Source organism: Cinclus cinclus, chromosome 2 (genome assembly GCF_963662255.1).
Source record: "Cinclus cinclus chromosome 2, bCinCin1.1, whole genome shotgun sequence".
In the NCBI taxonomy this organism is placed as follows: Eukaryota; Metazoa; Chordata; class Aves; order Passeriformes; family Cinclidae; genus Cinclus; species Cinclus cinclus.
Genome location: NC_085047.1, coordinates 55,462,610 through 55,567,367, shown reverse-complemented (window position 1 = coordinate 55,567,367; position 104,758 = coordinate 55,462,610). Strand labels below are relative to the sequence as shown.

At 39.1% G+C, this 104,758-nt stretch overlaps 3 long non-coding RNA genes across 3 annotated transcripts; 2 read left to right on the top strand and 1 right to left on the bottom strand.

Annotated features, from left to right (window-relative positions):
• Positions 1 to 11,829: 11,829 nt before the first annotated feature.
• Positions 11,830 to 89,156, bottom strand: LOC134041237 (uncharacterized). Its single transcript, XR_009932967.1, has 7 exons — positions 88,821 to 89,156; positions 60,997 to 61,044; positions 31,589 to 31,679; positions 16,448 to 16,534; positions 14,751 to 14,843; positions 13,381 to 13,470; positions 11,830 to 12,630 (listed from the first exon to the last, which is right to left on the bottom strand). It is a non-coding gene; the product is annotated as an uncharacterized LOC134041237 (long non-coding RNA).
• On the top strand, positions 40,541 to 49,369 carry LOC134057746 (uncharacterized). Its single transcript, XR_009934365.1, has 4 exons — positions 40,541 to 40,621; positions 43,778 to 43,845; positions 46,364 to 46,434; positions 49,144 to 49,369. It is a non-coding gene; the product is annotated as an uncharacterized LOC134057746 (long non-coding RNA).
• A 205-nt stretch (positions 89,157 to 89,361) lies between the features above and the next one.
• On the top strand, positions 89,362 to 91,252 carry LOC134057745 (uncharacterized). Its single transcript, XR_009934364.1, has 2 exons — positions 89,362 to 89,614; positions 90,437 to 91,252. It is a non-coding gene; the product is annotated as an uncharacterized LOC134057745 (long non-coding RNA).
• The last annotated feature ends 13,506 nt before the right edge of the window (positions 91,253 to 104,758 follow it).

Here is a 104,758-nt window from a genome sequence, read left to right as displayed (position 1 = left end):
TTATTCCTTTCAGGGACATGTCATTTATTTACCACTTGAATTGTTCAGTGTTCTGCAGATACCAGGAAGGATAGAGTCTATTGTGAAATAACTTCTTATTCTTTGGGTGTCGATTTCAATGACAGTTCATGAGGGTTTTTGTTTATTTGAGCAGTGCAGTCACTGCATTCTTATAGGTTCTGCAGTCAGCAATCGTGATTGTACAAATGATTAAGAATAGATGTTTAAATAAAGCTCTAACTTGATACAATAGACTAAGATACTATTTAGACTAAGACTGATCTCTTTGCATTGGCCATAGTACTGGGAAGTTTTCCCCTTTACTAAATAATTCCAAAGCATTTTTAATTTACCTTCATTAATTGAATTTCATGGAAGTACTGGAAGATCCTCCCTAAAATGCTGTATATGGAGAATTAATAGCCATAGGGCAAGACAATGATGCTGGAGTAACTGCATCATGCCCAGTGATAGAAACTTCTGTTAACTTTGGAGAAACTTTTCTGCCAAATGAACTCTTCCCAGTTTCTACCTATTTTGATTGATTTCCAGCTTTACAATACTCAAAAATAACTCCCTTTATCTGACCAAGACAAGGCTGATGTGCTTTTGTCAGTGTCTTGAGTGGATAAGTCTCAGGTACATCCAACACAACCTGGGTGATATTTTGTTTTGATCCACAGCTTAATTCAGTACCAGAAAGCCACCAGAGTGGATCAAAAGTCCTATCTGAGTTCACAACGAAGCATTCATAACTTTGAATATTTTTAAAATTTGTTCTTAGATTGCTGGGAAGTGTTACTAAATATTCATTGAGAAACAAGCTGGGAATTATCCAAGAAGAGGAGGGAGGCTCTTTGCTTCTTACTCCTTCCCTCTGATTTGTGCTAAGCCATTGCCAAGCTTTAACTTTACAAGGTTTATTTTTATTGATTTTCAACAATAAACAGTGGGAGTATCTTCAATAAAAGATTTACAGTGCATCGTGAAGAAATACAACTCCCTTCCAAATATTATATTGATCTATTCCCAAATGCTACTGAAACAGCCTATAAAGCTCCAAATGAAGTCCAGTGATGGAGAACTTCCTCTCTCTAGTGACAGATGCATATGACTGTTATGTCTTCAGAAGACAATAAAAGGGAAGGGAGTGACTGCTTCTTTGACCATATCTTCAACAGCCCAGTTAAATCTGTCAACTCAATGTAATCCACATAAATAATGAATTTGGGAACCAAGGGAACTGCTAGTGTGTCTGAAGATTCCCATTCTTTGAAGCTGCCTTTCCTGCTGCAGTTAGACCATAATTAGTCACAGAAGACCTTGTTGTAACTAGTAAATGGATGGACCAACAATGATTTGAATAGTCTAGTTCTGGCTGGAGATATGCCTGGAGCCCTGAATATTCTCAGATGGGTGGGTGAGATGTAAATCACTAGTCATCATATAAAATACAAATAAATCTGACTTCTGTTAAAACCAAACAAAACAAAAAAGGCATGCAAGTTTTTTAGACCATCATGTAGTTTCTGCTGAAATAACCTCCTGAAGTGTGATCTGATGTGTATATTTTTCCAATAATCCTTCCTCCATTTCTACTCTGTTTCCATACTAATGGAATGGTTCAATAATTGGTGTCTTCTTCCTGGTCAGGAGGATGATGAATGTAGCCCTAAAGGTTGGAAACAGTAATGTGTACAAGTCCGCTGTCGAGTGTTAATTTAGGGCTTTGCTTTCTAAGCAAGTTACTGTTACAGCAGTCAGCTGACTGTTTGCTGAAACTGTGAGGAATTAAACATTGCAACATTGTTCCACCCTGATTCTCCATTGGAAAAAAAAAAAGGCAATAGTTTGGAAACATCAAGTCTGGGGTTTTACTAGTACTTTTGGAGTCAAGAACTGAGTTTTCTTTGAATTTCAAAGGCAGTCTGTAGCTTTCATGGAGGGCCTTCTGAAAAGGCTGGTTTATGGTTTTTGTTTTTGTTCCCCAGTGATATCTAAGCTGAGTAATAAAATAATTGCTGACATACTGGTTTATTTACAATGTTGTATTCAACAATAAACAGAAGGCATGCTGATACTTCCATCCTTTAATCTTTGTGATTTTACTATGTCTTCAGCCTGCTCTTCCACCTGGTGGAAGGTCCTGGTGAAACAGAGGAAGGGGCTACATGGTAAGGGCAGGCAGAGATCCACAAAAGGCAGCAAACGCACTTCTTTCCCATTGCAGAGAGGAAAGGAATAAAATTAGGCTGGAAAGAGTCATGACCTCTGTGGGACCAAAGAGAGACAACTTACTGTATTGAAGAGTGGACAGAGCTGCCAAAAATGTCAATGCCACTGGACAAGGAAAAGCAGATCTCACAGGGGTGAACAAATGGGTGGGTAATAGCTGCTATACAAACCTGGAAATAGCACAGAATAACATGGACAGGAGACTTAAATGTTCATGAGACTGTAGGGATGGTTTTTTTCCCACTGTGTTAGGTTAATACATCTATATAATATCTTCCACTAACAGTTTGCATACCCAAAGAAGATTTCTCTTTAGGAGGCAATTTCTGCATATGTCCTGTGATGTGAAACATTGCAGGATCCAGATATTAGATCGATTAGTCATATTGATACCTCACATCTGGAAACAGAAGCTAAGCTTTTGGAGGTCAAATAGATAAACTTTGAAAATCAGAATAACATCACTGTTTTGGTAGTGCTGGGGTGATAAGACTCCTGGATACTTACTGGATATGTCCTCTTTGTTTTAATGCCAGTTGCACTATGGTGAGCACTAACCCTGTTGGTAAGTTCCTAATTTTCCATAAACTGGAGAGGTATCTCCTGGAACAAACTGGTTTATCTTTTGTTTTCTCCATTTGCAATTCTATCCTTAAGTCATGTAATAGTAATTTGCTACCTATAGGTTCAAAATGTTATCTTCTGAAGATGGCTCAGCAGTCTGTGGATCCCCAGAATACATTAATAGCTTAAATATGGCCATGTGAAAACTGCAAATTAAAAATTGCATCTGTATGGCCCCTGATGTAACAGAAGTTTCTTCTATCATTGGTTACACTAAAACTGCTTCTGCTCTTATAAGATTTCTTTGACAGTAGAAGCGTGATAGTGCAATCTAGACTTCATTGGTGTCTATATACAGCCCAAAAATCTCTACATGTTGGAACAATGATGGGCAAACAATCATCATTTTGCAGGATTCATCTTTTGGAGACTCCCTGCTGGAAAACACCCTAGCTGGCACAGGAACACTCGAGCGACTCCTCTGTTTGCTACAGTTTGCCATCATAAGCTGTGCTGTAACAGTGTCTTGTGCTAAGCTATTGAAAGTCTGACCCCTAGAATCACAGAATGGTTTGGGTTGGAAGGAACCTTAAAGACCATCTGGTTCCAACCCCTCTGCCGTGGGGTTGCTTCCACTACACAAGATTGCTTCAAGCCCTGTTCAACCTGCTCTTGAACAGTTCCAGGGATGGGGCTTCCACAGCTTCTCTGGGCAACTTGTGAAAGTGCCTCACTACCCTCTGACCCATGATCCATTCTCTCAATGAGCTTCGGAGGTAGGCTCTGAGGTTGAATAGAAAAGCTGAATGCTGTGTGAAGTCACAGAAACCTAATGGAACATCAGACTGCTATGGTTTGGATCATCTCTGTTCTGTGGAGGGATCTATGCTGACTTCTTATCTACCCTCAGGACCAAGACATAGTCATGAGTGAAGGATGTAATGACAGTTCTTGGATCACTTATGTAGTGTTCAGGACATACATGTGGGTTTTTGTTCTTCTGAAACAGGCAGTGACAAGCACACAGGTCTTATACTGGAGGCAATGATGCCTGCTAGAAAGACCACACAGTTCCTTCCAGCAGAGTGAGCTGGAAGCAGTGTGGAAATAATTATTTTGAAAGCTCAGAGCTCTTAGGGCTTTCTAACTTGGTAGTGATAAACTGCTGGCTGAAAACATTTCTCTGTATCTGATCTTCCAGCTGTACATATTTACATTCCTTGAGATCTGGGACAGCCAAAGTGAATACTGTCCTGGAATTGGAATTAGCTCACAACCACCTTTCCCCTTCCCTTTTTAAGAGATAAAAAGGTGATCTCTTTCCCATAGGAAAACAAGCAGTGTTACTAATAATCTAACATGCTCTCATAAAAAAATCTTGTGACCAAAAGGAGTCAATGAACGACTAAAACAGAATAGACTAATCTCTGTGACAGTTGGTAGGCTTTAGCACATTATAAAACCATTTCAGTGCTTGAAAGGAAGAGATACAACTTGAAAAATATTCCAGGTGTTCTGGTGCACATGTGTAGTAGCACCATAGGCCTGCAGGGTTGGAAAGCCTATGCTCCTGCGATGCCTGTACTTGGCAATTGGTGTTTTCTTGTCTTGGGGATCTAAGAAGAGTGTGTACAATCCTCTCTACACAAAGAAAATGCAAAGCATTGAATAGATCCTTGTGCTTCAGACAACCCATAAAGAAATACCTTTTATCAAGATGTCTGTCTCTGGAAATATCACTACTGCCATAAAGGCTCTCTACTGCACCGTATCTAAATTCCCTTCTAGATGTCTGTGGCAATGCTTACCATTTCAAATTAGCATTTGCAATATTAAGTAATAATACTCTATTTGAGACCCACATTTTCAGAAGGTAGTTCTGCAGCAGAGATAAAACTTCAGCATCTTTTTGCTCTAGGTATCAGTATTTGCTGTCATTGGAGGCAGCTTTCACAGAACCAATTAGCTTGGGAAAGACCTCTGAGATCAAGTCCAACCTATGACCAATTGAACACCTGGTCAACTGGACCAAGCCACCAAGTGCCATGTCCAATCTTTTCTTAAACACCTCCATGGGATGGTGACTCCACCATTGCCCTGGGCAACCCATTCCAATATCTAATTACTCTTTGTGAGAACAAATTCCTCCTAATGTCCAACCTAAACCTTCCCAGTACAGTTTGAGGCTACTTCTTCTCATCCTGTTGCTTGTTACCTGGAACAACAAACAAGCTCTCTGCAATTATCTAAAAGGATGCTGTAGCAAGGTGGGTGTCAGCCTTTTTTTTCTCCCAGATAACAAGTGACAAGATGAGAGGAAATGGCCTCAAGTTGTGCTAATGTAGGTTTAGACTGGATAGTAGGAAAGCCTTCTTCCCTGAAAGGGGTGGTTAGATATTGGAACAGACTGCCCAGGGAAAATCACCATCCCTAGAAAAGCTCAAAAGGCATGTGGGTGTGGCACTTAGGGATATCGTTTAGTGGTGAGCATGGTGGTGCTGGATTAATGGTGGGACTAGTGATCTTGGAGGTCTTTTCCAACCTTAATGCTCCTGAAACTGTGGGATGCTGAGAAATACAGGAAGTTCCCATCTCTATAAGCTGCTCTAGTGTGAACCATACCTACCTCTCTACTGGTGTAGAGCTGGATGTCCAGCTAAGAAGAATTGTACAAAAACTTTCAGTCTTCTGGTTCTGACTAAGCACAGGAGTATTTTTTAAGGAACTAGTCCTACAGGATGCCAGAAACTTACAGAAAAATGATCTCTCAGTACCAGCTAAGTAGAGAATGTTTGAAACAATACTGAAGGCCAGACATCCACTGAAGTTTATGGAGGGATGATTATGAGCCTGATTTGACAGTGAGGAGCTGGATTTCTCTGATAAAGGTCAAGGATTCAAAAGTGATTCAACCTTGCTATAATTAATTTTGGTGCCACATTGATACTGATTTGTTTCTCTAGAATTATGGCTACCAAGGAATCCAAGAACTGCAGACAATTGTGTCATGAAAATTCCAGCTCTGTATCATTGGACTGCCTGGTGCTCCCAGGTCTGAGCTGTGCTTAACTTCCTCAGAAGAATTTATGTAGGATAAAATCAGGATCTGTTTTGCAAACGTTCTGTTCCTTGTCTCTATCTAATCAAGGTCTAGCCATGTTAGGAGACCTGATGACAGCCTAGGACAAGAAGTTAGAAAAGCAAAAGAGCTCTGGTCTTTCTCAAGTGTTACTGCTCAGGCAAACTAGAACCAGAGGCCAGGTGCCTGTACCACTTGTGACATATTGAGGCAAGATGTTTCGCTTGCTCAGCCTTCTTAGAAGATTCATGTGATGCTCATCAACTCAAACAAAGTGTAGCTTATGTAGACAGTCTTTAATGACACCACTACATTACACAGCAAATGTCTGAATGCTAGGGAGGTCGTGCTCATTCATGGGGTATATGCAGACATGGAATTCTTCCTAGGCTGAAAAAATTTCTCCTACTAAAGCAAAAAAAACCCAAACACAACAAACCAGAAATGCTACAGTTTCTTAACTAAACTACATCTTAACAGTTATATGTGTTAATATAAACAAATAAGAAAGTAAAGTAAGAAAAAACTAATATGTCTGAAGAAGGAGGGGGATGGATTAACACTGCTCTTGCACAAAGAAATGCAGTTATTGCTTTCACAGATGCTGCTGAAAAATATTCTGCTCTATTGGTACTCATGGGTACCAATGGCTGCATGCAGTGCCCCTGTATCAATGCACAACACACACGCACACAGAGAAGAATTACAAGTATTCTTAAAGATGTTGGAATTCAGGAGGCTATTTTTTTAGTTTTGTCTATGTAATATCCAGAGGCAGATGAAAGAAAGTGTCACAGGTAAAGTTCAGTATAAATTATTTGGTTTTAACATAAAGAATGACAGAGAAATTCCTATCTCAAGGATGTGCCTTGTGGTGATTCACAGTAGTTTCTCCAGCCTAGATGCCTCAAAAGAAGAGCCTATTGAAAGCCTGAGAAACTCAAACACTATAAATCACCATGACCAGGTGTTGTTTTTAAAAGAATCCTGCAGTAAACATGAAAAAACTAGAGATAAAGTAAGGATTCTGTCAATTACAATTGAAAATGTCCACTGCTCTGGACAATTGTTCACAGCTAAAGAGAAAAACCTGCAATTTTAGAGAAAACTGAGATACATTAATAGCAAAAGGTAGCTGCTTTTCTCAGGCTTATTTTATGCTTGAATAAGAATAAAATAATGGGATCACAATATAACAGCTCTGCAAGTTAACTGTATATTCTAAGTGACTAGAATTACTTAAACAAACTAAAAATTAAAGATACTCCAAGAACCATGAGGAAGCCCTGAAGTTCAATCCTAATTTGGGAATGGAGTAACCACTCCTCAAAAGAGGAAGAATATTTTAATTTTTCTGAACAGGATAAGTTATTTGAATCTTCTTCAACCTAGAACAGGCTCTTACCTATGCTGCTAATTTATGAAAGAGACTGCAAACTCTCCGTTGGGGAAAAAACTCAAACCAAAACAAAAACCTCTGAAACCCAAAGACTCAAAAAGCTGCTTCAAACACAGAAAGAAAGCACTTTGAGAGACTGCAGGAGGGAAGAGGTGAATCCCCTTGCTGGTTGCTTGGACAGCCCTGAAATTCTTTAATGCTGCTCCCTGCTTTCCATCTTCAACAGATTTAGAGAATGTAGGAGCATAAAGCAGTTTAAAGCCACCTTTACTGGTGCTCTCTTCAGCAATAAACCCCAGAACTTTGGCATAATAGAGGACTGTGATGCAATTCACAAATACTTCATTATCTCAGTGTCCATCTATTGGAACCATAAGGTACGCATTTAGCGTGCTTTAATGGGTACTTATATTTATTGTATGCTGGCTTAACCATTACTTCAGGAGACATCTTAGGAGAAGACTATGGAACATGCAAGGAGCTGCACAGTTAGTCCAATAAAAGAAAATTCCACTACCCTTTGAAATCCTACCTGCAGCTTGCTTTCATCTGCTAACAGCAATAGTTATCACCGCCAACAACCTTTGAACAAAATAGTTTTGTGACTTTTTTGCACATATCCTTGATTTAACAAGAAAGATGGGGAACATCTGTGGGCAACTTCCACTGGGTATTTCTTCAGAAGCAGGACATGTAAACTTGAATCTCTTCAGGCTCCTGATACCCAGGTTTTCTGTTTCATGGAAGAATCCCCTTGCCTTGAGATTATTTCAGCTAGTTTCTTAATTTAGCAAGTTGTGACAATTTTAAAGCAGCTTTGTTCTGTCTCCATCTTTCCCATTCCCCCTTTTCAATCACAGCACATAGCCTTACTCTCTTGTTTCTGCCAGCCGTTCCAAGATATGTGATCACTGATTTTTTTAATGTGTTCCAAGCATGAGGAAAAGTCCTCCAGCACTCTGGCTTTCTTGACATCATAGTAGTCTTCTGTGTTGTAGTAGAAAACTAATTGTCACATCAGTTTCTCTAGCACTGTTGCAGCTATGGATTTTCAGCCACAAATCCAATTCCTTAAATGAAGATGAGGTGTTATAACCATGGCCATACCTGATGCAGAAAGAGATAATTTCTGTATTGTTTATCTCGGAGCATAAGATCTTGTACCTCTGTGACAGAGTTCTTTCTGGAATCCTTGTGTCACCTGATACTGCATTTCATACAGTACCTACAGTATTCCATCACTACATAGATATACAGTGACCATTAGAAGGGAGATTTTAGGTTCTCTTTACAAACTCTGCAAAAAGTCCCCAACAAAATGCCTAATAAGTGTCCTGCAATTGTCAGCATGAGACATTAATTTAATTTTGAATAAGAACTTTTTCTGTTTCTCAACATATGAGGAAATGGAAACTGGAAGTATGCAGCTAGTTGCATTGGTAGCAACTTAAAACACATCTTAAAGCAAAGCAAATGTTATTAAAAAACACCCAAGACTCTTGATAAAACTGTACCTTGTTAAAAAGCAGAAGCTTGTATAGATAGTCTCAGTCACTAAATAAAGCTGTACCTGGTTAGTTCACTGCCAGCTTACAAACTTTAATGTTTTAAAACCCTGCATTCTTGACAGAACTTTATCTATATACTTTACTTTAGTCAGGCTGTAAATGTGATAGTCAAGCATGCTAGTCTTAAGTTTTATCACAAGGACAAAATACTGCACTACATTTTTACTATAGCATTTTTAAAATAAATTTCTATAAAGGCATTAAGAAACACTGTGCAGACACTCCATATAACCAAGCTTTAACATTTTTTATACACAAGAAATAAAACTTGATTCAAAGGTAGTTTTTACAAGCATACACATTTTTCTTCTCCCTTAATTTTCTCTATTTGTGACATGGGATTGAAAAACACTGCTTGCTGAATGCAACGAACAGCTGAGTTCAAGCTCAATTCCTTTCTACAGCCTCCACAGCAATTCAACCAACAGGGGGCTGTCTGTCTACACGATGTTATCAAATCTGCAGTGAAATCCTCTTCCTGACTGTACAACCTACCATTCATGCACACCTCCTAAAATTGCTTGAAGAAGAAGACATTTAACAGATTTCATACCTCTAAAACATTAGAGTTCTTGTCCATCTTTGTCTCATACTACTGGAAAGCTTGTATTTGTGATCTGAAAGTTCCATTATAGATACAGAGTTTTAATGCATTTATTGATGTGTCTGAAAATAATAGCGATTGTTTGTTGGAAAAGGGGGTGACTTTCACATTACCTTGATAATAGGAAAGGCATATCACAGCTGCTTCCAGATGCTAAGCTATATCTATATGAGCATTTTTGTGCTGGTTTCATATACTGACACTCAACTTCTGCACAAGAAAAAAGACCAAAATGTTTTTAGACCCTTTGATATTGATTTAGAGAGCAGATAGGCTAAGTCTGTCTGTAGTAGTGTCAAGAAAGGAAGAATAAGGCCCTGAATATTCCTTACAGTGATTTAAACAATGTAAATGGACTTTAAAACTGGAGTGCCAGTCTCAGGAGTGAAGGTTATTTTCTCAGTACTGGCACTGTTGCTTACAGGAAGCACATTCAGCCAGCTGAGCTTACCAAAAACTAACCTCAAGTCATTCAATGAAACCACCAAGGACATGTAAGAGCTGGGGTAATAGTGAAGGAAAAGAGAAGACTCATTCCCAAACTTGTCTGGCTCAAGAATCACAAGGCTGTAGAACGATAGTCTTACATTATTATTGACTATTCTAGCTGGTCAAATATAATCCCTGAAGCTCTTCCTTTGCCTCTATTTCAATGAAACATTAACAATTTATACATTTGAGACTATGCTATAATTTATGCCTTATATACTTCAAATTTTATAATACTTAAGGGTTTGAGTATTTGTTGAGAGATCCAAAAATGTTTTACTTCTAAAACCACTTAAAAGTGTAAAAACTGCTGACACAAGTTTATTTTACGGGCAATAAAGCCACATACTTGCCCTGCAGAAGTGTAGGGAAATGTGAAGCTTTCTATCCATGTCTGACTCCTGTGGCTATAAAACAGTAGAAGAAAACACTATAGATGTATTATTCCTATCTCTCAAGAGAAACTAAGCCTTCAACTACTATACACTGTATACTTCAGACTGAAGATACAAATTAGATAAATGCTGCTATAATTAATATGTTAATTTCAGAACTTTTGAACATAAGGTTCAAATTTTACATTAACAGGCAGAAGCAATGTAAGTAATTTTATTTCACAAATACAGAGCTATTGTAAGTGAATAAAATGTGGGAAAAAATGAGTTGCACCTGATGACCATTAAATAACTTCTAATAGAAACTATTTAGATCGAAAAGGAAGTGCTCTGATGATTATTATCCCCCTCACAGAAAGATAAGAAAAATTATGGAAAAATGCAATGGCATAAGTGGCATTGCTTATGTCTCTTTATAGTTAAATATTTTACTGTGATACACACAACCGCCACCTTAGAAAGGAGATTTGCAGATATTGCAGACATAAGTTTTCCTTCAAATACATTTAAAACATTTTGTTTTTTACGTGAAGAACTGCTGCTGCTGCTGTTAAACTGGTGCAACAGCAGCTCACCACTTAGGATGTATTTCTATCATTTCTTGTGACTTCATTGCAACCTACTGTCACAGAAGATAAAGGGAGTCAAAACATTTCAAATTCAACATTACTGCTAATGTAATTATCTGATTAGAAGAGACTTCCCCCAATACTTAACAAGATGCCATGACTAAGGGAAAAGCTGAAACATTTGCAGATCATTGTATCTAAATTTCTAGTACAGACCACTCTTCTAGCAAAGTGTGCCATAGGCAGAACCAAGAAAACTGCCTTTGAAATTTGAAGAAAATGGCTGTACAAGTCCTAAATACTTAGGTATAAGTCACTTTGTATTTTTAGAGATGCAGGGCTTACCACTGTTCAGAAATTGTTACAACTGAACTAGATCATTTTTCCTGGAAAACGGATCTTCACAGGTAAATTTGTTGTCAAATATGCTGAAGTTCAAACAGGTACATTACCTTTACTATATAGATTTTGCAGAATGTTGATGATGTTACTCACAAAGATGACAAGCAAAAAATTGCACACACAAGTGTTTAATAATGAGTTATATTTGCAAAATGAATCAGTGACAAGACAGGACACAAATCAGAATATTTTGGTGTTCACAGGACTGCAGAAATAGACCATGAACAAACAGCACAGACACTATTTCCCAGTCTGAGCTGGTAACAAAGAAAGTTGACTGCAGATCTGGTCTTCAAAAGATGCACAGTACTCACCTCTTCCTCCAAAATCAGATAATAAATGCCATAGAAAATTCCAAGAGGAAATGCATTACTGTAGTACAGCTACTAAACAAAAGTAGCCAACAGCCCTTCAAGATATGTGCCCACTACCCCTATTTTAAATGTGACACAGAGGTGTAGAAACTATCATAGTATGCAACAGTTTGAAGTTCCCTTTAAGAAGACAGGAGACTGTCAGCAGACATACTTTTACAGAGTATTTTAATTCAAATGACAACCCCTAAGAAGCTTGGCTACTAATGTGAACCACCAGTGTTTCTTTCAGACATGAGTCTTAAATCAGACAACTCTAAAGTAAAGCACAATACATGCACTACAGAAACAACAGCGTGGTTACTTGTCCAGCATCACATGAGAATAAAGGCAGAAAAATAAACATCACATCCAATTCTTAGGAATTCTCACTTGGCATAACAATGAAGAAATGGCTTCCTCTACTTGCAGCCATTTGTTCCACTGCCTACAGAATTTTTTACTAATTTCTGCAGCACCTATAGCAACACCAGGTTTCTTCTTGCACAGCCTACAAACATCTTCCCTGTCCCAGCACCACAACAGGCTGAACCTATCAATAGACTAAACATTCTGTGTGATCAAAAAGATTGCTTCATAGTATACTGACACAAGGGGGCAAATGAAGATTGCAGAATCTTAAAGCAGGAGTTATCTAACTTCTTAATGTTTCATCTTGTGATCTTCTTGCTCTTTTTACAGTTACTAGCTTGTGCTTTGTTTTTCCCCCCCCCAAAAAAAACCCCATTTCCTCCTTTGAATTCTGATTTCCCTTATTAGATTAAGCATTTTATTTATTTCCACAAAGACGATGACAGAACTGAAGAATCTTTCACATGAAGAAAGGCTGAGTGATCTGAGACTCCGGCCTGGAGAAGAAAAGGCTTGTGTTTGTGCGATTGCAGCAATGTTTCTAAATGCCTGCTGCTGTGGGTACTGGAGAGTAAAGAAGACATAGCCAGGCTCTCCTCAGCTGTGTCCAGAGACAGGAAAAGAAGCAACAGGTAAGAAATTAAGTGCATTAAATTCTAGCTGAACAGGACAGGCTGCAGAGTCTCTATCCATAAATTGATTCAAAATTGAGTGGACATAGCCTTAAAGAAACTACCATGTTTGAACTAGGAATCTCCCTTACAACCTCAACTGTTCTTACTTTGGGATTTCTTTTCAGGACCAAAACCCATGAAGTAGTGGAGGGTACTAACAGGTTTGCCCTCTTCTCTGTGGAATATGATGAGGGGGATGAAATTGGCAGTGATTTCCCATATGCCTACTACTTAACAGTCTGCATTACCTTCTGGATCTGAAGTGCAGACCACCCCAGTGAACGTTAGCAATCATCTGAGGAGTGCAATCCCCTTTCCCTAAGCCTGAGTCATTCTCTTTACCTCAAGCCATTTCCCCTCGTCAGGCTGCTGCTTCTTCCAATTTCAATAAACAAACCAACCTCCAAATCTTTGCCCAACATATTTCAATCCTTCTGATTTTCCAGTTAATCAGGTCTGTCCTTCCTGTATTTGCTCTCAGCTTCAACCTTTAACATCTCATCTTTAGACATGCTCCTAACACCAGTTGTCTTCACTCATATAGCTATTACTCTCAGTTTATTTACAAGCAGGCCTATCTTTTCTTGCCTTTTTACGTGAATTAGCATCTTTTCCCCATACAGCTTCTAAACCTAGCAGAAAATAAGCACCTGAACTGTGAGCCTTCCTTTACTTACATCAGGCACAGTCCATAGAATCCCAGAGCTGCAACACAAAGCAAGTTCTATCCAGCCATAGTCTCCAGCACCACCCATACAGGCAAACTTCTGGAAAACATAACTACTAATATTAAGCCACCTGTGAACCATGACAGAAATGTAACATCCTTTTCAAAGGTTTAGGAACTGAATCATTTGAGTAGGCCTTCATAAGCACTTGAAGTAGTTTTCCTAATGCAGACAGAACTTTGGTTCCTCAGTTGAACTCTGGTTCTGCAAATGCTCAATCTGTGTTTTCACCACGTCACTGAACTATTCTAAGCTGCTAGGGCCACAAAACAAGGCTCTCCAACCTTTGCCCTTCTGCTTCTTCCTGCTCCCTGCTATTTCCTGCCCTTGTGCCAGTGATAGGAGTTTGCATGGTGAACCAGAAGGAAGCACAGTCTGTTTCACTCTTCACACAAAGGCCAACAGGAGCACAATGAAGTAGTCAGGAACAGTTTGGCCACTGCACTTTAACAAAGCCATGCAAATAGACTCATAAAAGTCTCCGGGAAAAATCCTGGGTACATTAAAATACTAGATCTACAAGAGCTACTGGATGGATGGCCTGTGCAAGAACCAGCCTGCAGCATGCTGAAAATCAACCTTTAAGGTCTTTCCAAGCATTTCTAAGTCTTCAAATGGCTGTAGTGTATGTGTAGGTCTTTAATATTTAAGCAGTTACATAGTGCTATTTGAAGAAACTCAATGAGAAAGCTAACTTGGAAAAAATAACCTATCTGGCTCAAAGTAGTCAACCTTGTTTTGGTCATGTATCTTAAGAGAAATGTAGTAGGTAAATGTGCACACAAGTGTTCTTTATGAAAAGCTGTAGGCTATCTAATTCTGCATAGCTGTGCTATTGAGAACTGCTCAGGTCTGAACTAAATCAGAAATTTTAGCCATTAGTAATTTTGCCAGCTCAAATCCACAGCAGTAGTAGACAAAAAGAGTGTGATTTTTACCAGTCTGAAGTTTTGAAATATGGTCAAACAATGCAACCTTATGAATTATAACAACCTGGATTCATATTCACCATAACCATGCAACTGCACCAGTAACAGGCCTGCAAAGGCTAAAATCAAAATAAATCTTGAGTGCAGATAAATGTTTTTCCCTCCTTCTAAAACATCCATATGATACATTAACTTGACTCTGTGAACACATATTTGAATAAGGTATGTATATTTTAAATGGTAAAATACAACACGGCTAATAAAATTAGATAAGCAAGTGATACTGAGTCATGATAGTGAAGAGAATAAATTCTTAAAAGGAAACACACTTTCAGATCTGTATCTAAAATTAGTGGCATTTACATAACCATTAGTCTACATTTGACTCACCACAGTTCTTGCATGCAGCTTTTAAAAGGAAAGAAGCCCAAGTAATTTCCATTCTCACTGCAGCAATTTTAATCATCTCAATGAAAGATTCTCCTGCAAGAGAAAAATCTTAGTGGAAGATGAGGGAAAAATTAGTAAATTCACAGTCAGATATACACTTTAAACTTCTAACCATAAAACTGTTACCTATCTATAGCCCAGTGATTTAAGAAATGAAGTGGTTAATAAGTTTTGTTTAAAAAATTGGAAGGCACTTTTTCTTTGAAAGTTCTTTGCTAAAAGCATGACCAAAATCTTCAGTTCCACTAATTTAGAAAAGGTTGTAAAATTGAACACAATTATAAGAGTTTTAATAAAGAGACATGCTGACAAAGTAAAATTTTTGTAGTTTTTAATTGTTATAGTTTTAAAATATATAAACAAACACACTTACCAAAGCACTGTTAGACAGGTGTAGCTTGAGATGGCTCCTTAAAAGAGTTCAGTTTGCACATAAACCAAAGCAAAATTATATTTATGTCTATTCTATATTTACCATCAGATACTATGAAGCTCTAAATATAGCTTCTGAATAACTGAAAATACAAAAAAGCTAAGAAAGTGTTCATATACAAACAAAACACTATAGCAACAAAAAGGCATAGGAAATACATGCAGTGTCTGTTCCATGACTCGTGTGCAGAAGTGACCAGCCTTACTTCAGCAGCACAGTTAATACTGGAGATATTTACAGTCTTAACACCAATATTTACGTGCTGCTAAAGTATGACAGACATCAGCATCACAAGATTGACTAAATCATAAGTGGTATGTCTCTTCAGGGTGATGAAATCCTTGTATTTTTGAGGCAGCACAATATGGCCTGCACCTTTTCAAAACCCACAAACCATTATGTGCTGCTACGTTATGCCAAGGTGTCTACCATGCTTCAAGGAAACAGAAACATCCCCTCAGTGCTGAATGAAGAATTTTATTATTGAATTTTAGCTTCCACGAAGTAACATCAGTTGTATTAATGAACTACAAAACATTTAGAAAACATCTGTCCCTTGCCAAGATGACTGTTTATTTACAGTGAAGCTCTAGATTTTATTGTCACAGGTGCATAATACCTTAATGGGACATGAACCATAAACTGAACAATTGTGTGTCTGATTAGAGGAACTAAAGATTATGCAGATGTTTATTTCAAAAGAAAACAAAAAAAACTGGGTTATTTTCTAATCTAACTTTCTGTCATCTAGAAACTCAGATGCGAAAAGAAAACCCCAACAACTTTCATATGTAACAGAATAAGAATCCGATTTAAAAATAAGCTTCTGTCAACTACTCTATCAGTCCTCAAGCCATTTGTTAGCAACTTGCCCTTACTGCAATTTTTGGGCAGACTCAAGAGTCTTAATTTCAGAGGGAAAAAAAAAATTAAAAACCCACAAGAGTTGTTAGCAAGAATAGTATCTTATGTGTTATTATGAGCAGGAATTCATCTGCCTCCAGCCTAGAATGACCATGCTGCTTTACTTGAAGTAGGCAGTAGATGTGGAGTTCACATCCCTGCTAGGTATCATTTTCTTAGACTAAAGGATGCCAGAGTTTTAAGTGTGTACAGTCCTTTTACTAGATATCTAGGTTCCCTAGATAACGTGAATTACACTTTAATGTTTATATACTCAACTGTTAAGACAAAAGCTACTTACACAGCATGGACCCAAGCACACCACTCCACTGCAATATGCCTTCTAGTCAGGTCTTGACAGACAACTTCTGGGAATGAACAGGGCTATCTGGAAGCACAAAAAGAGATTTGGCAGGGAAAGATTAGGGATTTTTTCTTTTCTCCCTTCCTATTTTTGTTCCTACAGTAATACAGCAGGGCAATATCTGTTAGAAGAGTCCATTGCCACACATGTGCCAATTACAGTGAGATTGCTAGTGTAAATTTACAGGTAACAGCAGCAACACTTTATATATAGTTTGTCCAGGTAGAAATGCTAACTTGAGGAACTGCAAAGAGCCATTTCCAGTATATTTTATACATGCACAGCTATATTTACACTTATCCCCACCCCACCTCTTACTACCTATGTTTGTTTTTTAAATTGGACAGCTAAAATAGGCAAACTAAACTAAAAAGGCACAACTTACCCAACTAACCAGGGTGAATTAAAGCAGGAGTGCAAAGTCAAAATAAACCTATACTGTAAATGTATGCTCTGACAGTTGGTCTCTCCCCTCAAAAAAACTGTGCTAGGTATAAACCAAGGGAAGAAAGACAATCTCCACCATATATGTAATGTGGAAAGCATAGATAAAGATAGATGTGATAGCAAAAGATAAGCAAAAATGCTAGCCAGCAGTAAAGGATTTACTTCAACTTTTCTGGGGAAAAAAAAAAGTATGAAAAATGTTCTCTAGCAAGAAAAAATACTGCTTTGTGTTTGTAGATTTACCTTAAAAGATTGAAAGAAAATTATTTAAAATAAGACAGCTGCAACATTCAATACCTTTGGAAGTGCATTTCTCATTTTTACATTCAGGCCAAATTCTGAATTTGAAACTCCATGTGTTTAACTGATACTATTCTTTCAATTGCCTGGTTGATTTCAGGTTCTAGCTTAAGTATGTAGGGGTATTTTTCCTGTTGCATAACTAAATCCTTCTAAAATTAACCTATACACACCATGAAATGAAGACTTGGCAGAACTATTATGCTATTTCCTACAATAAATACATTAGTAAGAAAACTTGCAGGTAATTCCATGCACCCATACAAAACATGAACACAAAACCTTGCATGAATTACAGGATTCCAAGCTATTTGAATTTTTTTTTTTATAATTCTGTTTTTAATGATTTTGGAAGGTGTTCTGTTGCTGGCTTTTTTAAAACTTTACTACAAAATGCCTCAAAAGAAACCAATCAACCCAAAATTTAACACAATGTGACTGTATGTTTTCTACACTGCTATTAAAATAGATAAAATCTGCAAGAAGGATAAGCAAATTATCACATAAAATTGAAGACAGTGTATGTGAGAGAAGGGGTTGTAGGACAGGAAAAGGATGAAAGGGAGAAGTCTAAGATAAGAAGTGCACTCATAACTGAGCCAGGAATCTACTGAAATTCAGGAATGTCTGCACAAAGCTGTGTACCATTATGTTTTGGTCATAAAGTGAATATAGTTGTTACCAAGAGTGCTTCTCCTACCTCCATCCTTGTGTCTTAAGTCTGTGGATGAGAGACAGACGAAGGAGACCTCAACAACAGCTGGGAAACATGAATGCAAGCAGCTCCATTACATTACCGAAGTCCCTAAAAGCAAGAGCTCTGCTGAGCAAGAAGGATTCTGAAGATGTAAAACTGAAATTCCACAGAAGCAGCTCACATATACAAGTCAGGAATGCTTTTTGGAAAAAAAAAAACAAAAAAAACCAAAAAAAACCTGGAACTGTTAAAAAAAAGAAAGAGAAAGGAAAAGAGTGTGTGTGTGTGTACGTGTATTTGTGCTTGCTTTAGCAATTGGAGTGTTCCCAAGCAATGAAGGAGCCTTTACTTGATTTCAGTATTTCTTAGTTGATTTATCAAAGACCAAGCCCAATATATAGTATTTCAGTTTTTTACTGCTTATAGTCAGGAGTCTATGACAACACCAAGCCAAACTCAATCTTTTCTGATCCTAGGAAAACCAGCCACAAGTTAATTTCTGGCTACTATACAAACTTATAAGATCCTTAAATGCTGCTATAACTACTACTACTAATATTAATATAAATACTTTAATATAAATACTAATAACTCCTGAAACCTCTATGTAACATATTATACCCAAAAGGTATCACTAGGCCTGCAATCTGACTGTCAGGTCAGCGACTTGGAGTAAAACACACCAAGGCCTTTGTATTAAACACTGTATACTGTCTCTAATACCCAAGAACATGACGCAAAATTAAACATTTACCTCGTGCCTTCTGGTCAATATCTCTTGATATTTCTTGGCCAAAACCTCCTCCTCATCAACAGCGTTATACACCAATGCTCACAACCATACTCTTTTGCTTCTGTTCCTTAGTCATTAATGCGAAACACAGACCCTATATGAAAGCAAGGCTATTACTTCACTGTTCATTGTGACCCTTGCCCAAGCTTATTTCAGATTAAAATTAGAAAACTGAACATGAACCTGAGAGACTTAAGTGTTCCACAGTCTAAATGCATTACACATTTGTCCAGCAGTGCTACTCTCCTCCACAGCCCAGACAACATCAATTACATGTCCGTATCTGTTTTCCCAGGTTAGCTTAGTTTAACCAGAAGTGAGACAGGGTTTGCACTGAGATGGCACAGCATGAAGTCGGGCATCTTTGACCAGTGTATCCTGCTCTGTGCATTCCATTAATGGAGTAAATTACTTCTATGTTAGACAGGACATTTTGCAGTGTAGCTTTTTGGGCAACTGCTGGTGAATTTGCCAAGCTCTTCTCTCACAGTTCAGTGCCACTAACACACCACTAAATATGAACAAATACAGTGGCAGTTCAACACTGAAAAATGCTTTTGGGGTTTTATTGAATTAATCTGGGAAAAAGAATTAGAGATAATCTCACTGTTCACTTCCAAGAAAACACTTCCATTCTCTAAGATTTTAAGAGCTATAAGAGTATGTAGCTGTATCTCTCTCATACACTGTGTACACCCCTCCCTCCAAGCTAAAACAATAGTTTCATTTTATTTTTGTCATATGATTACTCAACTTTGCAGTAGTTATACTGCAAACATACTAGAATTTATAACTCTTGTTCATTCTTAAATCTAAAATTTAGAAATATATTATTTTACTCCTGCCTTCTTGTTTCTTTGTTAAGGAACCATCTTTCTATCTAATTTGTGGTGTCAACAGCCTTTAAAGTGAGATGCATGTATGTTGTAAAAAGAAAAGATTCCACTGAAATATTTCAGAACATTAACTTTAAAGGTATCAGTATAGTTTCAGCTACTATTTCATTATTGTTTGATTCAGGCATAACCTACAACACTCAGTTAATTCACTCAACTTAAATGAGGTTGCTTTCTGCTCAGAAGAAGAAGAATTAAGAGAATAACCTATATAACTTGATTGCTCTTCTCCTAAAGTAACAGTAAGATTTTAAATTAGTGTTTCAGACTGCAGTTCTAAAAAAACAATTAAATTTTTTTTAAAAAATCTGTCTCTAAACTACCAATTTCACTGCATTTTTTTTAATTAAATAACTCTAACACAGCAAAAAATTTGCCTCACTTCACCTCAAAGAACTGCAGTAATTCAGGACCAAGCTTATATACCCTCTCCATGTATAAGAGGTCCTCCCATACCTTCCAGCAAGTAGCTGAATATCTCCAAGATTATGAAGTTGCATAAAAAAAAAAAAAAATCAAAACTAATGATTTAAACAGTTCTCTGAACAAAGAGATGAATATTTGAACAGATATAACTACCACTAATTTAGAGTTTTGGTAGAACAAACTTTGACATTAAAAAAAGAAAAAAAAATTTGCATGTTCACTATTTCCTGATTATGCCAACAATACTCCCCATATAACCATGGCAAAAGACTGGGAGAACTGCATTTTTTGCAATGTGAAGTATTAATAACTAAAGTAAAGCAGATGACTGCTGATTACTGAAATTTACTGCTACTAAATTTGGAGAATCTATATCATGTGTCCAGCCATCTCTCCAAGGATCGTGAACAAACTGATTTAGACTAGCTGGAGAACTACTGCATAAGATAAACATGAAATAACAAAGCCAGCTAAAAATAAAAACCAGGAAGTAAAACCATTGAGAAATTCAGAAGTATAAAAATACCTGGAAATTTAGAAGTGCAGTTAAGGACTCTCAGCATCAAGTTCTGTTTTACACCCTTTTTACTTAATCCAAGATTCCAACTACTGCTTATACTAGCTAGACTCATATATTAATTTGTATGAGGTGCAACCCCCCTCGCCAACTGCACCCAGGAAGACAAACTAGAGTGAAGACTGTTACTTGGTTCTGCAATTTGATGCTTCTATTGGAGTGATGAACAGCAAACAGAATGCAGTGAATTTCTGTGAAAGGCAAGAAACTAAAGGTAGTCAGTTCTGACTTGAACAAGTACAGTATGTCAATTTTTATAGCTTGCTAGCTAAAAAAAGAATAACTATGGGAAGCTGATAGAGCACATACACACACAAAAAAAATCACTGTATAGTTTGGTATATTATCAGTGTATTTTAGAATCAACTGTAGCTTAAAAATAAAACTGATAAGACCAACCCCTCCCACCTCTTTTCCCAGCTTCTAAAAAGTGTTTTGTCAGAAGCTGATGCATTAACTAGATTGCTATATGAAACACTTCACAGGGAACTTTGTAAAGTGTAACAAGCTCCAAGCTCTAGCAGAGTTTGTAAAAGCTGCATTTCAGAAAAGCTTTCCAGATCCCTCTTGACTGCACTGGTATAGCCTGCACATAACTTTTAAAAAATCTGACTTTTCTGCACCTTTGGCAAGCACACAGGAAGAAAAACTGTGTGAACACTTTCAATCTGTACCAGCATTCTTTCTGCTTGAAAGGACACATACAAAATTAAGAAAAATGAAGAAGCTATTTTCTAAGTTCTACAATGTAAGATGTTATATTTCATTATAGTAGCAATTAAAATGTTCTTTACCCCCCCCCAATTTTTATCACAAAAAATATTAAAACTAAATATGGTGGATCCATCAAAAAGAAAGCCAGATCTGTCTCAAAGTAGAATCTTCAGTTTCTGTAAGAGTATTAAAAATTTTTTCTAACACCTTTTCAGATTTAAAAAAATTATTTTAAAAGATAAATATTTTCAAGTTCTTTAATAAATGTAGACTTAGGTTATTACACTTCTACATTCAGAAAAGATTATACTATTATTATAGCTGAAGTTTCCAAAACCTGAAGTATATAGAGTCATTGGTGATAAAAGAAAATGTGACAATCCCTCTCCAAACAACAATTGTACAATACAAACCAGCTACATAATGTAAAGTTATTAAGACAGGGAAACAGGTTCTCCTTTTAAACATATTAAATTTAAAAAACCCTTTAAAATCTATCAACTATTGGTTCTCTATTATAGTAATTAATTTCAGTTCTTCTTACAAAATAATTTAAGTTTTATGAAGTTCTCAGAAGACTCGCTCATGTAACAGTCACAGGCTACATGTAAAATTCTGTGCTCCTCTAAGCTGGCACAGCCTTTTATGAAAGAAGGCCATGCAAGTATTGCTGTTTAAATAACCTAACTATAGAATACACAGCACAGCATTTCTTGTCCTCAACAGAATATTCCAGCCACTTTTGCAGAAACCCTGGTGGTCTGTGCACAGGATCAATTTCCAAAGTACTTCTAGGAAAGTGAAAAATATATTGGCCACTATTACCCAGACCGCCTTCCTAGCTGCTGTCTTATATCAAATTGGTAAATAATTACAAATCATAAGCCAGTAACAGAGCAACATTTTTATTAATTACCTTGTATATAAATAATAATTTACACTATGCCAAGCCACAAATTTTAAAATTGAGATTTTGTTACATCTCAGTATTGTATGGGACTATAATGCCTAAAGATAAAAACCAGGCCCATAGCTCAGAACGAAACACCACTTGTAAAGGGCTAAATTTGCTGCTTGTCTGCTTTCAAAGATTTAAGGTCAGAGTGACAATGCTATAAAATAAGGGTCAAAGCACAAAAAGACCAAGGCCACAGAACAAAGGGCTTTTCGTGTCCTGAAAGAAGTTGCTTTTTGTAAGCTTGCCTTCTGGCTCAGGCAGTAAATTTGTCTTTTTCTTAACATCATCACTACATGACTTCGATAAAATGCCAGACAACAGCATGACTTCTGAAAGGTGAGACTGACCTGTTTGAAGAAATCAACTCAACTGTTAAGGGAATCCACTAGTTAATAGCAGAGGAACAGCTCCTAGTAACTGCTAGTTTTCCAGTCATTAGCTGTATTTCTACAACTTCAGTATTTAATTAGTCACTTCAGCAGAAGTTTCAGGTGTCCACAGTACCTTTGGGGTACAGATTCCAATCTTTCCCCCATCTCTCCATGAAATATTAATAGAATACTACTAATACTACTAATACTACCATCTACAACACAGATCTGTGTACTGCCTCTCAAAAAAACATTTGTTTGGCCCTCCCTCCACTTTCCATCAATGAGACCCACTACTCACAGAACTAAGCTAACACAAAATAAAATGGTACTTTCTAAGGCTGACACAGATCAATAAGCAGTGAATTTCCTATTTCCAGCCAGAAAACAAACTTCACTTCGAACAAGCTTTTCCAAAACAAGAACAACAGTTCTGACATATGGAAGCAACTTTATCCAGAAAAAAAAAAAAGAAAAAAGAAAAAAAGAAAAAAAAAGGACAAGATAAGGATGCTGGGTGCTTCTTATGGCTCTATATTAAGCTAGATTTTCAATATTTCACTAACAAGCTTGATGTAAAACCATGCTGAATTAACTAGATGCTAATATATTAAGAAAAAATACTTATAATCCAATACTTAAAGTACACAAATAGTTAAGAAAAAAAAATTGCACTCTCAAACTAATAAATACCCACAAACTTAAAAATGTTAAATCTCTGAAAACTAGCATCTGAATTTTTCAATAAAAAAGTTACTTGTCAGTATGCTCTTTGAGCAATATCAGTATTGCAAGAAGCCTCTCTCCATCATAATCCAAACCTATATGAAAGAATCAGAATTATCTGCATTATCTTCTATAGCAAATGTAAGGCAAGACATTTTGAAAACACAGATCTTCCATACTTCAAGTACAATTTTCCCCTTCAAAATAGATGGCTTCTGTCTTCAAAGTTATTTTTTTTTTTCAGTCCTACTAACTTACTTAAAAGCAGGAACTGGAGATTAAGATATGTGGAATTAGGTTAAAAAAAATATACAAAAAACCCCCTTACCTTTTGACTCTGGAGATCTATAACAGCTGAGTTTCAGTGCCAACAAAACAGAAGTTTCATAAAACATATCACTTTGCTTTTGATCTGCCTTAAGCTATAATATCTGATTCCTACATTAATTATTAAATGTAGCATTTAATAAAATTATCCTTTTCTTTCTTTCTACAAATTTAATATAATAAAAAATACCTTAATATAGGAAAAGCGTAGTGTAACATGAAAGGCCTACTCCAATCATCCTACACTTTTTGGAAGAAATGATTACTCCTCATCTCTCAAGAAGCACTGGTGCGAGTATACTGATTTTTCTTGTGGTGAATAGCAGCCCACAAGTTAAGGAACTGATGCAAACTGGCAGATTTCCCCTTCTAATTCTGAGTCATATGCGTCATCTTTTTGTCAAAAGCTGGGAAGAAAGAGTCTCTCTTCCAGCTTGCCACATGAAACCACCTGCTTAAAGACAGAACAGACCAATACTGCAATACTGGCCTGCACATTGCTGGTACTTAGATATTGGCTCTTGCTTTGTTCAAATAAACAAAATTCTGAAGACAGCTTTAATGTTAATGACAGAACTTATCTCTTTGATTTAGGGCCAAAAATCAAGCTGGTAACCGGAGGAAAAAAAAAAAAAAGAGGGAAAAAAAAAAGAAAAAGAGTCATATTGGCAAGAAAGTGCTTATTCTTAAAATGGTAGTGTCTTACCTGCAAAAGATTAAGGGTTCAGTTCCTTAAAAGCTTACATGCATGCTTGGTTTAATCACCTAGAATCAGACAGATTTCATAGAAATACATTCCAAAACAAAGAGTTCATGTATGTGATTAAGACCTCTGTATCAGTGTACACGGCTGCCAGCTGATTCCTCAAACCCACTGCCCCAGTTAAACTAAAAATTTCCCCCTAAACCCCAGAGAACCTAATGATTTCTGTAGGTTAAATCCCACATGCTCCTTTTTTTACCCCACTGGGGATTTTGCAAATTAAGAACCAAGAAAACTATTTTCTTCTTGGACAGACTGATCAAGGCCAGTCATTGCTGAGCTATATATACTGTGTTAGGACACAATATCTCTCTTTCAGAGGCACCAGCACCAGTTAAGATCGGGCACATCATTGCCAGCAGATTACATATTTTCAAAATGCACCAGAGCTGCTGATCAGACCTGCAGAAAACAGGTGTAAACGTTTACTGTAACAATGCACTGCAGTATTTATACTAATTGTGGCACTGCAAGAGTGATTGCTAATAAATGTTCTTTATAAAAAAAAAAAAAAAAAACAACGTAAAAGCAGCTAAAGCAGATTTTAGACATTAATAGTAAGGAATGCAATGAAAATACAACTTGACAAACTGATCCAGAGTGTAGAAACAAACATGCCATTTTAATCATAGATCAGCTTTTTTACAGACAAGCACACAAAATATACAAGATATTATATATGTATGCACATGAAGTCAGACAGAAAGACAGGTATAAACTCACATACACACTCTTATATAAAATGCCCTTTGTTTTCAAATTTGTACTGTGCCACAAGCGTTTACACGGCTGGGTGCATACATTTCAATATAATGAGAAAATTTGCATTGCTAAAACAAGAATACTAGAGTGCTTTTCAAGAACCACAACACCATCATTTGCATTATAGCTTATTATTTACAAGTATTTAAGATGTTCTGTAAATCTATAATGAGCATTACAACAATGAAAACTGAAATTTATTATGTAATGCAGTGTTATATAAATTGTTTAAATAGTGTACAATATACACAGATGATCTCTTCTACTCGGTGAAATATTAAATACAGCACTTTATTGCTCATCTTCAACTACCTTTTTCTGTATTCCATATAATATATTTTACTTGATAAAATTATAGACACAAAGTACCTATCTGATGCCTTACCCTGGTTATTGTGTGGTTTGGTTTTTGTGTATTTTTTAATATGAAATTATTTATTCATACAGTTTTCTTAATTTGACTAACTTTGCAATATTTTGTAAGAAAATATTTTACTAATTATATATTCTATTTTCCTTGGTACTTAACAAAAGACATTTAAGCTTGTCTGCAATGTTACCTTACCTCCCAAAATCCAGTATCTTTCCAAGAGTTTGATGTAGCATGTGGCAGCAAATAAAAACCAAACAAAACCCACCACTGAGAAAGTTACACCTTTTTGACAATGGCAAGAGTGAATGAGGTAAGACATTATGGAAGATGTTTCCTGTAATTCAGCAAAGCATTAGAGCTGGCTTAACTTCTTTCTCACTCAGTGGAGCACTCCACGATATGAAAAGTGAGTTAAATAAACCATTTAGGAGGGTAATCACAAAGAGCAGCTTTTGCCTGGGGGAAGACCCTGGGAACGTCTCCACTGGCTCCCTCTTTTTCATCACAGGCACCCATAACATAAGCAGAGGTAGGCTGCTGCTTTGAATTGCCCTCTAGTGTTAGCCTTCATTAATTCCTGCCTCAAGAACAAATCCTGTTCAGCTTTTTAATAACAGAAAGTGGGTCAGCAACGTAAGTTATATTAAGCTAAAAAAATTAAACAAAAAAAATTGAACAGTGTTTAAAATTTGTTTTGAGGTGAGAAGACAGAGGTTGACAAATTAAGTAATACACACCAAAAATACAAGAAGTCTATATACCTAAGTGGCAAAAAAAAAAAAAAAAATCAAATAAAGGACAACAAGTTTATGAGAGAACTTATGAACATTGTATTTTACATTTCTGTCAGCTTCTTATGTAGTTTCACAAAAATATCTATTTCTGAAGCAAATACTCAATATTCACAGCCAAATTCACTGTCATAATGGTGGGATCAAAACATCAAAAAAACTAGAGGAGTTGCTGATGTCAACAGAACACAGTTTAGCAGTACCAATACCCCGGAAGGAATAATTCTCTCACTACTAATTCCAGAGTCTCCTCATTACACCCTAAACCCAGATGCAAAACAAGCATCATGAAGATCCAGATTTTAAACCTGGTAATACTAGGAAGAGAAGGCAAGCATTTGCATCTGCTTTTATTACAAACCATGTATTATCTGCTCTTGAATTGTTTAGAGAAGTCATGAATCTGGGACTTAAAGAAGTATGAAGAATATATTAGTAACACTTGCATGTCATACAAGCTATGGATTTCCAGATACATAGAATTAAAGATGAGCATATGACCCTTTGTTTAAAAAAATACTCTGGTCATACAGAACTACAATCCTTCACTCTGACTGAGAGCTGAAAAAATATTTTTAGAATTAGGTGTTAACACAGATGAAGAAAAGTACAGATTTGAGTGCTGCTTTTATAACTCCTGTGCTTGGCATTAAAAGCAGCATTTTCCCTTCCCCTGGGAACCTGGAAAAAATCTTTTGGTTTTAGGGAGCATAGGGACAGGGTAACCAGTACATAATCATTCTTCTTGATCAGGAGTTCTTTTTGCCTATGGAAAATGCTGACAATAAGTGCTACCATATCAAAAGGTAACTGTTCCACAACAAACTTTTTCAATATATTTTCACTTAGAGAAGGACTCTCTTTTAAAAGCCATTACAATATTTCACAACAGATGGAGCATCTTTTTCTTTGTTTAATTTTTGAGCTTGGCTAAAATAGGGACTAACTCACAACAAGAAAAAGCAAGGTGTTTTCAGAATAAAGTGATAACATTCATAAGACCACAGGAGTGGTCCAAAGGAGTACAGAAATTATAAAGCAAATGTTTTCATTTATCAGATGCACTGGAAGTCCTGTTAAATCTAGAAGTGAGTCCTATGATATTATACCTATTTTGAAATAGGAAATGATCAGTTAAATTTGGGAAGATCATAGTCATATTCATAACTACAATACTTTCTAAATGTCTAAGTTAACTTCCATATGAATACTAAAATCCATTTCCTTCTGTGGGAAGAAAGGGCAGTTTTTAAATTATTTTTTTTTTAAAAAAAATCAAATTGTTCTTCATGTCAACTAGGAAGTGAAGCATAAAATCACAAAAATCTTTAATCAACGAATTAGAAAAAAACCATCAACAAACCAAAACAAACCAAACCATCCACAAAATAAAAAAGAGCATACGACACTCACAGGAAGTAAAAAGCAAGCTCTTAAAATTTAGCAGGTTAAAGAGAAGGTGCAAATACTTCAGATGCATTTGCACATTACTAAGATTTTATGTACCTCAAAAATTAAAAACAGATATTGCTGACATCTTGCTTTGACTAGATTATCTTGATAATGTGTTTCAATAAAAATAACTAATTCTCTTTAACACTGGTCTAAAATTTAGAATAACAAAAAACCCCTTGTTTTCTGGAAAAAAAGTTAAAAAAAATTACCATGACTATCCAGGTGTTTGAAAGAAATTCAAAATTAACAAAGATAGAAACAATGATTTATCCAAACACTACTCAATTAACAATTGCAACTTCATACATGCCCTGCTTTTAGGGGGCAAACAGCAGTCTAAACCAAAGTCTATTAACAAGCCATCAATATACTATATGAACATTTAACAATTTTGATTACATTTCTCATTCCCGCACTGCAAGCTTCAATGTATGGGTCTACATAAATTCCTCCTTAGACTTCTGTTGAAATTAAACAAAAATAACAGTAAAAAGGGGGCAATACATTACTTATATTTGCACTCGAGTGAGAAAAATAAGCATTTAAATATCCCAGTTAGCATATTTTAACTATTTTTCCTAAAGAATTTGCATGCCATTTGCTTTTCTTTTTCTACTGCCTAGCAAGACCATTTTATCAACAGACAAGGAAAAATGATGTCAAAGTATGCCAGTCTTACATCCTTCCTATATACATGCTTCATTGAATGTCTGAAGTAATAGTAAAAATTAATGTCTATTTAAATCTAATAGTATACACAACTCCATTTTAAAATAATGTAGGGCTGGCTTTAGTTTAAACTAACAAAGTCCAGAAAATTCAGTTGCTTCAGATTTAAAACTTAAAATAGTCATGCCTAAGATATCAAACAATGGTTGATTTTACATGTGCTGTAATAACTAGGAATGGGTTGCATTTATAGCTACAGATCCTTTTCATGAAAATTATTTCAGTTGCCTTTGTAAAGCAAGAGAAGTCCTTAAAGAAATAATAAATGAATTGTAAAAGTAATCTGCAACAGTTCCTTTTGGATGAGCAATAAGCATGCAAAGTCAGCTTGCAAATTATGATTTGGCTAACAAGACTTGTAGAGTCTCAAGTGTTTTATACCTACAGTCAGAACAGTAAAAGTGGCCATGAAAAGTTCCACATCTGAAACACTTCAGTAGAGGAGCCTGCACATTTTTATCTTTTCAACCTCATTACAATTAGATATTGCAAAACAGATTACAAAGTCAGCACACAGCTTGCAATAGCCACACCAGCAATTTTTAAGGGACAAGCACTGCAGTCGCTTAATTCAGGCTGAACTTCGAACAAAATCAGTGGTTGTTTTGCTAAATAAGAACTACAACAGGAGAGGCTAACAGTAGGAAAATAAAACAAACACACCCCACCACCTTTCTTGCAAGTTTCACCTACTCTTTGGGTCAAGAAACACTCATGTTGACTAGCAAGTACAAAACAGCTCTAGGGAAAAAAAAAATTAATATGGGCCAAAATTCAGCACAAATATGTTCTAGAGCAAATCAACAGCTTAAGTGGACTCTAATCATAACTGACAACTGCAGCACTCTTAAAAGATTCTAGAGCTTGTAAAAGGGTAAGACTTAATTACTACATTACTGCAAAACTCTTTTCACTTTCTAAAAAAACATTTGGACTTGTCTTAAAGTTCTAAATGCTTTAATATACACTAAATTTGTAAAAGGAAAGCAAGTGGGCATCTAATGAGAATACCATTCTGCAAATCCTTGTTCATGGTCGTGAGTCATTAAAACTACTTGTGTATATTAAAGTTTGTAGGATTAGGCCCTAAATGTAAAATCCCTTTGATTTACAGTTGTGAACCAGAAACCACCTTTTTTGCTGAATAAGAATCTATGAGAAATACTCTGAACCTGTGTCAGACCAAGGAACACTCCATCAAACTTTCACCTTTTAAATATCTCACAAGGGAGCCTTAGATACCTTTGCCTTGCAATATAATCCTGATTTTCATTAACAAGAATGTAACTGCTTTTGTACAGGAAAAAAAAAAAATGAACAAACTCAAACTGTTCAGTGAAATCCTAAAATCCTTATTTTCCTGAGAAAGCTAGTAGGAAAAAAAAAAGGGGGGGGGGAAGGGGAGAAAAAAGAAAGAAAAAAATAAACAACAGCAATGCAGTACCTCCAAAGCAGTTTCTGGACAGACCGAAATATTTATTTATTTGGGAGCATATTAGGCATGTTACCCAAACATGGTTACAGCATTAATAGAAGTACTTTCACTGTGTGTTTAATCACATACAGAAAGGATTAAAACTGAAAGAATTACCTACTCACTAATCTGCAACTTCAAAGTTTATATAAAGTTAAGGTTTACTTCCTATACTTTCTGTATTCAAAGTTTTCTTACTCAACTGATAATTTTCTCTAGGAAACCTTAACTACCCTAATAACATAGTATTGAATGATAAATATATTCAGAATCCATCTGCCTGAAATACTTTTGTAACAGGAGGTGTATTACTGGTAAATTCGAGTAATTCTTCACTTCTACCAGCCATTAGTTACAACAATGAGGAAATATGACATTTACACCTCACTGTATTTGCTTGGTAGAAATTAGGAGTTACTGGGATAAACTGAAATTTTGGATTTTAAAAACATTTCGTGATTTTATGGTACAATTTCTTCCTGTAAGAAAAAAGTGCTCTTGAAGACAGATTTGATTAAGAAAAAAAACTGAATTCCAGCTGAAAGTCGGAATTGCTAAAGTCACAACATGTTCATAAAATTTGTTGCACTGTAATATATTCTGCTGAAGATAAGTCTTACAGATTTTACTACTCCATTTAGCATTTAAACAAATTTACTCAATCCAAGACCAGTTACTATTTTAATTTCAATTGTCTCTATAAATGGTTAGTTAAGACTATTCGTATATGAGTAGACAGGTTATGATTACTTTGAATGGATTTCTCAGTTTCAGCCAAATGAGTACTTTTAGCGCAAAGCAGGACTTGCAATATGAGTGTAGCACAGTCCATACTAATTCCTCTTAATGGTTCAGTGTTTTATTAAATAATATCTGTTTGCCAACAAATAAGATAAATAAAATCTCAGACTATGCTGGTACAGATGGAGAGCTCTGAAGACCTGGGTTTTTTTTTTTTTTTTTCTGCATCTTTCCTTGTCAGGTAGCTAGTTTATTAATGCCTTTAAAACCAAATTTTACACACTACATGGAAATACACTCAGCTAGCCCTCTATTCTATTCTATTCTTTAATACACTGCCTCAACAAAAAACAAAACAAAACAAACAGTTATTGAAAAGTATTTTTTATAATATCCATACTTTGTTTTTGGATTAGCAACATTTCAGTTGGGATAATTCCCAAGACAGGAATATGAGAAAAATACTATATGGAGAGTTTACATGGCTCAGATGGATCAAGGCTGCTGCAAACTCAGCTTTTTACACATATTTTTGGCCACTTCATTTCCTTCTGAGCACAGCCTCTGTTAATACTTTTATTTAGTGTTTTATAATTTTACAGGAGGAGTGTAAAGAAGAATTATTTTAACAAATAATAAATTCTTGAACAATCCCATCAGAACTGGCCTATTTTGAATAATCTGAATGTTACAGTACTGTGTGCATTTTTTAAAATAAAGAACACATGTAATAAGAGAAATGTTAATATAATATATACCATGCTCATGCTCCATCAACCTTCCAGAGAGTTTTTCAATCACAGGAGTAAGCCGTTCTCCAAAATCAGCTCTCTATTGAAAGGTCAAAACCTGCAATAAAAATGTCATGTATTATAACATATTTCCAACACCCACAGTTTCATGGTTGATCCCCAAACATAGATGTAGGTCATCAGCTTGACCCTCGCATTGTCTATGTTACAGGAAATCCTAATTTTAAAAATACTTTTTTTTTAAAACCAAACTGACTTGATTAGGAACACCTGTGATATGCCTCTTTATTATCAGAAGCCTCCTGAAACAAATCAGATTAGCATGTTTCTGCTTTCATTCTACCCGCAGCATTTTAAGATGAAAGTAAGAGGAAGAAGGAAGGGGGGGGGGGGGGGGAAAGGAGTAAGGGGTGTAGAGGTGTTGTTCTCCCTTCCTACCCACTACCAATCCCTCCCTCCACCCTCAAATAAGGAAACAGCTAAATTTTTTAGTAAGTAAACTACTTAATAGATGTGTGATCACTACTGTGTTTCCATATTTCCTAAAATATGCTATTGACGGTTAAGTACTTTAAATGCTAGTGTTTCGCTTTAAGGAGTTCGAATTTTTTTGCTCTTCCAGGCAGTACCATTATTGCCTTTATTAAAATTCAGCCTACAAATATTAGCTACTTTAAAACATATTATGGAAAAATTACAGTCATATAATACATTCTGAGAGCTGAAACAAAATTTTAAGAGTAAAAAAAAAAAAAAAAAAAAAAAAAGAAAAACACAAACCAACAAAAGCAGCAGCCATGATCAGGTAAGGACAAAGTATAACTTGACAGATACAGTAACTATAGCCAAACAGCTGCTGAAGGAAATATTGCATTCACACAGACAAAATCTTAAATCTGTTTTGACTGTATTTGAATTTTTTTCATTGTAGACACCATAACGAGACACATCCTATGCCTAATAAATGAGTAGCTGATGCCTAGATTAGGTCACCTGCTTACAAATACTTGCATAAATTTGTTCTTTATTCTTTAAGAGCATTCCAGAAAATATTACAACCCCCCCTCACAGTTATGGACTTATAATAAGCACCCTGCTTTAACAAGAAAAATGAGTTTGTATTTTTGTCTATTCCACACATCATCTATTTCACCTTTTAAAACAAAATAAAAACAACTTTCTGTTCATAAACCAAATCCACCGAAGTTGTTGTTCCCCCCCGTGCTTATATTGAGACTGAACATACTTGAAATATTATACTGAAACTGGACTTAAATAAAGCTATTTAAAATTAAAATACATGCCTAAGTCCTATACAATGTGTAATTATCTTTTTCTCAGCTCAAATCTTCAACTGAATTACAGCTCATGCTAAATAAAATAATTAGTTGGAACCAGATTAAATGTTGAAAAGTTTATTAATAATCTATTTAGTGCAGATACACACACTGCAGTGTCTGAAAACAAACTAAATAGTCACGGGGTGTGTGTGTGGGGGGGTCCTATTTCTAACAGTGCTTTCCTTCAGACATTAACAACGATCACTGAAAGTCACTTCTATTTCTCAGTTTTGAGCAATATAACAATATCACCTTCAGTTTTAGAAGGCATCTTGGGAAACCTTTAACAAAATAAAAGCTAAATGTACGTAATTTACATTTGCTACTGTTGTGTGCATATGGTAATAAATGTGTGTGATGTCATCCTTATACACTAGCAACTGTTCATTATCGAGCTATGGAAAAGTGTTAAGAATTAAAGTTTAAAAATTCAGTATTCTCTGTAAAAAACTTTTTGTTTTTAACAATAAACTAAAAATATTATTACATGCAAATTTTAGAATTAAAAATTAACCAAGAAAGTGTTAGCTGGACTAGAACTCATGTTGTGTTCCCTCCTCTAACACTTATCCAAATCTTCTGAATTTCTACCACAGCATTGAAAGCTAACATCAGAACTGTTCCTCAATTGTGGTAAAAGCAACTGCATCCCAAAGCTTCTTTATTAGAATAAGTGTTTTAAAAATTTACAGGAAAGGGTTAAAAAATAATCAGTACAGACATTGCCTTACACCCTTATGGACAGAAATTTTTTTATCTAGCTTACTCTGAGTATTTCTGAAACTGTACAGTATCCACAATGAAGACATTTTTCAACAGAGATTCTTTTTGAAATCCAGCTTATGTATTAATACACCAGTAACCTAAAAATTCGACATAACCCCTGACAATAATGCACAAAAAAAAATAATTACAAATTGCAAATCAACATTTTCACTGACTAAAAGAGGTTACTGGAAATCTGTGGCTACACCTCTCTACCCTGTCTGATGTCCCTTTTCGATTTGAGGGGCATATCAACTTTTTTTCCTGTCTTTAAAACACATTACCAGTTCTATTAAAAACATAGATGGCTGTGAGAAGTGTCACAGAAGACCGAGTTCAAAAACAATTTGGGCAGCCTGTACAGACAAAATTTTCCAAGTACTACTGATAATAGAAAGCATAATTTTTTGAGATCAGGTTCCAGTGTTGGATATTAAGAGTTTAGAACTTACAACAATAGTGGGAAAAAAATCCGTGGAGAACACTTACTGCTCTACATGAAGTTATTTTTAGTTTCAAAAACTTTCTGATAAAAATATTTTTGTAGCTACACAAAAGCCTACAATTTCACTCCCTATTTCTTTCACAGACAGTCAAAACTAGTCTAAGATGCGCTCTAGCCTTGACAGTTTGTAATGAATGTGAATTACTCAAATCACTTGCAATGGGCCTTTGGGTGTGGGTGGATGACTGCATCTACAAAGCAGAATACCTGCAGCATATTCATAGAATACAGTGATAAGGGTGTTGGTTCTCCTTTACATATTCAGTAGTTAATTGCTCTCCAGAGCAAATCACAAAACCCAGTAAGGTTCTATAAAAGGATCACTAACTGATATGTGGATACTTTTCCTGTAAAGAAAGCTCATGTGCTTTTACATGTGTAAAAGTGTATCAGAAAAGGAGTGATACACCTGTTAGCATGGCTTCTGACACTCAAGATGGGTGAGGTGTGCACCTTCACACAGTGTTCACAGGCAGGATATACAGAGCCAGGTAGTTTGTATGCAGTTCCAGCTGTACTTCAGTGCAAAATTTGACTTACTGGTCATAAAAATAATTAAGGAATTAAAGACTCCAATTTATCCTTCCTTCCATGACATTACATTTTGGATAGAATAGTAATTGGTTCAGAATTCTAGAAGCTAAAGATAAAAAACCCAAACAATGAACTAAACAGAAAAAGAACCCCATGATACCTTGGTATTGTATATGTAGTCTGCCTTTAAAATGTTACTACAATAAGCTTTCTATTATGTACTAGCCTAACACATTAAAAAGTCACACAGATACAGTCACACTTGGAAATTACTGTTATTTCTAAAAATTAAAAATTTGCAAGAGTTACTTCAAGCTTCAGTAGATTTATATCTATAAAATGAAAGGGTACCTCTTGGAAACTTTCAGTATAACTTTAGAGAAAAAAAAAAAGAAAAAAAAAAAGCCCCAACCAAATGAAGCTTATTTGGATGCTTTTCCTAAGAATTGAGATAAAGGATTAGACTCAAAAGAAACAAAGAAAAAAAAATTAAAATTAAAAAAATAAATAAATACAGACACTATGCTATATGTTATATCTAAGCAAGGTTTAATTAGGTATAGAACTTTAGCTTTCACTTATTGAAAAAATATAAATATATACATTTAGATATTTAAGTTCAATTGATACTTCCTCCAAATGTAACTTTTCCAGGGCCAAGTAATCCCAGTTAATGTTTGACATTTTAACTGAGATAAAAAATGCAAGCAACTCTACAAGGGTCTATTTAAGCTACATGATTTTCCCCCCCTAAACATCTCAAAATAAGGAGTACATCAAGTATAAGAAAGGGAAAATTACTTAAAATACACTATATATTCATATTAGCTGTTTTCATTTTAGCCACACCCACATTTATGAAATTGTAAAATATGAGAACAGTGCAGATGAGAAATAAGAAAGCTTAAAAGAACAGTTGTTTCATGTAGTCAAATATGTGCTAATCAGAGATTTTAATTAAAATTAAAAATAGGTATAAATTGCATGCTATTGAACATGATTACCGAATAGTGGGGAAAAATGCACACGCACCTGTACAATACTGAATTACAGAGGGTCTTTTGCAAATTAGCCATGAGTCAGGACAGTTATTTCATTGAAAGTGAAAGTCAGTGTTTGTGAGTGCACTTCCACAGCGGAGTAGTGTAAATCTCTTCAAATCCTGATATTTCAAAGTATACACAGCTACAGAGAAACAGCTTTGTGCACATTCCCATACTGACTGTTAGAAACGTTTCTGAAAACACTCTGAAAGCAATGATGCAGAGCTAAAGAAATGAGTGCTAAATCTCAATAGGATCTTACTAGTATCTCAATTTCAAGGATTAAGTGGAATTTTCTATTAGGGCACAAAGGTATGAATTGCAGAGACAAACTAAGCAGCTATTCCCAGGGGGTTAAAAAAAAAACCCAAAAGCCTCAAAAAGTGTGATTTACATACCGGATTAAAATAATCCAGGGAAACTAGGGATTCGAGACAGAAAACTCTCCTTGCACTGTTGGATTTCTGCATTACACAGAAAATACCTTCAATCACAATCCAGTTGCCATGCTGGAAACGCTAAGTTTTGCATTTCACTTTAAGACTACACGCTCTCAGCCATGTACACAGAAATCTTTTGTACAGCACTTCTGCACCCCAACTCTTCTCTACGTCCCTCCTACGTCCCTCGGTTAACTCGTTATTTTCGGTGGCCGGGGTGCTAAGCGCAAGGCGGCCGCTTCTGGCTTTGAACGCCGCGGAGGGATGCACGGGGGGGTAGCGGGGGACGGGGGGGGGCAGTTTGGGGGGAGGAAGAGGAGCGGGGAAAGGCTGTGACCCGGTCCAACCTCCCAGCCCCGCAGGCAACCGGGGGGGCAGCAGCCGGTCCAGCCTCCGCTGAACGGGCGCCTTAACGGGGAGCCCGATGCTGCATTCGCTGCGCATCCTGCGCGCCCGCCAGCTCGACGGCAGCCCCGGGCGCCCGCCGCTCACACGGCATCGGGAAAAATATCCATACGCCTTCCTGCCGCCGGGAAAAAAAAATGAAATAATAACGATAATAATAATAATAATAAAAAAAAAGGTCGGACGGCCGAAAGTGAAGAGGGAAGTAGGAAGAGGAATAAAAAGTAACGCTTAGAAATTGTGGCTGGGAAGAAGCCCGCTGGCCTGGCAGCGCCCGAGCTCCCTCCCTGCCCCGCCGCACGGTGCTGTCTCCGCCGGCGCTCCCGCCACAAAAAGATGCCTTGTGAGCCTGTGTGCGCAACTCCGAAACGCGAGCGCCCACGCCAGAGCCGGCCCCGAGGGGGTTAAACGGCGTCGTGGAGAAAAAGGCACCGTGTCACATATTATGTGTGTATGTATGTGTGTGTGTGTGTGTGCGCGGAGGGGGAATCGCCCAGCGCTCAGGCTGCGAGAGATCTCGGCGCCTATCACAATAAACACGATCGCGTTCATACAGCTACGAGAGACCGAGAGCTTGCTGGACACCGAGAAATGACATAGAAACAACCACCAAAAAATAGCTAAGCCAATGACAAATAGCGACCCGGGTGACAGAGACAGAGAATTTTGTAGGCGGAGAAGAGGAGGTGAATGGCCAGCTCTGATCACAGTATTAGGCTGGGCTATCTATGGGGAGGGTATTTACTCGGTTTTGGGGTGTGTGGGAGGAGAGGAAAAACACCTACAAATAGCTGGCACGATTCAAATAGTCTCGGATTATGTTCCCCCCCCACCTCCCAATCTCCAGCCCAGGAAGGAAACTCGCGTTTTAACGCTGCAAGGGGAAAAAAATAGCTCTGTGCAATACGGGATGAACAGCACTTTGGTCATTCGTTAATACCCAAAGGGGCAGAGATGATAAATGTGACAGCATGTGGCAGCACGACCGTCACCCGGGTTCCTGCAAAAGGCGGCTCCGTATCGCGACACGGGAAATTAAGCGACTGAGTGGGAGGTGGAGAAAGCGCTTAAACGGAGAAGTTAATCTGCTAACATGGAGAGGAAACAAACGGAGGAAAAAAAACCCCGAAGGTTGTCCTCTATATATTTTTTTGAGGTGGGGGGGTGCAGGGGGAGAAGGGGAAGGGAAGAGAAAGAGCGAAGGGGCATTAATCCAGTTTACGAAAACACGGGGAGAGACGAAGGAGAAGGCGGGGGGGGGGGGGGGGGGGTTTGGGGGCGGCGGGGGAGAAAGAGAGATGTGCATGTAAGTGTGGAAGTCATCCTGGCTGCTGCTGCAGAGCCGGGAAGCAGGAGCCTCCGTGTCCCGGGCGCTGCCCCGAAATTTCCACGGCGGAGAGCGGGGGGGAGAAGGCGGGCGGGAGGGATCCACTGGCGGGGGGGGGGGGGGCGGGGGGGGGGGGCGGGGGTAAGGAGCGCAGGGGAGATGCGGGGAAGCCTGTCCTGTCATGTCGCGGGAGCGCGGGGCACCGGGACCCTCAGGAGCTCCGGCTGTCCCGCGGCTCCCGCTCGCCCCCCCCGCTCGCCTCCGCGCCGCTTTTCCCGGGCCGAGTATAAGCGGCGCTCCCGGGATCCCCGCCCGGGCGCGGTGCCGCCCCGGGGGAGCAAGCGGGGTTACCTGCCGGAGAAGACGGCCGCTCCCGACCGCTGAGGCTGAGGGAAGCGAGTGACAGATCCGTTCTGGACCTGCCGCCACATCCCGAAGCCTCCCGCCCGCTGCCCGCCAGGCTCCCGACGTGACTTTTCCCGGCGGCGGGGTGCAGGTTGCCCCCGTTTTCCAAAGACGCTCTTCCCCCGCCCGCCCAGCTCCCGCTGCCCCAGCCGCGCCCGCTCCCTCCGGCTCTTACCGCCTGTGCCGGCGGCGGCAGCGGCGGCACCCGTTCCGAAGCGCGACGGTGAGGGTGGAAGCGGGGTAGCGGAGGGAAAGGGAGGTGAGTTTCGCGGGGCAGGAGGGCGGGCGGCCCCCACGCCTCCCCCGCGGCGGCGGCAGCAGCGATGCGATCGGGCATCACTCGAAAATGGCGCCGAAAGAGCGGAGGGCTCTTCATTCAAATTCGTTAGCGCCAGCCCCGCCGCCCCGGGGCATGCCGGGAACGGGGGGGGGGGGCGCGCGCGGGGGCTGAGGCGGCAGCGCCGCACGGACACGGCGCTCGCTGTCAATGCCGCCCCTCCCCCCCCCCCCCCGCTCCCGCCGCCCGCGCGCGCGCTCCACGCCCTCCCCGCTTCACCGCGCGCTCCCGACCCAACCGCCGCTAATGGGGAAAGGGGGGTGGGGGGGAAGAGAGGGAAGGAGGGAGGGAGGGAGAGAGAGAGAGGGGGAAATGTCACCCGGAGCCCGGGCCCGCGGGGGAGAGGTGGCGCGTTAGAGATGTGTGTGGGAGAGAGGGAGCGAGAGAGAGAGAGAGAGAGAGAGAGAGAGAGGGGGAGCGAGACCTCCGCTGGCCCCGCGAACTTGTCAAGGTAAAGGCGCCGGTGGAAGGGAGGGGGGTGGATAGGGGGGGCACGACAGCGGATTTTGGGAAGGTAGGGAAAGGAAGCCTGGCTGGGGGAGGGGGAATGTGCGCCAAGAGGACCTGAGGAAAATATCAACAGCGCCTCTCCCCCGCGCCCCCCCCACCCCCCCCCCCGCGCCTCCAAGGACCCCCGCGGCTCCCGCTGCGCTCAGGTTGCAGCCTGATTCCCCCCCCGTCCCCCACCATGGCCGCGCGTCCAGCCGGAGCAGGGCTCGGAGCGCTCGGCGCTTGCCCGCAGCGGGCGGGCCCGATCCCGATCCCGACTGGCAGCCGCCGCTCCCCATCCCCCTCCTGCCGCCGCACCGGCTCCGGGCGGCAGCGCCCCGGGGCGTCCCCCGTCCTCCCCCCGGCCGGGCCTGCGAGCAGCCCCCGAGCGGCAGAGCGGGACTGCGTGGGCTCATCCCGGGGCAGAGCGGGCCCGGAGCGCGCTACACTGGTCATTGCAGAAAAAAAAACAAACAAACAAAAAAAACACCAAAAAAACCAAAAATCAACAACGACAAAACCCCCAAGCCAACAGCGAAAAGCCCCACACTAAAAAAAAAAAAAAAAAAAAAGTAAAAGGCAATAAGGCCCTGTCGGAGGAACTTGATGGAGCGAGGTTCAACTCGGGCAGCGCTCCCGCCTCGGCTGCGCGCAGAGCGCTCGGAGAAAAGGCGAACTTTCATTTTCACGCCGCATCCTCCCCTCCGCCCCAAGCTGTGACTGACTGTAAGGTACCTGATGGCCGGGGTAGTGCTACCACCCGCGTTTCAGGAATGGGGAAGCCGAGATGGAGGTTAGCGAGCTGCCGAAAGCCGCGGAGGGAAGGCAGGCTGCCGTGCCGCCCGAGCCATTCGCTGCCTGCACTTGACTTGTGCCTCGGAAAGGGTCCTTCCCTGGGAGCTCCGCGGACCCTGCCTCGGCTGGGAGACCCAGCGCATCCCTGCCAGCCGCTCCTCGAGCTTTCTGCCTTCAGTGTTTCGGGTTTTTTTCCCTAACCTGATGCACTTTTCAGAAAGAGAAAGGAAAGCAGGGGCCTCAGACCTGCGAACTGTTGTTCTCATGACTTAGGGGAAGATTTTTCAAAAGTACATAATGGGAGTCTGGGAGCTCTGTTCCCACTGACTTTCAAAATCTTCACGTCTGTGAGCAAGTCCTCTTGAACTCTGTTGGACTGCTGGCAGACGAGCGCTAGCAGGCTCAGGGCCTAATGCTTTTCATGATTCCACTGCTCCCTGCTAGAGCTGCACTGACAAAATATAAGCAGAACAAGTTTTGAAAGGGAGAGGTAATTTCTCTCACTATTTTTTTTTTTAACACTGCCACAGTACAAAACACCAAGCTTTTGGGCTCAAAAACCTAGACCATCATGGCTACGAAAACTACTGCTGCTGAGTGACAGAGTATGTAATTCTGGAGCTCCTTAAGGAAAAAAGTAGTGTGATGCAACATGTAAGTAATCACATAGCTAATATTATGCATTTGTTATTTTCTTTTCCTCTGAATTGAAGTTTGGTGCTGCTAAAGAAACTGATTCCTATTGTTTTTAAACTAGGTTCTCAGTAAAAATGAGCCAGATGACAAAACTTCAGATCGTAAAGCCATTCTATTAAATAGGAGGACATATAAATGACTTACAGTATATTTACTTTTTTGCTCTTCTTTTATTAAAATTACTCTGAGCAAAATTTTCAAAAAGTGTACCTTATAGCTGAAAAGAATGATAGTACATGTTTTCTAATTTTTTTCCTGAAGGTTATGTGCCTGTGAAAAGAAAACTTTGCAGGTGAAATAGACTGAAAACAGTAAAGAAAAATATAAAATGATGGTGTTGCTGATACCACTTCTCTGCACTTATATTGTGTATAGTTTTGCCCTAAAATAATTCCAGCTATTATTTTTCACCCATTTTTCCAACCCTAATATTAAAAAAAATGTACAAAATAGTATCTTAATATTCTGTGATACACTTTCTATGATACATGGTATTATCTAATATGAATAGGACACTACTGTCCTTTTGGGTATCATTCCTAAGATTTCATTAAGATTTTTAATGACAGTTTTAATGACATTTTACATCCCTTAATATCTACTACTTGCTCTCAGGTTCCATTCTCAGTGCACATAGGCCCCAGTTCTGAACAGACTGGAATGTGTATTATTATGTGTAAGCACGCTGAGTAGTTCTCTTCATTATTATGTTCTTGTGTTTCACACTTACAAAGCTAATGGTGACATTACACAATCATTATTCTCAGAATTACTTAGGACTGCATAAAGCTTAAACCTAATGTAATAATCTTAGTTTACACCTTTTATCCATATCTCCTTAATAATGCACAATTATAATAATTTGTGGATCTGAATGGGTAAATAACTGATAATTAGAACAAGCGAGAAAGGCACTGTAGTGTAAAAATTCATGTAAGAGGAGGTGGATATTGCATTCTTTAGCTGTAGCATTTGGGAGGGGATGATCATCAGTGTGTTTCCTCAGTGACTAGCCAAGCCAAAAAGTCACAACAGGAACACAGCTGAGGACAGAAGGAAAAGAAAGGGATTTTGAACCTCACCAAAAGTAATGTCAGTCCTTTAGATAAAATTTCCATCCCAAACAAATTGGACTCATCAGAGTGGTGGGTGTCTTATCTGCTCTGGTACCAGATACGAGGTTAAGCTTCAGTTTCTATAATCGACTCCTTTCTTCAGGCAGTTCTTGTAACAGCACTCTCTGAACACCTCCTCATAGTGCCTGTCCTGTGTTACAGGTTCTTCTCCTCAGAGAGTGCCATTAAATTGTCAGAGAATCTCCTCATACAGTATTAAGTGATATGGCCAGCAGTTGTCATATTATCTGTTCTTTTGTTGCCAAGGCAAGGAGCACGTGCAATTGAATGTTTTCAGTTTATTGTATCTGTCTTTTCTTCCATACATGTTATATCTTTATGTTAGTGAGGTAAAGCTGAAGTAATATGTTTTGTTCTTCAAACAAGGTGCATTTAGATTTCTGATGGCCCTTAGTTCTTAGGCAGTTAAATTTCTTAGACTTTCACCAGCCCTGAGAAAGTTCTGTCTGTGGAGCTTTCAGCTTTTTTTCCCACTTCTTGCATAGGTTCTCTTATGTTAGATGAGGAAAACTGTTGACAACTGGACCCAGTCTAGAGACCTAGAAGGCACTTCTTTAGGAGCCCTGGGTTTATGTCCTGGAGAATCCTGAGACCCCAAATTTGTAAATTAAAAGTCTAGAGAAAATCAGTATAAAGAGGAACTTATAATAACCTACATTGCTGAGATGACATCCCCTCATCTGCCTGTATTTGGAATTTCCTATATGCAGCAGGCTTCATGCTTGGATACACTGGATTGCTTAGATCCAGTTGAGAGGTGGCAAAACCAAAGCAAGGCACTTGTCTGCTGAAATGACACAGAAGCTCATAACCAGGGATGGTTAGAAAGCTGGAGGCTGTCTTCTGGCTCAGGCATGCATTACTTTACAAATTACCTTGCTATGTGTTCTTAAGATTTATTTTACAACTATGAGGATTAGAGGAATTTGTTGTAATGAAAACTGGCATTGTGTTATTACTGTGTAGCTTTTTAGTTACATTATTTGGCTTGCCTGGGTTCTTGCATGTTATTCCATTTCATCTGGAAAATTCTTATATAAGTTAGACCAATTGGGAATCACTAAGGTACACCTCCATGATTATAATAATTGCACACCTACATATTGTTTTGGTATTCAGTGTTCATGTGGTATACGGATTTAGAACCAGTGGAAATTTGTATTTTTTTCCTATTTTTTTTTCTAATTTGAGCCCTGTCTTTCCCCAGTACTCATCCAGCCTTCTAGATCCTTGTTATAGATTCATGTCAGCCTCCCTTGAGGCCTTCCCTGTAAATTTTGTATCACTTGAAGTTTAAACTTTCAGTTTAATAACCTAGTAGCTGTAATTGGGCATCCTCCTTCATGTGTGTTTTGCTTTCTGCTGTAGCCTTTCAGTCTCTAATTTACCCTGACAAATACAGGATTTGGAATTCATTGCTTTTGCAAATCTAGTCTGTTTGCCATGATAGAGGTTGTGATATAGAAAGGACTAAAGTGTATAGCATTTGCTATTGTACAATGAAAACAGAGTTTTGAGTTTGCCAGGATAAATCTGATCTAAGGATGCTTTTGTAGACTGTAAGGACTGCAAGAAGTATGTGCATGAAAAATACAACTAGCTTTTTTTCTTTTACTTCTTGATTTTTCAATAGCAAACCTTCCATTTAGATTTTTTTTTTTGAGCCACTAAGATGCTCAATATAGCATAAAGACTAGTGGTGTAGTCATCGAAAGGTTGGATTTCTATATTTTGTTAGCACCTTATTGTGTTGACTCCAGCATATCTATAGGCCTGACTCATAATAGCAAACATATTCCTGAGGATTTAAGAAAGGATTTGGTATTAAACTTAGGTTCTGTGGTAAGGTTTTGCTTAAATGGTCTAACTGTAACTTCTAAAAATTTTAATATTTTTGTGGATTTAATTGTTGTGAAAAGTTCTGGCTTGGTATCTATGAAAACTGAAGCCCATTCTTTTATTCATGGATTATTGACAGCAGAACAGTGGCCAGCAGGCACAGCAGCCATGAACTTCAATCTTGAACCAAAGAAGACTCATCAAATGGTGAGAAAAGAGTGTGTGTGGTTGTAGTGACTATTAAGTTAGGGATGCTCTATTTTTTTTTTCTATTTAGCACTGATTCTTTCATTTTATAGGTATTGAAGTTACATTTTTGTAGGGTAATTTCTGAGACCATAACCTAATTTCTCTTCCACACCCCATGTTTCATCTGTTAATTTTTCAAGCTTTGTTTTATTCTTTGCTCTCCTGAACTTCAAAATAATTGTTAATGATACACTGAATTAATTAGTTAATGTCTTTATTACTTTCTTTAACCGTAGTCCTGTGCTTAACTCTGTTCATATGAATATTTTTATCCGTAGAACTACTTAGAAGAGTGAAGTTCAGGATATATGAAACTGTTTGAAAGTCTGAGGTTTAAATTTTGCAGATGTGTATGCCTGCAACTAAATGAAATGCTACCTAAATGAACGGAGGAATGAGGGATCTAAAAGTGCTTTTAATTAGTTTGTTTGCTCTTTTGCTGTACAATTTGTTTCTTTTAAGACTGATGCAAGATGTTAATTTGCTTCTCCAGTTTCCGGGAAATTTTGAACTCTGAGCTTCACAACATTTATAGTATTTTAGTAGTAGTTTAGTAGTGCTCATAATTCTCCTGGAAAGAACAAAACATTATTTTGTTTAGCCGTTTTGTGAAAAGGTGTCTGAATATAGAGGAACTATTTCTCTCTTTATTTCACTGTCTTAATTAGGTCTTTAATCCTACTCATAAGAATCACTAGGTAATGATTTTGTATGGATGGATTTATTAAGCATAGATCTTAAAAATGAGGAGTTTCCTTTCTTTCAGAGATATAAATAAAGGATGGAATATTGGCAGCAGGGGCTTGCATGTGTAAGAATATAATTGTTAAGTGTTGTTGACTTCCTGGTAATTTAGATAGGTGACGGTTTAAAATAATGGTGCACAGAATGATCCGTAGTTCAGGAGATGGATCACAGTGACCAGAAGTTCAGAGACTGCTGAGATGCCCCAAACCTTTTTTGTTATCTCAACAAATGGGTCAATTTCTGTTTTTCTTTAGTGACTGTATTATAGAGTAAAAGGGACAGAGCCCTGTTAGTGGCTTATGATTTCCACAGTTTATCCTCCTGGAATATGGGCTATTAACCCTGTCTCAGCTGTTTACCAAACTGGGTTTGGAAGCACAAATGTGTTTAAATAGCCAAGAGAGATGCTGAATCCTTTATGCCAACATCTGAGCTACACCCTGTGTTAAGAATTACTTTAGTACTGTTATCAAGAACTAAACTTAATCTTTGCTAGGGTTCTTTACCATTTCATGTTTTAAAAACAAAGTTTAATCCTTAAACCAGAAAGAAGCAGCGGTTTTCAGGCACAGTGCATTGATATGTAACCCAGAGGTCATTTATTTTTAATACAGATTCAACAATCTGTTTCTTTGTTCTTTCTCAGGCATTTTTTCTTTAGTTTTCTTCTAGTGAGCTGATTCTTGAATTAACTTTGAGCATTTAACTATCTGCATTCTCTTCATCAAACAATTAATCTTACACTTAAATAAAAATGCTTGCATGAGCATGGGAGAGAAAAGCCTGAATCCACATTAGTTCCTTGCATCTTGTGTTTGACTTTGCCTATCTGGTAATCAGTGGTCTGGATCCTGACTAGCACCAAAGTGTGAGTCTGAGTGTTATTAGGGTAAGGAGCTGAGGCTCAGTTTTGAATGTGTTTTTAATACTACAGACCTAGTGAAAGGTAACAATAGCATGTAAATTGATTTCCAAATTTAAGCGCTTCTTTAGTTGCTTTGCTGAGCAGAGTTTAGCTATTCCAAATGCTTAAAGTTAAATGGTTTTAAGGTTTTCTTAAGGCATGTTTTGAATGGATGTAATTCTTTCACTTGGACAGAAGAAGAGGTAGGCCAATGTCAAACCGTTTTGAAAAGCTTGTTTTCGTTACCCTGCTTAGAATATAACTGTGTTTCTTTTGTTCCATCCCCTTTTAGTTGAATCACTTTCACTTCCCTAACTCTTCTTAGGTCTGTTGTGTCCTGCTAATCTTTCCTCTAATGTCCAGTTTTCTATTAACTTTTCCACACTGATTATTCTTTGTCTGTCTTCTTCTTGTACTGGAGTTTTAGAGTGGTCATTATACTTTTTCAATTTCTTTTCTTCCTGGAATCCACCAACAAATAAAACCCTCTGATTTCAAGTTTGCCTTTTTAGTGAGAAATACACAAGTTAAAAATGTAGTGCTATATCAGTAGAAAGGGTAAACATAAAGAACATTGTGGATGCTATTTATGAAAAAAGGAACCAGGTTTTAGATATTATTAAAAACTATTCCCTAATCTGGGATACCGGGGTCCAGGCAGTAAGATCAGGATTTTAAGTTGATTCTTTAAAAATCACTATGCTTATTCTAAAAAAAACAACCAACCCAACCAAAAAGCCCACAAAAGTACAGGTATACTGAATAGACTGATTAGACTTGATGTGACTGTTTTATTGAACTGTGTATAATTGAACTTTTTTTAAGCCTTAGGAAAGACAGTATGAAGTTGGAAGAGAAGCAGGAATCTCCATGAAGGGCAGTCAGTTATAGTTGGGGTAAGTTAAAAAAATTGTATTTCTGTAAAATTTTCACCTTTATGAAGCAGCCTGTATTCAAGGCCCTGTTCACCTTGCAAAATGAAGCTAGTTTAATTGAAACAGTCTCTACATTCTCTGGATTTGTTTATGCTATCACTGTGTAACAATTGTTCTCTATTGTATCTGACTTTTTGTGGTGCAACTCCTGAATTAAAAAAAAAAAAAAACAACTTGACATAAAAATCATTATTTTCACAGTGATTATGCTACAGTGTTTTCATGCCTAGGTTCTGAGCAAAACAAGAAGTATAGGATCTTGTTATCTCCTTGTAACTTTGAAATCCACTGCTTAATTTCAGCTGCATTTGATATAGAGGTAAAGGTCACAAAGTCAAGTTTCTGCAATTTGAATGAAATTTAACAGCTGTGACCAGAAAAGGGACTCAAAATAGTGCCCCTGGGGTAGAAAAAGCTGCAGCACAGACTCAGAAATTTTCTGTTCTGTTCAACCTGTGGCCTTGCAGGTCAGCATGCTTGGTTTGTCTGCCAGTCAACACGTGTAGCTCAGACCTGGCCACAATGTGAGCTGCCTCCTTTTCTCCTAAACATCAGATGCTGAAATTCAGAGAAATCTCTTTAGAAGGGAATAGGAAAACAGCCAGGCTAGCTTCAGCACAAGTGTGTTGGTGGCACCTATAAGCACGCAGGTAGGTAACTAGACTTCATTACTTCTGCTAGTCACGAAAAAACTTTGGTTTTGCCAGGGCCTTCTAGTCTCCCAAAACACTCGTGAATCATTCCCTGATACAGTGTTTTCTCTACCTAGATTAGAAAAATGTTTTTCTTGTCCATGTCAGAGAAGGGAACTGTTGAGACAGCTTCAGTATTTCACTTCTTAGTTTATTTGGATGTTAGCTCTGAGCTATTCCTTACGCTGTCAAACTTGTAAAACTGTGTTTTCAGCTCTCTTCAGAAATTGACTGTAATTTAGACTGCAGCTATGTGTCCCTGACCCATCCTCCAACCTACTCTTTTGGAACAGTGCAGAAAATACACATTGTATTCCAATTAACTTCCTTTGTGAAGAAATATGTGGAGCTAGATACAGGCAGAGAAAACAATATTAGGATCAGGCTTCATCAAGTTACCACACTGCAGTGGAACTTGGGAAATGATAAATCTGTAGCTGCATGAATTTGTCACCAAAATTGTACTCAAAGTTATTGTCTGCCCAGTCATCTCAGTCAGTCAGGAACAGGCAGATTACACTTGCTAGAGGTGCTGTGTCATTCACTGTACAGGCTCAGGTAGGCACACTAATTTGGCATATGTCTGATATTTTTAGATTTTCTGTGTAATGTTAGATGGGGTCAAGGTACAACACTCTTTAAACAGAATTTAGCGCTGTAGCATGTTATTTAAAAACAGTTGAATTTCTCAGAATAACAGAAGCCTAACAGAATAGTCATGCATATGAAATGTAAAACTTGAAAGAAGTAACATGAGAAGAAACTCTTCCAGTTCAGTACCATAAGGTAACTGTCTTGAAATGTCAAATTTTTTTTGCCCCATTGAAAACTATCAACCTGGCTGGAAGGAACAAAAGGTTGTGATACTCATTTCCATTTTCTGCTAATTTCCATGGGGTTTTTTTTCACAAAATCAAAGCCAGGAAGAGAACAATTAGTTATTACCAAAAAAAAAAAAAAAAAAAAAAAAAAAAAAAAAAAACAAAAAAAAAAAAAAAAAAACACCAAAAAAAAAAACCCTCAAACAAACTGCATTCCATTTTATGAAACTTTTGGGTTGTCAAATTCTCAAATCCTTTCATTTGGTCCCAGATTTTTGTTTGTTTTAAGTGTTGTTGCTTCTGCAGAGCTACCTGTACTAAAGGAACGAAGAAATTATTTTTTGCATGTTTCTAGGATCTATTGGTTCTTAAAACCTTTATCATCAGTAGTCTTGCCTAGTGTCACCAATTAAATATTACTTAATGAAACCTATGTCTAACCGACTTTTAAATGGTTGTAATATATAAAAATACTGCAATTTAGAACATGTTCCTTTAAAGATCAACATAGATGTGTTTTAAATAAGAAGAGTAAGGTCAAATAATGGATGTTAAGTTTTGTGTGAACAGCAAAGTTGTCATGTATTCTTGTTTAACACTATATTGCACACTTCCTGTGTTTTAAATTGTGTTCATGAAGTCCTTAAACTTACCAAAGCTTTTCATAAGGATTTTTTTGGTTTTGGTCTAAAAATTACTAATTGTGCTTTTCATTATGTATTTTTGAAGACTTTAGTCATGGATGCTACTATATGTGGTCAGATACTTTCTCAGTCATGAAATTCACAGGCCTATGCTGTGTCCCTGAAATGAATGTTGTGGGACAGATTTTAAGAAGGTTGAAGCACTAAAAAGTGACTTGCACAATAGAACCAAAGAAACTAGGATAATTAATTTTTATAAAATTATAATTTTAAAATTACACTTCAAGTAATATCAGTAAAAGGTTCCATAATGTGCTGTCACTAGATGTAAAATTCATAAGCAATTTTAAGCCAACATTCTTTAAAGGAGCTAAAAATTCCTATAAATAACATGCAACTTAAAGATGTAAGGAACTCCTTTATTATGTGCTAAATGCTGTAATAAAACTGGCTATCAGTAGGTTTTGCTGCATGTTACTAATTTTATTTTTTTTAATCTTGGTATTTTTGCAGGTGTGTGGAGGAACTGGTCCTGTTCTCGCTGTTGTTACTCCCACATAGGCAGACTCTGTAATTGATTATGTGTGGGTAGGGCCCTATTGAAATTCAGGAGATTCTGCAGTAGTGCGGGGTTCTTTTTGTGAAAGTTCAGTTGCAAGATCAGGACCCTACTGTGCCTCCTTACTGTGCATTCTATCACTGTCTCATTGATTGTACTGGAACCTGCCTGTTGGGATAATGTAAGTCCTTGCTATCCCCCCACTTGTACTTTAGATGTGAATTAATCATAAAGCATTTCTAATTAGAAAATTAGTATAATTCACATGCATTCTTTTAATTATGTTTTTTTGGCAGCACCAAATACTATATTCCTCAAAACTTCTTAATGGCACTGAGGCTTTGTGGATAGTTGGTCACATGATGAGAAAATTCAGCTGTAAGTACATCAAAATGATTGACTTTTTCAATAGTTAATCTTTACTGATGGTGGCAAACTAATAGTGATAAAAATGTGAATCCAGAGGTTCGACTTATGTCAAATTACTTCAGTACTTCTTAGAAAATATATACAGTATACCCATTAAGGATTTTATTATTCTTAGGTAATTCACCATGGGACCCTGAAGTTCTTCCCTACTGCTGTTAGGTAGGGAGTTCTAAGTTGTTTGTTTTCTTTATTTTCAGAATGGTGTGTCTCTGACTTGCTCTGTGTTTTGACTGATAAACTTTTTGAAATTTATAGATCTATAAAAATTGTTTATACCACTAATATTTGTATAACTATTGCAAACTGATTTACTAACATAATTGTCTCGCTGGGTTGAATACTGAAATGTTAATAAATATACACTTATATTTGTGTCAGTGTACCTTGGTTAAATTAAACTGAGCTGGCATTATGAGTGAATTTGATCATACACGCTGATTAGCTATAGTCTTAGGCAGGAACTACATATTACCCATATTGTATGTCAGTGGATTCACCAAAAAATAGCTATAAATATCTAGGCTGGGGTTAAGGAGGAAGTTCTTTTCCTGTAGCTATGGGTCCAGTCATTGCTTTGACTCCTATTTTTATATACAAATGAGCAAAATCTACATGTAGGTGTTTTCCCTGTATAACAAAAGGGGCATTGTAAACTCTGTGTCCTTTTTTATGATGTTTCCTTTCTGGTATTTAAATTCAAGGATGTTTTCAGCTGTGTCTTAATATAAAAAAAATGGAAGAACTGGAAATGTTACTGAATTTGTGGATAATTATCAAGGGGCTGTAAAGGTCTGGAGGAATTGTGTGTAAGGACAATTAGAGATTCTTTCTCATGAAGCAAGGACACAGATAATAATTGATGAGTAAAGGTTAAGGAGCACAGGATTATTTTTATTGCTTGGCACAAGAGCAGCATGAAATTAAAGAAATTTGAAGAAAGAGCAAGACCAAAAAAGAAATCAGACTCAAATCAGAAGTAGACTACAGAGTCCAGTTAAAAAAAAAGAACAAACCTACAAATGAAAACCTCCAAAACAAAACCAAAACCCTTAATAGGGGTTTGAAAAATACACCTGAGAGGAGAACTAAATGGATAACTACTGGTATTTTTCATTGCACTGAATATATTTAAGTTTAAAACTTTCAGTAAGTGCTTTTTGTAAGTGTTTGGTTTTATTCTGCTGGAGAGGAGTATAAGAATTTTGAAGCCTTAAAGAAGACTCAGTGACTACTTGTGAATTACAGTATGAATTGGGGATTCAAGATGACAGTTACTACTAAGAAGAGAAGACAATGGGTTGCTAAATAAAATTAGTGCCAAGCAGAAGCCATTCTTTCTTGTTCAAACACAAAACTTAATGATTTTGAAATGCATCACCTTCAACAGCGCTCAAACCACAATTTTATTATGTTCATTATGGGATGGGCATTTTCAGAGTTCTCGTTTATAAACCTGAACACTTATTCTTTTGAGATTTTGCAATATAAAATGATTGAGATTTTTCAATATGAAATGAAATAATGATTTCATTTCAGAAACGGAGATGTTTCAGCACACTGAATGTTTCATTTTCCATAAAAAAATCCTAATTAATATATTTTCTTTTTAAAATTATTAGACCTGTATGTGTGCTGTTTTCACCTTTTAATCCTATTGGCCATATATATTTTTACTTGCAGTAAGTTGGGTGAAAGAAAGAAAAGCAGAAGGAGATTAGGTGATTGCAATAAAACCCCCTAAACACAGCCTTCTAGCTGAGCCTCTAGATCAGAAGTGCCTCAGAACAGATCTAACTTCAGAGGAGAAAAAGAAGGAAGGTGTCATGCCAATGAGTCGGGTATGAGGAGTCCTCTACATGTTTCTTCTGTATCTGATTTTTTTCTCTCATCACCCCTGAGAGGCAGATCACCTGGGTGTGACTGCTTCTCCTTCCGGTGATTGCTACTTCTCAGTACTTTGAGGGAGATAATGTTGGGGCATAGTTCTGTTCTGCCTGCAGTAGTGCTGCTACAAATGTTTGGAAGAGGAGGAACTTTGAATTGTCTCCTGCTATAACCAGTACTCTCCAGTACTCACTGCTTCTTACCCCTGTTGTTGAGTACCTGATCTGATTGTTTCTTTCATTTAACTCATGCTGTGATGCTATAAATGACTGAAACAGGACCAAAGCAAGAAAACAGATATCAAAAGAAGGAGATGATGTTTTGGAATGTAGGGAGTGAGCATTTGCTGCACAGCTACACTTTGTCAGCTCTTCAGAATACCTCAAGAGCTGACATGCAAAAAACTACAGCAACAGAGTAAGTTTCCTTCTGTGCACTGAGAAGGAGGAGCAAAGGAATGTGCCTGAACATTCAGCATGTTAGTTTTAAGTCTGAAATCTCTTCCCCTACTGCTGTTTGTGCTCTGTATCCTGACTGTCCTGAATGTAGCATGTCTTTATTTGTGTCGAAGGAGGCACTCCTCACATTGTAACATCGTGAACATTGTTTTTCTTCAATCCTTGAAAGTTCAAAACATGGCAGCATAGATAGCTGTAACAAGTTATAAATAAAAATGACACAAAAGAATTTTCTCATTTCACAGTATTTATAGGAAAAACAATGTTTTATGCATTTCATATACCTCTTCTTTTCCAATCCTAAGCAGATTTAATGCATGAAAATTTTCTTCAGCAACGTCCTCAGTTTTTTATTTCCAGTTACAACTATTGGTCTTTTGTTAGTAGTTTTTTTTGTATTTAGGTTGATGGCCTCACAAAACTTCTCTGGACCCTTTAAGAATGATGCCATCATACTGTCATTTGTTTTGTCATCAAATCTAGTGTAAACCTGCATTTTGGGAATCTTTTTCCAATCCCTGAAGGATGATCATTCTTCTCTGTAAGCAGGTTTTTCATGGATCAAGTCTTTATTAGAAAATCTTTCACTTTGCCTTGACAAAATACAGCCTCGCCTTGCTCATTAGCTAGTCAAATTGCTGCTCCACTGTAAATACCATTTTCCAAACCTACTCCTTTGCTATTTTCAATTTCCTGCTTCATTTTAAAGCAATAAAGATAAGCTATCTGTCTTTATTTTCATGGCTCATCAGGACTACTTCTACCTGATACTTCTCCTTCAGTATCAAGAGGTTGACTCTGGTTTTGATCAACATATGATGCCAACTTCCATAATTTGGTCATTAAATTTTCAGACCACACTGAACATTTTCTCCTCAGCTGCCTCTCATGTAGTGGTTGCCTTCTTCATAAACAGAAGTGTTCACTATCTTCCCTCTATTTTTTTCTTATAAGTTTTATGTACTGTGAAGCTTCAAGCAATCCAACTAGACAACAGTTATATTGCAGGTATATTAATGCCAATGCATATCACAGTAGTACTGTGTCATTGCATTTGCTGCTGTAATCCCTCTGTTGTCCCTTTATGTAGAATCCAAGCATATCTACATTTTGTTGTGTGTTTTTTCATGGCCCAGCATAATACAAAGTGGCCCACATTGAGACCTTCCAAGATTTATGGTAGTACAGATAAATAATGAATATATACACTGGATGCTGCAGTGTAGCTGTTGGATTCTGTTGTGCCTAATGCCACGTCATAATTTAATGCAGAAAGGAGGTGCTCCAACCAGAGGCCTCACAAAAGGAAAAGAAGTGAGTTGCAGCCAACAGAAAAAATGCTAGCCCCAGAGGCCTTCTCAGCTGTCAAACTCAAGTCCATAGCTACTGGCATTGTGTCCTGAAAGCATCCCTCCCTTTTCCTCTCCACAGCAGTAAGAACAGATTCTCCCCTCTCACATAAGGAAGTAAATGCAAATATCACAAAGGTTTGCAGTGTATGCAGAAGGACTTTTTAGCCTTCTTTAGCGTCCTTCATGTATTCCATTCCTGACACAGCATCTCCTGGTACAGAAATCTTGAATAACCACAACTGTGCCATTCATCAGTCCTTTTTTCAAATGCCATCTGGTCTCTGTTGGGAAGGAACCTACACTAGTTTTTATTTGGTATCTTTGCACATTCCTATCTCATAGTGCTCTGCTTCCACTGTGCCTCAAAAGTAATGAGTCTTCAGAAAAGGGGCAAGGATGAATTCAATCGGGAATTCCCCAGGTATGTCACCCTCTTTCTGTAAATGGGTCTGCATGTAACCCTTTCTTTTAAAGACACACTGAAATGTCAGTGTTACATTGTACAGAGATGATGGAATGTTGAATGCCTGGCTGATTACAGAGATTGGACTGTGTGGACAAATGGTGAAGTATGTACCAAAGAAAATATAGTCCAATAGTTTAATTTTATCAGAATAAACCACAAAATGTAGTTCTGTATGGTTCTGTGGCTAACAGGAGGACTTAAAGAGCTCTGGCCTAGTTGGTGAGATGGAAGCAATTGCTGTGAAATAACTGTGGGAGTCTGAGGAGTCTGTACAACCCAAAAATTTGATCACAGCAACAGTTCTTGGTTATATATATGTAGACTGGATAAACTTAATGTTAGGCCTCATTAGGGCACCATGCACAGGCTGTGTATTTAGATATCATTGAGCACTAATTTTTGAGCAAACAAGATAGGGAATCCAGAAGAAGGACAGTCCTTGATTTAGTCTAGATCAACATACAACAAATGACTGTGGAAGAACCATTCAGTAGTGAGATATCATACTCAAGTTTGTCATACTTGTAGGAGAAAAAAAAAGATTAAAATGTTTTAAAAGTCCAGTCTTGTTTAAAAAAAGAATTGTATACTAATGAAGACACAGTTTAAATAAATATTAAAAATACATTGGGGCTTTGTTTTTCCGTTCTAATCTGATTAAATAAGACTTTTCCAACATAATTCAGCAGTAAAGGAAGCTACTAGAAATAAATAGAAATAAAGGTTTTTAAAAAATCAAAATCCAAGCAAGCAAAGCAGAAAAGAGCACAATTCTGGCAAGTGTAGACCTAATATGAAGCAGAACAAAGAGATTTTGAAATGCAATGGGCTAAAATTCTAAAAGCCAAACCCCATCTTTTTCCAGTGTAAAGTTTGCTAGCAAGGAGGTGAGTTTAATAGATAGTTGTGGTTAAGGAGAAAGACAAAGCCATTACAGAAAGAAATTGAATTCATTGCACTGGCAAGGTTTATGACAGAATGATTCAGGCATCCCCATATAGTAGTTGATTTTCATAGGGAATAGTTCAGATTTGATATCTCAATAAAAGGTTTTAAAACAAATTGATTGAATAAGCATTAATACCTTTCCCAATAACATGCTTTTCATTCAGTAGTCCTAGAAAAATTCAGAAATTAAATTGGTGAGCAACCCATGAGCTGTGTTGTGTAATCTCGTAGCCTAAATAACAGAGGAATGGAAAGTAATAAATGCGACCCTAGTTTTAAAAAGGGTTTTAGGGATGGCCATGGACTAAAGGATTAAAAAGTCAGGCTACCATGACAGACAAAATGGCAGTGATTGTGATAAAGCATACAATTAATAGGAACATGGGTAGGTGAAATAGCAACCATCATGGCTTTTGTACAAGTAGTTTTGTCTTAGAGCTTTGCTAGTTATTTGAAGGAGCAATTTCCAGATGCACAGGAAAACGTCTCCCAAAAGTTTTAAAAAAGTTCTGTAGCTGAAGACTGTTACTTCTTTGTGGATTAGTAAAGGGCTAGAAGACAAGGAACAGTAAGTATAGTGACTACTGGGTGGTTTTAACACTGCCCCCTCATGGAGGTTTGTACTGGCACCTTTGCTGGTCCACCTAAACAGTCTGAAAAAGTATAAAGATTGCAGATGATAAAAAGAAAATATTCACAGTTGGAGGCAGACCTAAATGGTGACCCTGAAGAGCTGCAGAAGGATCTCGCAGCAGGACCTGTGATGATCCAGGAGCCATGGCTGTCACAGTGGCCAGATATCGCTGACCCCACTGTTCAGCCGAATCCATCATCAGAGAGAGGCAGTAGATGTTGGATTACAGCAGCCATCAGCCTGTAAATGGTGAGCTCAGCAGGCTGTCACCAGTCCTGCCACTCGGGAAGGCAGGGACCTGTAGCTGTTCTTTTTAACAGCAGGAGCTGCAAAATGAAGAGAAGAGTCTTTCTCCCTGTTTTCTCAGAGTTTCATAACCCAATGAGCTTAAAGTACATGTTTTGCACTTGGAGTTCCTGCCTGCTAGAGAGTTGGAATATCACTGTTAAAGTGATAGATAATGTCTTGCTGCTGTGAGAAGCCAGGGCTCTCAAGCCACCTTACTGGTGTTTGCATGAATTTTTAGCAGCTTCTGTTAATTTCTTAAAATTATTCTGTAGATAAGAGTTTGTTGTCCTCATTGATTGATGATAAATTTTAACACATGAATCAAGTGTATAATGTTCCCATTTTCTTACATCTGTAGATTTTTTTTATTGCTCCTTTTTCTAGCAGTAGCAGAAATTGTGGATGGACAGATCAGTTGTACTTCTGTTCACAAACCTGTGGGCAATGGAAAATGCCAGTTTGCTGCTACTTCAGAAGCCAAAAGCAGTCACAGGCCCTAAAATTAATGCCAGGGGAAATCAGATGAAGAAGCAGATATGTTTCATGCAGCAACCAGAAAGTCTGGGGGATGGATGGAGTAGAAGATATCACTGTACCTTTGCAACAGCTGGAATGGTTTCCAAGCTGTTGTCTGCAAATCCCTAGTGGACTCCAAGGCTATGGTGAATTGAACATCTGTTTGGCTAAACCATAACAGTGCTTTAAATAGTGTTTCCACGTAAAGGTTTGATCAGATGGGTGTGTGGTGCTGTTTGAAAATTGCTGAGGGCTGATAATGATCTGTTGCTCAAAACAAAGTGGGAACCGATGTTCTGGAGTGTATGAAAAAGTAGAGAGCACTCCCTACCTGCTCCGTGTTTGGTAAGTAGCAAGCCTCTCCAAAAGAAGCAACAGCAAGAGGTGCCCAGAAAGGAGCCAGGAAAACTAGTCTGGCAGCAGTAACCCTTCTGTCCCCATCACACCTTCCCCAGTAACAGAAATATGGGGTTCTGAATCATTGTATTGTCCTTGAGTGTCCCTAAAAATCTGCACTAGTCCTACTTTTTGTATATACTCCCAACTACTAGATTTAGTTTTCTGATATATAAGTATGATTTTTCAAGTTTTGGGTCCTCATCTGACAAAAATTAACTTGACAACTCCTCTAGATTACAATATCCTTCTTTGAATTAAATCCTGATTTCTCATTGCCAGAAAAACAGATTTTAGAATTATCCATTCTGTCATTATTAATAGGCATAAACTTTCCTTACAATTATTAACATATCTTATTAGCCATTTGTTACTATTCCAAAAATCTCAGTTGTACTTGACCAACTTATTTTATTTCCATGAATGATACTTTTACATTGTAAAAAGCTTCTTTGTCCTCATCTCATGTCTCTTACTGCTTTTTTCTTACGATTGAAAATTTCCTAGCATCATAAAATATTTATATTATCCGTGCTTTTAGTTGCCCATGGCAGAGTTTACTTTCCATTGTCCAGAGTACCATACAAGCACATCCATAAGTAATTTGTAGAAATGTTAATTTTCCCAACCTTCTGTGCGTGTTTTTGTTAGGAGTTGTGGTGGTGTCAAATTTGAGGTACACCAAACTATAAGCCATATTCAAGGGGTATAAATATGTTTATCTTAAAGAAATAATTTGTCTGATCTAAAATCACTATAATGTATTTTTTCAAATTTAAACAAAATACTAGAAACAAATACAACATTTTTTAAAGGATAAGGCTAGTTGACAGGTGCTCTGTATAGCCTTTTTGTGTTCCATTTTGCTTGCTCATGTCTTTTGATACAAATGTGGAAATGAAGGGGGTTGTTCTTGTTTTTATATTATCTAGCTAAATACCTGTTGCTAGCTTACATTATTCTGATGTTGTCTTTGGTTAGGCTTGAGCTACAAGCTGAATATGAGATTGAGAGGAATCTTTGCCTTGTAACAGAAAGCAACTTGTAAGGAGGAAGAGAGTGACTTCTGCTATACTGTGGTAAAAAGGTGGTTTCTTGAGTCTACCTGTGAGTGACCAGAGAGAGAGGGATTTATGAGTCCAGGCAAGGCATATGGGTATAGCAGTATATGGGGAAGCAGTGATGGGGTATATTGTTAGGTCTGAGGATAAGTGCACATGAATGAAGACTTTGGTATAGGCTTCAGAGAGGGGGTTTCAATATGAGTTGGAAAGATCACAGTTGGATAAATACAGTGGGGTCAGTTGAAAGTCACTTTACTAAAGAACATGGCTACAGCTCTCTATCTGACTCTAGCTCATGCCACACTTGTCCTTGCTACACCTTTACCTGTTTTCTGGAACCTCAGCTTCTTCTCCAGATCCTGCACATGACCCTTTTAACTGGAAAACCTACTTTCCTGCTTACCCCAGGAACAATTACATGCAAAGGTACAAATAGTCCTTAAAATCTTTTACATCTAAAGCTTGTCTTCTGGTCCTTTATACTTTCTTCAGCTTCTTGTCTGTGGTGTTCTGCACTGCAGATGCAGACAGACAAATGAATCACAGAACAGAATCATTTAGATTGAAAAAGGCCCTTAAGATCATCAAGTTAACTATAAACCTAACAGTAAAAGTCCACACTAAACAGTGTCCCTAAGTGCTGTGTCCACATGTCTTTTAAATGGCCTGGGAAGCCTGTTCTAATGCTTAACAACCCTCTCAGTGAAGAAATGTTTCCTAATATCCAGTCTAAACCTTTTCTGGAACAACTTGAGACCATTTCTCCTTGTCCTGTGACTTGTTACCTTCAAGAAGAGACTGACGCCCACCTAGCTCCACCCTCCTTTCAGGCAGCAGTAGAAAGAGATAAGGTCTCCCCTGAGCCTCCTTTTCTCCAGGCTGAACAACCTCAGCTCCCTCCCTGCTCCTCAGAGGACTTGAGATCCACACCATTCCCCAGTTCCATTGCCCTTCTCTGATGCTGCAGCATCTCCATGTCCTCCTTGTAGTGACGAGCCCCAGACTGAACACAGTGCTGGCAGCATGGCTTCACCAATGAATTCAAAGGGATTCAAATGAGATGCTGTGGAAAGCTGACTGCACAATAGTAATACTTCTCCTTTACAATGTAAAGTTGGCATCTTGTCCAAGTGGGACATGTCCCATCATTTGAAATCTGCTGAGTGTAGATGAACTAATTTATTCCTTTCTCCCCTTACTTATGGGTAACACCCATAAAAATGTGATGGAGTGTTCTCCACATGATGAGTTATGACTTTTTAGGTAATGTTTGTCTTACTAAACAGAGGGAAAAGAGTCTTGAATTTCTAAAGCCTGGTCTCTTTGATTTGCATTTTTCTGTGATCTATGATCTTCCTGAAAATAAATTAATCCAGTGGATTATTACACTGACTGGCATTAAATTTAATCTTATGGACAGTGGGATTGCTTTTCTTAATTATTATTTTGCAGATCCCTGAAACATTGTTTATGAAGACTAAAGAGTCTGCAGAAAGACTGAAAGCAACGTCATAGGACAGCCCCTCAAATGAAAGGGTTTTTTTAAAATGCAGTGGAGTGTTTTGGGCACAGATCTTTTCATAAGTCTTAAGCTTTTATTTAACAGTTTTCCTTCTCAATATTGATTATGATTGTGTACTTATGTTTATGACTAAACATAGCTAATGAGGTACATGATTTCTGCCCAAGTTTGGATCTCAGTAATTAATAATCCTGTCAGCACGTGACTATACAAATAGATTGTGTACTAAGATCACCATAATGATAGTTTAAAAAGCGCATACTTTTGGGGTGGGGGTCTTGGTTGGTTTGGGCTTTTTTCTAAGAGGGTATGTTATTCTAAAAGGAAACTATTTTTGTGTTTCTCTCTTGGTCAGATTTCTATAGTGGATATGGAGATCATTCTTTTAGTGAGTCAACATTTGTCCCTAAAAGTTTGCTTTACGTTTATTGTTTGTCATATGTAGTTTTGTCTTTAAAGACTGTCGGAGTTCATGATTCCTGAGAAGTCACACCTTGAAGTTCTGGCACTATCTTTTCCAAAGTAAATTACACTGAGCTGGCATCCTGTTACTGTGTCAATAAGACATCAAATGTTGATACTGTATGTGCAACAACATTTGATATTATGGCTATTAAGCTACTTGAAAAAATACTATACAGATGGATTTTGTGTTTACAAGACCTGGCATTTAAAAATGTATGTCATGGTTGCATGTAGTAAATGTTTATGAATTGTTACAGGAGCGAAGATACTTACATTTATGTGCAATATCCTAGTCTTAGGTCTCATTATTTTTATCTCCTAAATATCTTATAATTTGGTGGTTATAAATATTTGAAGATATGATTTATTTCATTTGTTGAAATATTATGTGCATCATTTAGAATGGCTGCTAAAGAAGAGAAGTGGACATGCTCTTCTCATAACAGCTAAACATGAAAATAAGGTATCAGAGATAATAATATAATTCAGATTTATAAAAATCATTATGTTTTCCTGTATCAGCATACCTCTTTACAGAATGGTGATCTCATTCAAAGGTTACAGTTACCTAAATAGATTAATTGCTGAACTTTATTCTAGTGTTTTTATGTCTTTGCTGGAAATAAGAGAACACAAACACTTAAATTTTAAGTTATTGGTATTCATCCATGCTAAAGCTTTCAGAACTTGGTAATTAACCCCAGGACTGGATCCATAGCTCTTTTAAATTCTGGAGTTCCAGAAACTGTGCAGGTGAGTAGGAAAAAGCAAAGGAAGAAACTGAAATGGGGGGAAGAAAATTATTCTCTTTTACAGAAGGAAAGATGAAAAAAAACTTAATGAGCATAGGAGAAATAATATGAAAGAGAGGAGTCAGGTGAGTAATATTTTTTACATAGTGCTCAGATATGTTATGCTTTGTGCTTGCATGGAAAACAGAGTGAGACTTCAGCTTTCTAACTGGTATTCTGAGCTGTTTTTTTAGTCACTGTGCATTTTTATTTTAGCACAGTCACTTCTAAGGAAGGCTTTAAACTGACCTTCAGGGCCAACCTGAATCACAAAATTCATTTTCCTGATGAAATAATGACTACCCCAATGTTTGTCTTCCCAAGTTAGCTCTTAAAAAACCCCACTATTAGACATGATAAAATCAAGACCATTTTTAAGATATATACTTCTGTTAATTCTAGTCACTGGCATTTGGGAAAAGGCACAAGCAGGCATGCAATAACAGTTAAGAATGTCAGAATTTGTGTGTATAACTTAATTGTAATAGTACTGAAACTGAAAATAGAAACTGCTAATTAACTGTTACTCAGCAGGACTAGGTAAAGTCAATCAATTCACAACCAAATGTAGCTGTAGAATAATGGATTACTTACATTGGCACTCATTACAGCTTAGACATCAGTGTGGATTTCATCCATAAGCTGTAATAAAATAAAATAAATTAGGAAATGGCAAAAAAAAAATTCATTCAGTAATTTGTGCATGGATGTGCTTAGTTTCTCCATGATTCCCATAAGTATATATAATATTATAGCAAGAACATATGTTTAGGGAATTCCCATACTTTTTAAATGGAGCAATTAACAAATATTAATACAGTGACTATAACTGGTCTTCATGAATTACCATGCAAAATCCCCATTTAACTACAGATATAAGGATCCCAAATTTTTGTACATTCAGTGGTATGCATAAAACATTTTAACTGTTCACCTGAGCAACACTTCAATGTAACTGAGCCCTGAGCTGATGTATGGCATAATAACATTCCCTCTAAAAGGGGACTGTGAATGAAGATGGGTGGGGCAGGGAGAGGTCCTATGGTGCCAGTTCACAATTAATTTTGGAATGGTAACATCTACTTTTTGGAATGTAATGTATTAATTTCTGCTGATAGAGATAGGTCAGCATAAGAACTATGCTATAAATTGCTATGTGATAGGGTTCTCATTCCTGTGCCACATCTGTGTCATTGGGCAGCAGTTTTTAAGGGCACCCAGTAAAGGTAGGAATACAGAAAAACTAACATAACTACTCTTCATGTTTGTTCTAAAAGGAAAATGAAATTAAATGCAGAAAAAACTTTTGGAAGTTCTAAATAAGATACTTTTTTTGGTCTGTTTAATAGTTAAGCCCTTGCTGTTACGTTGTTTTGCATTGTTGTTAGTCTATTTCATGTTGCATGATTCTAGAATGGTTTCAATCATGCAAATTGTTCAGTGCAAAAGCCCATTTCAAGTCTATTTAGATTTTAAACATGTCTTTATAATCACATTATAACTGGCAACTATGTGTTGTCCTCATATCAACAGTATCAAGATGACTGCATTCTGAAATAATTATTAGTGGAAGACCTCTCCAGTCCCAGGACTATGTCTCTCCAACTTCCCATAGTGACAAGGAAGTGCCAGTTGTGAGCTGTCCCTTTGGTGTCTTCCAGTCCCTAGATCACTGCCCAGGAGGAAAGCTCACTTTCCCACCCCATTCTCTGATTATTTATGCTTTGGTGCTGCTATTCTGTAAGCACACAGTCTTGGCTTTGCATCTGGGCTGGCAAGCTGTGAAGGTGGTGTGGAGAAGCTGTTTCCACTGACCAGTTCCACACTGAAGTTTTCTGCACAGACTGGGCTGTATACCAACTTTAAAACCAGCCCTTCACCCATGACTCTTTTATTTAATTATAGTTCATTTAAAATAACCATTGTAATATGTGTCCAAGACCATGACATTGGATTTCAGCATTTTTTTCATGGCAGTATTTACTGTATTTAGTAACAAATTAATACGGTATTTAATGAATAGTGTCTTAAAGTTTGGAATAGAGAATCCCATCTTAAATTTTTATTTACATCGGATAAATTTAAAGCCCAGTAGTACATAATTAGTTCTAACAGAAAAGCAAACTTCCTTTTATTTGGGTCTGACTTAATTTTTGTGCTCAGTATAGTGCACACAAGTACGGTTCAGTAGTAAAAAAATTATTATTATGCACCACAAACCTATTAGATGTTCTGTGCAGATTAAAGTCATTAGTAGATTTTCTTTGTTCAGATTAAAGAAAGTTGAAAATATGCTGAATATCTTATTAATCCAGATGTTGTTATCCATAAATATTCATCTTGAAGATAAGATGCTAGCTTCATAAATACCTAGCTAACTTCACGAAATTAATTACATTTCAAATATGTGATTCAGAGTCTAAGATTCAGACCTTAGGGTGGGATGAATCGCCCTCTGGAGGTGCCCATTTTAGTTTGCTGATTTTACAGGAATCCTGCTCTGAGCTAACTAGTTCAAACTCAGTTAGGTGACTGGCCTGTCACCTTCATTGAGAAATAACTGAGCATTTCTACTGTAGTAGATCTTTTCTTTAGACATCTCTAAGAATGCTGCCTTATTCTTCACCTTTCATGTCAGTGTTCTTGTACTGTTTCTAATATGAATAAATAAGATTGTTGCTGTTGCCATTTCCTGTGTATTGCTTTTTCTTGTAATTTTCAATCTTGTAATCTTTCCCGTTTTTTGTCTTTCCTTTCCTTTCCTTTCCTTTCCTTTCCTTTCCTTTCCTTTCCTTTCCTTTCCTTTCCTTTCCTTTCCTTTCCTTTCCTTTCCTTTCCTTTCCTTTCCTTTCCTTTCCTTTCCTTTCCTTTCCTTTCCTTTCCTTTCCTTTCCTTTCCTTTCCTTTCCTTTCCTTTCCTTTCCTTTCCTTTCCTTTCCTTTCCTTTCCTTTCCTTTCCTTTCCTTTCCTTTCCTTTCCTTTCCTTTCCTTTCCTTTCCTTTCCTTTCCTTTCCTTTCCTTTCCTTTCCTTTCCTTTCCTTTCCTTTTTGTTTTGACTCTTTTCTTTTCTTTTCTTTTCTTTTTGTTTCGACTCTTTTCTTTTTGACTCTTTACAGCTGCCATCCTTTCTGAAGCTTTTCACTTGCTACCTCTCTGGCAATCCTACTTTCCATGTTGAAAGTACTGTCCTAACTTCTGATGTGGAAGATTGCTGACCCTTCCTTTGATGCTGATACCAGTATTTTCTTGACTGATAGTATTGTAGTGAAGACATAGAAAAAGAAGACTATGGCACTCATGATTTCTTTTTGTGGTTTGAGTAGTCAAAAAATATTGTTCTTCTGCCTTCATATAAAATGTGTTGGTTTCCTAATGTAATTGTAACTTAAAGAAGTTTGTAGAAATGTAAAATGAAATGTGAAGAGTATAAAATCCATATTAAAGACATAAAAGTTTAATAAAATATAGCATTAGTCTTTATTTTAACATCTGAGTCCTACATGGCTCACTTGCAAAAAGGGGGGTAGACTTACAAAGTTGCATACTGCAAAGTCTGACTTAAAAAGGTGAAATTTCTGTTCAGTAATTATTAAAAGGTCAAATTATTTTCTTTCTCCCTCTGTTAATATTTTCTTGGTTTATACCTGTTAAAGATCTCACCTTCTCTTGAGTTCTGTCTTCTCCTTTTTTTTTTTTTTTGTTTTTTTTTTGTTAGCCTAAGTTTGTTGTTCCTTTCTACACTGGTATCTCCTAACTATTTTGGTCCAACACTGATCCCTTTTTTCTCATATGTTTGCATCCATTTTCCTAGAATATTGCCTTGAGCATGATCATATATACTCAAGAATATATTTACTTCTAAATGCTGGATGGATCTGCTATTTTAGGACTTCCAGTAAAGCAGAGAAGAAACTTAACAACTCATGAGAGCATTTTAGGTTTTTTTTATGATATATGTGCCTTCAGAAGATCAAAGTACCTTGCCTCCTACATCAATGGAATAGTAACTATAGACAGAGATAAACATTCCTGTAAAAATAAAGACTTATGGTACTTATTCAATATAGGAATGCTAACTTAAAAAGAGCATCTGAATGAAACCATGCTGTGTTCATAAATGGTATGGCAAACATTTTTGGTTTTGTTTGTACATAAAAAAAATGCTATTGGAAAGAGTGCTTTATATTGATAGCAATATAAGGAAATAGAAGGTTTTGAAACAGACAACTGAAAGGTATACCTGCATAAAATCAGGAGAATTTTGAAAATCATGCTCTGCTGGAGCAGAAATACTGAATGATAGTTAATGTTTTTTGTGGCATAGATACCTACGTATTTTATTAGGTATACTAAAAGTTCTTTAGATAATCTAAATTATTTGGATTGTAGTAAAAAGATGCCATGATAAAACATAAACAGTGATGTTCAGAACTTTTGCTTTACATGTGTAAAATATTATTCTGTAGCTTCTTCTGATACCTACAATAATTGGCAACAATAATGGCACTAATAATACCAATATACTAAAAAATTATTGGAGGTGTGAGTGAGAATGTCATTTATGGTGCCTAAAAAATTTTAACTAGTGTAGTTACCTGCAGGACTTTACATAATTTTGAGGCCATTAACAAAGCACCTTTGCCAGATGTGCATACTGAGCATGAGGATGAGATTACAAACTATGATTAGAAAGCAGAGGAAATTTGCAATCTCTAAAATGGGTACACCAATGAGGCATTTGTGTCGAACAGTAGAAGCAGTATGTTTTTTACTAAAATTAACTTGCATTAACTGCAACTGAGTTTATAAAGAAAAACTACCTGAAAATTACCCATGGAAAACAAAAGAATGTTAAAACCTGATGGGGCTTTCTGCAGTATATCCTCATGTTATGCACATTAACAGCATACAGTTAAGTCACTACTGGTTGCTGAAGATTTGTCCTTTCTATTAACGATATAAGGCAATACAGATCCTGAAATAATCTGTGACTTAATACTCATATTCATTTTACAGCCCAGTAGTTATGACTAAGGCCTTGCTTATCATAAAAATAATACAATTCTAACAATGGCATATTATTGTTAGAAGGAAGTACATCAAAGTGACTTAGCACAGTTTTAGAAAGCTAATTTTGAAGTACTGTATTGGTATAGCTTAAGTTATTAAACTTGCTTTTTTGATAATACTACCAGTCTAAAATTCAGACTTGCAGTTTGATGATAATTTTTTTTATATGCAACTTTTTTGTAGGTTTGATTTGCAATTTTTGAGTGATAAAATCTTGTTTTAAAAAATCAGTTAAAATGTCTTTATTTTTAAATCTATTAGGAACAGTAAGGAAAACATGGCTGGAAATACTAACAAAACAGGAAGTATATTTCAGCAAATGATTAAGTGTAACTATAGGGAAGCATTTGCCAGAGGAGAATAAAGTTGAGTGAATTACTACATTGAGATGTGAAAACATACTTAATCTATAAAGTCCTGCAGGAAATAATAATGCAAAATTGGTCTTTCATTTCATAAATACAACTTAGGTATAAGCAGTCTTGAGAGATGCAATACCACTACAAATTCCAAGAATTGTTCTTTGATTGCATTAGAAACAGGACTGGCTAAGACATAAATAGAATATAACTATCTATAGCTATATAAGGAATATAAGGTGAGGGAAACATAATTTATAAAACATCCACCCTGCTTGCAGATTCTGCAGATCACATGGCTGGCAGACACAGAAATAATTTCACAAATGAAAATGGAAGATGCAAAATCCATGAAGTTTGATTTGTTTGACTTTCTCTAGGTTTATGATGGTCTCCATGACTATCATATGTATGGATATAGATATAGATGATATAGATATACATTTACATATTATATATATAATTTTATATATACTTTTATATTCATACATATATTGCTATATATATGGGAATGTATGAAAATCTGTAAAAGAGAAATCTGAGTTACGTGCAAGAGGTGCTTCAAAATAGGTTACAGGATTTTTGTATAGTACTTAAAACAACTGGAAGAAGAAATGAGAGTTAGTACACTACTGGATCTGATAATGATCAGGAAAAAAGGAGATACTAGATCTAAAATTAAGACATTACGACTGTACAATACTTCTAGTTTAATAAAACGACCAGAAAAGGTGTAAACACACTGTGAAATCATTGACAGAAAGATAATGAGTGTGAAGTGTAATAGCAAAAGCTGGTTCAGAGTAACATTGCAATAGAATAAGAGCGATTCCACCATAAAAAAATGTTTAGTGAAGTATAAAGTTGGAGAAAAGGAAACAGAACTGAAAAGGAGAACTTGCCATCATGCAAAGAAAGAACAGAAAGAGAGCTTAGACCATGTGATGCTATCTAAGAAAGCCTAATTATCCACTTAATTAGTATAATTTTGCTAATATATTCTGAAAGTATGTGAAAATCTTAAAGGAACACAAGAAATCAGATTTTTTTCTAGTTTCTTGAGCAGTTAATTTTTTTCTTTTTTCCCCCCATAGAATAATATTGAATAAAAGGAAGTCTTGAGACCACTGTCTACGAATGGGATCATTTATTTGAAAAGATAGTTGAATAAACAGCAAACAAAAATGGTAATTTAGAATATAGAAAAGTGTCTGAAAATGTGAAGGGTTCCAGATTGTGTACCCTGTTCTGCTCACTGGAGGTAGCACAAGGTAGCTAATATCCATTCCTACTTGCAGGCTGAAAATTTGCCTGCCCTGGGGGAGTCTAATGCTGATCTGTCCTTCTCCCATACCAACAGCTCACGTCCTCTGTGCAGGTTTGGGACTGGCATCGTATGAAGGTATCTCTCTACCAGTTTTTGGCTGCATTTAATTTCTTATTTCACATAGAAAAGATAATGTATCACAATCCAGTCAAGAGCTGATAGCAAACTACAGCTCACATTTGCCTGGCTAACCCACCTGCTTCTCCTGAGCCAGGGTAGCCTCATTTGTACTGCCTATTACAAGATTCCCTAACCCATGCTGTTCCTCAAATCCTGCAGTATTTTACCTGAATGCTTGTTGGCCTCGGCCAAAAGCATACCAAAGAGCAGGCTAACAGTTATAAGGTGTGATTTATCACATGGTAGAGCTCAAGTGTGTGCCTGAGCCCTCTTCAGCTCAGTAACATAGATGTAACCTTAGGAACTACATCCAGTTGACAGTAATTACAGCTGTACTAGCTTGCTCTAAATCAAAAATGCAATGGCATGAAAACCAGTAATCTTACAGACTACTATTTGTTGACCAGAAATATCAATTAATGTATTACATTTGAGTATAATATGTGACAATTAAAAGGGAAGGAACTATAGAAAATCTGAGAAAGGGCAATTTAAGAAAGTCACAAGACAACGGAGGGGAAAACATACTTATCTGTTGTGGAAGTATTTTAACATGGAAACTTGAAAGCCCATTAGATGACTGAATATTCTTTTCAAGGTAAGCAAGGTTCCAGTAAAGAACTTAGCATAGGACCATTTGGGTAAATAGATTTAGTTCAATATTCAAATGGAGTTTGGGTCCCTTCTACTTTGTAGGATAAAAACCTGAAATATGCTTGTGGTATTTTATATCTGAGACTTTTGAGAAGGACCTGATGTTGAAGTGGGCATGCTTCAATATAAAGTAGTCACCTTATCATGCACAAGATGGGATAAGGGCTCTACTGAATATTTATACAGTTTTCAAAAAAGCCTATATGCAGTAATGACTTGTAATGAGTGCAATCTCTGTGTTACTTGGACAGGTGTTCATTTTGTGATATAATTACCATTAGGTTCCAGGTCACCTTTTGGCCTGTGAGATCAACAGTTATTTCCATGATAATTTCTAATTTTACAGGTTGTAGAAAACTGTGTGCACGAAAAGCTGCACAAGAAGGGAAAATGGAATTACTTTCATAAACTACTTTGTGACCTGGGATTAACTGCTTAAGTCTCAAGACAGAAAATAAAAAAGGAAATGAAAATGTTTCACATCAGACAATGCTGGAACATGATCAATTAGCATTCAGCTGAGTATTGTCTTTTAAGTCACTCAGAGGTAAAGAGAGGAAATAAACTGCTCAAATAAAAACAAATACTTTCTGAAATAGATTCTGAAAGTGGTCAGGTACTCTGGTGAGTGCTGAGGACATAAAGTACTTAAATGAAAGAAACTGGACAAAATTGTAGGGTGCTGTAGATCAAAGGAAATAGCCAAGAGTTTGAGAAGTAAGATTAGGAGCAGGATTTGGAAGCAGTTCTTAGTATGGAATTTTTCTTAATGGAACACTGGTAAGAAGATAAACCATCATAACCATGGTTCAGCATGAATTTGCCTGTAGACTTAGCATTTGGAGAAGTTGTTCTGCAGGAATGCAGGCAGCTTTTCTGCAGGAACAAACCAGCTATTCTGGCTTTACCATAATGCCGCCAACTGGATGTGCAACACAGTAGGGAACTGCATAATGAAAAATCCCTTTTGTAGTATGAATGTATGGATCTGTACATTTGGCTTGCTTTACATCAGTAGAATTATGCTTTGGCCAGTACTAGAAACTACATTAAAAGAAGGAAGAGAATATCAATTAAGAATACAAGAAACTGGAATTAGACACACATAGATAGAGAATAACATAAAGGAAATCTGTCACACATATTACATACCTAGCTGAATAATAATTTTTCTTTCTTATAATGACCTTGTACTTTGGAAATGCAGGTGAATTATATAAAATTACAATACTGTGATGTCCTTGAGTATAGTTTTAGAAAATTACATGAAACAGCCAAACAAAATATTTGATGTTATCCACTTCTCTCTGGAGTACATTATATATGCTAAACCTAATTCTGAACTGCCAGAACTGGTAGTTCCTGTTTTGAGGAAAAAGGTTGCTTCGAGACTTCTGCAAAAAGAGATTCTGAAAAATCTTACGGTGCATAGGACCCTTCTACAAGATAAGTCTTCATAGACTGTTTCTCTCTTCATTGTGATTGCATTCTGTGTTCATCACTCCTTCTTAAATAATCACTTGTTGAAGGATTTGCTATCTATGTTTCCTGAGGAAGTGGGGGTACGTAGTTTTTAGGAGCTGCTGGAAGCTGAAGTATGGGAAGGAGGAGATAACTGCATTCAGAAGTTTGGTTGAAGGGTAGAGGTTTTTCTGGAGATGAGATGGGGTAGCTTGAGCAGGAAATGTAGAGCTGCAAGGAGTCCTTCAGTCTTATTTACTCATTTAGGCTGTTGAGAACACACCTACGTATCAGGGATATTTTGCCAATTGATAGATTAACTAGATTACAAAGAACAACTACTACTTTTCAGAAATTCATTATGAAAGTATCCTATGAATAAACTATATGAATAATAAAAAGCAAAACCAAACTGTAGAAACCACTTCTGAGAAGAACTTTCATATGTGATTATGGTATAGTTGCATAGTCTGCGCAAGTCAAGTAGAGCAAAGAAATGGAAAATCTGGGCTAAATGTCATAAACTGCTCTGCAGTTTATCACTTCTTCTCCCCCTCCCCTTGCCTCCTCCTCCCCACCACCTTCTTTTCAAGGAAATAATTTGAAGATTCCTGGAATAAACTATCTGTGGTTTAAAAAAAAAAAGGAAAAGAGACTGAATTCTCTAAAGGCAGGCATTTGGGAAAAAAATGTGAATACAGATAGTTGCTGCAAAATTGATCTGCTTTTATCTTAAATCCTTTGTTTTATTTTTCGTCGTCCACAATATTTCTTCTTCATTCAGGCAAAACTCATTGAAAAGAATACAAAATGTGGCACATTTTTATCACAAGCTAGTAGTTGTGTAATCATCAAAAAGAGATTCCTAGTGTATTTTCAACTACCAACATCCTTCTAACTGTGTTTCAGCAGACATTACTAATTTTGAGACAATAGAGAGAGATACGTGCTATGAGTCAAATCTCCTTTCTGTTATACTTGATTCTCAAAGAACTGGATTTATGCCTGTCTGTCCATCCATCCATCTGTCTGCTTATTTATTAAAAATATTGTGATCCTTGTTTTAGCTGTTAAATGCAAAACTAAGAAGATATACAAAATCCCTGGTGCATCCAGTTTTTTGAAGTAAAGGAAAAAAATAAGAAAAAGTGACTTTGTATTCAAAGAAAATTGTCATTACTGATTTCCAAAAAAAGTTACTGAAGAGGTCTAGGGGTGTATTTTGTTTCAAGGGTCTGTGGGGCCTACTGCTCTACAGTTCCATAAAACTTCAAGTAACATGGATACTACCCAGTTTTACAGATGAAGGAAAATCAAAAAACATGCATGCAAGATGGCCAGAGTAAAAATCAGTGAATAAAATTATTTGATCTCTATGTTAAAATGAAGTCTGAAAAAGGAAAATTAGTTCAATTTTCAGGCAAAGGGGAATCCATAGGAAAACACGTGAGTAAAAAGGTTTTTGGAAAGCAAGATTTATAAGCCTATTTCAGAAAAGTTGTATTTGTTTAGTCTGAAGAAGAGAAGACTGGGGAAAATAATAGGACATCTGATGATTATTGGGAAGAAGATGGTTGCCAATGGTCTTTTGTACCCAGTAGCGGAAGGACAAGAAAACATTATCTTAATTTACAGTCAAAAGAACAGGCTACATATTTGAAAAATACTTTTAAGTACAAGGACAGTTAAGGACTAGAACCAAGTTATCTGGTGATGCTGCAGCATCTTCCCTCACTGATAAATTAGAACAGATTAGACAAAATGTTTCTGTCATAATAATGCTCTTACATCTATTTTCTTCCATAATTATTGGCTCCACACAATAGATAACCGAGAATATTAAGTTGTAACTTGAAAAATAAATTCAGAATGTGGAGATAAAATTGTATAATCTGAACACATGATAAATCATCATAAATGCAGGTTTCATTTTTTTTCCTAATTGATGTATTCTTGAATTTTGCATGCCTTTGTGTATTTTAATTTTCACTTATTTAGTTTTAAAATTTATTTATGTATAATTTATATTTATAGATCATCAGTAAGGGTAAAGCATGTTACCTGTTCATGCAAGCAGTGCTATTACTCTGCTTGCACTGCTTGGTTCTCTGGGCAAGAAGCTGATTTCAGCATTGCCAATGGCCTTTTTTCTTGTCTTCTAATTCTCTCTAGCATATGCTCTTCAGGTATGTATAGCTTTGTAGGTATTACAGGGAAATATTCTGAATTCAAAACACATATAATTTCTTTTAAGTCACATATAGATAACTAGGGTTTACTACTTGACAGAATATCTGAAAAAGTCTAAATCCTAAACAAAACCAGAACTTTGATGGTAAATTTTACTTTCTGTGGTTAACAGGCTATTTTTACAGTGATAAATAAAGTCTGTTAGTAATAAAAATGAAACCTAGTATCTATGCTGTGATAATAGAACCCTAACATGAAATTAGTTAGTGATATTAGAAAGTATCACTTGTATTTCTGCTCCAAACCTCAAGTTATTTTATTTTCCTGTACTCAAAAACAGTATTAAAGAAAATGTATGGTTCATGTTACCAACATTCATGGCCTTGATTAAAATGGGAATAATCCATGTATATATGCTTTTGTCAGAGCATAAAATATGTAACATTAGAACAAGAATATTGAAGGAAGAGGATCATTTGACTATTCAGAATACTGACAGAATTCAGTCTGTTCGGAATACTGGCTATCGTGTCTGTTCTCTCTTAGAAATTCAACTTGAAGGATGATGAGAAAAGAATTAATAATTATTACTCTGTTGTACTCTATTAGATGCTTGAGGACTTATGTGTTTATATCAAACAGTAATTAAAGTCTTCAAATTAAAGTGTTCATCTTCCAGTGGTTTTTCTTGTATTGGGTCTGAAACAGGAAAGGCTGTGAACATTTGCAAATGAACATTTTATTCTACCTTCTTCTCTCAAATTGTGTTAGAAAAGTTTCAATTATTAGAAGCAGCTGTACTACAAATGTGAGGATTGTACAGAGAATCAAATAACTTTCACTCAGTTAACATCTCAGAGAAGAAAAAAGAAAAGTAGCACCTCTTCACTTTTGTAGCTCATTGTATCTTCTTATCTTGATAAGGAACCAAGGGGTTCCAGTATGCCTTTTTTGTTTAATGAATGCACCTGAACCATTTAGATTTACCTGGCTTTGGTTTGTGGTTTTGTTTTTGTTTTTGGTTTTTTTGTTTGTTTGTTTTTTATTTTTGAAGTAGGAGGTATCTCCTTATGCTACTTGAGAATTAACTTCAAAAGAGACCACCACAGTCTTAAAACCTTTATGATACAAGCTGATTTGAAGAAAGATTGTAGTCAGCTTGAATAGACAAAAATATGACTCACATAACACTACATCTTTAAGTTAATACAGTTTATATACGAGAAAGCATAGGTCACATAATTTTTAGAGAAAAATGTCTAGGAAATAACTTTAGAGTGCTTAACTTGCAGTTTTTTGCAAGGATAGGAAAGTATAATTCCTGCATAGAAGGGAATACTGCTTTTGAAAGGCCTCTGAAAGTTGTGTGACTTAACCTCTCATGTAAGTCAGAAAAGTAATTTCTGATCCAAGGTGTTTCCTGAAGAGAGAATAATGGTTTTAAGTTGCAAGATGCCTTAATCAATTAGACAATTAAAAAAATACTAACGCTCCTTTTACTTACAGTTGAAACCTACAGTTGTCTGGTTTTACTTGTGAGAACTTGCTTCTCAACACGTGTATTAATTTAAGAATTTTTGTAGTGGAACATTAGCTTTTACAGTTTGAAGTTGCAAATGTAAATGATATTTTTAAGCTTTCCCATGTAGTATCTAATTGAACAGTTAAAAAAAAAAATCAAAGCTGACTATAGAAAGTATTTATGTAACCAGAGGGGATTTATTAAGATGAGAAATTTAGTTTTCCTGCATGAGGCCCAGCAGAACTACTACAGAAATCAATCCCCAGCAAGATGACTGTGTCTGTTTTGAATAGTATGGTATTCAGAAACATATACAGTTAATAACACATGGATGGATCTAACCCCTGTTTTAAAAGGTGTTAATGAATTTGTCATTTAATAATTTTGAAAATATTACTTACAGGTTAAATATGGACATCCAAAACCAGAATAATTAAAGAGTGGCGAGGAAGAAAAAATACATGTTGTTTGATTAAGTGAGGTGAACAGCCATATACAAGGAAACTGGAATGATGTAATATTTATTTAAGTTGGCAGAAGAATAAATGATTTGAGGTAGAATTGGTAGAATATGGTGTGTATTTATTCTGAGTTATTCTATTTTAGCTGATTTAACAATGTAATCCCCTTATTTAATGTGACTGCAGTTGGACTGAATGAAGTACAATCCGCACATCAGAAAGATCTAGGTTGGAAAGTGTTAATATTTAGGAGTATTAATGTTTTTGGCCAGTTTTGAGAAATAAATAAGAAAATGTCAGAATTAAGAAAAAAGTATTATATTTGGAGAACTAGAAATTGCATTTCTAACCAGTTTTGGGCTCTCCAGACTAGTAGTGTGAGGTACAGGAACAGCATAAAGAGATAGTTACTTTATTAATTCAGTATGTGTGTGTGTTAATTTATATAGCCCAGTTTTCCATCTAAGTTGACCAAAACACAGACACTTTGATTGCCCAGTTTTTATAAACAGTGTGAATAACTTTTTTGGGATGCTCTTGGATGCTTCTTTGAGTGGTTGTGTAGATGTGCTTCCTTGCTGGTGTGCATGTGCCCATGATTGCAAGGACAAATTATTTGAACTAAAAAGTCCATTAAATGCTATCAGCACATACTTGAAGCACCCTCATGTCCACTGACCTCAGGGCATTAAATAACCATGTGAACACAAACATGGATGATTTAATTATTTCTGTCATACCACAGAGATGGAAATCATGCAGTACATGTACTGTGTGATTCACTTAACTTTAGTTGTAATAGCATAATTAATTTCATACCATAAATCAAGTCCCCTAATGACCATTAACAAAATACAGTTTGAGTTAACATACTAGATATACCTCTTCATATATGGATAAAGGAATCATAGGTTGCTGGCGTTTCAGATTTTCCCTGATGTGATTCTTCAGGGAGCAACATATCCCATAGTAACATTTCCTCTTTGATGGAACAAAGAGCAGGGAAGGGAAGGAAGGAGGGAGGGAGGGAGGGAGGGGAGAGTACTTCCCTTAAACAGAGATCAATCTATTTCTAAATTCTACAAGTAAAGCTATAGTTGTGATTTAAGACACTGTCTCTTGTTCAGTGTACTGAAAGCTGGGATTCTCATCTTCTGGGACATATCCATTAGCAGGTTCCACTTGTATTGGCAGGGAAGTCTGAGGGAGGCAAGAGGAACATGATTGTCAATGCAAAATTCTCTGCTGCCCATGTATGTAGAAGGGATAAAATATTCCTCATCAATATGACATGTCTTTGGTTCATGTATTTTAAAGTTCATGTCTTTTGGTTCATGTATTTTAATTTTATTACTTGCATACTCTCTGCAGGACGTTGATAGTGACTGGCTTTGTGTTAAGTGAATTTATTATGTATTTATAGCCCCAAAAGTAGTGATTGTATTTCAGCGCAGTGTCACACATAGTGCTGAGTGACTTGTTAGCCTCGTGGCTTTTCTCTCTCATTCTCTAACAAGATGTCCACCTTACTAGATACAAAAAATGCCAGAAATAGGGTGCTTTCTATGACTGATTGCAAAAGTAAATGTACCATTCCAAATCAGTGACAGAACCTTCTGTCTCTACAGGAAGGGTGAGAGGGCTAGCAGTTCAGTTTCAACTATCAGTGCCTCAGCAATTTCATTTGCTATTTCAAATTCAGATTGGAGTAGTATCCATAATCTCCTAACCAATCACTAATCCTCAGGGATTTTGAACTGCCTGCCTGCAAGATGTCTGCTTTTACATAGGGATCCATGCAACAGAGAAAAGACATTAGATTCCTCATAGGAACGCTGGATTACATTACAGAGTGCTATCCTTGAGTCTTTGTTGTGAACCAAATAGGAATTTTCTTTTGACTTGGTGTTCACCCTGCCTCCTCCCAGAAAAAGTAGCCATCACCACAGCGTGCTTCAGAAGATAAAGCATTGAAGTGTAGTGCCACAACAAATCGTTGATTCAGTTCATGTGGGTCTAAAACTGTATCATCAACAATTCTCAGACTTACAGAAACAACATCAATTTAAACCATTTTGTTATGGTTTTACTGTTATACAGCATATTATCAAGAGCTTTTTACTTCCCAGAGGAGAGACTGTAGGCAACAACAAGTCAATTAAATCAGCCTCTAGGTCATCTTTCAAGATCAGTAAAAACCTCTCAGCATTTATAGTCTCTCCAAAAACATTTTGTACTTTAGCTACATTCTGCAAGTACAGCCTTGCAATGACTTGGTACTTGCTGCATCAGGTGTCTGGGGTACACAGAGGAGTCCTCACCTCATTAAACTTTGAATAAATGGTACTCATTACAGGGTCACCTTCATAAGTTGTAGTAAAAAGAATCTGGGGGACAGACAGATCTATTCAGAGACAGGGATTTGCTCACATTCAAAAAGTCTTTGTGATGTTGAGGAGATGCCTGCTCACCATATGAGTATTTCAGTTAGTACTCTTTGCCTTGAACAATAAATAAGTTTGGGTTTGTTTTTCAGGGACTTCCCAAACAAGTACCAATAGTTAACATGATAATTTATCATATATTTTTGTCAACAAGCCAGTGAGGGACAAGACCATCCTCAGGAGCTTATGTGTGACATACAGCTCTAAGTTAAGCCAGTCAGAACTAGGAAACATTTGGGATTAGAGCTGATAATGTTAGAGCCTTGAGCCTTTCTAACCTTCAGCATATCTAGCCATCATAGCAGGGAGTCAATAGCACTGACCTGTCTTCCAGTCACATTTTTCAACTGGGGCCTTCTAAATATGTGTTTGTTCACAACAGATACAAATAGGTGTCCTGTTCTACTATGCTGAGACCTCCTGACAAAATGTTTTGTTTACTTGTTTATAACATGACTCTGTGTGCCTTTAAAAAAGTCTTTCTTTGTGTCTTGTGAAACTTTTAGTACATTCTCTTTACCTGCTTAGCCAGACATACCCTTCTGCAATAATAATCAGGTCCTGCCGCCAAACCTGGTATGATTATAGCTGATAGACAGGGCGTTGCTTAAGTGAAATCTGCTGACAGAAACTGTTTTGCAACAGTACAGATCACTTTGTGTCAAATAGAGTCACTTTAACTAGACTTACTCACAAACCTGAATGAAAAGACTTTCTGTTTGAGTACCCTGGCATGGTCAGTCTCCCTTAACCTCTTCTACTTCAATAGTACAGAACTGTGCTATTATTTTGACATTAAGTGGAGTTTATATAATTTCTCTAAAAGTGCATTTTTCTGCAATAGCTGCTTGTTTTACTCTGTACAGTGATACAATATACCTTAACTTATAGTAGATTTAGGAAAGACTTTTGTTTATATTTTTACCTAACAATGGAGACCTGTCTTACTGTCTGTATAATTTTTTACTAATAGCAACTTTCCTGTCTGCCTGAGAAATATTTGTGAGTCTTGTAAAACATGTGACAGGGAAAATGGGAGAATACTGTATGAGTTAAGAATCTCCTACTGAAATAATAGGAAACTCTCACAAGCTTCTGAAGTTTTCATTATGATGTTAACTGTGCCCACTTAAGGTTTACTCTAGAAACAATGTTCTCCTCCTTTAGAGGAGGCTTGAACTACTTTAGCTTCAGTTTTCTGCTTCAGATTTTAGATAAAGTTTAGTTGATTCCTTGAGCTTTAGTTATTAGCAAGTAATTTTATTGGAACGGGGCTGATTTCTGTGAAGTGGCAAATTTTCTTCTCTTTATTTCCGCTCCTTACGATTCTTTTAGATTCTGCTTGTAGAAAGACCAGCAGGGTTTTAAGAGCACAATATGCATGACTGCATCTTTTCCTCTAATGCATCTTCCCTAGCAGTGGAAAAGAATGGTTCTCTCAGAATGTGCTCATCTAGGCTTCCAGTTCCCCAGGATCTTGGAAAGACTTCTTTGCCACAGCAGCTTCAACATCTGCCACAGATAGCTGGCAGACTGGTGGTTGATTGGCAGAGCTAAGAAGAAATAGCTTTCCAGCCCTGGGGCAATGCAGTCTTCTTCAGAGACTGTAACTACAGCACCTCTCTAATAAACAGCAAAATTTGTTTTCAAAACAGCAATAATTGTTTTGAAGTCACAAACAAAAGGGATGGACAGGGATCAACTTTTCATTTTCCCTATCAATAAAAAAATAAGGGTGCATCAGAGGACATCAGTAGGCCTATTCAAAGTAAATAATACAATAAATTATATTACTTTATATGTTCATGAGTATTATACTCACAACATTTTTTTACTAAAGGCAGTATAGTTTAACGAAGTTCACAGCAATCTAAGGAGACACTGCACAAGGCCCTGGAAGAGACATCTAGTGAGGGTCACCAACTGGACAAACCACATCAGGTTCAGGAAGCCCTCCAAGCTAAAACAAAGTTGAATGCTGGAATGTATGGGCATTATCAAGTGTGCTTGTCCTGGTCCTGCTGTTCACTGAGGGAATATTTGGACAAGAATTGGCTTTTGTCAGCTGTTAGAGATGGGTAAATGGGCCAAGTGCCTGACCTGAAGCAGTCTGACCTCTCTAGTATTCTTAAAACAAAGTTTGTTTATACATGATGACCTACTCACAGTCTTTGCACAAATGAAACAAAATACTTTCAGGACTTTCCCCTCTTTAAATTCAATCAACTAGAGTCAACCTTAGTCATTCTTATCCCTTTTACTGCACTCTCAACTTTGCTAGCTTCGCAGTCTGTAGTATTTCAGAGATTTTATAACATACATTAATGAAATGCCTCCACCTCTCATTTTTTCTCACGTGATCTTGCCCTTTCTTAAATCAAACTTTATACATCTTTCTCTCTCTAGAAACTTGTTGCTACTATTACAATTCTGAGGAGTGATTTTTCTTGTTCCTTATACTGGCTTTCAGAATCTCTTTATTACAGAGAGGAAATCTTTGAGCCTGGCAATGAAAAGAGCAAGAAAAGTAATAGAAAAATCCATGGGATGGTGTTGTTTCCATCACAGTAATTTGGGAAGAGAAGGTGGAATTTCATTCTGATCCCTCTTAAGTGAATAGATCAAATCCACAGATCTGCGATACCAAATCTGTAAGTCATATTCCAAAATGCAGCAAGCCAGGATCACAACTATAGGAAATTCTCACAAATAACTTTCCCTTTAAACCTGTGAGATTGTCCTTCTAAGTCACTTTACAAGGACAAGGAAATTTAATGGGAAGTCTCTATTTTTAGCAGAGATTAAGATGGTGAATTCTGATGTTCAGTTCCCTGGGTTAGCCTGAAGTCTGTTCAGTTTTCAGTAGATAGGCATAGATGCAGCTGTAGCTTGAGGAGGAGGAGAATGGGTGGAGGAACAGAGAAGGATCTAGAGATCTTCATGGCATCCTTTCACACTTTCCCTCCTGCTGCTGGTAAATCTGCACCTGAACAGCCAGTGCATTAAAGAAAAAGACTATCCTGTTTGTTTTCTTACTTCTAATGCCTCAGATATTGAGGAAATGAAGGTAAACCTCTGTTCCAGGGCTCTGTCTCTTTAACTTTGTGTATACAGGCACAGTAGGGACCCGTGCTGGTTTAAACATACTAAAGTCTAAATGGCTATAAAAGAAAGGAGGGAAATCACATTTTCTGTTATTTGTGTGGCCTCCTGGAATGATTAATAAGTGTTTAATGAGTTCCCTATAAATTGTTAAATTCTTTAAATTAAAAGTTTATTTTTTTAACAAGACCACTTAAAATTAATTATGAAATTGGGTCAGCCAGTACTAAGGTTAAATTTACTATAGTATTTTGAAATAACACAATAAAAATACCATGGCACGCATTTTTTATACCAAAGTTTTAGATAAAGTCAAACCACTGAAGGGGTGGAAGTCACTGGCAGAGCATTTGGAATTATAACCTGAAGAATGTGCAGGTTAACCAGCTTCTGATAGCTTTTCTTTTTCTCTTTGAATGTACTTGTCTACTTTATATTAGTGACTCGTATGTTTGAGATTGAAAAATCCACTGGGAGATGAAAAAGCAGGTAATTTCATTTTTTCTCATTAGGCCCATAAATGAAATCTGTAAGAGGATGAGGTGTACTAGTTGTACAGTCTTGAAGGTCGTGCTAACCAGAAAAAATTAAGTTCACCAACTAGCACTGATTCATCCTTGTTGAATAAATCAGTTTTCAATACGGTACATTCTGATAAGTTCTTTTTCTTACACGTTGTGTAAAGTTATAGCTATTTAATTTAACTGAGAAAAATGGCTCTTTAGCTACATTTTAATTTAATTCCAAATTCCATCTACATGGACACTTTTATAAATTATGATTGGAAGACAAAGTCATGGTAAAGAGAAGCCATTAAATTTTCTATTATAAGATGTAGAAATTAAGAATAAGAAGTTGCTTATATAGGTGATTAAATAAAAAGTGTGCAGGCATGAAGTCACAATCTAGATAGCAAAAAGAACAATATTTTGTAAAGAAGATATATTTAATTGAATAACGGTCTTTAAATTGAAAGAAAAAAAAAAGGAAATACAAATCTGGACCAAAATAGACTGCGTAAGACAAGGCTATTGTCCTTGCTGTTTGAAAAGGTAGCTAGAATTGGTAATTGAACTCAGAGACACAAACCAATTCACCCAGTCTGCTGATAACATGCACTTGTAGTTCTGGGTCCTAAACAAACACAATATGGGCCTTGCAAGTGCTTTAGAAAGCCCTGGTTAATAATCGGTTGTCCAGGAGTCCCCTCTGACCCGCACGGGCCCTCCTTCCCTCGGAACAAAACCCCAGCATCTGTTGCCTGTTGGAGCCATTGCAGTGCAGGGCTGAGCCCTTGTCCCCCCTGCCTGCCTCGGCTCTCGGGCTGCGTGCAGCGAGGAAAGCGGCATCTGCAACTCTCCTTCAGAGCAAATTAAAGAAAGCTGGGCAGCTGAGTTACTGAGACCTGCCTCACTGTAAGGTAGAAGGAGATGACCTGGGGTTAGATGACCCTGATTATCAAGTGTGTTGTCTTGACAAACAGTAATTGCTTGACAATTGCTCTAGGCTTGGGAAACATACGGTATCATGTTCATGCTGTATCCGCTGATAGAGGTTGTTTCCGTTACATGTGCTGGATATTTCTAACTCCACTGAGCCTACTGATGTGTGAAAATATAGATAAGCTCGAACTAGAGGTCTGAAACTGGAAAGTCTGAAACCTGAAAGTCTCTTCTTTGTTCGAGTTACTCCTTTTGGCTAGTGTATGTCTGTCTTGAACTCAAGAATCAGTCGATGTCCAGTATGTCCAGCATCTACAGTGGTCTTTGGAATGCTGGGTTGTTTTTTTGATTCTTTTTTCAATGCTGCCTTTGTTAGACCTGGAGGAATTTCAATGAAAGAATATTTCAGTTTTGTGTTTGGTGAATGCTATTGTCATAATTATTTCCTCGTATAGGTTTCAGCATCAAGGCTGCTGGACACATTAAAGAGCAGTCCACACTCACAGCTCAGTATTTAAGGCATATGCAAAAGTTCAGCACTAATTGTATATTTTATACTCTGTAAGAACAAGTTAATTTTTTTGGTCTGTGCTGTAACAGAACTTCCTTTTGAACTACTGTCTACAGTTACTGTTTCCTCCCCTTTCAGTAGAAGTTTTACTGGTAATATAAATGTGAGCCTCTTCCAATTGAAAACAATTCCTATTTTATTTGAAATACAGTATTCCTTTTTCTGAAAACTTGCTGAGTCTCTCCCTGAAATAATCTTATCTTTTTACATTTTTCCTTATTCCTTAACATGCCTGCTTAAGTATTGAGAAACTTCTCAGTACAAAAATGGTTGTAGAGAAACACACAAGATTATAGGATATTTTCGTGGGGTGCAGATTGCTACAACAAAAGAAAGGAAACGTAGGAAGCATGTAGTGTAGAGTGCTCATAGGGGCTCAAGTGGTTAGGGAGGTGTATTAAAGGAGAGGCGGCAGGAGTCTGTCAGGGGTCAGTACATGGTCACTCGTGACCTCAGGGGCATAGAGATGTAGAATCCTTGTGACATGATTTGCAAGAGAATGTGTGGGCTTTCATTCACTCATTTACACAGCATCAGAAAGTAAATAAGAGACTGCTTTCTTATTTGATGAAGACTTCAGTCATCCAGATCAGCATCTTCCATTAAACTTCTTATCTTTCCTTCCATTTTCATGTGCCTTTTGCACATTTCCAGCAGGCTCTCCCTCTAGAATGATGACTCTAATGCATAAGAAAAGGACAGTTTTGCTATTGTAAATCTGTTGCCATATGATACTGTCTGTCATTATTTTCATTCTTGCTTTCAAATTAAATATCTCCGAGTCTGTATGTTGAAACTGTGTATTATTAACAACTACAACTGTAGTATCTAGATGTAATATACAGATTTTTATCTATAGAGCTCAAGCTTATTTTAAGCCTGGAATGAGATTTTGTCCCTTTGAAACTCCCAGAGCTCAGGTAATAGTGGCTGAGGCAAGACTAAATAGGACGTATTCCTTCTCACTGTTAGGCCACTTGACAGATTAATACAGCTCTACTAGCCTCTGAGTGCCACTGGCTCAGCCCAGCATTTATGCAGTGCTTTGTGCAGACTCTTTCTCCCAAGTGTGAAACCTGCCCTATTCCAACAGGAGGTGGCTTATGGCTTCCTTCTACAGCTCCTGCAGGAGGAACTCTGGGTGAGCTGTGAGGCTTTGAGTGTCCTTTCCCAGGCAGGTCTTCATATCTAATGTGAAGAAAGTGGAAGACTGGTGAGGACTTCAATCACTGTAATTTTGGTTTTCTTTTATTGTGTGGAGATATATGGCATAGGAACTCCTCTTAAGAGAGACCTTCATAGTTGGTTTAGCCTCTTGATGTGCATTAGGCATTGCTAACTAGGAACCTTGCTTTGGGAACTGTAAGCTTTATATTTTTAAGAAGCCAAATGTAGAGGTAAACAAAATGTTGCTGAACACTTTTTTCAGATCTTAGATTATTTTAGACTTTTATAACCCTGGTGTGTGTAGCATTGGCACATCCTGTAAGCACTAATTTATCTCTGTGATTCAGTGAGGTGTAGGACAGTTTTAACTGTCCCTATCTTAGAATAGAAAAGCCATTGGTGAAATTCAGAGTCAAGGACGGCATTATGGCCCTTGTTTAGACTCCCATTCCAAACTTTGGCCAAAGCACCATCCATCTTCCACCTTGGTATAGATTTAACATCAGCAGTTTGATTTAATTTGAAGTGTCTATAGGACCAGTAACCGGAAATCTGTGCTCAGACCGTAGGATGAAAGACAAAACAATTATATTCTTTAATGTGTTAATCAATCCTGTTTATTTAAGCATATTCAGGAAATTGTGGTAAGTTGCTTAACCTCTCAATTTATTTACAGGTCTACTTTGCCTGTAGTGCTGAGCTATTGTGATAGTTTGATTTTTATGATTTGCATCAAGCATGAAGCTTTCAAAGCCATGGGTCAAAGGTAAGTTATTTCAATAATACTGTTATTTGTATATGTCCCTAAAAATATTGTATGTTTATGGGAGAAGTTTATTGAAGACTCAGCTATGTTGAGAAGTCACAGTCCTGAGTAAAGGATGTTATGAAGCAGTAGGAACTCCTGCAGGGAGCTCTGAGAGAGATTTTCTCCCAGTGCTTGCCAATATAGCAAGGAAGTGTGCGTGTACTGCACCAGCTTTTAAAATAGTGCAACCTGATCCTTTCTTTACAGCTCAGAGGGTGGGGGTGGGGGGTGAAGGTGAAAGAATAGGAGTCCATGTCCTCCTCCACATTTTGGGTCTGGTTTTCTCTATTGAGAGAAGAGAGCCTTAATTGTGCATGACTGTTATGAGAAAGGACCCTTGACATAGGCCAGGTTCAATCTAGTCTGTGTTAGGAGAAACTAAGAACACTGCAGTGTCATAATGAGATTCCCCCTCATTTTCATTTTCCCTCAATGATATGTAAATCATTGCTTGTAAGGGATAAAAATCTGTAGGAGTTACGAAACCAAAGTGATTGCACTAATGTGGAACTCCTTCTAGTTAGCCTGCAGTATTTATCACTCTCCTTAGTGTAATAAAACTAAGATGAAATACACTTCAAAACAAAAGACACCATCTAATTTTTCTCTATCTAACTAATAAAAGTAAAATGGGCAAACTAATGTTAATTACTAACTAAATCTTTAAAAACAAGGATGGACAATGTGTAAGTCAGGAAATTGTTCTGTTGAGGGTTTCACTTACGTTGTAGTGTGTAGGGTTTTGAAAGTTATCCAGATATATGAGTTTACAGATTTAACTTAGAAAGACTACCAGAATTAATATTTAGTCAGTAGTTGTGACAGCCAATCAGTACAGTGTTGTGCAGTGGAATCTTTGTGAAATGTATTGTTGTATAAAAAAGGATGTTCTTGCAAATAACACATTCAGACAGAAATGAGGGTACTAAGAGTCCTTAAAAAGTACAGCAGTCTCAATAATCTGTTCTTCTAGCTAAGGTTGCCTAGTTTTCAGCATATTTGTTTTTTACTTCTTTGTGGAGTCTAAAGGCATATTTCTCATCTGGTGAACTGCTACTGAATTCCTGGTTTCCATTCATCAAAGTAATCATTTGTACCTGTAATCCGTGCTAAGAACACTTTTTTTTGTCCGTGCTAGGTGTATCTTGTGTATACATTTTGTACATATTTTGAAGTGATGTCCTGTCTAGCTAATACCATCTATTTGTATGTTGTATTCAGACTGCTAACTGTACATGTAAAAAAATACTAATGAAAACTACTACTGTACTTAAAAATATTCATAAGAATATGTTACTTTTTATGAAGCATTAATGCCAAACTTGAAAACTGTTCTATTAGGCATCCATCAATACAGTTAGAGGGTAAGATCCAGAATCTAAAAGTAAGTTCAAGAGAAGAAGCTGAGGAAAACAATACTGCTTGTTTCCAGATACTAGAAATGAAATCCATGTAAGGGTTTATCCAAAAATGCTATCAGTCTTCAGTTAGAAGTATCATGCCATCACTGGCCAACTGCTGGAAGGAAAAGAGAGTTTTTCTTTCTTAACCACTTCCCATAAAACACCAGTTACTATAAAAGGATAGCTGGAGCTGTTCTTTCTTCCTGCGCCTCAGGCTCCATTTTTAAAAACTTTTTTTTCTCCCCCTGTATCTTATCCATTGTAAATAACTACTGCACTTTCCTGCTCTTATTAGTACTGTCATACAGCTGCAACAATATGAAATGGACATTTTGGATAACATAACATCTGGGTAGAGGCTTCTAAAAAGCGGTAACTGGACTTGCAGTCTTGTTAGTTATGCATGGTTGCTGCTTGTTAAAGTGCTACTGTGCAAAAGCTGAAACACTGGAACTGCCTGCTTGCAGAACCAGGAAGACTGTGCTATCTGAATCAGTCAAATTTCCAAATGCAAGTTAGTAACACCCTTTACAAATTAAAAGATGGAAATGTGTCCAGAGTTTTAAACGAAAGCTGTAGAAATCCATGACATAGGCCTTTATGGTGATCAGAGAAAACTGCTTGTTGCCATTAGGAATTACAGAGCTGCATTAATAAATAAATAAATAAATAAATAAATAAATAAATAAATAAATAAATAAATACCTGGGAACTTATGTACAGAATAAGACTACAAAAATAATTTAAAAGTATCAGACATCAAATGGTACACACAGCCTGATCACCTATACAGTAATACAGCAGTAGTTGACTGATAATCTTGAAAAAAGTGAAAAAAGCAAAGGAAGGGTCATTCAGCTAATCATGTGCTAAATTACTAATTTATGTACTTCAAGTATCAAAAGAAAAGCAGAGTTAGATAATTAATAACAAGCAAGCCTCATTTTTATAAACACAAAAAATTATCTTGACCTTGCAGACTTAAAAAGCCTTCATACTGTAACATAAAACTGAATAAAAACTACATACTGTACATATTAAAATACAGGTTTCAACCCTGGTGAGTTAATACAAATTCACTCTTCTTTGAACTCTAGTAACCCAACTCTAATCTCCAATGGGTTTTGAAAGTTAAACCAGAAAGGACTGTCAGTGTGAGGAGGTGTGTATGTGTGTGTGCATGCACACACACACACACGCACACTCACAGAGAAACACCTTGTTCCCTAATTGTTAAATTTAAGATATACATATCTTAAAAGAGAAAGTAAGTTGATATCTAATGCCTTTATGTGAGGGATATTGAATTGACCTTTGTTTATTATCTCTGGGAGTGTGACAGATCTGTGGAACAGCTAATAACAATTCAAGGCCAGAATTTAAGGGCAAAGTGGGTTTGAGGCGCACAGAAACTTAGCTCATGGTGATGGGAGTTGGCTCCAGTTTCTGTGCCTTAGTCATTAAGCCATGTCCCTACCCAAGCTGCTTTTCCTATCCACCTAATACATCTAGCCACCTTTTGTTTTCAGAGAGCAGGCAGTGCTGGGGCTTACTTTGTACTGTTGCCACTTTAATTCTCTCTGTGACAAGCTGCGGAGCCACAGAAAGCCTGGTAGCAGCACTTGAGCTCCAAGTGCAGCAGAAGTAGGGAGCCCTGGAGGAGCCAGTCAGCTCTCACTGGCCAGCCCATTGCTTGTAGAAGTTAGCATGCTTAAGTTGACATTGATCCCTCAAGGGACTAGCTACCAGCTAAACAGAACTGGAGCACAGGGCTAGCCAAGCATAGATTCTCTGTGACCCTGTGTCAGGACCTGTCATCCTGTTGTAAAAGCCAGCTATGTTACCTTCTTGCCCTCTGAGACTCCCAGGGAATCCCCGAGTAAATGAAGAGGGGAGTTATTTACATCTCCTTCATGTCTCCAGCCCAATCTTTTTTTTTTTTTCCCCTTAAAAAAACCCCAACAAATCAAAACCAACCAAAAACCCAAGAGATAATGGAGAACTTTAAAAAGGCATATTTGCTCCCTTATGAAGGCTTACTACAACAAAGCAAGAATAATTTGCTCTATTAATTATAGATAATGGAAAATATGGAAGTATCTCTGTGGTTAAAGAAATGAGCATACTGTCATTGACGGTATCAGGACTGTTGTATACAGCTGGGAAAGGCAGACACATTGGAATATTACTGGTAGTTTAGAATATTTAGAAGCCTGGAGTTCTATTAAATATGCCGAGGGTGGAAATGCTCATTTGCTTTTGCAGAGGAAATAGAGCAAAGATACACCACAGCAGAGAAAGCTAGCAGGACAAAGGAGATACTATTGACTCATTCCAGACTGCCGACTTAGCAGCTCAACTTTGTTTCCTTTTAACTTTGGTAACAGTACGAGCTCAAAGCTTCTCAGTCTATTTTCTGCACAAATAGAAACACCCAGACTTCAAAAAGTGGTGTGCTTTGAAGAAACCCAAACCATTAACACATTAAAAACTGTGTGTACTATTAAACAGGGCTTCGTGGGTACTTGAATTTTGCAGCGAGTAGATGCTGGTGTTTCGCTAATAATTTTCACACTGCTGCATTCTGGCAGACAATTCTTGAGAAATATAAACTTGCAGAGCACTTTTTGTTGGTTTTAGTGCGATACAATTTTATTGACTTTGCAGTGGGTAAGCACTGCTTCAATATTTTCACAGGCTGAGTAAACCCCACAGACACTTTTTCCCAACCCAGCAGCATATTACAACAAGTTTCTAACCCTACAACATTACACTTGGAGCACTGAGGAAAGCACAGGATGTGTGAAATGTAGATTTTGTCCTTAAGTACTTAAGTCTATATCCCTTAAAAAAAACAAACAAACAAAAAAAAAAGGTAATATTTTTATTGTCCACTCTGCAGTGTCCAGAGCCATCGATATGACAGCTTCTACGCTGACGGTGTCCCTATCCCAAAGTCCCATCTGGACCGTGCTCCCCGGCAAGAGACCGGCCCCGCGTTCCCGCTCGCTGCCGGCGGGAGCAGTGGATCTTCACAGACACCCCACGCTTCCAAGCGCACCTCGCCTCTCTCACGAGCAATCCCTTCCACAGCGTGCGCTTAAAGCGTCACAGAACGTCACGAACTCAAAACTGCTCGGCATCGCGTAAGCCACGGCGGTACTGGAGCGTGTGAGTTGGATGTCACTTGGGGAGCGTTTAGCCCCGGGCTCGGCGGGGCCCTGCAGCCCCCGCGGAGCCGCTCACGGCGCCGGTCCCGCGGGGGGCCCGGGGCGGGCGGGGCTCCCCTGCTCTGCTCCCGTGGCGTCGGGGGCCGCGCCCCCCCCCGTTGGCGCGGCGGGCTGTCACTCAGGCGACGTCACAATACGCCTGTGTGAGCGCTGTAAACACTCGGGCGGGCGTGTGAGTGTGTGTGTGTGTGTGTGTGTGTGTGAGTGTGTGAGAGTGAGTGAGTGAGTGAGTGAGTGACGCGGGGCCGCGCCTCCCCGCCCCCCCGGCTCACCCCCGCCGCCCCCAGGGTGGCACCGAGCCGGCCGGGGTGGGGGGGGGGGGTGAGGCGCGCCCCCGGTTGTTTCCCTGCGCTCATGGTAGCGGCACGAAAGGTAGCATCACTGGAGCAGGGGATGATGTAATTCTCCCTCCGGCCAGTGACTGCCTGCGCTTGCACCGATCCGACTTGCAAACCGGAGGGGGGGGGGTGGGGGGGCGGGTGGTTGTTTTACGCGTGATCGTATCAGCATCTCCTGACGGCGCACCCCCCCGCCCCCCCTCCAACGCCACTTTAAACCCCGCTCCGCTCGTCCCTCCCCTCCCCGGGGCACGGAGGAAGGATGGGGCTGGGGGGAGGAGGGGAGCCCCGCGCCGTGTGTGCAGGGTAAACACGCCAGCGAGCGCCGCGCCGAGCGGTAAACAAGTCTGAGGTGCCCTCCGCCGCACGGCAACTTGCTGCGGGCGGGGTGTCCCCCCCGCACACACACACACACACACACACAGGCACGCACACTCACTTCCCCCTAACAAAAGCCCGTTTAATATCGGCGTCAGCTTTTGTTCGGCGGGCGGCGGCAGCCGTCTCCTCTCCCGATCACCTTATTTCACCGGTCGGCCCCCCCGGCAAAATCCACGGGTCCCCCACGCCCCCATCCCCCCTGCGGGCATCCCCGCTCGCTCCGCGGCGCTGTCCCCTCACCGCCAACAAAGCTCCCCCCGCTACCCCGGAGCTCCCAGTTCCTGCTGCCCGCTCTCTAGGGCAGCGGGCAGGTAGGCGAGCAGGCGGCCCCCCCAGTCCCCGAAAAGGCGGTAGCTAAATGGCACTTACTGTCAAAAGAGAGGGCGAAGGGAGAAGCTCTTCTCTCGGTGCAAAAGCGAAATAGCCACTCGCAGGACGTTGCCAGCATAGAAGGCAGCAAGGGAAAATAAAAAAGATCTTCCAGTAGCGAGGGGGGGAAGGGGAGAGAGGGAGGAAGGGAGAAGGAGGAGGATTCGCCTTTTAACCGGAGAAAAATAAAATCAAAAAATAACCGCGTGTGTGTGTCCCCCCCGTCGCCCCCCCCGGGTTGCCTTTTTTGTGCAGTTTCAGCAAAGCTGCGAGGAAGTTGGTCCTTTTGTTCCACTATTTATAGATTGCGTCAACATTGCGAAAAGGAGAAGGCGGAGCGGTGGCACTTACTCCTCGCCGAGGGGTGGTGGGGAGAAGATATCGGGGTGGAGGGGCGGGGCGGGGGGGAACGTACAAACCCGGCGAGTACAAGCGACTTGAGCTCTCTCCCCTACCCGCCACCGCCGCTACCACGGTGCGGGGGGGGGGGGGTGGGAAGAGAGAACCGGGCGGTGCAGCGGCGGCAGCAGGAGCGGCGGCGGGGAGAGCCGCGGAGGGGAGAACCACGGCGCTTCCCCGCCCGGCTGCCGCCGCACAGCACCGCCCCGCGGGCGGCGAGGCGAGGCGCGCCGAGCCGAGCGGCGGGGCCACGGGGAGGGGGGGCCCCGCCGCTCGGTTGGGCGCTGATCGGCTCGCCGGTACCCTCCGTCTCCCGGTAGAACCTGTTGCGACCCTCTCGGCTGGGAGCTCCGAGGGCAGGTGCACGCACCACCCGGCTCCGTTTTCTTTACGAGGTAGTGCCGAAGGGTTAATTTGGGGAGCCGAGGGGAAAGCATTTTAAAAGCTGGGGATCGTGAAACTTAAGTGTTTTCTTGTCCACAGAAGAAGAAGCGGGGGGAGGGGGGAGAGAACTGGGGGGGCCGGGAGGGGGGGAGAGAAGGGGAACCGTCGCTTTTCTGGCCGAAGGCCAATGTTTCTAAACTGAATGTAAACAAAGAAAACTACAAACACCAGAGGAGGGCCTTCCACCGCCGCCAAGGCTTGGGGGACGTGTTCCTAAAGGGGTGCCGAGCTTTGCCCACGCCTCGTTTCCCTCCGGGTCCTGAACGCCCACGGTCGCCCCGGCCACCGCCCTCGGGGGCCGCGGGACGGGGGGGAACTTTCTGCCGGTGGGGACGGCGCAGGATAGCGAGCCTGGAAAAAAAGCAAAACACCAAAAGAAGTGTGCTCCTTTTTGTTGTTGTTTTGTTTGTTTCCTTTCAACTTGTTTTTTTGAGTTTTTTTTTTGTTGTTGTTTTTGTTGCTGTTTTATTTTGTTGTTTTTGGATTATTGCTTTTGCTTTTTTAAGGTTTTTTTTGTGGGTTTTTTTTTTTTTTAAGAGCCAGGGCTCGTCCCTCCCGCCCCAGGAGGCAGAGCCGCTGTGCCCCGGGCGGGCGGAGGCCGGGACCGGGCTTGCCCGAGCTTGCCGAGCGCTCCCGGCTCTGGCCTCGGGGCTCCGTGGAACTGCTGGTACTGTTACTTGTAACATGCTCGAGGAAACATCCACTGGGCTCCTGCTCGGTCGGGCAAATTTTTCTATGTTTAGACGGGAAAATCTTTCCTTGCTATCACACAGGCCGGTGGGTTGTCACCGCAGGGTTAGAGAGGAGCTGGAAGGAAGGAAGAAGGCTGGAGACGTGCGTGACCGTGACACCGGTTATGTGATAGCCCTAAAAATACCTCTGATGGACCCGCGGGTGATTCTTGCCCAGCAGAAGCACAGCCGACGAACTGGGCGACGTTTGGGGGGTTTTCCCCTGCTCCTTGTTTTCGTGAGTTCTATGGGCGGATGAGTTCTTATGCTTCGGATAACAGATGCCTTCGCGATGATGATTTTCTGGGGGAGAGTGCTATTCCCTCGGAGCTCTCCCCGTCCTTCTCCGCCCAACCCACGCACGGTCTCTGCTTGCGGGGGAGCTCCCTGCGGAGCGGGGAGCGCAGGTAATGCCTGAGGAAAGCTCCAAGCGAATAAAATAAATTCCGTTAGTGTGGTGCTTTTCTTGAAGCGTCTCCTGAATGCCGGGCTTTCCTCTCCTCTACAACTTCGCCGCCAGATCTCCGTCCCGCATCGCTGCTCTTGCGACAGAACACGGTGCTTGCTCATCTTCCGTGGGCTCTCCGTGGGGATTGCGGCTACTCTTTGCTCCTTCTGCTGTGATTGCAAGAAAATAAAAAGAGAGAAAGAAAATAAAATAGTAAAGGGGGAAAATAAAAGTTAACGAAAATTACGTAGTTCGAAGACCGACGGTGTTGAGTGTTGGATGGTTTTTCTGCGTGCAAAACCCCTGGCACAAGTGAACTCTTTTAGCAGCCTTTTAACTGGTCGTGTAAAAATTGACTGGTGATGGAAAGTAGTAAATAGTGGAAATAAAGGATAGATCTAAACTGTGAACCGTGAATAAGCCTTCTTGGAAAGAAAAGAAGTGAAGTGAGTAGAGAGTAGGTAGGCAATTCTCTTGCTTCTGTTCTGAAAAAGGATTGCGACGCGTTGGCACTTTTTTTTTTTTAACATTCTGAGAGAAAAGAGTAAAAAAAAAAAAAATAGCGTTGTGGTGGAAATGGGATGATAAAAGCGAGATGTAAGAGGCATAAGTACCGAAGTGGGTACGCCCGCCCCGGGCGCTGCCCCGCCGCAGCCCGGTGGCTCGGAGCCGGCGGCTGAGCTTCAGCAGAAGCCACGGCGTTCAGAGATGTTGCAACAGCACTTTGGAAGTCTCTAAAGAAAAGCTGAATTGTTGGAACTTAGGTAACTTAAGGAAACTCGTTATGACCTACATTGCTGTTCTGAGTCAGCAGCTGCAGCCCCAGCCCCGGCGGGTCCCGCCGCCGCCGCGCACCCCGCACCCCTTGGGCGGAACCGCCCCCCCGCCGCCGCCCGGGCTCGCCGCTTCCCGGGTTTACAAACAAACTCGCCAGGATCGAGACGGTTTCGCTTCTGCTCTAAGGAATGCCTCCGCAGTTTTTTTTTTCTTTTTTTTTTTTTTTTTTCTTTTTCCTCCCAGGTTTGCGGACAGAGCAGCTTGCCTGCCTCAGCGCTGTTTTACCGGCTGGTTTTTGAGGGGAAAAGATCTTAAGCGGAGGACAAGGTCTTTTCTCCAAGTTTTTAAGAGCTGTACTTTATTTTCCGAAGGGATAGTTTGTTTTCTGCACCGGGAAATAGATGCCTTATGGGGAAAAGTTACTACGTATTGCACACTGCTTTGCTCTTAGGATACAGAAGGAAATTCTAAAGTTGCAATCAAAAACTTACCAAACAACTTTCCATATTTCTTCTGTAATGTAAAGTAAAAGTAGCAACGATTAAACTCCAAATACCCACACTCTCAAGATTCATAGTTAAATCCAGCTTGCAGTGAGCTCGGACAGTTGCGCCGGGCGTTTGTTAAACGCACGATCAAGCATCAAGGGAAGAACCCAGAATGTTTTAACACCTTGATTAAAGTAATCTGTGCGCGAAGGTACCGCATCACCCCGGCCAGGCGAGGAACGGGGAAAATCATCCAGTCAGCTTTCTTTGATATTCAAAATGACGAAAGACCCGAGATGAAATGACCTCAGAATACTCCGCCTTCGGAAAGCCGCGCTTGCCGCCTCTCCCTTGCCCCCCGCCGTTCCCCCTCAATTCTCACTTTTTGTTTATCGACACGTCGTTGCCACCAGCAGGAGAACTGAAAAGACGAAACTTAGCTCCAAACGCCTTGGTTTTCCGGTCAGGCGTTTACCGGGTTTGCGCACCGCTTCGTGCGCTGCTTTTGATATTATTGTTAATATTACAGATATATTTTTATAAACTTTTAGGGTTTTATTGGTCGAGTACGGCAACTTACTGCATTTAATGATAGGACAGAAAAATCTAGTGTCTTTTCCTTTATTTATTTTTAAAAAGAACATCTCACAGCAGCGATAGAGACTTGATTCCACGCTCTTTAGTAACAACTTGTAGCAGCTGTGAGTTTCTTGCAACAGTGATAGTTCAGTGTCTCCTCTTATGAAATTAGCGAAATTCGGAGGCAGAGGCTGAAAGCAGCTCCCCGTGCCCCTAAGCAGGGGAAGGGGGCAGGAAGATACCTCCTAAAGTTTTGGGTGTCGGGAAAGAGTCGTTTCTCAGTGTGGTGGTGGCACCTCCCCAAGCCCCGTTTCCCAGCAGATGGGTTTGCAGCCGGACACGGGGGTACGTCCCTGCTGCCTCACCGTGGGGACGAGCCACTGTCACTCAGCCACCTGCGGCTCTGCGTTCGGCGGGTGCTGCCAACCACCACCAAGTGCAGTCAACGCCTTCGCCTGCCTGATTTTCAGTTTTTCAAAGAAACCCTAAAATTCCCCCGTAGTGTCATGGAAAGCGAGAGCTCTTCTTGCTCATAAGCCCCAAATGTCAAAGGCAAAGGGGAGAAGATATTTGCGCTCAAGGGAGGAAAAAGTGAAAAAAGAAAAAACAAAAAAACAAACCGAAAAAACAAAAATCCAAGCCCAACAGTGGAAGCCCCAGATACAGCTGGGGAGGAGAGAGAAGTGAGGGAAGAGGGAGTGAGGAGGGGGAGGCTTCAACTGTAGCGGGGCTGACACGGTGCGTCTGCACTTGTAGCGAAGCGGGAGCGATTCGGGCATCCCGCTTTCTTCCTCGGCGTTTTTCTTGGGAATTCTGCGGGAGCACCGCGGTTTCTCCCGGGCTGCACTCCCCGGGCTCTGCAAAGCAGCCCCAGGACGCCGTGACCTCTTCTTGCCCCTCGCTCAAACGCCTCCAGAGGGCTTGGGCAGCCCCGCGGCGGGACGGGGGCGGGCGGCGGGGCCCCCTTCGCTCCCCCAAATCTCTCTCCGTACGGTCAAGCCCACAGAATGGGCTGGAAAGGCGAGATTTTGGGAAAACTGTGGAGGGAATGGACGTGATCTGCGTGTCGAAGCGAAGCTGAAGGATTAGTAAGCCGCAGTTAACACCGGTCATTTCTACCGAGATTTTGGGACGCTTTTTTTTTTTGGTCTGTTGGTTTATTTTATTTTTGTTTGTTTGTTTGTTTGTCTTTTTTTTTTTTTTTGGGGGGGGGGGGGGGTGTTTTGACCGGCGTAGTTTCGTACTCATTTTTCACACACCTTGTCAATGTCCAGCGTGTGTGACCAGGTTGTTAAAGACTGGGCGATTTTTGTTCATACAAGCTGGATCTCTGCGAGGTTTAATTTAACCCCGTGCGGCTCATCACGTTTCTTTCACCGAAAAAAAGAGTACCTTTCTGGAGAGCCTACCGTCAGCTCGGTACTGCTCTCTATTGCGGGACCCAGAAGATACGATGCAATGTGTGCCAAGTGACTGTAGCTTTTCAGGGTGTTACTGAGGTTAAATCAAAGTCCCGGGACGGTAAAAGCAAAAACCTGGTAGCCGTCCAAGAACAAAATCGTTATTTTCAATTGAGTCGAGGTTTGTTTTCTTCTTTCTTTCTTTCTTTTCTTTCCCTCCCCCTTCCTTTATTCTTTTCTTTCCTTGCGTAGCTGGAAAATGTCTTTGTTCTTTGCAAATTAGTGAGGTCTAACACATTCTCGTCACAATTGATTGGTGGGACGATATATACAGCAAAAATGACGGCGCTTAGCAAAAGAAATGCAGTGACCTGGGTTTGGATGATCGGTGTTCCAGCGAGCACTGGCCGTTTTTTTTTTTTTTTTTTTAAGCTTCCATGATTTCAGAACTATGGCCGGGAGCAGGGGGTGTAATTTCAATTTCATAAATGTCCCCCATGGCAGCCTAGCCGTCTCTGTCCGGAGAGGGGCTGCTGGGCACCGGGACCGTGGGCATGGGGACATCACTTCTCACTTCCACAAACGTTAAGTTTCTCGCTCTTTTTCGTTCCCCAGTCCAAAGATTTCTCTGATGATAACCAAATATCTGCGTAGCGGCTCGCTTTTGTGCCAGGCTCAACATCCTGCTCATCCCCTCGATGTCAGCTTTCTCAGCGTCCCATTTTCGAGCACCCTTTTCCGCAGAGATGTCCCCAGGCTCATATTTTTGTGTGTCCCCCGTCCCTCTCCCGCCCCAGTGGCATTGAGGCAGGGTTTCGTCTCTTGTCAAACTTCGCAGAGGCTTGGGTGTAAATTCAGGTATTTGAGCTCTACAAACTACTACGTTATCTTTCTATTTGGCGTAATTAAATTATAGGATTTAAAATCTCGTCATAAAAATACCAAATGCAAATACTCGGCATCATGGGTGTCTAGTGGTACTTTTATTTCTCTTGGCACATCAGTAGTTATTTAACATGTAGAAAAAAAGTGAAGGATCATATCTTTTTTAGCAGAGGGTCAAACGGTGCAATTAAGCAAAGTAGTTCAGAGAGTCTGGAGAAGTTAGCATTCCGCTATTAAAAAAAAATCGAAAAAGCAGCAACTGTTTAGGTTCCTCCTCCCCCCCTCCCTCCAAATGTGACCTTTTGGAATTGAGTTATCTGCTGATTCTGGGTTATTTACTCGTTCGGGGAAGATACCGAGCTGCTGAGGGATCCGATTCTGGTCCCGGGGCAGTTTCCAGAGAGGTGGTGGTGGAGCCAAGGGCCAGGGAGTCCTAGCAGTGCAGCCCTTACCATCACCTCTTGGTCAGGCGAAGCGAGGCGAAGAGCAGCGGCCAGCATGCTGCAGATCCGCTTCCCAGGCTGGTTTTGGCTTCCGGGGACAAGAGTGGCTACAGTAATATGCTCAAATTGCTCGGATAGAAACTTTCCGGTGTGTTGGAAATATGTAAAGACAGAAACGTCAGTGACACCGCTTCGAAACGTAACTTTTGACTCCCCAAAAAGCCTTTAGGACCTGGTGAATATGAATGACAGTCATTTCCATACCGCTCCGCTGAAACTGAAACGTGTGTTCTTGGGACAGTTTTAGACTTTACTTTTCCATCACCTCTGGAGAGTGGGGGAGTCCTTTATCCCCGCCTGTCCTACCATGTATGCTACGGGGCGCCTTGTCCATTTACCGCAGGTTTCCCGGCGAGGTCTCCCTGCGGCCGGGAATAATTTTCCCCGCTGCCCCCTTGCCCCCTTTGGCTGGCCTGTGCAGGACAGAGGGATAGCTTACGGTAGGTCGCTGCACCGCCGCCTCCACTCGCTGCCACCTGCCCTGCACGCCGCGGCCGGGGACAGTGGTTCTGCAGCTACTTCCAAATGATTAGTGTTTTGTCGTTCTTTTTCCCCCTAAACATTTTTTGGTTTTTATTGTTATTGTTTCTCTGCACCAGCCTCTTTTCTCGCAGACACTCGAGCCAGTGAAGGCAGTGGGCGTGCAGGCAGCTGCGGCAGCGCGGAGATCTCACCTTTCTCCCGCTCTCCTCTGTACCCTGCCGTTTACACGCTGGCAGTGCTGGTGATCGGGGCTTCAGCTGCTGCTGCTACTGCTGGTCAGTATTTACCACCAGACAATCGTTTATCTCCCGCGTTCAGCCTATTGTTTTTGTTTCCGGGAAGAAAACGAAAAAAAAAAAAAGTATCTTCGGCCATTTTCTGCAAACTTGACACCTCAAGGTTTGTCCGAGCTCAGATTTTCTTGGGGAGCTGAAGCGTCCCTGATCTTTCCCCGAGCACAGTAACTGCAAACAACACAGCAAAGCAGCTTGTGGGTCCCATCGGCACAGCCCCCGGCTCCTTTTCCCGTGCTTGTCTCTCTCATAGTGGCCATGTGCTATCGCGGGGCACGATTAACGCTTCCCGTTGCCCTGGAACTGTCACCGAGTGTCACTGCACTCGCTAAGTCTCTCCGTTTCGTGCCGCCTGGCCGGTACACGGGGGACGAGCTTCGCCCTAGGACACCCCGGGGCACAGGTGGGATGGGTACCCGCGGAAGGAGCTGTGGCAGTGCCGGCACCGTTCTGGCACTATGTTGGGACAGTTCACGACAATTCATTGGGAAAATCTGGGACAGCGCTGGGATAGTCTGTGACTGTGGTCGGGCAGTGCTGGGGCAGTTGAGGCGATGCTCGGACAGTCGGGTACAGTATTGGAAATGTTGCGATAGTGCTGGGCCATCCTGGAACGGTGCTGGGACAAAGCCGGGTCAGACTGGAACTGCCCTGGCACCGTTCGAGACAGTGCTGGAACACCTGGGGCGGGGCTGGTACAGACTGGAACTGCCTTGGGACAGTCCTGGCACAGACTGGGACAGGGCTGGAACAGCGCTGAAACAGTTAGGACAGTGCTGGTACTTCTTGGGACGGTGCCGGGACAGCCAGCAGTCCGTCCTGGGAGAGGGCAGCGCCGGGAGGCGCCGGGTCGGGCGGAGGCCGAGCCGGGCAGGACATGCCGGGGGGAGGGAGCTGCCTGTGGCCCCGCCGCCACTGCGGGGCCGGGCCGAGGAGGGGCTGAGCCTCGGCCTCGGTTTGTGCCGCTGGCAGCGGAGACCGCCCCGGCTCGGCCCCGGCTCGGTCCCGGCTTCGCCTCTCTGCCGCCGCGGCGAAGGGTCCGTGCTGAAGGGGAAGGGCTGGCCTGCCCAGCTCGCCCAGGGCTCGTCACAGCTGGCCGCCGCCTCCCCCCGGGCTCTCCGGTAACACGGGGCTGCCGAGATGCGACGTTCAAAAAGTGCCCGCGTCCCGCATCTTTTCCCTGTAAAAACATGGTTAGCCCAAAGCTCGAAAAAGGCTGTTGATAACATCAATCCCTTCTGGCTTCTGTACAGCTGCGCCAGTACACCTTGTGGTTTCTCCCCTCGTTCGATTTTTCTCTTGCCTTCCCCCTTGGAGACCCCGAGCGTCCGCCCCCGGCCCCGGGCCGCCCATGGGGGTCACCCGCGATGGCACCGCCGGCCATTCCCCCCTCCAGCGCCCTGTCTGGAACCCTTCCACCGACACGTCAATTTTGAAATTGCAAGCGATCCGCCCTCTCAAAAGCTAGTGGCTCTGAAAAGATGTCTTCTTCATTACTTTTGCTTACATATGTAAAATGCAGGTTTTTTTCCCTTGGCCATAATAATTTAGTGGACCAAATTCATTAAAGAGGTTTGCATTCTACAATCCCGTGGGACTATTTTAATTGATGATGAAATGTTATTTGACTTGGCAGTGTAACAGTGGGGATTTGACTCATCAAGATGTAAATTAAGAGTAAACAGAGAAAAAATGTTTCCCTGCATACATCTGAATGTATATTTCCACCTTTTAATAGATTCATTAACATTACTTCTCTGTCAAATTAATAAGTGTTCTAGAATGAACTGAAGGAAGAGTAACCAAAATTATTAGTGTATTAAATGGCTAGTGTATGGAGAAACTTTTTGTATCTCTAATGTACATCTGCACAGATAGAATTGAAAGTATTTGGGTGATGAAATGTGTGTGCTTGTGGCTTTGGAGATTTGCAATGTGCAAATGTAATAGTACTGCTCCTGCTGAAGTGCTCACTCATACTAGCAATGCTCAGTGCTTCAGGACGATGCTGGGTGCTGGTCTAGAATTGAAACTAGTTTTGGATTGTTGCTTCAAGGTATGTAAACTCCAGACAGAAATGAGATTTCAGCAGCTTCTCATGTCTGGCCTGTTGTATTACCCAAATCTACATGGTTTAGTGTGCAACTGAGTATTTATCACTCTTCTGAGAGTCCAGGTTTTCTCATGTATTTTGCAGCAAATTGAAGCATGTGATTTGGAATTGTGTATCTTACCTTAGAGGCCAGATCCCTGATCTGATATGTCAGTATCTAGCTAAAGGTAAAAATTTTAAATTGCTGTATGAAAAAGAAGTCAGTCTAAATGATTTTCAGAAAGTATTTGCTAATCAAAAGTTAGTTACATAATTTTAATAAATACAATTTTTGGTAAATACAATTTGGCTGTTTTTTTTTTTAAGCAGGTCAAGTGGCTTATCAATGTGTGACACTACAAAGACTGTAAGTTAACACAATCAACACATGGTTTACACACAATAATTTCTGGTGCACTTTGGCTATCTGTAATATAGATCTCAGAAAACAGACTAGCAACACCTAGTTCGCTTCCCAGAAGTATACTTAGTTCAGAAATTTTAGCAAAATTTTCCACATGAGATTCTTATTCACCTGAGAGCATCTTGAGTTGTTTGGTGCTTGGGTAGCTCAGATGGGACTATAGGCCTGGATCCCCAAAGGTCATCTGGGCTCCTTAGGCATCTGACTCCTGTTTAAATACTTCTTGCTGGGCCATAGGACGTAAGTGTGTGAACAGCTTTAGATTCTGAGCCTCATTTTTTTTTTTTTCCTTAGGCATTACATCAGAGATCTCTCATTGCATCTGTAAATGTACACTTGCTAGAAAATAATCCTGGACAAGAATATCCTATTTCTAATGAGCAGATTTCAGCTCTTCTGCTCTAGTGACCTGCACTGCACTGTTAGAGAACCGAGCTCCATTTTATAATTGTCAGGAGGTAAGAATATTTAATCAGTAAATCTCTTTGCTCGTGAGAACAGGAGAGAAGCGAAGTCTACTGTAAAGGAGCCTCTAAGATTAATTCCATACATATTAATTTGGAAGGAAAAAAAGAAATCCACAGCAAGAATGAGAAAATGGAGGCACATGTTTGAGATATCTGAAGGCATATGTAAATCAATATCAAGCTAGACAACTTACATAATGTTCTCAAACCTTGTATTATAAATATGAGAATAGAGAGAATCATAGTTGGGGGATATTCTCCTGAGTATGGGTAGGTAGAAGCTTAATAGAAGCTAATTCCAACTGCAGCAGAACCATTCACTAATGCAGTGCCATTCAGAAGGATTTATATGAGACCAGTTATTATGTCTTTATAACAATAATTTTGAGGAAGAAATGAATTTTCATTTTAGTAATTAAAATTTTTGGTTTTATTATGTTTTTTTTCATTTACTTCTAAATTTGGATGGCTACTGCAGGAACAGGTATGGTGTGTAATGTATGTCTGACTGATTGGCCTATCTCCACATCCCAGCTGCTTGCCTACCTCATGCCAAATTTGGGTGAAGTAATGGGTCTTATGTGGTCTCCCAAAGCTCAACTGATTGTGGGTCAGTCAAGGGATTCCTATCAGGCATGAAGGATACACAGGAGACTTCCCATAACAATGAATTCTAGCCCAGAAATTCTCACCAAGGAGCTGTATTTCACAGTACTCTGCCTGAATATGTTTTATCATGCAGAAGGCAATTACATAGAGATAGTTTAAAATATATGGGTTATTGATATCACATGGCTATGCACACTAATTGTATTGGGTGATTGTAGAAACAAGACGGGGCTAATTAATTTTTTTTTTTTTAAACACTAGCCCTGAGTGTTGTCCTGCCCAGGATCATTACCCTCTCAGAGCTTTCTAGAACACATATATGCACTTTCCACCTTACTATGAAAGTCATCTACTGGGAAAGTTTGTGATTGTCTCTACTCCTTCCTTTTGGAGCCCTAGGTCTCTGAGGAAGGAAAATAAGCATGTCATATGAAAACCCCCTAAAGTTTGTGCTTGATATTTTAACTTCCCTTTGCAGGGCAGCTGCTGCTTTTGCACGTGTGGGAATCTGGTGAGCCGTACAATCTTAGGCTGAGGATTTCTATTCACTAGGGATTAGCTGAACTGTTTTCCTAAATCAGTCACCAGATCTGGATTCCAAATTAACAAAGTGGTGCTGAGCAATAATGTAGACTGTAGGTAGCAGCTGTGCAAATTTATTCACTGAAAGCATTATAAAAGCAGGCTGTCTAACTGCCTTAGCTTTAGTGCAGTGAACTCTGAGCAGTAGCAGACTTACTGAATTTATAACAAGTAAAAAGCTCAGTTTCATTCAGCTCCAAGGATGCTGAATGAGAAATGCTGGTCTTTGCACAATTACTCTAAACACAACTGCTGACAACAAAAAGTTTAGAAGATGCAGAATGACTGCATCCTAGAAAATAGAGGTAAAAGGGACCACTGAACTTCTCCCTATGCCCTGATGATCTGCTACCCTTTGTCTTTTCCATTTGTCTAGCCTGTTCCTAAAGATATCCAAGGATGGAGATTTCACACACTCCTCATACAATCTATTTCAATGTTTAACCACCCCTCATGCTGGAAGGGTTTTCTTGGCGCGTCTTCTGTAGTCATCTGTGGACTAAACTGTGCCAGTCCTTTTGCCTTTTCTTCACTGGTGTGCTATTTTTTTTTTTTTTTTTACTTCTCACAATTCTTCTCTCTCTTTTCTGAACTCTGTCTAATTTCTCTTTCTCTGTATCTCAAATTAGACTCAGTGTTCCACCTTGCCACAATTCAAGTCTCCCAAGGATATCTTACTCTTTACTCTTACTATTTAACTGTGGGGTTTACTCTTTTAAGTTTATCACCTATTTTTAAGACTATTTCTCTGGCTTGTCAAGATAATCTGAATTTCAGTTCTATTTTCCAGTGAGCTGGCAGTCTCTATGGGATTATCTGCAGTAATGACTAAGTGTATTTCATCTTCCTTCATTCAGGTTGTTAATGGAAATATTGAGAAGCCCCAAATTTAGCATAGATTCCCGAGGAATTCCACGCTATATATGCTTCCATTTCAATAACTAACTGCTGATAAATGCTTCTAGTGAATGATTTCCCTGCCATTTGTATTCGTCCTATAACAGTTTCCTCTAAACTGTGTTTTTGTGTTTCTGAGGTAGAAGAATAATACATGTCAGTGTCAAAAACAGTCAAGATATGACACCTCCTGCTTCTCCCATCTGTTATCCTGCCACAGAAGGAAACTTGATTCTACCTAGTCTTGTCCAGAAAATGCCATATATGCTTAATTCAAGTCTTTATGAGGCCTGGAGCACCAGTTCCCACGCTGTGGCCTCAGGTGAAGGCTGGGCCTTTGAGGGCATGCACCAACCTTCTTGAAATGAGACTGTAGAAGTGGGGCTCACAGGCAGAAGTACATCTAGCAGGGTTACTGTGGTGACACAGTCTCAACAGTGGGACTGCTTGAGCAATCTGATGGGAGACAATGCCCTTGAGCATTTTCCATCAGTCTTTTCTACAGGTAAGCATGGTGTCTTAAAACACCAGTGTTCGAGCCGTGCTATTTGTAGCAAAATAGTTGGGTCATTGGAACACACACAAAAAAAACCCCCACCGACATTGAAATATGACTTTCATTCAGATATAAAATGAAAATGCGTGGAAGATGACCTGCAGAGGAGAAGGGCAGATACAGCTTACAGCCAGAGATCTGAAACCTGCAGTCATTAACTTGATCATTGTTAGCAGGGCATGCCAAGATGAAACAAATATTAGGGAAAACTTGATACACATTAGTGTAGTTTAGAGGTATACAGTGTGTACCATGTCACATTACACTTCTTTACAGTCAGTAGAGAGAAGTAGGTACTTTGAATATATAACTCAGCTAGTCTGTTTTAGAGAGGACATGAATCCATAAAAACCCAATTGTGCAGAGCATGATCTGGCAGGTAAGATGTCGACATATGTATTTTATGTGTCTAATGTTCTGTGGGGTTTTTTTTTTGTTTGTTTTCTCTGTGTCAGGTGCATAACGAGTCACATCTGTTCTCTCAATTCTTATGGAAAGAGGGGCAATATCTCCACATTTGGAATGTATCATTAGTTTGAATTTTAGGAAAGCTTGATAGCAACAGGGCACTATTTAAATACAGAATATCTAAATGACCTGATTTTAACACCAAATTCTTCTAGTCAGTTTGATAGATCACTTCTTTAAGAGCTGCCATCATTCCTCTGGTTGCCTGGTTAAGAACTGCAGGTTTAGATTGAGTCTCTCCCAGCTGAAAATGTCGTAAGAAAGAGAATGGCTTTATGGCTCACATTAGGGAGTTCCAGTTAAGAAACTGTTGCTGTGTTATCTACAAGACATGGAAGTTAATCAGTTTCTAATGCAGATTTACTGAACAGTAAAAAACACCTGTGCAGATACTTAGAGTGTAAATCCAAGGTATAGTTAGCTTCATTTGGTTGATTCAGATTAGTTTTCTCAAAGTGCCTTGTCTAGACAAATCCTGAGTGTGTCTTTGATCTACTAACAAAGATTAACTGCCAGTGCAACATTATCTGTGGATCCGGGTGGCAATTGTTGCTGGTGGAGTTCTAGAAGACAGTGCCTCTCCCAGAATCACTGACTTCTACATTGCTACTTGAGGAGTTACAGAAGCAAAATAATGACATTGGAATTTTATTGTAATCTGATAGATCTGATGACTTTTTTAATATATAGGGTCACAGTATTAGAATTTGGTAGCACATTTTCTACTTTTTAAGCTTGGTATATAAATGGCCAAAATGCCGAACAACAGTTTTTAAGAGAGTTTTGTTAAGGCACAGAGAAGAGACATTTTATGCATTCAGTTACATCTGCATGCAGAGTATGAGACACCATTTAAGTGTGAATTTCCCCTGGTGTTCTGTGATGCAAATAAGAATGTCCATCCTGAAACTGAACTGGGAAATTCAATTCAATTATAGAATTTGGTAAAAACTCCTAAGACACAGATAACTCATAAGAAACAGATAACAGTAGCATGATAATTAATTTCAGGAATGAAGAATCAGGAAAGAAGTTATTTTACATTTGTGGCAGGTGAAGCCGCAAAACAACACTTGGCTTTAAAAAGATAATTGCCATGTTCATACTTCTCCTCCCAAACATCACTTTGTTGGAAGGCACTGTATTATTGCTGTAGGACCTCACAGAAGTGGTGGGTGTATGCTTGGACCATTTAGAACAAATGACAAAGTAATTGTATGACAAAGTTGTAATGAACATATGCATGCAATACATACATACATACAGAATTTTATGACAAAGTGTAACGACAAAGTAATGACCCTATCCCGCTAGCCCTGGGGATAAGGTCAGTGAAGTATAATGGCAGAAAATTGCCTTAACTCAGTGCAAATGGACAGCATGCTTCTGAGAAGGCATAGGATTTTAACAGTTACGGTAGAAGATTATGAAATTGCAGTTTTCATGGTGACCCCCCAACCCATCTCTTTTGAAAAGGTCAAAGAGTGAGGTCATATTTCTGGGTCTGTGATAATACTATTCTGCAGGGAAGTGGCTGAAGAAAATGAAAGTGATGTTTACATATGACAGTCTTCAGAGTTTTCTTTGGTGTCTTTGTTTCAGGGATTTTACAGGGACCTTAAAAAGGTGCAAAAGTACTGCATGACATTGCATGCTCAGCTTTGTGTCTGCTATGTAATATGTTTATTGTGCTATGTCATTGACATGGCTGCAAATGTGAGTGTGATTTTTTAGACATAGCAATGATGAAATTGCTCAGTTTGTATTTAAAGATTCAACAATAGTGTAGTTATGCAGTTCTTTAAATTTGCAAAGGTTACACCACCAATCCCTGCCCCAATAAAAAGGACAACTAGTGACAGAAGACATGGAGAAGGTTCAGTTACTCCTTTTTTTTTTTTTTTGTCTCAGTTTCCAATGGTAATGTTCCTTCTCACATCTCTCTAAATCCTGAACTTCAAGACAGGGGCTGGTGCAGCAAAGTCCCTCCCAATGTAAGAGAAGAGTGTGCTCCGAACCACCTGAGGAACCTAAATACAAGCTTGTGGGACCTGATGAGGTGCATCCCAGAGTCCTGAGGAAATGATGTAGTTGCCAAACTGCTTTCCATCATTCTTGAAAAGTTATGGCAATCATGTGAGGTCACCAGTGACTGGAAGAAGGAAACATCACCCCCATTTTTAAAGTGGTAAAAAGGAGGATGCTGGCAATTACCAACAAGTTCTGGACTCCCCAGTACAGGACAAGACCTGTTGGAGTGGGTCCAGAGGAGGGTCACAAAAAAGATCAGAGGGGTGGAAAACCTCTGCTATGAGGAAAGACTGAGTCTTGGGGTTGTTCAATCTGGAGAAGAGAAGGCTCTGGATGGAACTTATAGTATGGCCTTTCAATATAGAAAGAGAACTTCTAAGAA